Source organism: Sebastes fasciatus, chromosome 10, assembly GCF_043250625.1.
Source record: "Sebastes fasciatus isolate fSebFas1 chromosome 10, fSebFas1.pri, whole genome shotgun sequence".
Lineage (NCBI taxonomy): Eukaryota > Metazoa > Chordata > Actinopteri > Perciformes > Sebastidae > Sebastes > Sebastes fasciatus.
Window position 1 is genome coordinate 9,637,151 of NC_133804.1, and position 112,457 is coordinate 9,749,607.

Below are 112,457 nucleotides of genomic sequence, written 5' to 3' on the forward strand. Positions count from 1 at the left end.
TTACTGTTATGCCTATTTCTCACCTAAAATGTTTTCAGAAACATCTTGTAGTGTTCTATTTAGCTGTAAAATTAGAAAGTTTGCTCCGGTTGGTGGGCGTGCTTGGTATTTCCTCAACTGATCTCAACATGGCTGCCGGGTCACAGACTTTCTCATTTTACAGCTAAACTGATAGGCAAAGCAAGGCAGCTTTATTTGTATAGCACATTTCCATAACAGGGCAATTCAAAGTGCTTTACATAAACATTCAAGAACATTGCACAAAGTGCATTGCAACAAAGTGCAACATTAATACATAATTAAAACAGTTATAAAAACATAAAAACATAAAACATTAAAGATTAGAAAATAAAAACAAGCTAAAAATAAAAGCTAGGATAGAAGCTAAAATAGAATAAAACACAAAAGAGTAAAAGCTCTAGTGCAGTATCAGATCATTATCTGCGTAAGTTGGTCCTGCAGGTTTCTGGGAGCTTGTTCCAAATAGTTGGTGCATAAAACTGAATGCTGCTTCTGCATGTTTAGTTCTGACTCTGGGGACACTAAGCAGACCTGATCCAGATGACCTGAGGTCTGGATGGTTCATAACATAGCAGAAGATCAGAAATATATTTTGGCCCCTAAACCATTTAGTGCTTTGTAAACCAGCAGGAGTATTTTGAAATCAATTCTCTGAGAGACAGGGAGCCAGTGTAGAGACCTCAGAACTGGACTGATATGATCCACTTTCTTGGTCTTAGTGAGTACACTACAAGATGTTTCTGAAAACATTTGAGGATAGAAATAGGCATTACAGTAACAGAATATTGATTAATATTCGATCAGCGCTGCCTAGTTTGATCGTTTGATCGGAGTTCGCAAGTGATTGACAGCTGCTCAGAGACGGCAAGGCTCCAGCTCGGCTCGGATTGGTTGTTTTCCTCCGGTCAGTGAAATCTTGCAAATGCCATTAGGAGCACCGGAGGACACAGAGGCACATGATTTTGTTTTCAGATTACCTGTCTCATGCACTACTGTCAGGATATAGTGTCATTTTATAAAAATAACTTTTTTGAATCATATTTGCTCCATATCTACCCATAGCTGCTTTAACTGGCAGCCTAGGAGCCTTTTTCTCACTGCCATTAATGATATAAAATGCATCCAGTGAATCAGAATGTCATGCACTTTACTAATTATCTGTGCAGCTCTGATGCACTTTACATTGAATAGCTTGTGCACTGAGAAACATAAATGAATGTTATCAAATCACTGATTCATATACTGCTTGACCATTTGTATTGTTGTTCTTGTTTGTCATTTCATTGAGAAAGATATATGAAGCATGCTTCAAAAAGTCTACTGTACAATCTGAAAATGTGCTCAAACGTATCATGCTGTAATTATCTGTCAGTTACTTCCTCCTCATCAAAGGTGAAAACCTGTCTTGATATAGCAATAGTACAACTTTCAGTCAGGCTCTGACAAATTTTAATTCCTTACCACGAATTCCTGTCTGGTATCAGAGCGGTGCAGCTGGTGTGTTGATCTTCTCTCCTGGTCTACTCTGCCTCGTTTGCCAGATGGCGTAGCAGCGGTGGGAGGAGGCTGCAGCAGGTGGCTGCTTCCTCACAGTTATTGGAAGCATCAAGCCCAGTGACATCATCAACCATGCAGCCACATATTTACAGTAAATGACAAAGAACTGAGGGTAAAAGAGGCAGTGCATTAACTCTAAAAGTTGTGCTCTTGTTGATATGTTGACTTGGACATCATTAATCTTATTCCATTTCAGCCTGAATTCACCTTAGCCATACCCTTACTATTGATTTTGCAGACACCTACAAGACCTGTCTCTGTCCTGAACATACAGTCTGCTATTTGTCTGCAAACACATCATTTATGTTTTCATATTTCTGTTTGGTTTGTTTCCTTGTGTTAGCTCATCTGACCTGTTCCCCTAACCGTATGTGCATCCTGGAACCAAAGAAGTATCTCGTACCTTTAGTCTATGGCAGTTGTTCTCAACCTTTTTTGTGTCGAGGACCCCTGTCACATTAGGTCACAGACCCCCATGTGATAAGATTTCTCTTAAAGCAGCAGTGGGTAGAATTGGAACAAACATGATTTTGAAAAGTTGACACAAGTCTAAACTTGTATGTTTTCCGAAGCAACACAGAGCAAACAAGGAGCAGAGTTGGTGCCAACGAGGGAGTTGCCAAGATGCCTTGCATGCATTCAGTTAAAGCAGCAGTAGGTAAAATTGGAGCAAATATGATATATATTTTTATAAAACGGTCACTATATCCTGACAGTAGTGCATGAGACAAGTAATCTGAAAAAAATCATGTGCCTCTGTGTCCTCCGGTGCTCCTAATGGCATCTGCAAGATTTCACAGACCGTCGGAAAACAACCAATCAGAGCTGAGCTGGAGCCTTGCCGTCTCTGAGCAGCTGTCAATCACTCGCAAACTCCGATCAAAAGATCAAACTAGGCAGAGCTGATCAAAGAATAAAGTTTGTGACTCGGCCGCCATATTGAGATCAGTTGAGGAAATACCAAGCACCACCCACCAGCCGGAGCAAACTTTCTCATTTTACAGCTAAACAGTAGAGGTGAGAAATAGGCATTACAGTAATAGAATATTGATTCATATTTGATCAGCGCTGCCTAGTTTGACCGTTTGATCAAAGTTCACGAGTGATTGACAGCCGGCTCCGTTGAATGAACGCTCAATAGGAACGCTCTCTCTCTGAAATTACCTGTTATTGGCCAAAGTCTCCCGTCACAGGCTCGATTTTTTTAAAGCCTGAAAACCAGTGATGGCGAACTGAAGCTTCATGAAGCATTAAAGCTTTCCAGCAAATTGGTTCGGAAAAGGGTTCATTTCTCGAGGCTTCATGTGCACACAAAACCACCTGGTGGTCAACGAGTGTAATACAGGCAGATATGATCGTAACCATGTGATCTGTGATATACTGTATTTTGCTCCAGTAAAGGCTGCTGGGAATGACTATAAACAATGAAAAAAATATATTACCATGTAATCCATTTATATCTATATAATATATAATATAATGTCTATTTTCTAGAAAGTATATTATGAGTATATAACATACATGTATAATAAACTGTAATTGTTTTGTGAGGAATGCATCTTATGTGTGTAAACCAATCCTTTGGTCAATAATTGTATTGTAGTGTAGTGTAATATAATATAATAATGGCAGGAGGGGTAATATTAGTGTTCTGTGTCACTTCTTAAAAGTGGCATTGGTTTAACCAGTGAAGATCGGTGAAGATCTGAACCACTTCCTGAACCAGTCAGCGGTAAGGCCGGGCAGCGAGGCTTCGGACGTCATCAATGACGTCATTGGTCTAAAACGATACGTGTCACTTCTTAAAAGTGGCATTGGTTTAAGAGGTGAAGATCGGTGAAGATCTGAACCACTTCCGGAACCAGTCAGCGGTAAGGCCGAGCAGCGAGGCTTCGGACGTCATCAATGACGTCATTGGTCTAAAACTATACCACTGGCGTGTTCAGGGAGTGGCCTTGGGTGGCACAGGCCACCCCTGAAATCTGATTGGCCACCCCAAGTGCCACCCCAATATCTTAAAATATGATTGGCTATATGCCCAGTCAGAGGCGGGCCACGGCACTGAATGTAAACTGCACTCTTGTTTAGAGTTGCAGTTCCTTCTCAAACCTGAGAGGCAGAGATGCGCTAAAGTAGTATGTAGCCTGCAAAAAAAAAAGGCGCGAAGAAGAAGAAGTTTGAGCAGGTGAACCTACAGGTGAAACAAACTTTTTTTCTACAGTCAGTCTATGGAAGCAACACGTCTCTGGAGCGTCGTCGTGAAAGATGTGAGTAACCTACATTTTACTACACTCACTGTGCCTGTAGTTAAAAGCTGTAACGGTAATAAGCTAAACATTTACCCTGTCTTGTTTTATTTCTTTTTATTGTAATTGGCACAAGGCTGTCATCATCTCATCTCATTAGCAAACACTGTTTTGACTGTCAACGATGCTAAAGCTAACATTTAGCTATTCTGTACTGCGTAACATTGTTATGTTAGACCCGTGTAACATCAATTACATTTCGTTTTCATTCGTGTGTATGCACAATTATCTATTGTACAACATACAAGAATGTCGTGCACTATGGGACTATTACAGTATGAAAAGAAATCAGAATATAAAGGATTTCTTCAAAAGAAAGAAATCCAAAATAGAGCCAGAGCCGGGGCAGAGCAGTCAGTCAGAGGATGAGAGCCAGCTTGTCCTGAAACAGCCTTCAGCTTCAGCTGTACACATAGGTATGTGAAATCCTGATAGTTCAAGTTTGTTCTCATGTTTGAACTTACTCATTTGGTTTGACTGTAACATACCACTTAGTTTACTTAGGAAAGGCTGATTGTATTATCATTCTAATCACAGCTTATGTATTATTATAGAGTCACATGTGGATGGTAAAGATGAAAGACCCTCAACATCACATACACATCAGGGTATGTATGAATTTACCTTCTTTAAAACATTATGTGCATTGATTCGAACTGGGATATTTCACTTATACTACAGTGGCATATACTGTCATTAAGCGTGTAGACAATTTTTTTAACAATACTGGTGTGAAAAGCCTAAATGTGACAATTTGACATATAAATGAACTGATACAATCTCTGTATTGCTTCAGGTGTGTCCAGTGCTGACAATCCAGAGGTTCCTGCAGGCCATGCACAGGGGGATAGTGGTGTGGCAGCCCCATTTGACGGGCACGGACCTATTGGTATGTCTTAACAATTAATTTTTCATATGAAGTATAATATGCTTAATATTTTAGGCACATTTTATTATCATTCTAATGACAACCTATGTGTTATTGCAGAGTCAAATGAAGATTCCTGTGATGAATGATGTCTTATTTATTTTAATTTTGTTGGCACGTTATAAAGTGACTGTTTTAGAATAAGGATTTTCTTTTGTATGTAACCTACTTTGGGAATTTACAAATTATTTTGGCATTATTTAACAGTTCACTTTACAATGTTAAAACAAGATTTGCTGGTATGTGAGGAGGGATGTGACTTTTGTTTATACCTGGGAGTTCAGGTTTCTCTGTTGCTGAGAATACTACGGTAACTTACTACACTGTGGCACATGTGACAAGTTTTGTCAAGTAAATGTTTTGCCCAAACAGGCTTATTTATTGTAATTTTGTTGGCACTTTATACAGTGCACTTTATACAGAAAATGCATTGTCTTTTTTGTATGTACTGTATATCATACCTTGGAAGGTTGTTTTGAGGTTAGAATAAAGTATGGTAGTTTTCAATCACATTTGTATGTTGCCTTTTCCTGAATGTTGTGACTAGTAGGTCTGTTCTTGCTTGCAGTGTTAGTAAGTGAAGTAGATATGGGTTGTGGAGACAAAAATGGTAAATTAATGCTATGCCGACACCTGGGTGTGGGTGTGTATTTTCTTGTGTGTGTGTGTGTGTGTGCGTGCATACGTGAGTGTATATGTCTCTGCGCAGGCGCTCCTGCTCACACTTCATGCCACCCCTGCATAAGTCAGTGCCCCACTGGTGCCACCCCTATCAAAAATGTCTGGACACGCCCCTGAACTATACAAGCCTCGATACGCTCCGAAGCCGCGGCACAGCAAGTAACATCACTACTGAAAACAGAGTCATGAGGACGTGCAGAAGTGCAGTTTTCAATTTTTGTCCAGTGATGCCAAAAACATTCTGCCTTCTGCAGGTTTAAGGAAACTAAAAATTAAAACTAAAAACTAAAAATATTTTGGTTGTTAGATCTGATTAAGACCAGAATTCTATAGTTGTGAACTACAGTTGAGGAGATAACCGTAGAGGAAGTGAAACCTATGATTAGAATAGTCACTCTTATGTCTCTTACTCACATTGGGCTCACTTCCAGTGAATTAAACAGTGAAAAAAAAACACTGGTGTATGGGATCAACAAACGCAACTCCTGCTGACCGATGATGAAAGACTCTTGTTTATTCCGCAGCATTTCCTTTGTATGTTGCTAATGAGTGTAATTTACAGATAGTAAATGGACTGCGGATACTGCGGTGGAAATGGGCAAACTCATTTTTGCAGCTGAAAGGCCTGTGTGGTGGAAGGGCAGGATAATTCATCTGTAACTCATTTAGTGGTTAGGCATGAGCAAAGTCAACCCCACTTGCACTCAGGGAGTCGTCTGTATCAACACCACTGACTCTACGTGGTCAGAGAATTATTACTCTATTAGCCCGATAGTGCATTAAGTGCACCGCATAGAAAAAATAGCAGGGGCAGAAAGCTGCGATAAGTGTTTTGACCCCTCTGAGAGATGTTAAAAGTGCATCTGTAGTTTCTGGTAATTCCATCTTAAGTTCTATGAAGTGGCCCAGAACAACAAAGCTTTTATTTCCCCACACACATAGTACATTTGCTGTGTATAACTTGCATTCATCAAAAACTTAAAGGGGAACACAACCTGAATTACGAATTCCAATATGTTATTTTCATGGCCTAGGAAAGTTCAATCAATATTTGTGAACATGAGCCCAAAATCTGCTACCCACAGAATGTTTGTTTTCTTTTTTATACCCAAATGAGCTTTATTCTATTGTCGTATTCTCAGTTGTGAAACAGAACATGTTCCCATATACTCAGATCATCCCCCTGGGTGCTCTCAGTGTCATCTAGAACATCTCTCCCTATTCATTGTCTATAGAGCAGCTCCACACTTTATACCCTATGACATCACAAATTTGAGTTTTAGCTCTCTAGTTTTTTGATTTGGGAGAGAGTTGTTCATGTTTACTAATATTTTTTGGACCATCTTTGATCATAGGAATAACGTGTGAATTTTGAATATGGGTGTAGTATTCCTTGCAGCTAATTCAAATATAGGAGCACAGATTACAGCTAAGAATGCTGCCTGTCTGCATCATCTGCAGGTGGTAGACAACAAATGGTGGTTGAGTTGAGTGCAGTTTCATAAGCTGTTGTAGTTGCTTCGTGGATCGTGATTGCAGTGATCTGCAAAATCCAATAATGTGGGTGGGAAGTCTAAATGCTTAATAGACTAAGTGCATCAACCCGGGCATCATGCAGTTTGTATTTGTTTGTGGATTTTATCTATGTGCTCCTTTTTTACAGGCAGATTTTACAGTACAGTAACTGACCAAAATGGCCTGTTTGCTCATACTGTTTTTGTTTACTCACTCACATCTGCATTTCCAGGGCATTTGCTACTGATTATTAAAGGGGAGGAGAGTGATTCTTTTTTCCATGGTAAACAGTTATAGCAAATAATGGCTCCATTCCATGTAGGTGTGCCAGGGAGCAAACACAATAAACGCACAATAGAAGAAACGCACTGACATGGAATTTAACACTTGCTGTTGAAGCATGTCAAGTCAAGTCAAATATCTGCTGCGAGAAAGAACTACTGGCAGTGGGAAGCTGGTGAGGGATCATGTCCGTGCATTGAGGATTCCTTCTGGTTTGTTGGTTGGCTGTTCCAAGATGGGTACAGATGTTAGACGATGAATGGGGCTGAGCAAATTGGTCAGAATTGGTCAATATGGATGTAATTCCTAGATAGACTGGGCTGGCCCTGCACTGCACCTGCCAACAGTGGCAACTGGCACTGATAAGGGACCTTTCCATATTATGATAACAGGAAGGGAACATGGTTCCTCCTTAATGCTGCTGCAAACCCTCTTAAAGAGGAGGCCATGATGGATAACAAGTGTGTGACTTCCAGAGACTGTGGTTTGCATGCTATCTCCTACTGACAGCAACATTGGTTTCTTGTAAACACGAACACAATCTCGCCCAAAACTTAATCATGACCACGATCGTTCCATAACCTTAACCAAGCTGTTTTGGTTGCCTCAGCTTAATTTAAATCTGCATTAATTTAGTTTTTTTTGCCACTTGGGGGAAGTAGAAACACAACATTGTCATATTACCACCATTTAAGTTGATATGGTGCCTATTAAAGGAACAGTTTGTAACATTTCGGGGGATCTAACAAGCCAAGTTCACACTACACGACTTTCAAAGTCGTCAGCTAGCTGTACTGTTCGCACAAGGCAACTTGTGGTCTTGTAATGGGGAGTCTTTAATCGTCTTTAGTCGTTATGGTTTTCATACTATATGAGTGATCGGTGGCAGGGGGGTCACACACTACAAGATCCCAGATGACATCTCCAAATAACGTTTTGTCACAAAAACACAAGCGAAAAATACATGGTAAATGATGTGATACCATACGCAAGACTGCTAACACTGCTGACATTGCTAATGTTGTTGTTGGCACGTTTTCATAAAATAGCGTGTTTCCAGTAAGTTCCTATTGTTACAGGTGACCCCTCCTCACCCAGGTTTCCTCTCAACACGTGTCTTGCGCTCTCATTGGTTGTAGCTCGTGTGTCTGTGTGGCATCGGCGAGTCTCTCGGCTCGTGTCTTTGAGCAGTTCACACATGATGCTCGAGTGCCGATGTGCGAGGAACCAATGCCGATTTGCTTCTGGCTTTTGCCAGGGAGTTCCAAACACTCTTGGAGAGCGGAAAATCAGGGCTAAAGTTGTGCAGTGTGAACTAGATATTAGCAGAAATTGAATATATTCATAACTTTGTTTTCATTGGTGGATAATCACCTGAAACTAGGAATAGTTGGGCCATTGGCTTAGAATGAACCCTTCATATCTGCATAGGGAGCGGGTCCACTTCAAGGAGTCCGCCATGTTGCTCCGCCATGTTTCTACTGTGGCCCAGAACAGACAAACCAAACACTGGCTCTAGATAGAGCCTTTCGTGTATTTACATTCCCTGAAGGCCACCCCAGTTCTCTGATACACTTGTGAAACTGCGATAACGTGAGCCGCCAGCCGCCGTCTGACTTCCGTTGCTCCTAAAGTAGTGTTATTATGGAAAGGACGGCCTCTGAGCGAGGCGAACGGTGTTACCACGGTTTTGCACTTGGCGGCTCACGTTACCGCAATCTTGGAAGGGAGGAGTGAGCGGGTGGGTACTCAGTAGGTTACAATTTGCAACCACACCACTAGATTCCAAATTCTGTATTTTTAACTCATCCAGAAAATTTGGGGCAACATTAGCATTCACTTGGTGTTGTTTGCGCCTGAAGAATGTAAGTCCAATATTCACTTTCTTTTTGGCCTCTCTTCACCCCTGAGGGGAATTTCCAGCTCTTTAGTAGTTAAACGCTCCATTATGTGCAGAAGCTAGTAGCTAACTGTGTATGAAACTGCGTTTTCTTTACCTAACGTATGTTAACTAGGGCTGTCAAAGTTAACGCGATAACACAAATTAGTTTTAACGCCACAAATTTTTTTAACGCATTAATGCAACTTGCGATTTCTAGGTTGTAGCGGGCTCAATTTTAAAGCTAGAGTGAAGATACTGGTATCATATGAAACTACAAAACACACACACAAACTTGTCGGGAAGATTATAACGCTCCAAACTTCAGCTAAATTTTGGCAAGGAAAAACTGTCATGGTCTTTTTCAAAAGGGGTCCTTTGACCTCTGACCTCAAGATATGTGAATGAAAACGGGTTCTATGGGTACCCACGAGTCTCCCCTTTACATACATGCTCACTTTATGATAATCACATGCAGTTTCGGGCAAGTCAGAGTCAAGTCAGCACACTGACACACTGACAGCTGTTGTTGACTGTTGGGCTGCAGTTTGCCATGGTGTGATTTAAGCATATGTTTTATGCTAAATGCAGTGCCTGTGAGGATTTCTGGACAATATTTGGCATTGTTTTTTGTTGTTAATTGATTTCCAATAATACATGTATACATACATTTGCATAAAGCAAGCATATTTGCCCACTCCCATGTTGATAAGAGTATTAAATACTTGACGAAACTCCCTTTAAGGTATATTTTGAAGAAATAAAAAATGTGATTTATTTGCTATTAATCACGATTAATTATGGAAAATCATGCGATTAATCTCGATTAAGTATTTTAATTAACTGACAGCCCTAATCTTAACCATACGGGTAATACATTTAGATCAGAAAGCACTCTTACTGTAAGTAATTTTGGATGGAACTGACAAACCGCCTATGCTATTGTTTAGGTAACGTTTTAAGTTCTGTTTACTGGATACAGATACCCTGCATAGTTGAGCTGGACCCAGCAGCTCCTCTGCCTTGGCTGCAGCTCCTTTCATGGAAGTGAGAGCAGCTGTTTCCCTTGAGCCACAAATCTCATAATCACCGTGCAATTAATTTCCCAACTTGGATATTTTTACACTCCTGAGAAGTTGTTAACCTCCCCAACACTGTTCGCCTCTGTTTAGTTAAGTTCATTTGTCCGACAGATATATGGAGCTGAGTTAAAAAAAAAGATTATTAACATCAGGGTGGTCTGCTTACACTGAGATCTATTGTAATTCAAAAGGTCCTTTCTGTAGCTCTGACGGAGCTGGTAATACCCTGCAGACAAGGATGTTTATGTAGGTCACATAATCACAGAAACTTACCGTTTATCTCAGCAGTGTGGTGTTTTGAGTGTGTCACACAGCTCTCAGAGATAGCACCTGCCAGAAGACTCGAGGAAAAAACATACACTACTGTGGTTTCCTATTTGCTGACATCGTACGTGCAAGAGTTCCGATTGTCTGTTAGCTGATGTAAAGATATTGTTTTAAACATTCAGGTCAGTGGAAACAGCATAACTGTTCAGAAACCTTGTACTGCGTATGTGCAAAGTTAATGTTACATATAATAGAATAGCACTTTATTGGTTAATTTTACCAAAACAATAATAAAGATTTAAAGCAACAATTCAGTTATTGTGCAGTATCTCTGCACATGGAAAGGTCAAGGCCGGCTCTGGTCATTTTGATGCCACCCCCCCACAACCACCATAGGTGATAGGCTGCTCTAGGGTTAGGGTTCAACCCCCGAGGACCTTAACCCTGGCCCTGTAAACAGCAACACACGTCAGACATCACAATGGTTTTAAAACAAAAATTACGATTTTTATTGTTTATAAATAACTGTATTTATTTTAATATAAATAAATAATTGGTCCCTGATGTTGTTGGCGTAAAAGCGTTTAGACAGTTTCACTACAATTTACACTTTTATCAACAAATAATAATACTATGAAAAAGTGTGAGGAAGAGAGTTACAGGGGTTAAAAGTGTATTTATTTATTTATTTACATATTTGTTCATGTGTTACCTCAATGCAGAAAATGAAGAAGGACACCCATCAGCATTTAAAAAAAAAAAAAAGGTTTATTTATTTATTTATTTTTAGAGGGCGACCAGCCCCCCAGAAGGTGGCGCCCTAGGCAACCGCCAATATGGCCTACGGCCTATGCCTTATGCCGGCCCCGTGAAAAATAAAGTATACTTAAATGATCCTTTGCCAATTCGTGTGGTTTTGTGAGGTTTGCTGTACAGTTTCTTACTTCCATTCACCAAAGGCTTCCGGCCTTGTTTAGATGAACACCTATCCAGCATGGATGACACAAAGGTGTGTTAAATGGAACAAGGAGAAACACACTTATCTCCCCTGAGAGGGCATCTCTTTAGGAAGTTTCCCATCATGGTTTATCTGATGATGAGCTCTCTATGAAGCACTCACCATTTTATGAGGCCTTTAGTTTATTTTAGTGGAAGCTGTCTGTCACCGATCGGTTTGTGAGTCATAAGGCAATCTTTAAATCTTTCAACAGTTGTATATTAAGTCATCAGTGTCGGCTTTCAGTGCATGTAGTAGTGATGTGAGGCATCATGGGCGTAGTCCACATAAATGAATGGGCGGATTCACTAATCACGTGGGGAAAGTTATCTATCCATCCATCCATCTTCAACCGCTTATCCGGGATCGGGTCGCGGGGGCAACAGCTCCAGCAGGGGACCCCAAACTTCCCTTTCCCGGGCCACATTAACCAGCTCTGACTGGGGGATCCCGAGGCGTTCCCAGGCCAGAGTAGAGATATAATCTCTCCATCTAGTCCTGGGTCTTCCCCGTGGTCTCCTCCCAGCTGGTCGTGCCTGGAACACCTCCCAAGGGAGGCGCCCAGGAGGCATCCGTGCTAGATGCCCGAACCACCTCAACTGGCTCCTTTCGACGCAAAGGAGCAAGGACTCTACTCCGAGTCCCTCACGGATGACTGAGCTTCTTACCCTATCTCTAAGGGAGACGCCAGCCACCCTCCTGAGGAAACCCATTTCGGCCGCTTGCACCCGCGACCTCGTTCTTTCGGTCATGACCCAACCCTCATGACCATAGGTGAGAGTAGGAACGAAGATTGAACGGTAGATCGAGAGCTTTGCCTTCCGGCTCAGCTCTCTTTTCGTCACAACGGTGCGGTAAAGCGAATGCAATACCGCCCCTGCTGCTCCGATTCTCCGACCAATCTCACGTTCCATCGTCCCCTCACTCGCGAACAAGACCCCGAGATACTTAAACTCCTTCACTTGGGGTAAGGACTCATTCCCTACCCGGAGTAGGCAAACCACCGGTTTCCTGCTGAGAACCATGGCCTCAGATTTAGAGGTGCTGATTCTCATCCCGACTGCGTCACACTCGGCTGCGAACCGATCCAGTGAGTGCTGGAGGTCGCAGACCGATGATGCCAACAGGACCACATCATCTGCAAAAAGCAGCGATGAGATCCTCAGCACACCGATCTGCAAACCCTCCTCCACCCGACTACGCCTCGATATCCTGTCCATGAATATCACGAACAGGATTGGTGACAAAGCGCAGCCCTGGCGGAGGCCAACCCCCACCGGAAACGAGTCCGACTTATTGCCGAGGATCCGAACACAGCTCTCGCTTTGGGCGTACAGGGATTGGATGGCCCTGAGAAGTGCCCCCCTCACCCCATACTCCCGCAGCACCCCCCACAGTATCTCCCGGGGGACCCGGTCATATGCCTTCTCCAAGTCCACAAAACACATGTAGACTGGATGGGCATACTCCCAGGCCCCCTCCAGGATCCTTGCGAGAGTGAAAAGCTGGTCCGTTGTTCCACGGCCAGGACGGAATCCGCATTGTTCCTCTTCGATCTGAGGTTCGACTATCGGCCGAACCCTCCTTTCCAGCACCTTGGAGTAGACTTTACCAGGGAGGCTGAGCAGTGTGATACCCCTGTAATTGGTACACACTCTCTGGTCCCCCTTTTTGAAAAGGGGAACCACCACCCCGGTCTGCCACTCCTTAGGCACTGTCACCGACTTCCACGCGGTGTTGAAGAGACGTGTCATCCAAGACAGCCCCTCCCCACCCAGAGCCTTCAGCATTTCTGGGCGGATCTCATCAACCCCCGGGGCTTTGCCACTGTGGAGTTGTTTGACTACCTCAGTGACTTCCACCAGGGTAATTGATGATGGTCCCCCATCAGCTTCCAGCTCTGCCTCTACCATAGAGGGCGTATTGGTCGGATTCAGAAGTTCCTCAAAGTGCTCCTTCCACCGCCCGATTACCTCCTCAGTTGAGGTCAACAGTGTCCCATCCTTACTGTACACAGCTTGGATGGTTCCCCGTTTCCCCCTCCTAAGGTGCCGGATGGTTTTCCAGAAGCACTTTGGTGCCGACCGAAAGTCCTTCTCCATGGCTGCTCCGAACTCCTCCCACACCCGCTGCTTTGCCTCCGTCACGGCAGTGGCTGCTGCTCTTCGGGCCCGTCGGTACCCTGCAACTGCCTCCGGAGACCTCCGAGATAACATATCCCGGAAGGCCTCCTTCTTCAGTCGGACGGCTTCCCTGACCACCGGTGTCCACCACGGTGTTCGAGGGTTGCCGCCCCTTGAGGCACCTAAGACCTTAAAACCACAGCTCACCGCCGCAGCTTCAGCAATGGAAGCTTTGAACATTGTCCACTCGGGTTCAATGCCCCCAACCTCCACAGGGATGCCAGAAAAGCTCCGCCGGAGGTGTGAGTTGAAGATCTCTCGGACAGGGGCCTCCTCCAGACGTTCCCAGTTCACCCTCACTACGCGTTTGGGCTTACCAGGTCTGTCCAGAGTCTTCCCCCACCCTCTGACCCAACTCACCACCAGATGGTGATCAGTTGACAGCTCCGCCCCTCTCTTCACCCGAGTGTCCAAAACATGCGGCCTCAGATCAGATGATACGATTACAAAATCGATCATCGACCTTCGGCCTAGGGTGCTCTGGTACCACGTACACTTATGAGCATCCTTATGTTCGAACATGGTGTTCGTTATGGACAATCCATGACTAGCACAGAAGTCCAACAACAAACGACCACTCGGGTTTAGATCAGGGAGGCCGTTCCTCCCAATCACGCCACTCCAGGTGTCTCCATCGTTGCCCACGTGCGCGTTGAAGTCTCCCAGGAGAACTATGGAGTCCCCTACTGGAGCCCCATACAGGACTCCATTCAGGGTCTCCAAGAAGGCCGAATACTCCGAACTGCTGTTTGGTGCATACGCACAAACAACAGTCAGAGTTTTCCCCCCCATAACCCGAAGGCGTAGGGAGGCGACCCTCTCGTCCACCGGGGTAAACTCCAACGTAGCGGCACTCAGCCGGGGATTTGTGAGTATCCCCACACCCGCCCGGCGCCTCACACCATGGGCAACTCCAGAGAAGAATAGAGTCCAACCCCTATCCAAGAGTACGGTTCCAGAACCGAGGCTGTGCGTAGAGGTAAGCCCTACCAGATCCAACTGGTAGCGCTCCACCTCCCGCACAAGCTCCGGCTCCTTCCCCCACAGAGAGGTGACGTTCCACGTCCCCAGAGCCAGCCTCTGCCGCCCGGGTCCAGTCCGTCGAGGTCCCTGGCCTTCACTGCCACCCGTGTGGCAGCGCACCCGACCCAAGCGGTTCTTCCCGCAGGTGGTGAGCCCACAGGATGGAGAGGAGGGGGGTGCCACGTTCCTTTTTCGGGGTATCCCCGGCCGGGCTCCGTGGCAAGCCCGGCCACCAGACGCTCGTTGACGGGCCCTCCGTCTGGGCCTGGCTCCAGACGTGGGCCCCGGGCTTCCTCCGGGCCGGGTAACTCCTCCTCTGCCTCGTGTCGTCATTGGGTTTTTTGTGAACCATTCTTAGTCCGGCCCCTCACCTAAGACCAATTTGCCATGGGAGACCCTACCAGGAGCACGAGGCTCCAGACAACACAGCCCTCAGGGTCATAGGGACACACAAACCTCTCCACCACGGTAAGGTGATGGTTCCCGGAGAGGCCCGGAAAGTTATCTAATCATTTGTAAATATACTATCCTTATTCATATGATGTGTTTTTGTAAAGTTGTATGCCTACACACCTAACCTTAACCTAAACCCAACCTAAGACCACCTGTTCCCAGTCAACCATCAGAGAAGTTCTGATGAATTAAGCAATGCAAAATGTAACGCCAGAGTGAGACGAGTGATTAGTCAGTTTAGGGGAGAGTCACATCGTCACGGAGATCACACCCTGGTTGCTGTGGATACGGTTGTGTGTTTCACCACGCCAACACATGTGGGTTGTTACACTGTCACAGCACGTAAATCACTCAGGATTAGCTGTGGAAAGATTTATTACATTCCCTCTGTATTAAAAATGAGCTATATAGTTGTTTATATTAGTCGGTATGAAAGCTTCTTCACCAGCATTTCCTTAAACTGGCAGAATATTTTTGGCATTATTGGGTAAAAATTCCATAATAACCTTTTTGCATATTGTAATTTAAGTGTTCTGAGAGAAAACTAGACTACTGCACCAGGTTATTTCAGAGAGAGAGCGTTCCTATTGGCTGTTTATTCAACGGAGCCAGCTGTCAATCACTCGCAAACTCCGATCAAGCGGTCAAACTAGGCAGAACTGATCAAATATGAATCAATATTCTGTTACTATAATGTCTATTTCTCTCCTCGAATGTTTTCAGAAACATCTTGTAGTGTACTGTTTAGCTGTAAAATGAGAAAGTTTGCTCCGGCTCGTGGGCGGTGGGCGGTATTTCCTCATCCGAGGACAGCAAAGCTCCAGCTCGGCTCTGATTGGTTGTTTTCCTCCGGTATGTGAAATCTTGCAGCTGCCATTAGGAGCACTTGAGAACACAGGGGCACATGATTTTTTTCAGATTACCTGTCTCATGCACTACTGTCGGGATATAGTGACCGTTTTATAAAAAATAACTTTTTTTAATCATATTTGCTCCATTTTTACCAACTGCTGCTTTAACTGAATGTATGCAAGGCATCTTGTCAACTCCCTCGTTGGCACCAACTCTCCTATTCAAAGCTCCTTTTTTGGCTCTGTGTTGCTTGGGGAAAACGTACAAGTTGGTGTCAGGCATTAACGAAAGCCCCTCGGGCACAGGTTCTCCATCGACATGAGTCAGTCTGGCTCTCCTCCAGACGAGACATGATGACATTTATGGACTAGTTGAGTTGAAGCAACCGGTGTAGATAAAGAGAAGAGAGACAGACACACTCTCATTGAGCCTGTTTGAAGAGAGGGCCTGGCATGGATGTAAAATAAGCTTTCAGACCACATCCCGGTGAAACAGGACAATGAATTTCGATATCATCTTCCTGCCAGTACACAGGTGAGTCCCACACAAACAAATATCCGTGGAATCCACTGCTGAACTGTGAAGTGTCAGATACGAAAAAACCCCTTTAGATATTAGGAGGAAATAGTATAACAATGGTATCACGTGGTATCACTGTCGTCAGTTAGGCTGGAAAAAAAGGGATAAATGGCTGAGATTGATGGTAAGTGCCTGTCAACGACTTGTTGTGAAGTAAATGCAATGGAACCGGGGAGGGAGAATGGGACATCTAGTGGCTGAATTCAATGAAATGTCAATGTTATACAACATGTTGCCTGATATAAAGTACACTTTCCTGAGTGTTTTTACATGTTGCTATCCATAAACTGAATCATACTTTCTTTCCGGAGTGTCATAGTGTGCCGTATGCTTCTTATGGGGCTCCTTTATTTTCAAATGAAATGAAATGCGTGCCGCATGAATGTTTTTCAATGGAACTTGGCTCAGATGATGCCAGGTGAGGTTTAACCTCAGTCGTAAATGCTGCCTATGAAACCGAAGAATCCATTGATGGCATGCTTGCGTGCCCGGGCCTCTGCCTACTTACACAACACTGTGGCTTAGTCATAACAAAAGGAGAGAGTTGTAAAGGGGATCATGTGGCGGAAATAAAACACCACCAGTGTGTGTGTGTGTTTGCACCTTTGAATGGGTGGAGACATGCTGAAAATGTATACTTTCCGAAACAAGATAGGAGCATCATACTGAACTTACCTCTGTGTGTTGAACTCTCTGCAGATCAAACCAAGTTTTGATGTCAGTCTGGGAGATGAGCTGTTGGTGCTGGCCTGGTTCAGCCACAGAAGAAGGAGTGCTCCCAGCCTCTAGAGGATGCCTGCGTCGGTTCTTGCTGCTGAAGCTGGTGACGGTGCTGCTGTTCCCCCACACGGCAGGCCTCCCCCTGCTGGTGGGCTGCGTGTTCAGCCTGCAGGCCCTGTTGCTGCTACGCTCCCCTCACATCTCCACCAAGCCCTCCACTGTGCTCCTGGGTCGGCTGGCTCTCACGGACGGTCTCGTGCTCCTGCGCTGGATGCTTCAGCTGGGAGCGACGCTGGCGTGGTGGACGGAGGAAGGGGGATCAGTTTGGTGGAGGGAGGCTGTGAGCGTGCTCTGTCAGCAGCTGCTTGATGCTCACCACCTGGCCTCTCTGCTCCTGCTGGGGCTGCTGGGACTGGAGGCCACGCTGGTGTCGCGCTGGCCTCAGCAGACTCGGAGGTTCAGGACGTCTCACTGGGCTCAGCTCGGCTGCAGCCTGGTCTGGATGCTTGTGCTGCTGGAACTGTTGTTCTCGCTCCACTCCAAACTTTTGCAGTCCTCCGGACCTCAGACTTATTTCTCTTCACAAAGTTCCTCTCCTCCTCCCTCCCATCCAGCTTTCTCCTCCTACCTGAGGAGGACATTATGGCTGGTGAATTTATGTCTGCATTATGCCGTCCTCAATAGCAGACCACAGAGGAGAAAGAGCTCCTTTCATTAAAAGACTTGACTGTATAATATTCATTGACATTTTTATTCTATTTAATTTATGTAATAAAACTATATTAATGTGTATAGATATTCTGAGTAAGACATATTTATATGGGCCTTAAATCAAGACTATGTAACTTTATGAACAATGGCCCCTGTGGCTACAAATGACAACTACAGTACATTGCTTTGCTCCCATGCTGGTACTCCTGTGGTTTCTTCAAACTCAACCGTCATCTACTGTAGGTAATACACTGACTATGGATAAGTACCTCATACAACCGCACTTCAAAACACACAAACTATCCCTTTAAAGAAGAGGCCGTTCCAGGAAATGCATCAGCTTACAAACAGGATACATGTATTAAAAACGTGTAGTATGATGCATATGTTACAGTTGGCCCATAGATATATTGTGAAACGTGGCTTTATGTAGAATTCTCAATCAAAGGTTTCCTCAGTTTACATTTGAGATGCTTGTGAAATAAGCTGCTCTCACATCTTAACAGAGAGAGATATGGTCGGCTTCATATTGTAAACATGCCCTCATCCTGCAGTCTCTGGCAGACAGCCCAAGATAAGATGTTGAAATGAAATATGACACTGACAAATGCAGCATTGAATTGCACACAGCGTCATCTTAAGTAGGATTTTATTCAATGTTGCTCTAATGTGTGTTTCAAGATGTGTTCTGTTTGCATATCTATCTCTTGCTGACCAATAGCTCATAAATGTCTGTTTACATTTTTCCGCAGTGTCTCATTTGCACAGTAAAAACGGGTTCCGAGCATTAAACACCAACTGGGATGGTTCACTAGCGAGATTTTGTTTTTCTAATGAATGGAAACAGCTCCAGCTTAACTTGTTTAATGGCTGCCGTCCACCCAGTTACTCAGCTAGCTACTGATCAGATAATACACACACACAAAGGCATTTTCTGTGTTAAACGCTGGTCAAGCTGATAAGACGGAAGCTACAAACATAGCACGGTTATTATAGGCAGTACACGATGGCGGTAGCTTATCGGCCTCTACAATCATTCTTGCATCACACATATTTGTCACTGAGGAAGTGGGAAATCAAAGAGGAATATCCTGTGTGTAAACTGTTTTCTCTAGAATCTGTGAAATGACCACATCACACAACACCACAGTCATTGCTGAGAAAAATCTGCTTTGACACTGATGCAAAAGAAAAGACCGACCTAGGAGGACGAAAACTCCTAATATAGAGTTATTGTTGACACACAATACCAAAAATAAGTTTATAAAAGTGTGCTATTAGTATACTTCTTTTAAACTTAAAATAATAAAGTACACTTTCAGTTTACTTTTTAAGAACTCATCAGAGGTATACTTAACAAAAGTATACTTGTCTCATACTGACAAGTATACAGAAAAGTCTAAGTATACTTTTCTTTTACTGACAAGTATACAGAAAAGTCTAAGTATACTTGGCTTACAGGTCTACTTGCACTTAATCTTTTGATCAAGATATACTTAAGAAAAGTGTAATTAAGTATTCTTGCCTTTTAGGCCTATACAGAAAGGTATATTTGGCTTGTAGTTGTGCTTACTTTTTGACAGAGCAGCCTATTAAAGTGTGTGAGTATCAGCTTCACTTTAGTCTTGAGTGATTCATGTTATTGCTGAAGTTTGAGCTGTGTCCAGCAGAGGGAAGCACAGTCAACTGAGTCTGCTTTAGACATATTCTGTAGTCTGTACGGAGCCCTTTGTGACAAAGTGCAAAAGGCTGGAGAGGATGAAGGGACTCAGCTGCTACATCAAGCTAATTAATATGGCGCTTCAGTGTGTGTGTGTGTGTGTGTGTGTGTGTGTGTGTGTGTAGCTGCAACTTCAAGTGTTCCTGGAACTAATCAATTAAGGCTGGAAACCAAGGCACAACAGGGTGAAGAGGAACACTGGTGGTGGCTTCCTTCCCATGATGCTCTCTGTTTGGCAGTGGTAGCCCTACATGGTGTACTTCGGCACCGGGGCTGTCAGTCCCCAGTAAACAATGCGGGAGGTCACTCAGACTTTATTTAAATATAACAATAGATCCTGTTTGTCGACTTCAACAAAGTCAAGGTCCGTCTGTGCCCTGCAGGCTCTGAAGGAGCAGAGGAGGCGAGCATGTGTTGTGATGATTAGTGCCAAAAATACAGTGAGTGTCTAAAAATATATATGAGAGGACAGCACTAAAGAACATATTAAATTGATCCCATGTTGTTCTACATGAGTGAAACACTGCAGACTATCTTTTGGCCAATCATTAACAGACTGTACAGCGTGTCCTCTTGCTTTGACGTGCAGTTCTAGCTCCCCCCTTTGGACTTTAAATGTGTCACTGTTTGTATGCAGTGGTGAGATGCTCTAGGACTGTCAAAATCATTGTTTCTTTTCTTTCTTTCTTTCTTTCTTTCATTCTTACTTTCTTCCTTGCTTCCTTCTGTCCTTCTACTTCCCTCCTTCCTTCCTCCCTCCTCCTTCCTTCTGTCGTTCCTTCCCCCATCCGTCCGTCCGTCCATCTGTCTGTCCTTCCTTTCTTTTCCTTCCTTCCTTCCTTCCTTCCTTCCTTCCTTCCTTCCTTCCTTCCTTCCTTCCTTCCGTCCATCTGTCCTCCCTCCCTCCTTCCTTCCTTCATTCCTTCCATCTGTCCGTCCATCCTTCCTCCCTCCGTCCCTCCTTCCTTCTTTCCTTCCTTCCTTTTTCCTCACTTTCCTCTGTCCTTCTACCTTCCTCCCTTACGTCTGTCCGTCTGTCCGTCCGTCCTCCCTCCCTCCCTCCCTCCCTCCTCCTTTTTCTTTCTTCCTTGCTTCCTCACTTCCCTCTGTCCTTCTACCTTCCTTCCGTCTGTCCGTCTATCCTCCCTCCCTCCTTCCTTCCTTCCTTTCTTTTTCTTCCTTCCTTCATTCTTTCCTTCCTTCCTTCCGTCCTTCCTCCCTTTTTCTTTCCTTCCTTCATTCCTTCCTCCATCATTCACTCCCTCCCTCCCTCTTTCCCTCCTTTGAGCAATAAACAGTGACGTATTTAATGAACTGCTCTGATAACCAACATCTTAATGTGTTTACTTCTTGTCACTTTAACATGCTGCATTCTTCCTAATATAGACGTTGTTCACAGCTGACATTTGGATTGTCTTAGTAGGGAAAGCACAGGTGCTACTAATAAGATTAATGATGTCTCCACTCTATTTAAGTGTCTCCTGTAAGTCATGACAGTGTGACAGTGTGTCACAATGATTCAGACGTCATTTACTCTGGAAATTCCAAGAAATTCCATGAAATAAATACAATAAAACTATAAATATACTGTATACTTAGCTCAGTCATTTTGTCTACCATCCAGTGCAACAGTTCTTATTGAGTCAACCCCTCCGAACTTCAGTTTTATGAGTGAGGCTAGAGTGCGTAAGAAAGGAGGAGGAGGACTTGCCATTTTGTTTAATAATTCTTTCCAATGCAAGCAGATGTCTTATGGCAATTTTGCTTCTTTTGAATATGTCGTCCCTCAGTTGATTCTTGTGTTTTCTTTAAGATGACTATCTCAGTGCACACAAATGTTCAATCAGAGATAATAATGGATGGGTATATCCACACCTCTCTTCCACAGCCGCCCTGTCTTGGCTCTCAGTCAATGATCTTGTATTTCAGTTCTAAAATGACAAATATTATTGATGACATGGCCCATGAGGTACAGATAGTCTCTGCTAAGAAAAAAGCACCAAAATTGAAAAAGGAATTGTAAAAAGAGAGTATTGAAAAGCTGAATGCAGGTGTCGATAGCTGTGTTTCAACAACTGAACACCTTCCTGGCCCTAAACAATTGTTTTGATGTTCTCCAGTCAGCACATGACCACACCACAGCACTGACATACCTCTCGTTAGGGTCTAGAATGACATCATCCTAGAATGTAGAAAGATTTCAGTATTAGTATTATTAGATCTCAGTGCTGCATTTGTAACAGGGAAGACCTGTATCATCACTTTTATATCAGCTCACCTTCACACTGAGTGGGAGTGGTTTCAGGTGTGTGTGTGTGTGTGTGTGGGTGGTATAGTAGAGGGAATTCACTTCATCAACTGGGAGCTAATTGCTGTGATTCAGGTGCTGACTGAAGGCAGGTGTGCCTCCATTCTGGTGTCTACTTAAGTCCCGTGCAGCAGCTATTGCTCTCTCATTCTCATTGTGCTCTGTGTGCAGGGTCAGCTCTAAGTGCTGTGTTTTAAAATAAGCTTTTAAATAAGTTTTTAAACTTTCCCTGTGCTGTTCTTTTGCACTTTGTTGAGACTGTTGTGCCAAATATAGAATCTGCAGGTCCGATGCAAAGTATTGAGAAAATAAATTGGTAATGCTTAATTTTACGGGGCTGTAATTTAAAAAATGTCAGGAAAGTTACTTGGAAGTTGCTATTTAATCTGGTACTAATTAAAGGGGAAATGGAGACAAAGTCCTGAGACAGTTATATTAATTAGAGTTTGAGTCTAAACAGATGGTTATTTCTTTGAAAGGACTGCTTAATTTAAGTAAAAATTTAAGGAATATAATTGAACTGCCGTAATCAATAAGGTAAAGAGGGGGAAAATGGCTTTTAACTCGATGTCTTGGGGGGGTGTTGGGAGGACTTTGTCTTGTGACCTCTGCTGCATCACAACAACAAAGCAGATTAGAACTGAACTAAATTCAATTATCAAGCCAATTTTCCCCCAAAGCTTTTTCCTGTCTTGAGAGATAACAGAAAAAGAAGGGTGCACTCTGTTCAATCATCAGATGTCTATTAGGAAACAGGATGCACCCATCCTCCAAATGTATCTAATTTAACAATCCATTCTTCATCAGCCACAGCCCGTCTCTAAGCCTGTTACATACAACTTTAAATATGCAGTGAATGCTTTTAACTTGCTAAATTTAGCTTGATTAAATGTCAAGTCTTTGGCAGACAAATCCTTTCTAATTAATGATTTCATTATCAGCTTAATCTTGATTTTATATTTTTAACTAAAACTTGGCTAGACCAAGACAATAGGGGAGCAATTCTTACTGAGTCAACCCCTCCCAACTTTTATGGCTGAGGCCAGAGTGCATAGTCTGCTCTTATTAGGGTGTTGAAAGACATCCACTTAAACACAGACTGTGGAAAGGTTTCAGTCTTAATATAATTAGATCTCAGTACTGCATTTGACTTGGTTGACCACAACATGTTACTAAACAGGTTGGAAAACTGGGTGGTACAGCTGAACTGGTTTAATGGCAGGGACTACTTAATCAGCAATTACACATCTGAGCATACAAAAATTTACATTGTGGGGTTCCCCAAGACTCCACTCTCGGGCCTCTTCTGCTCAACATCTACATGCTCAAGCTAACTCAGATTATAGAAGAGAACCAATTCTTACCATAATTATGCAGGCGACAGACAGATTTTTGTCACAAAATCACCAGTTTTCTTCAAAAACAAAACTGAAAATATATTTTTTTTGGGCCAAAGAAGAACAATTAAAAGTCAGGTCTTTCTCAAAGCCGATAAGACAGCTGCAGCTGCTGCTAGAGTCCTCACTATTGTCCAGGCCACACTGGATGCGTGCAATTTTTTCCCACGTGCCGTGCAATTCACAACAAAAGTACATCTTTTGACAGTATATTGACATCATAGCAGCAACATTACTACATTTTCAATGTCTATATCTGTAGAATACATCACAGACTTGAAAAAATATATATATTAATTTTATATTCCTGTTTCTGTTCAAAAATAAAAGCCCTCTAATGTTTTTTCTGTGGACAGAATTCCTTCATCTGAATTCCTTATTCTCTTTTACTTATTTGCAGGACAAGTGGAAAATGCAGTGACTTGCACGGCTCCATAAATTGATCAAGTATGGCTTTTAATCATGGATTATTATTATTTACAAATAAACAGACACTTCTTAACCTTTTTCTGTCTAAAATAAATATAAATTATATTTATAAAGAAATGAAATGGCCATTATGAAAGGCAAACAACCATGAGAGTGGATCACATCAGTCCAGCTCTCAGATCTTTACACTGGCTTCCTGTTTGTCAAAGAATTTACTTCAAAATGCTACTGTTGGTTTATAAAGCACTGAATGATTTAGGGCCAAAGGACATCTCTGATATACTGCTCTGTTATGAACCGCCCAGACCTCTCAATGGTCTGGGACATGTCTGCTTTCTGTCCCCAGAGTCAAAACCAAACACTCAGAAGCAGCGTTCAGTTTTTATGCACCTCCTAACCTGAAGGGAAACTTAAAACTTTTCTGTTTGCCGCTGCCTTTTATTAAATAAAATGTTGGAGTATTTATTCATATCTTGCATTGCACTGTGATTTGTATTCTTCTATTTTATCTGTTTTGTTCTATTTTAGCTCCTTTTTTTATTTTACCCTTTTAAATCCTACGTGCCTCTTAAGTGTCTTTTTATGTTGTCTTTTTATATTGCTTTGTGTTTCTGTTTGAAATACCTTTATGTCTTATGTAAAGCCCTTTGAAGACAAATAAACTTGCCAAGGAGACCATGTTTGGAAATGAACTGATCAAACCTTTGACAAGCAACTTTCTGCTGTATGTTCCCTGAGGCAAAGTACATCAGCCCATTATATCACAGAGACAAACAGCCGGCTCTGTCTGCACAGGCCGGGGTCAGCCTGGTCAGCCTGTCTGTCTCGTCTCCCAGTCTGGAGAACGAGGGCTGCTCACCCATGGCTGCTCAAGCTGCACCTATCAGTGCTGTGGGGTAAACAGACGCCGCTCGATCTCCGGCTGTAGCTGCAGAGCGTCTGTGGTCTCCCTCTGCGGCCTCCATCTCAGCCAGCGGCATTGATCCGGGCTCCGCTCTGCTGTGGATGAGCTGTTCTCTAATCAGGTCAGAGCTGGCTCACCGGGGCTAAGGTCAGCTATAGACGTACAAACACACTGCAGTCATGTTAATATCAGTCCATAAAGCCCATAAAGCTCAAGACTCCTGTGTTGTACTGCCTTGCTGCCTTTGTCCAGCCCTGTTGTCAGGGCAGAGGTATGGCACGACGGGGCTGCCCCTAAACCCTCCTGGAGCCAATGAATGAGAGGATGGACACAGGCAAGGGGAGGAAATACACTCATCATCGCATTAAAGGAGAGCAGGACAGAGGGGTCGAAGAAGAGATGGATGGAGGGAGGGAGAGACGGTGGAGGGGGGTGCAGTAATGGGGTCTTTGTTCTGGTTGGTGTGACTCACAAAGCCTTGGCCGGGGCAGCACAGCTTAGTTACCGTTACCAAACACAGAGAATAAGGAGGGAGGAGTGTGTGTGTGTGTGTGTGTGTGTGTGTGTCAGAAGTGGGGGATGTTGCTGCAACCCAATCAAACCTGACATGTCTTCTGGTTCATCCAATCATGAGTTTTCAACAAAGTTTTTGCTCCTCTGCCTTCACTTCTATTAGATTTGTTGCTCTGCCCCAGTTGGCTGATTTAACTGTCAGTACATCGCAGGCAACCAGCATTATGCCATCGTTGTACAAGCAGCTTGTCAGACTTGGTTATGTGGCAGTTACATTTTAGGATAGGTGACAGTATTCTTTGCAGTATGGCGGTATCTCACATTTGAGGACACAGTTTTTTTTGGCAGATGTCATCTAAAGTGCCAAAACTCATAAAAAATTGGTACAGTACATTTTTGTACAAAAACATCTGTCACTCAAAGGACATGCATGTTTGTGAATCACACGGTTTGGAGCTAAGGTGTTTGCCCAACCTTAAAGGGGACCTATTGTGCTAATTTTCAGGTGCATACTTCTGTTTTGGGTTTTCTACTAGAACATTTGTACATGCTTTAATGTTCAACAAACGCTTTGTATGTCTCATATTGACTGTGCTGCAGCACCTCTTTTCACTCTCTGTCTGAAATGCTCTGTTTGACCCACCCAAATAGCCCAGTCTGCTCTGATTGGTCAGCTGGCACACTCTGTTGTGATTGGTCAACCGAACCAAAGTCTTCGGACTCCACTCCAGCTCTGCTTTATCTAGCTTTGTTTGAGGGAGTGCCAAACTGGCCGCTAGGCAGATATTATGCAAATGTGTTACTTGGTGACATCACCATGTTACAGAAGAAAAGGCAGGACTCCAAGCGAGGCGTTTCAGGCAGTTCCGGAGCAGTGTTTCTGTGGGGGACAGTTACTCCCTTTGGCATGGACTTCGGGCTTTGTAACTTTGCAGACATTGTACATGCACAAAAAAAACTATATAACACACTAAAGGAAAGGGGAAAAGCACAAAAGCATAATAGGTCCTCTTTACTTTGAAGAACTGACCCAAAATGGTTGTCATTACAATTTTATAGTAATATGAAGAAAATACAAAATTCAAAAATACTACAAAAAGTAAACCCATCACTTTTTATATAAGATGTCCTTTTGTAGGATATCGTACAAATGGAACCTGAGGATACTCAAACCACTTTATAGTGGCAACGTGTTAATGACTCCAGTGCTGGTCAGTGAGTTGATCAGACATTCATGTTCCCTTAAGGATAGATTGTACGAACGTTGGTGTTCCCTTCATTTCTCATCTAGCTCCAGTATCTGGTCAAAATTTCAGTTTTGTCCAATATTAGACATATACTGTATACTATAGACATTCCCATCAGCCTCAGCTGTATGCCTACTTTGTGTTTAGTCCTAATTAGCATGCTAACAGGCTAAACTAAGACAGTGAACATGGTAAACATTATACCTGCAAAGCATTGTGTTAGCAGCATGCTAGCATTCTGACATTAACATTTAGCTTAAAACACTGCTGTGTGTAAGTAGGCTACAGCCTCAATGAGCCAATAGCTGGCTGTAGACTCTTAGTCCAGGAATTTGTTGTTGGCAGGAGACATTTGAAGATCAAAAACCCTCAAGAAATGTGTACAGTATTTTTGCAAAAACATCTGTTACTTCCATAATATGTGAAAAAAAGTGTGAACCATGTTAACACAACAGCATGGTTTACATTAGCAAAGCTGCATCATAATCCTTAAATCAAAGACGCGACCTGAAACTAAACCAGCGTCATAACAAATTTAGCTTTGTGAGGAAAATACTAACTCCATAGTGAATGATGAAACTGGAGCCTTTTCATGGGTAAGAAATGAAAATATTGTCTTATCTTAGGTTATCCTATGACCTGTCAGCAGAATATATTAACATCAAAAGGAAAAATACGTTCATGTTATGAAACATCATTAAGGAAACATGTTTTCTATCACAATTAGTGACTCACACTGCTTTGAACACGTGCACCTCAACACCAACAATCCAGAGGTTAAAGACATCTGGTGGTGTGTAATGGTTTGCGTGTGCGCATGTTAAATGTGTGTGTGTACGTGTGCGTGTGTCTGGCAGCTTATGCAGTAAGCAGGATGTCCTGTCCACCCTGCTGCTATTGTGGAATGGTCAGCCTGCCAGACGCTACCCCCGAAGACCACTTCCCTTCTGTCAAGTGCCTCTCTCTCTGTCACTCACCCACGCACACACACACACACACACACACACATGCCAGCCTGAACACAATGGGAACCTGTCCAACACCGCCCTTTCACCTGGCTAAAAATAACTCTTTTTGGTAGCCTCAGACATGATGATTGTATTGTAACAATGGTGAAGCAGGACTTTGATCAGCCAAAATAGCATTAGACTGTTATTCTGAGACATCACACATCAGTTATTAACAGTATCTTTGGCTGGTGTGAGGCTCTGACGATGTCATCCCCATTTTGAACTTTAGTTATACTGTCTGTCGTCTTTTATTTGACTGCAGGAAAATGATCATACGTGTTGTTTATACATACATATAACATATGGTCTGATACGAGTCACTTGTTGGTCTAGGGACAGTCTCACCGTGGAAATTCAGTTATTCTCTGATGTAAACAAGCACTTAATCTCAGTTTAATCTACTTTAATTTGTCAAATAGAGTTTACAATCCCTCCAAGGCTATAAAAGTACCAGATTATTTACATAAATAAAAGTACTAATACCACAATGTAACGCTCATTATTGTATTATTATTATCAATATTATGTAAGCAGTATTTTAATATAACTGGTTGAGGTGGGACTACTAGGCCTAACTTCATAAACTGTGTTGAAACATATTGTAATTGTTGGTCATTTGTAATGTAGCCTACTTTACCTACTGTATATACAATATGAATCTGCAAAGAAGCTAGTAACTAAAGCTGTATAAAGTAATATAATGGAAATACTCAAGCAAGTATACCTCAAATTGTACTTGAGTACTTGAGTAAAGTTACTTTCGACCACTGGTCACTGACACAGCAGAAATGTCTGTTATCACGATGTAAAAGTGATGTTAATAAAACAGCTATGCAGTGGTGGAATATAACTAATAACATTTACTCAACTACTGTACTTAAGTAAAATTATGAGGTACTTTACTTGAGTATTTACATTTCATATTACTTTATATTTTACTCCACTCCATTTTGCAAGCACATATTGTACTTTTTACTCCACTACATTTATTTGACAGCTTTAGTTACTTTGAATATTCAGATTCTAATAGAAAATAAAAAAAATAATCTTATCGTACTACTATAGTAATACTTAGACTCTTCTTGAGAGTATACGCCAGGTATACTTAGACTTTTCTGTATACTTGTCAGTATAAGCCAAGTATACTTAGATTTTTCCGTATCCTTGACATGTAAGCCAAGTATACTTAAGTATAATTTTATTTTTACGTATAGCTCTGATTTATATTTTTACTCCACTCCATTTTGCAAGCATATATTGTACTTTTTACTCCGCTACATTTATTTGACAGCTTTAGTTACTTTGCATATTCAGATTCTAATAGAAAATAAAAAACTAATCTTATCGTACTACTATAGTAATACTTAGAATCTTCTGTATACTTGTTAGTATAATCCAAGTATACTTAGAATCTTCTGTATACTGGTCAGTATAAGCCAAGTATACTTAGAATCTTCTGTATACTTGTTAGTATAATCCAAGTATACTTAGACTTTTCTGTATACGTGAGAGTATAAGCCAGGTATATTTAGATTTTTCTGCATCCTTGACATGTAAGCCAAGGATACTTAGGTATAATTGTATTGTAGGTATAACTCTGATAAGTACAAAAGTAAACTGAAAGCATCCTCTCTTATTTTTAGTTTAAAAGAAGTGTACTAATAGCACACTACAATAAACTTAATTTTTTTGCAAGGGTACTTTTACTCAAGTAAATGGTCCCTAAAAATACTTCTTCCACCACTTGCAGCTATATGTATAATATAAAAGTGTTTTTTCTGATGACACCAGGCAGCCTGTCCCCCCCCCCCACCTCTCTCTCCCTCTGTCCTTCCCTCCTCCTCCTCCTCCTCCTCCACAATCCCCTATTCACACTCCCCCCTCTTCCTCCTCCTCTCCTCCCTATACTGCCCAGCCGTGGTGCTATTGTCTCGTTTCCTGTGGCCGTGAAGCAGACCCTCCAACATACATACATCCACACACGCACGCGCGTGCACGCCTCGCGCACGAACACCCCGGGTGAGCAGAGGCGCGTCGCTGGATGTGATGCGTTCAGTTTCTACCGGACTGGACGGAGCGAGGAGTCAGGACTAATTGGAGAAGTGTTTGTTCTGTGACTTCTTCTTCTTGGTGTTAGTTTGGAAGAGTTTGAGTCGGGACAGCTGGAAATTACGAGGCCAAGCAGACAGACTGAGCAGTACCGACACATTTGAGAAGAAACAGTAACGTTATCTGTGGAGTTTGTCTCATGACAGCTGCGCCGCTTCCAGACTGACAAACATCAGTGACCCGGGAGGTGAGCTGTCACCATCCATTCAGCTGCCAGTAAGTCTTGTCCGCTTTGTCTTCACACAATCACTTGTTTGTGTGAAGTCGACAAAAACATGTTTTCTTGTTTAGTTGAGGAAATATTAGCTGCTTTCCACATAAGAGAACCAATTAATGCAGCTATAGGCCCATATAGAGTGCTGAGATTTACTGTGTATTGACAAGGCTTTGAACTACACATAACACATTTCAATACAGGCTAATAATACAGCCCCTTCAAGAACTCAACTTGGTTTTGTTTTTTTCAAAGAATGGATCATTATAAGTAATATTGTAGATTTTAGACGTATTAATAAGGGCACAGAACAACACCTTTCAATTTTTAGGTTAATGCAAATTCACTACAACATCACTCCAAATTGCAGCAGTGATGGAAGAAGTACTAAGATCTGTGTAAAAGTTAAAATCTCACAATGTAAAAAATACTCTGTTACAAGTAAAAAATCCTGCATACAAAATGTTAGTTAAGTCAAAGTGCATAAGTATTAGCAATTAATTTAGACCAATTAATAGGGGCACAGAACAACACCTTTCAATATAGGTTAATGCAAATTCACTACATCACTCCAAATTGCAGCAGTGATGGAAGAAGTACTCAGATCTTTGTAAAAGTAGCAATCTCACAATGTAAAAATACGCTGTTAGTAAAAGTACAAATCCTGCATAAAAATGTTACTTAAGTAAAAGTGCATAAGTATCAGCATCAAAATATACTTAAAGTACCAAAAGTAAAAAAGTATTCATTGTGCATAATGGCACATTTCAGAATAATATAGGCCTATAGGCTATTATATCACTGGAATATAATAAGTGATGCATTGATGTGTACGCATCATTAATGTTTTAACTGATGGGTAGCTTAATCCATATTAATATGTTATTTCTTTTTATTTAAATTTAATTACATTTTTTATTTATTTATTTATTAGTTGATTTATATTTTGTATTAATAATCTGAATCTGCAAAGTAACTAATGTCAAATTAATGGAGTTAAAAGTACAGAAATAATACATATTCTTCCAAATTGTAGTGGAGTAGAAGTATAAAGTAGCATAAAATGGAAATACTCAAGTAATGTGCAAGTACCTCAAAATTGTACTTAAGTACAATACTTGAGTAAATGTATTAAATTCCATTGCACCACTGAATTGCAGTTGGCCTCCGGTAATAGGTGTTGATTGAATAGTGTATTCTTTTTATGATTCGGTTTACAGCTCCAATAGAAATTGAACATTATAAACCTCATAAAGAAGTATTTGGAGGACTTCATATTCATTATTCATGATATTGGTGGACCTTTCTGATTAAAAACATCCTCTGTATACTAACTTTATTAGCTCTACTGGCTGTAAGCAGTGAAGATGTCCTCTTGAACACAGCACGCCTGCTTGTCCTCCAGCTTCAGCTCTCCTCCTCCTAGCATGTGAGAGAAAGGAACAGCTGGATGTGAGCTGAGCCTGAACTCGATCCGTTCAGATCAGCGGGTCCCAGAGGCCTGTTTTCTGTCACTGCCACGGCCGACTGCGGGGGGAAACCCTTCAACTCTGCAGCTGTCTGCGACCTGTACATGAAATCCATACATACACACACACACACACACACACACACACACACACACACACACAGGTCTGAAATCGCTCGGTAGGGCTCCTAGAAATCTACAACATGCTTATGTGACTCTGCAGCTCTGTAGTAGAGGTGGTTCTTGTTTCCTTACACATAAACTGTACAGCAGCCAAATTCAATGTTCTATAGACTTGGCTGCTCCCTGCAGAAACAACATCAGCTGAATATGAAGCCGGCACTGTCAGAGGTCCTGGGACTGAGCCACAGTACACAGAACCCTAAAGTGTGTATGTGTGTGTGTGTGAGGACTGGCACATGGAAGTGTTTGCCTGCTTGTGTATGCACTTGTGGAGACTTGCGCATATGTAGGTGTGTATTTGGCGCAGACGGGTACAGTGAGGGTATTGTGAGGGCCTTCTGGGAGGCGTGTGAAAACGCAGTAAAGATGTCACACTGCAGCTGGCACAGGACGGCGCTGATGGACTGCTTACACTCACAGCGTTGCCTTTGTGTGTCTGTGTGTGGTGAAAAGATGGATAGAGTGAATCTTTCCAGATACACTCAGGAGTTTTACACTGGACGCCAAAAGGTCGACCACCTCCCTGCTGCTGCTTTAGCTCTGTTGCACAACACGAGATAAGGCCAGTTTAGCTTGTTGAATAGGCTTGTTAAGTAGAATTGCACTCCTGTAAAGTTGGAGGACTTGGGAAAGAGATTTTAGTAAAGAAAGATAAAAGAATGGTCACGATCAATACAGCAGAGGCCGAGATGTCCTGAGGTTTTAGTCCATAATATGGATTTGCTGTGCTGAGAAAGAGAGAGAGAGAGAGAGAGAGAGAGAGAGAAGATGCACAGCAACAACAATAATAGCACAACAGCTATAATAATAATAGATAAAGCGATGGGTATAATAGAATGATAATAGTAATAGCAGTAATAATAGCAGAAATAATAATAGAAATATGGCAACTAATAATATTAATAGCAGCAGTGGGTATAATAGTGATAATAATAACAGTAGTGATAGTAGCAGTATTAATAATAGAAATATGGCTAATAATAATAATGATAGTAGCCGTGGGTGTCATAAACACATCTATCTAGCTTTAATACTGTATATCTGCTGCCCTATAATAACAAAAATCCACAATCATTTAGTTGGTTTGATATGTATTGTGTTACAAGGAAATGTGTCATCGCTCATTCAAGTTAGTTGAAGTCTTTGACTGAATCCAAACACATGTTTTTTTAAGCAAATAGTCAAAACATCCTGATTATTTGAATCATGAAGAATTGGTCTTTATACAACATACATTGTTCATTTTATGAAGCAATAACTCTTCGGTCATCACTTCCACAATACAAAAAAATCAAGTTTATTGTGGTTGTAGAATATCACAAGCATAACACAGCATGGTGTGATAGAGATAACTCAACACATTCCCAACAATCTACTTCCTGTTCTGACATCACACACACACACACACAAATATTTTGCTTTGAGTAAATATTACAAAACGTCATTGTCTTTCACAATGCCGAATCGTTTTAATTGTTCATGTTTGACAACAAAACGATTGTGTATCATGACAACACTGCTGTGTGAGGTGGGAGCAGCTTCTGTGCCAAGCCATCATGCTGACCTATTTACTTCCTCCAGTTGGAGCTCAGACTTAGACATTTTCTGCACTTTTGAGGTCAGAAGTGGATTTCACACTGGGCTCTTTAACATCGGCTCATGAATGAATGTAGCTGAAGTGTATGGAGGACGGAAGCTGCAAAAATAAAAAATGAATAAATTACTTGATAAATAAATAACTAAGCTGTTAAATGTACCAAAAATAATATTAAAAATAAATGTAGGTATTAATTAATTGATAAAAATGTTACCTAAATGGATATTTCTGTTTTAATTTGCGTCTTTATTTACCAGTCTCCTCCCAGAGGTTGAGCTCATTCAGAGTGGAAATCTCCATCTGCTGATGCCTGGATAGAATTGATACGGAGGTTAATAAATAAAGAAGCAAATTACAACAGAAATATCAATTGATGTCACATTTTATCAATCAATTAATGCTTACATTTATTTGTAATATTATTTTTGGTACATTTATTTTATTTATTTTATTTATTTTATTTATTTTATTTATTTTATTTATTTTATTTATTTTATTTATTTTATTTATTTTAATTTTTATTTTGGCAGGTTTCATCCTCCATAGTAGTTTGTGTGCTCTCAGGGCCATGACAAAAAAGAGAGACACACGCAACAAAGCCAATTAACAGATTAGGTATTAATTAAAAGAAAACATAAGAGGAACACTTAAACAAACAGTGACACGTGGGATCAGTAAATTCAGCAGTGGAAGTGAGTGCATGAGTGGAAAAGTGTGTGGGTGCAATGTTGTATGGTGCAGCAACACAAACCATAACGCCAACCAAAAGCCAAATGGGTGTCTCAGTAAGGAGAGGGGAGCAGTGACTGAGCTCCAACAGAGTTTTTTAAAGCAGCACTGGCACACAGGGCCCATGTGATGCCATGCGGAGTCCAAAATCGACCAGACACTCAATAGATTACCATTGTTTTTTGGCTGGTGAGTGAAGTGAATCTAGCAGCCACTAGCATATTTTATTAGCATTTGGTTGGTGGCTGATGCTAATTTTCCAACCCTGGTTGTCACAATTAGATTTCTCTAACATAACACAAACAATCGTACATCTGTATCTCCTCCCTCCCGTCCCCACAGCAGAGGTAAACAGAATAGGTAATGGGAAAGTTCAGACTGAAGTGTGTTTTACCTTCTTATCTACAGCAGCCGCATGTCACACTGCCATGTGAACTGAAACCCTGTGGATTTGTGGACTTCATTTGTACTGACAGATAACAGACCAGTTGCATAAAAGCACACACACACACACACACACACACACTGACAAACATACAAATAAACCAAATGTCACAGCTATGCAACACTGAAAATGTACTAAATACAAGTTAAAAAGTTGATTTTTCACATTTCTTTCTTTCTCTGCGAAAGATTTGGATTGTATGCCACTTCACTTTACTTCACTGTGAAGCGTGTAAGACACATTGGTTAATATTATAAAAAATAATGTGACAGTCATATATGTTTGTCATGTTGACCTGGTGTCCTATCAGAGAATATCCTACAACTCTGGCACATTCATGGTAACGTCCTCAAAATTGTACATTCAAAATTCACCCTGCTGTAACATGGAATAAATGTCTGTCTATACAGACAACGATGTAACACGAAATATACAGACATTAACATAAACGTATGAAACAGATGTTGTTGTTTGAATATGGTACAGATTTTTGATTGTTGTTGTTAGTGGGAGTATTGTAAGTGTTTGTGTGCATGTATGAAAGTGTGTTGTGTAAGTGTGTAATAGGCATGTGTAGGCACTGTATGTCAATGTATGTAAATAAATGGTATATGTAATAATGTTGATAAATAACTTCAATAACTACGTAAATAATAATAATACAATTAAGGAAAATATAAAAGTAAATAGTAATAATATATATATATTATAATAATAATAATAATAATAATAATAGTAATGAAAAAAATTAAGTAAATGAGTCAATTAATGTTATGGGGTCCGGTGTATCCCGGAGGCGACCGAAGAGGGCTAATGAAATACTTTATTTTTATTTTATTTTTTTATTATTATTATTTTCAGTGATTCTTTTTTTTATTTTATTTTTCTCCTTTCCTTTTTTGTATTTTGTTTTCTTATCTTTTTCTCATGGTGCCTTCTATACACTTAAATAGACTGAACATATATATTTGCTTGGTATAATGGCTAAAGGCGTACGGGTGTACCATATGTGCTTCGTCTTATGGAGAACCGGAGTCGTTTGCTTCTCGGTCTGTAACTTTTATAGAGAGGAAGTGACCGCGTGCTTTTCCTTTTCTCTCCACAGGATGACTGACCAGCTCTGCAGTCGTGCATCCTGACTCTGTCTGCCTCCATTTGTGTCTGAATGTCCACGATGACCTGGAGGAGACTTGACTGGTGGATCCCCTGCTGACACCTCCCGTCCCCAGACATCCGCCCCCCCTTTCCTGACGCCTTTGGTGCACCCTTTTTCTGTGGAGCGAACACCTCCCTGTTTAAGCCATCACCATGGCTAGCCTGGTGCTCAACGAGACCGGAATGGAGGACTGCGGCATCGACGACTCCTTCAAGTACAACTTGTACTCGGTGGTGTACAGCGTGGTCTTTGTCTTGGGCCTGATCACCAACTGCGCTGCCCTCTTTGTGTTCTGCTTCCGGATGAAGATGTGCAACGAGACCACAATGTTCATGACTAATTTAGCGTTGTCCGATTTAGTGTTTGTTTTCACGCTGCCGTTCAAGGTCTTCTACAACGTGAACCGCCACTGGCCGTTCGGAGACAGTCTGTGCAAGGTGTCGGGGACAGCCTTCATCACCAACATCTACGGCAGCATGCTCTTCCTCACCTGCATCAGCGTGGACCGCTTCCTGGCGATTGTCTACCCGTTCCGCTCCCGCTCCATCCGCACGCGCAGGAACGCGGCGCTGGTGTGTGCCGGCGTGTGGCTGACCATCGTGGGAGGAGGAATATCGGTGACCTTCTTCTCCACCATTAACAGCACAAACAGAGCCACCACGTGCTTTGAGGGCTTCTCCAAGAGCACCTGGAGGACCTACCTGTCCAAAATCACCATCTTCATCGAGGTGAGTGACGTTCTGATAGTGACACACATTAACATACACACCATTTATACACTTTTTTTATCAAGCTAACCAGATACATTGCACTTTTTCGTAAAGTTTTGTCATGTTTTTTATTTATTTCCCAGATTGTGGGCTTCCTCCTCCCCCTCCTGGCCAACTTGGTTTGTTCCTCGCTCGTTCTGCGGACGCTGCGGCGCCCTATGACTGTTGGTCACGGCTGTAACAGCAAGAGACGCGTCCTACGGATGATTGTGGTCCATCTGGGCATCTTCATCATCTGCTTTGTCCCTTACAACTCCATCCTCTTCCTGTACGCCCTGGTGCGGACCCAGGCGCTGGCGAACTGCGCCATTGAGCGCTTCGCCCGGACCCTCTACCCCATCACTCTGTGCCTGGCCAGCCTCAACTGCTGCCTGGACCCCGTCGTCTACTACTTCACCTCAGAGAGCTTCCAGAAAAGCTTAACCATGGGCAAAGGGCCGGGCTCCCGGGCCGAGAGCATCCCCCGCAGTGAGACCGAGACCCAGGAAACGGCGAACACTCTCCCCAGAGACACGCACAATCCGGCCAGCAATGGAAAAGAGTCAAAAATGTCTGAGAGTCAGTTCTGACTGAAGAAGGAAGGTTAAAGAAAGACAATGTGGGTTTGACAGGAGCCCTGAATTTTTTAAAAACAAAGCAATCAGCTGTTTGGTCCTGGAAGTGACAAACACATAACTCAGCAGATTAGCTAAATCCTGAGGTAAATCCTGAGGTATGGCCTGGGATTTACGGATTAATCCACCGCTGGAGAGCAGAGGAATGTATCTGTGTGTGTTTATTATGAGAGAACACTACGGGGATCAGAGACCCAGCCACACCGGGACTATTGTCCAGAGACACGCAGAGCCTCTAAAAGAGACTGCAACACATCAGCACTCAGGCACACAAACACTCACAAATGCACTGGATCGTGGACAGAATGGAGCTTTTCCAACCACACTGTTGAAATATGCTGTTTAGTACTTTCGTAACACACTGAGCCCTTAAGTTGTATTGTTATAAAGTTCAAGCTTTCACAGCACATTATATCATTTTAGACGTTAATGTCATGACACTCATTAGTGTGGTGAGTTATTATAACACGGCAGCGCGCTGACCTACTGAGTACAATGTGTCTCATGTTGATGTTGAGGCCATTAAATGTCTGTTTTGAATTGCTTTCGTGGCTGCATTTATTATTTTCTGTGCGCCTCGTGCCTGGTGGTTCCGTCAAACACAATCTGAACTGGCTTTCATCAGCATGACTGTAGGTTTGAACTCATGGAGGAGTTTTTTCTTGCGGTGTTGTTGTCGGAGCAGAGGGCAGCACTGATCCAGTCGAGGACCTTGGCCTGTGTGCTGGGTCACAGGCCAAATGCTCCATAATGACCGGAGCAATGGTCCATTGTTTGCTTCTGAATGAGGTCTCTCTGTCTTAATCTGGCCTTAGACTGCAGATCTGCTCAAAGTCTCTTACACACAGCAACGTGCACTAAGTACGAGTGAACACTGTTGACTAAGTACCCCAAATCATCGTGTTAATACGGCACGTACAGCAAAACAGTCATGTCAGCAGATCCAGGAGTTTGTGCGTCTGAATTTGTGGGGCATTTGGTGAATACTTTATCCAAAAGGCCTGGAGTATCAGGCAGGATACACAGACTGTATATATAGATGAACCAGAGTCTGCACAGTAGTGATCGGGGGGCTGGAGCCACGGTATCGAGGTCCCGCCCACACACCCGTCCGAGCCAATCATGACCAGAGCACGGCCATAGCTTGTTAGCGTGAGCCACCTAGCTGCTACGTTAGCACCACGGTAGCTGTTTGGCTAGAAAGACACAACAACTATCCATAATATCTCTATAACTACATTTATGATCAAATTGACACATGTTCTACTACACAGACTGGTGATGGTTATAAAAAGTTAAAGTTACATCTCCTCTCTTGTACAATTACCGAGCCTCCGACTGCGACTACTTCACTCAGAGCAGCTGTCAATCACAGCTGTCAATCATGACGTCTCACCCCCTTTTTATAGCATCAAATAACTAATTAAAATCAAACTTATCAGAAAAATGAACACTTGAACATACATCAGTGTGATAAGAACTACCTTAAATGACAGAAACCATCTTTGGGAAAAATGTATTTGACGTGTAATTTGACTTTTTAGTTTGGCCCATGTCCCATCCACTACAATGAAGGGGGCTGGATTTTTGACCTATACTGCAGCCCGCCACCAGGGGGCGATTGAGATGTTTCGGCTTCACTTTTGGTTAGCTGTCATTTCGTCCATCTTTATATACAGTCTAGGGCTTTATATAAGTCTAACTAACTGACAGTAAGCTAGCTAGCTTGGAAAGCTTTTAGTCCCTCTTCAACTCTTTATTGAATTAAATGATGTCACCAAATCCTACACGCTGTACCTTTAATAGTGACAGTGCATTGAGCTACTGTAAGGACCAGCAGCAGGGTCGACTGTAAGTTTTTTTATGCATACAACAGGTTCCTACTGGAGAGGGGGACCAACTTCTGTCTGGGAAATGATACAAGATGTTAGTACAAGTTGTTTATCTATTCTTTCATAGAGCCATGCCGGGTTAAAGACCCATGGCCCTACTTGGGAATGTGTTACGCCTCTATACTTGCAGCAGCTGTGTGTACAGAGTGAGAAAGAGAGAGAGAAAGTTATAGTAATTCGAGCAGGCCTCTCTGATAGCATGAGTGATGTGACCATGTGCATCCAGCTGTGGAGACAACAGTAGATGGACTCCTCTGGGCTTTGGGGTCAAGGGTAGCAGAGAGGAGGACTAATATCCTGGAGTGGGAGTGGAGGCAAGAGAGCCTTTAACCCGCGAGTGGATCGTGTCAAGAATGTGTCGAAACGTTGCAGCACTCGACCCTTCAAATGGAGCAATCGTAAAAGAGGAAACTGCATACTGTAGCTCAGTATACTGAGAGCATTGGCCTGTTCTGACCTCTAGTGGCCATAAATCAGAACAAACATTTGAGTGAATACATCCGAATACACTCCATTGACGGTTGACGTCAAAACACTGTCTGTCTTGGCTCTATATATATATTGAACTGGGGGTGTTGTGGTGAAAACGTGCTGTAGCAGCACATGAAGCTCTGAAGGCACACACACAGGCCAAGCAGATGTCTGGTTCAAGCCTGAGTTCTTGCCAGGGTGTAACTTCTCATACAGAGTGATGTGAAACTAACAGGATGGATAAAACCGCTGCTATGCGTTGAACTGTAGGTTGTTTTTTTGCATCTTAGAGCCATGTGAAAATATGTTTCTTCTAGATGGCACACAACTGAAACCATAACTGAATTATCAAAGGGCACACAGCAACTCCTCGCTATTGGTAAAACAAAAAATCAAGCCCTTTTGAAACTCAGACGACACACAGGAAAGGTGTACACAGACGGATACTTTACAAAATGAATGCTATGATAAACAGCTTTCAAAAAGGAAGTGTAGCATCTGATAGGGGAAGCGGTTGATGCATTTTTTCTCTCCAAATATTGGAAATGCAAATTGAGACATCTACTCTACAATACAGTATAGCAGCGTGGATACAAACTGCTCTGACTCTGTTGTGTAAGAGGTAAGAGGAACTAACATCTTCCTCCCCATCTGTCTGTCTTCTTTTAGATTAATGTCTTTACCAGTCGTTTAATTTTCTCACCTTCTCTGTGTGGCCAATCTTAAGTTTGGGCTGAGTTGCTCGGAGCTCAGCGACGTCACAAACGGTAGACAAACACTGGCGCGCTTGAGGGCAGAGCTTCTCCTTCCCCTCATCACCATACCTAAAAAGCAGCTCACGCCACTGCCTCGTGCAAAGACATTCAAACAGAAACCACATCACTGGCGGGTTATTAATGCAGACTCACTCACATGCACACACTTGACAGGAAGGTTTGACCATTTGCCACTGTGCTGTATCGCTGGAGGAGGAGAGTGCGTCAGTCTGTCTGCTGTATCACAGAGGAGTGTGAAGCTGCTGGAGCAGGTGGTCGCTGGTGGTCACTCTGACCTCGCCCCCCCCTCTCCGTCCACGCTGATCACTTAGGGAGACGACAGAGAAGAACAAGGTAATCACATAGTTTTTTAGTTAGTTAGAGAAATAATGTGTGTGTGTGCTTTGTCTGAACATTTGTGGTCACAGTCGTGCTTCACATTTTGCTGATGACAGGGGGTTTGTTATGAAATCCTCTTTCACTTAGCATTCAAAATGTAACAGTATGTGCAGTGTGTTTACAGGCATTATTCATTTCAAATTAGGTGTGAAATGTAAAAAAAACATTTTTGTGTCTGTTGCAGGCTGAAATATATCACTGCAGTACTATTTAATAATTTAAAATGTCATCTGGGATTTGATTTTGAGACTGAAACATGAGACAGAGCCTGAGAAATTGATCAAATGGGTTTTAAATTTGACAAATGTTACTTACACAACAATGCTGAGAAAGTGCAAGTTCTCTCGAACCTACGTACTTCCCTAAATTCAAGTCTAAGTTTCACTGTTGCACAACTCTTAACTATACAGGTAACGTGAGAGGATCAGTTAGCTGACTGCGGCAGACTGATAGCCTCAACAGTCAATAGGGGTCAAAGGTGAAAATTACAGTAAAGCAGCAAAAAATAAACTGTCGCCGTTTCTCGTTCCCCCCCCCCCCCCTCTGGGGAAAGCAGAGGAAGGGTGTGGAGGGCGATGCTACAGTGATAAGCAGAATAAATGCTCTGTCTGTATTCCACACGCTTCCTGCTGCAATCTTTGACCAGACAAATTTCTCTGATTTATTACAGCTTCTGTCAGTATTTTTCATAACCCTGTTTCATTTTAATACATTATTGCACGGACGGATACAAATGTTTTCATCATACCTTGAGAAAGCCAAGCCATGATTTAGCCGGATGAAACTGTACATACAAGAACGGGGTGAAATAATTCCGTGGCAGGTCAGCTTACTGCACATTTCCTGTTACATTTGTGAACTACAGGAATTTGATGTTTGATTTGTTTTCCGTAGTATATTTCATGTAATATGTAAACACTGTAAGTTATAACTAATGGCTTTATTAATATTAACAAATCATTCTGTTATGAGCCAACAATAACAACAACTTTTGGGTTGCCAGGTCGTGAAAAATCTTTTCTTTTTCCCGCTTTTTATTTATACTACACTTAAGTTCATCAGAAAGACCCTTCTAGTGCACTGTTGGACCACTTACCTTCTGGAAAAAGGACTGCATCTGGGCCGAAATACATTTATGAACTACTTTTTAATATTCACAACTGCAGATTTAATGGATTGTTGAAAGAAAAACCTTTATTAAAGGCTGAGTGGTGCCACTTTAATGACGTATAAACATTGATAACTGTAGTCTTTTTACAGTAAATCGCAAGACAGCACAACATTTCTGATTGCTTACTTTGCATAGTTTCTGCAAACTTACAGTACTGATATGACTGTTGTATATGACCGTAACTGTATCCATAACAGTAGATGTGATGGCTTATTAGAAAGTGAAACTCATGACCCTTTTATTGATGGCTTGCTGACATTTGAAACTGCTGACATGATACAAAAACATTGTCTGCATTTGTAAATGTTAATAAGTTGTTAAAAAATGTATTGTAGTCCAGATGCAGCCTTGTTTTTCCAGAAGGTAACTGGTCCAACAGTCCATGGGAAGAGTCTTCCTGCTGAACTAAAGAGCAAGCAAGCAAAAAAATAATAATCATAATAAGAGGTTATAGGAGGAAAAACACCAGTCAAAGATGTGACTAAAAGAGCAGTTGGCAATGTCAACAGCCAAATGCTGAGCTTTTCAATCTCAACTTTTCTTCACAACCTGTCAACCCAAGTGTTGTCCTTATTAATTATTAATTAATGTTAAAAGGCCATTAGTTACAACTTTCTTTATAAAGGATCTCTTATTAAGAAATTATACCAATACATTTTCTGGGAATATTATGCTAGAAAATAATGCTTACAGTATCAGTTTCATTACCTGTCACCTCTACTTTTTCTCTTGCAGGTGTTCGGTGTGTGAGCGTGACATGATGAAGGACTGATCAGGGCTGTTGATTGCCAGCGTGAAAGAGGAAATGACTCTGAATGTATCTGGAGCGTGGGAGGAGGAGTCCCTGGCCAACTCCTCCTCAGGATGTGGACACAACATGACCAGCTGGGATCAGCGCATGGATAAAATGTACAGCTACTTCTACCTGCTGCTCTTCATCCCCGGGCTGCTGCTCAACACCACCGCTCTCTGGGTGCTCTGCAGACACATCAGGTATACGCACAAACACACGCATATAAAGCCTCAAACACTTTCTGGACATATGGGCTAACTCTTCTCTTCTGCGTGTTGCTCCCCGCAGTAAGAAGACCAAGGCGGTGATCTTCATGATAAACCTGGCGTTAGCAGACCTGGCCCACATCCTCTCTCTGCCCCTCAGGATTCACTATTACTTCACACACTCCTGGCCCTTCGGACGGGGCGTCTGCTTGTTCTGCTTCTACCTTAAGTACCTCAACATGTACGCCGCCATCGTGTTCCTGGTGAGCAAAAAAAAATTCTGAATACTATAAAGAAGAAGCGAGGGATCTCAAATAGCCATTTCTAATCTATTTAAGTCATTCGAGTCCAAGCCCTTGACCTCCCCAGTTCTCGAAACAAATTTACTTCCTGTGGCTCTGAATGGTTTTCACATCACTATTTCTTTCTGCTTCCAGATGTGTATCAGCGTGCAGAGGTGCGTCTTTCTGCTCAACCCGTTCTCTGCTCGCCGGTGGAGGCGGCGCTACGACCTGTTGATCAGTATCGTAGTATGGGTGGTGGTCGGCATGGCTTGCTCGCCTTTCATCCTGATGCGGAGCAGCAGCAGCAGCAGCACCAGCACCAGCACCACCACCAGTCTCGGCATCAGCACGCACACGGTCTACAACACGTCCTATTCTCTGCGTGCCCCCTCTACCCAGCATCCCTTGGGTTACACCAAACTTCCTGCCAGCACCAGCACCAGCACAGTCTCCGATCCCGGCTCCACCAAAGTCGGAGGATGTTTTAAGGACTTGCCCACGCGTCGTCTGCCGATCTCTCTGGCGGTCACCATGATGACTCTCGCTGAGCTGTTTGGTTTCCTCATCCCTTTGGCCTGCATCAGTTACAGCTCCATCCGCATCGCCCGCTCCCTCAACCAAAGACAGACCCAGGATCAGCAGCAAAACTCGACCGCAAACGGCCCCCAAGTGCGCAGCCGACTCCAGTCGGTCACCTCCAACTGCCAGACTGATAAATATAACGAGAAGCTGACCAACGCCGAGAAGCGGCGCGCCCTGCGGATGGTGCTGAGCTGCTCGGCCCTCTTCCTGATCTGCTTCGCACCCTACCACCTCAACTTCCTGCTCTATCTGATGGTGTCGCAGGGCATCGTGTCCCACTGCGCCACCAAGCTGGCCGTGCGTCAGTTCCACCCGGTGTCTCTGTGTCTGGCGAGCCTGAGCTGCTGCCTCAACCCTCTACTGTATTACTTTGTAACGGCCGAGTTCAGGCTGCACCTCACCAGGCGCACCTCCTCCTTCACCGGCTCGCTGCTTTCCTCCCCAATCAGCTCGCCGACCCAGCGTACCACTCAGCACAGACTGACGAGCATGGAGAGTAGCTGCTCAGACAGGGACTAGCATTATTCACAACGGCACATCCAGGTACTTCACAAAAAGTCAAGGCCACACCCTCTTTTGGAGGGATAGGACCAAGCCTCCAGGAAGAGCGCCGGTCCAATTTTCGTAGTGGCCAAACGATGGTACTACAACTTCCGTGTCCGTCACGTTAGAAGACTTTTTCCCATAGACTTACATTGGGAGAGAGACGTCTGTAGCTCAGCAGATATTTTTTTTTAGATGAATCAACTTCCCAGTATGAACACTTGAATAGTTCTCATTTAAAGCATTAGGTCCTAAAAGTTGTAAAATGCACTAATAGTCAAATCCAGAGTTATTTTCCTTCTTCCGTTCATATGAATGAGACCCAGACCGCGGCTGTAGTGAGGGCTGGGAGGCGGAGTTAGCAAACCATGACGACAGCGTGACGTTGGGACGCCGTGACCGAGCCATGTGACCGAGCGGACGCTACTGTGTCTGCTCCATGGTTTTTCCAGGCGGAAGTTGAGGCATCATTTTGGCATTTTGGCATCATGCGCAACTGAGCAACTTTCATAGCAATAAACGAGGCCCCGCCTCCAACACTGTATCCAGTTCTCTTAATACATCCATGGAGAGAACACCGAAGATCCCATAGATGTCAATGCAATTTGACGTGTTTGGATTGTAATTTTGACGAGTTCATATGTATTCATCTCTTGTTAAACAAATGTTTGTTTTATACACGTCTAATAATTATTTTGAGATCTTGCCTGAAGCTGGACTTTCACGATTTCTTAATAAATTAGGGTTGATCGCCGTCATTCAGTCTTCCCCCGTCCAACACAGTGGCCAGATATTACTCATCCAGACTTCTATACATACAGTATTTGATTGAATCCCGTTAGGCGAAGTGTTGTCTGTAAATAACCAATGTGTTAATAGCCAACTGTTTGATCTATAAGCTGAGATTTAGTTGGAGACGACAGTCTGATGCTGCTATAACGTTAATGTATGACTGTATTACTGCAGCAGCTTCACACTCAAGCTAACGTTAGCCATGCTAGTCACTGTCACCAGCATCATTTAGCCATTTACCATACTGACGGTGAATATTCACGTATCGTATGTGCCTCAAAACTCAGTGTGAACGCCTCTGTTAACCAGCTACACAACAGCTTTTTGTCATTTTCTCTCCTGTGACAGCGAGTTTCTTTCCTCCAAAAGGGAGCGCAGCCTCGGAGATGACGCGACGCTGGTCTGGTCTATAGCTTGGAGCCATAAAGCCCCTCAATTATGTCTTTTTTAGGACGTGACAGGGGAACAAATCAGAGATCAGCATTTTTGGATTTATTGTTGGTGCAGCTCTTCAACATAGCATTATTACTATTACTGGTTTGTTTAAAGTAGAAGTTTGGAGACATGTTTCAACTTCTTCTCTTCACGCTGTTACTGTCTATGAGGGACACGGGATGGTGATGAGAGCCTAATCAGGATGATGTATTGCTGGTCTGATGTATTATTCACAGGCTAACTTGTTGTTTTTCCTCAAGTAATGGCACGGCTAAACATGACTGATAGTGTATCATGTTGAACTTAAACAGACTGACTCCACATGTTACAGCTGCATACAAAACTGACCCAAAGAGCTTTGACCTCAATGTGAAGAACCTTCCAAAAGGTCATCGCCTTAGAACAAACCCATGTCTGTGTTTCATAATGAGTGTGCTCACACAATATCGATGTGAATATCATCACAGTGGTGTTGTGTAGATAAGCTGCAGCTATCTTCAGTAAAAATGCAACAACTGTAAAATAAGCTATGTGTCAAAGCTGTATGTAAATGCTTGTAAATAAAAGCGCTGTCTGTCTGTCTTACAGTATCTGTTGATGTTTGTGTCGCTTCATAATGAGGTTCCCTCTGTTTCAACTGTGCCAACTCCTCTTTGGCTCTACTTCCTCTCACGATACAAAGTGGTGAAGACAGTTGGCAGCAGTTGCAGCAGCTTTGAATAACCGGTAACTGCCAGGCTCTGAGGTCAGCTTTTAAACTGAAAAGTCAGCCCTCCCCCTCCCCCCCCACACACACACACACCTCCACTTGCATCTGCTAAACACAAGTCTGAGCCAACTCTGAGACAGCTACCCACCACCCCCGGGCAGATGTATCCCACCTTAGGAAGAACTGTCAGTTGTCTGATTCACCCACCAAAATGTTCCCACTTCTGATCTTTTCATTACCACGCTCCAGCATCAAATTTCATCTGCTATTTAACTGCTGAAAATATTGTGAATTATGTGCAACAGTAGCTTAAAAAAGGCAAAAAAAACAACTTTTCTGTTTCTAGTTTTCGTATTGATTCTCAGTCATGATATATTACATTAGGGTTGTCAAAGTTAACGCCATAATAACGCAAATTTGTTTTAACGCCACTAATTTCTTTAACGATTTAACACAACTTGAGTGAAAATACTGGTATCATATGAAAATACAAAACCTAAGGAATCCACTGGTACCAACCATGTCATACTAGCTTGTCACGAAGAAGGCTAGAAACGCTCCAAACTGACGCTAAATTTTGGCGAGGAAAAAACTGTCATGGCCATTTTAAAAGGGGTCCCTTGACCTCTGACCTCAGGATATGTGACTGAAAATGGGTTCTATGGGTACCCACGAGGCTCCCCTTTACAGACATGCCCACTTTTTGATAATCACATGCATTTTTTTGGGCAAGTCATAGTCAAATCAGCACACTGACACACTGACAACTGTTGTTGCCTGTTGGGCTGCAGTTTGTCATGTTATGATTTGAGCATATGTTTTATGCTAAATGCAGTACCTGTGAGGGTTTCTGAACAATATTTGTCATCGTTTTGTGTTAATAATTGATTTCCAATAATACATATAGACATACAATTGCATAAAACAAGCATGTTTGTCCACTCCCGTGTTGATAAGAGTATTAAATACTTGACAAATCTCCCTTTAAGATACATTTTGAACAGATAAAAAATGTGTGATAAATTTACGATTAATCATGATTAACTATGGACAATCATGTGATTAATTGCAATTAAATATTTTAATCGATTGACAGCCCTAATTACAATGATTCCATCTGCCACCAAAAGCACATGCAATGTAGCTCGCAAGCGGAAAAAGTGGCCATAATAGCAGAAGTCATGGTGTCAAAAATTCTTATAAACCACTCCCCTACACTCACAGGAAGCACTGTGTGTGCTGAAACCCCCAGAACAGCAGAGACACAGAGAAAGAGAAAGACACACAGAGAGGACACTGTGAGAAACAATACAGGAAATAACTTCAGATTAGAAAAGAAAAAAGACAGCAGAAATTGGATAGGAGAGGCAGAAAGAGAGATAAGAGTGAAGAAAGAAAGAGTGAGGAAGTGAGAGGGCAGGACAGAGAAAGTGAATAGTGCTGGTCATAGGGGGAGGAGGGAGGGGATGGCATGTATGTTGGCTGATGCTTCACCCTCCTGCTTTTTGATGCGACGCAGCCTCAAACCTGAAGACAAAAGGTGAGATATTAACTGTTGATTCCTTTCAAAAAGACAGTGCTGTTGTGTGAGAGGCTGTAACAGCTGGATGCTTTCAGTGTGGAGTCATGCCTCATGGGGGACCTCGCATGCGTGAGGAATGTCTGTTATGTTGAGGGTGTGTATGTGTGTCTGTAGGCCAGAGTGCTCCTTTATCTGCCTGTGTATCTGGGATGGGGATCGTGACATGTTTTTGTTGGAACAGCACACGTGGAGGGACCCAGGCGCTGCTGAGTGGCCACTAACTTTTTGGGGTGCTGATACACGAGGCGAGATGTCGTGCATGAGCGGAAAACCTACGAGGCGCCAGCAACCCACATAGGGATGATTCACAGAGGATGAAATACTGTGTTTCCATTGGCGAGATCTGATGACTGAAAGTGCTGAAATCTAAGGTAGGGGTGCGGACATTTCATAAAACTCTGATATCAACATGATCCTAAGACATATGATGTCTCTGTTATGATAAGATGATGTGTGGACATCACATAAGGGTTGGCCGTGATAGGTCATCATTGTGCACATAACTGCCATAAACCGCAAGGAGGAAATGAAAGAATAATGATTAGTCATTACTAAAAAGACATTGAAGATCATATAGACACTGAGAGAAGCATACTGTACGTGCAAAAGTGAGAGAAGAATCACACTGAAAACAGTCCCACATAGGTCAAAGGTCATTGAGGCTAAAAGGAGGACTGGGGATGGAAGGTCCACTGAGATCTTTCTCAGTGCTGTGAAGTAGGATAAAAGGCAGTCAGAGAGCAGAGGCTACATTGCTGCGGAAAACTTTATGTCTTTAAAAAATCCCCTCTTTACTTGACCAAAGTTCCTCTGCTCGTTAACACCCTCCCCCTGAAGTACTGGACTAGAAAGTTGTGAGGTAAATGTGCTTTGCTTGAGTATTTCCACTTTATGCTACATTATACTTCTACTCCACTACATCTCAGAAGTAAATATTTAGCTTTTTGCTCCACTACATTTATTTTAAAGGTTCTAAATGTGAGATTGGAAGCTTATCTGTTGCCTCTGCATGGCTCTCAACATGGCGACGGCTTATAGTTAATGATGCTAACAGCGATAACCAGGGCAGGACTGGCCATCTGGCATGCCGGGCACTTTCCTGGTGGGCTGACACAACGGTCTTTTTTTTTTTTGTCTAACCGGCCCATAAAACAGGTAGATCAACCCATTGTTTTTTTTGTTTTTTTTGCTACATTGACACTGGGCTGAAGATGATTGAGATTTGTCTGAATCAGCCCCACCACCACATGCCCCCGGAACACACTAGCTAGATACTTTTCCCCACTGTCTGGCTACTCCATATCCATGTGAAAAGCCCTGTTCATCTCAGTTGAGTACACAATTTACAACCACTTGTTGATGGGAATTATCACGTTTCCTCTCTTTTAAACCTTTCTGAATTGCTTTCTACTCATTACACCGCTTTAGTGTTATTAAGGAGTGGAACTGTTGGTATACATAGTGGAGGGCAGAGATGGGTGGTGTGTGTGTGTGGGCCGGTCTGGGCCAAAATGCCAGCGCCAACTTTTCTGTCCCAGTCCAGCTCTGGCGCAACAGTGGAAACAACAGCAACAGTGCTGACAGGGCTAAGGTTAACCTGAGGGGGGACCAGAGGGTGGGCGCTACATTCCCACGATAGCACCGTCTGTCGGGACGGTGTTATCGGCTGTAAGCACCGTATGAGAGCAGTGCAGAACATCAGCCATGAGCTAGCCAGTGGAACACGCTCACATGCACGAACATGCACTAAAAACACGCATGGCTGGCCCGGCTATGTCAACAAAGCACGGAGAAGCTCGGATTACAACACACACAGAGGGAGAGTGACTTCATTCTCTGCTCAGGTAGACATTACTCCTCTATATTTTTACATAGCAAATAGTTGTTTGCTGCTATATTAATGCTCTGGATATCAAATAGAGAACCTTTATTCCTTTAAGGCTATTGTAACAATCCCACATTGGCTCCTACGTTGGGAACCAGCAGACTTACGTACTTAGATCACCAGCTACAACAGTAATGCTACTTACATATTGATGCATCAGTATTTTTTTTAATTTTTTTTTTAATTTAAGGTTAAAGGAATACATACACATACATGTAAAGGGACATAGAGACAGCAGCAACAACATATATAAATAAAAAAAGAAACATAAGAAAAAGAAAAGAAAAGAAAAAAAAAGTGTAATAGTGCAGTGTCAAGAGAAGTTCATATTCATATTCATATACATACAACCAACCTCATATATAGATATATATACATACAGTATATACATATGTCTATATCTACATGCGCATTCATATATATATCCACTTAGACACATTCGCTTACACAATTATCTATTCTATTATACAGACAAAAAAGGACATATTTACATCCCTTTAGTTGACCTTTATCAACATTATTTATTTATTAATTTTGTTTAACTCCAATCCTCACCCTGACTCAAAGTATCCCACCCTGACTCAAAAATGATATTCTGTTCTTTATTTCTATTAAGATCCTTCTCAAGAACCCACTGATGTTTCAAAAACATTTTGAAACGTTCAGTGTTTAATTGCTGTCTTTTTATAGCTTTAAATATAAATGTGTGATGCATCAGTATTAACAATCTAATGATGTAATATATAAAATGCTACATCATTCTGTAGAATGACTCCTTATTTTTATTGTTTTTCCATCACAGAAAGACAACATACACATAGAACAATAAAACAAAACAAAAAAACATGAAAGGATATAGATTGCCCTGTCTCTACAAAGTTTTCTTATTGCTATGACATATTCAATGGTTCATTCCCTCATCTTGTCGTTGACATGTAAACATTGTCCATTTCTCCCACTTCTCTCCACATTGCTCCTCTTGTGTTCTTATCCTGTGGGTTAACAGTTCCATATCATATATTTCATTCACAATTTTCAGCCATCCATCTTGTGTAGGCGGTTCTGCCTTACACCATCTCTTCGTAATGGCCTTCTTACAGGCCGCCAACAACACTTTCAGAAGGTATCTGTCTTCTCTTAACACAGTATTTCCAGTCATATTACCGAAACACAGTACTATACATGACTTGGGTATATCATAGCCCAGAATTTTGCTGATAACCTTATGAACATTTCCCCAAAACTGTACAACTTCAGGGCAAAGCCAAAATATATGTCAATGGTTGACATTTATGGCCCCACATCTTCTCCAGCATGGTTGTGCTACAAACAAGTATTTGTTTGTAATTTGGGGTGTTATAAAAAATCTTCCAACAGTGGTCTCTCCATGTACGTGAAGATGTTGTAGACTGTTGTGTTCTCCAGATATGCAACCATTAAAAATCATCAAAATATAAATTTGTTATCAATCCAGAATACCAATTCATTACTTATAATATAACTTAATCACAATACCAATTCATTACTTATAATATAACTTAATCACAATACCAATTCATTACTTACATATTTAACTTAATCATATTGACTATTTGTTATCTTTTCTTATATGCGCAAATTATTATTTATAATATACAATTTTATAATATACAATATGCACATGCAATACAACATGCAGTGCATACATACACACATACATACACATATATATATATATATATATATATAGATAGATAGATAGATAGATAGATAGATAGATAGATAGATAGATAGTAACTTTATTGATCTCGAGGGAAATTCAAGTTTCCAGCATCACAGTTGTGTGAAACATGTTAGTAAAAAGGCAGTAAAAAAGTTAGTAGTGCAAAGTACAAAAAAATATACCAGATATAAAAATACAAGGAGATGAAGAAAACTGTTAAAACTGAATATAGTGCAGGGTAACAGCTGTGATACACAACTATTAAAAAAGTGAATATAGTGCAGAAGAGACTGTTAAAAATGAGTATAGTGCAGGGCAACTCCAGTAGCTTAGTCTGTGTGCATTATTATCTGTCCTGCAGATACATATAAATATATATATATATATATATGTGTACACACACACATACACACATACATACAAGTTTAATTTGTAATAATACAAAAAATAGTCGTAATAACTTAAATTATACCTTTATCTCAATAGGCGCCTCTTCCAAAACGAGATGTATTCCCAGACTCTGTCATAGAGGAGTCTTGGTTCAGTTCTGACATGTTTATAACTGTTTGGACCTCACTCCTCTCTTTAGCCCCCCTCTCTCGCACGCTGCGCTGCGCCGCCTGTTGCCTTGGTACCGTTTCCATGGCAACAGCAATGTGCACTCGTATCTTGGTGTAGGGCGTTCTGGTACCGGATCCCCTTCTCCTTCAGTCCTGCTTTAATTGGCCCATATGCCTTAATTGCGTCTTTCCTTGATGTCCATTAGTCATTATAGTCGTTGTCAAAGTAAAGTCGTTTGCCGTCAAGTTCAACTCTGCTGCCAGGCTTTCTGAAGGAGCAGCTCTTTAATATGAAACTGTAGAGAGTTGACTATTATTGATCTCGGAGTGTTGGTCAGGACCAGAGCCCTGCTGTGAGCCCTGCTGTGAGCCCTGCTGGATCTGGAGTCCCTCCCTCAGGTAGTGCAGGTGACTTTACAAACAACTCACTCACAAACTCACTAACTAATCTCCCCTCTTTATCTTAATAACTTAAGCTGTCACTTGTACACTGAGGTGGACCTCCAGGTAAAGAGATCTGGCTTGACTTGACTTTTCACTGTTAGTCAATTTCTGGTCATTTCAATCTATGCCAATATAGTCTCTAATAACTTAATTCATCAGTCAATAATTAAAGACAATCCAGTATGTTAGTGGAAAAAGTAAGAATCAGGCCAGTAGCTAATGGATGAGAGGGCAAATCAGTGTGAAATCATTGTTGTACATTAAAAAGTAAACATCCTTTTACATTTGGGGGGAAAAAAGCAAGTATATTAAACTTTTTTGACATGTCTTGCCTGTTATAGTATTTTTGAGGTGGGAAAATTCACATGCCAACAACTTGAAATCAACCCAATATCTACTACCAATATTGAGACATCCCTAATTCCTGGAATGAATACTACTCAATCATTTTAATGATCAAGAAAATAAAGATGCTATATGATTCCAAAATAAACTTATACTTTGCTAAAGTAGCCCAGTTGGATTCATCTTTCCCTATCTAACAGCGAGTCTTTCATCTGGAGGCAGGCTGATTCCAGGTCTGCTATTTGGGTTTGTGCCTCTGCGATGTTAGCGTTTTGACTCTGAAGCTCTGTCTTTAAACTCTGTAAGATCTTCTTTCATAGTTTTCTTGACGTCCTTTTTTAATTCACTAAGATCCCGTCTCATTTCTTGTTTAAAGTCGTTCAGCTCTTTAGAGAGTACTGATGTCAGGCCCTCTAGTAGTGCATGTTGGCTAGCTGTTGTGTTAGCTTCTTCTGCCGTTGCTTCCTCGTCGTCGTCATTCTGTTCAACGAACTCGGCCACACAGTTTTCTTGTGTTTTATTCATTTTCTTGTCAGTCTTATGACTCCTCTGCGATTTCCCTCCTTTCATACTTAAGTTAAACTGGTTTTAATGCTATTTTATATTGATACAAGGTACTTTCATAAACCGACTTTGAGGAGCTCACCACTACACGTCCATCTTGTTTGTAGTGCCATCGGAAGTCTCAGAATGACTACTTTTATTTTGATATATAAGTACATCTTGCTGATAATACCCAACCCACATGGGTTATGCCGGGGGGTACCTGGGTACCAAGTGGGTATGGGCCCAAAATGGGCATCTTATCTGGGGCCCACTTGGATCAACTAAGTTGGTCCCATGTGGGTTCTAGGTGGGTCACTAATGGGAAATTAGTGCATGGGCTCAGAATGGGCAACACAAATGGGGCCCACTTGGATCAACTAAGTTGGTCCCATATGGGCTCCCCATGAGGGCTACCCGTGTGGGTCCTAGTTGGGTCACTACTGGGAAATTAGTGCATGGGGCCAACATGGAAACTGTGGACCAACCCACTTACAACCCATATTTCAGGCCATGTAGTTCCCACATAGAACTTAAACCTGGGGCCGAGATGGGTTTTGGTTTATGTTGCCCAGATTGGGCCCATATAACACCCAGTGTACTCCTGCATGAAACCCACAAGGGCAATTGGCACAGGGCCATTATGGAACCCACGGACAATGCCATACATTTTTCAGCCCATTTACTACCAACATGGGGCCCCACATACAAATGTTGGCTGGGTACTTAGGATGATTTTTAATGCAGGACTTTAGTAATTTTACACTGTTGCACTGGTACTTTTACTCAAAGGGGACATATCATGCTCATTTCCAGGTTCATATTTGTATTTTGGGTTACTACTAGAACATGTTTACATGCTTTTATGTTGAAAAAAACACATTATTTTTCTCATACTGTCTGTCTGAATAAACCTGTATTCACCCTCTGTCTGAAACACTTCGTTTTAGCGCCTGTCTCTTTAAGCCCCCCTCCCGAAAAAGCCCAGTCTGCTCTGATTGGCCTGCGAGAAAAAAATATGGTTCACCTTTGCAAAGGTAGCTTTCAAGCTGTGGGCGATATATTCTAATGAGCCTGCATGTGACAGAGGAAGGAGAGCCAAATGTGAATCACATGTTTTCTGATCTAGGCAGACCACAAAAAACTGACTCAGTGGCCTCATTTCACAGTTTTTGCGTCGGTAGGCACTCCAGATATTCCAATGTTTTTGCCGGTTTTCATCAAGCAGTCCAGTTCAGTTCAGTTCATTACACAAGAACAGTTACTTTCGCGTCTCTATTAAGTTGTGTATGGTATCAATAGAACCAATCCATTATTGGTACCTCCTCGGTCGAGGTTCCAAGCGAGCTGAGCCGATCCTAGAGTCAGAGAGAATCATCACTAGTGCAACACGAGACGTCCTGCACAAACCCGCCGTTTTCAAATAGCCAAGCTACCATCAATAGTGACTGCCATTTTTAATTAACTTGACCCCGCCGTACAAATGATGAAGTGCAGATCCTCTGTTTGGTTGCCGTTGAAATGATCCATCAGTGAATGTCCCGTTGAAGATGATGTCACGACAGTTTCATGCACCGTCGCTATGGTGATCAGTTAAGAATCCTGCAAAACACTGAGAGGGTACTATCTGCAGTGGAAACACATCAAAGAGAAAAGTAGCAGATACCAAAACTTAGTCAAGTCAAGTCGAGTCGAATCGAGCAGAGCCGTACCATGCAGCGGAAACACGGCATATGTGCACAAGCATTGAAAAAGGGAGTTTTTCATGATATGTCTCCTTTAAGGGAAGGATCTGTGTACTAAACTTGTTACAGTTAATAAAGTCATAAATAATAATCAGTATTACTTACAAAACACCTGATTTTGTGTGTAGTCTGTTTCATTTCCCTTGCAAAAAACAGTAACATACTATGTTTAGAACGGAAGTTCTCTTTTTTCTGTTCCATAATTAGCTAGGAACAGTCTAGTCAAATCAGATAATAGAAAGAGACAAACTGTATAAAACAAGGATGACTCTTCACAGCTCACACTGTGTGTTCTTAAGCAGCTTATCTGGGTCAAAGCAAAAAGTAAGGAAACCCATTCTGAACCAGCGTACGCCTACTGATGTTTACAGCAGTGGGTGGATGACACCTACAAGCTGGAAGCTCAGTTCCAGATATTACTGTGCCTTTCCATTTGAAGTTAAAAATCAATATCCGGGTTACCTTAGAGGTTTTAAAATTAAAATGTAAAAGATTTGTGGTGTTGGAAATGTCAAAAAGCATGTGACACTGTTTGACACTGTGAATTCACCACAGAAAGTGTTGTTCTTCATAACCGAGCAGCACGTTTTCCTTGGCCTGGCCTGCTAACCACACACTTGGTCTGCCTTGCTAACCACGCCAGTTTCACACAGGCTTATTGTTTGCTGCCCTGCAGGTGGAGATGCTAAACGGGGACGTGGGCGACTGTAGCAGTTACTGCTCTGTGGGTTTGCATATTTACTGTAAATGCTACTGCAAACGCTGCAATCACACGCAAACGACTCTTTTATGGTTTGCATTAACACATGGGTTAACTAACAAGCAGAAGCTGTGGTTGACAGGCGTGAGCGTCTTTGCATGTGTGTGTGTGTGTGAATGCTGTACAATGTGATGCGTGTCTGAAGGCTCTTTCTCAAAACCTGATATCTATCTGTGCCACATGCAAAACACGCTGCTATTAGAAGTAATATTGTCCTGTTGACCCTTTCCTTTCTCCTCTACCAGGATGTTATGTTGCTGGGATTGAATGAAACATCAACAGTTTATCAGCGCTGGACACACATTTCACTCCTCCTCGCCATAATGGACAGCATGGACGCTCCATCTCACCCGTCACAAGGCGACAAGCAGCTTTCCTGATTCAAGCTTCCTGTTGGTTTCACAAGGCAGCTTGTCTTGACAGTTAACAGTAAACAGCTCTTGGCTTAAGATGAACGATGCCAACCACAACTGCAGTGAAAATCTCCAGATATACCAGCACAATGTGTACGCAGTGGTGTACAGTGTGATCTTAGCGCCGGGCCTGCTGGGTAACGTGCTGGCACTCTGGATGTTCAAGGTTTATATCAGTGAAACCAAGAAAGCTGTGGTGTTCATGATGAACCTGGCTGTGGCCGACCTGCTGCAGGTAAACATCCTTTTTTTTTTAGGTTTTTAGTCATCTAATTTAATTTAATTTTTGGCTTATCCATGAATTATTGTTTCAATTAACTGTTTAACTGATAGCACTTTACTTTAGTCCCCGTAATAAGTATTTAAAAGTAGTATACAACACTTCCTGGGATTGTTTATATCACTCTATAATGTAGTTGTAAGCAGATATAAGGACATTTTAAAGTGTTTAAAGGGGCCCCTTTATGTTTATTTACAGGTGCATACTTATATTTTGGGTTTCTACTAGAATATGTTTACATGCTTTAATGTTCAAAAAACGCTTTATTTTTCTCATACCAGCTGTGCTGCCAACCTCTTTTTCACCGTGTCTGAAATGCTGTTTGAGCTCCTGCCCAGTGTTGCCAAACCTTGCGAGAGAAACAAGCAACCAGGTCTATAGAAACAAAACCAAAATAAGCAACTCTCCTCCCCCAAAAAAGACCAAAACAAGAGACCAATATGAGAGAGAAGTTTGCAAAGTTGTTGGCAACATCATTAAGTTGCTTATTTTGTACCAACAGTTCAAGCTGCAAGGGTTATTTAACCATCTAATCTATTCTAAGATACATTCCAAAGTTCAGTCGAAGCTAAAATGAGGTTTCAGTGGCTGTTACTCTAATCAAGTGGGCATCTACCGCATTGCTTGTTTGTAGTTCTTCCTCTACAGCCATCCTGACTCCTCTCTGCTCTCCTCAGGTGCTCTCTCTGCCTCTACGGATCTACTACTACCTGAACTACACCTGGCCCTTTGGCCACCCTCTCTGCATTATCTGCTTCTACGTGAAGTACGTCAACATGTACGCCTCCATCTACTTCCTGGTGTGCGTGAGCGTGCGTCGCTGTGTGCTCATCAAGCATCCGCTGAGGTACAACTCATCCAGGCGGAGAGGGGATTGGTTTATAAGTGCCCTCGGCTGGCTGCTGGTCTGCTTGTGCTGCCTGCCCTTCCCTCTGCTGAGGAAGTTCAGCGGTGAACAAGACTCGAGTCTCGTCACCTCGGAGGCCGGCGTAACTGACCTGGTGTGCTTCTCAGACCTGCCCATGAGACATGTGAGTATCCCAGTAGCCTGGGCCCTCCTGATCCTGGCAGAGCTGCTGGGCTTCATCATCCCCCTCGTCCTGGTGTTAGCCTGCACCTGTCTGACTGCAGGGAGCCTCCGGGAGCCTCTGACGGGGGCGATTGCTGACCGGGGGGAGAAGCGTAGGGCGTTGAGGATGGTGCTAAGCTGTGCTGCGGTCTTCCTAGTGTGCTTCGCTCCTTACCACATCACCATGCCCCTAGACTTCCTGGTCAAAGCCAACGTCCTGCGCAACTGCGCCGTCAGGGACCTGATTCTGCGATGTCACCCCGTCACTCTCTGCCTGGCCAGCCTGAACTGCAGCCTGGACCCGCTCATGTACTATTTCACAACGAATGAATTCAAGAGGCGACTGAGCAAGCCGGAGATACAAGAGAACCTGACTTTGACCAGGCGTCGTCTGTCATGTAAAACTGGAAGAGTGGACACAGTGGAGGACTAGAGTAAAGCCAGTCTCTCTAAGCTCTCTTGTTGAAGAACCAACAACCACTAAGCCCCGAGATAAAGACTCCCTCAAACTAACGAAATATAGTTTACATGCAAACTAGTACATGAAAACATGGGAGTAAGTTTCAAAATGTCATTTTTTTTCTATTTATATTTCAATAAAAGGTGTGTCTGTTCTTTCTAAGTTTGTTTGACCCTGGTGAAGAGTGAGCTGTTCCTTATGAAGGATGGACCTGCCATCAGTGCCGACATCTCTAAAAAGCATCAGGAAATACAGAATACATCTAAATTTTCCCTCTAGATTCAATTTCATGATGAGATAAGAACATGAAGAGGCCGTGTTGGAGCTTCTGTAATAACAAGCAAACAGCCACAATATTCAGTAGGTAAAGAAACTTTATTCAACAATAAAGTGAATTCAGTTCATTAGCTGCACACAACATTGGTTTTTAACTAATCTTCTAGTATTGTTAAAAAGCTGAGACAGAAACACAGTTTTTACACGCACACTTCCTGTCTGATTGTCTTTCTGTGCAGGCATCGAGTGGGAAACCACTGAAAAGTTATTTGGCAAAAGGCCATTTTTTTCATACTTTCAAGCTCTTCCTTAAAGCTGCAGTAGGTAACTTTTGAGCAAATATGATTAAAAAGTTATTTTTGTAAAATGGTCACTATATCCTGACAGTAGTGCATGAGACAGATAATGTGTGACAAAAAAATCATGTTTCCCTGCCTCTTCCTTGTACTCATAATGCAAATTTCAACGTGCCTGAAAGAAAACAACCAATCAGAGCCGAGCAGTCTCTACAGCAGCTGTCAATCACTGCTTGTGAAACTCGCAAACTCCGATCAAACGGTCAAACTAGGCAGCACTGATCAAATATTAATCAATATTCTGTAACTGTAATGCCTATTTCTTGCCTCAAATGTTTTTAGAAACATATCTTCGTGTACTGTTTAGCTGTAAAATGAGAAAGTTGCCAGTGGGCGGTGATTGGTTTTGGCACGACTGTTTTCAACATGGCGGCTGGGTCAAAAACTGTTTTCCTTCTTGCAGATGCCATTAGGAGCACTAAAAGAGGAAGAGGAACATGTTTTTTTTCACAGATTACCTGTCTGATGCAGTACTGTCAGTATAAAGTGACAGTTTCATAAAAAATAACTTTTTGATCATATTTGCTCAAAGTTACCTACTGCAGCTTTAAGGGCGTTCAAGGACAATTGCTTTGTGCAGATTCATCGAAGGATTTTTACAAACATCTTGTTCCTGTGACAATTTTAAATAAATAGAGTTCTGCAAAAAATTGTAGTCACCTATAATAGTGAGCTATTTATTAAAGCTACCTCGGATTCATAAATAAGAATTTAAAAACAGAAAGAAAGTGTTTTTCAAATTTGGTGAAATTTCCCTTTAGCTCATCGACCGTCCTTTCAAGTTTATCGTCACAAATGAGGTTTCTACACAAACACGAGTCATATGGGGTGCTGGACTGCTCGCCGTCAGGTAGGACACCATTAATTACATAAAATCATCACACAGCAGGACAGCAGAGGCCTCTGGGAGCAGCGGGGCACTCTGGGAAATATCTACAAAAAGGGGTGAGTGAGAGCTCGGGGGGGCTCGAGCATCTCCGGTACCGTCCAGAGCAGAAACGGACGGCCATGTTACATGTAACTGTACTGTACCATATGTTTCCTGGATGACTTGTGCTATGTCACACTATAACAAGGCTGCTCTAGAAAACCCATTGAGAGTGGGAACAGTAGGCCGACACACAGACAGATCTGATATGAATGACTTCTCAGCATCACTAGGATATTCAGTAGAAGAAGGACTCTCGTCTGGACGTGAGTGTAATACAGTAACAACGATAAGACAATTCAGCAGGAAGCTACGGCAACAGAACAGAAACCAACGCAACAAATGAAACTTAGTATACTTATAGTAAGCAGGCTGACGCTGGTTATTAGTACAAGACTAACTAGTTAATACTTGAGCAAGAGAGCTATGACCTATACAGGTTCAGGGGGTTAGGCTATATAACGCTGGAACTTAAATTCACTTATCACATGGGGTTAAAGCGAGGGAGGCAAAAAAGTTAATAGTTTTATACAAAAGTAACTTTCTGCTGAAAGCTGTTCACTCCTTCGCCTACTCCCTCCTACTCTCTCTCTGTCACTATCACTCTCTCTCACTCGCTTCCTGATCTACGCTCGAGCCCTCCCATCAAGCCTTGCAGATCCGGGTCTCCGTCACAAACTTGTTCTCGAAGTGGTGGATGGTGAAACATTCGTCCGCGGAGCGCTTCTGGATGCCTCCACCTGATGGACACAAAGACACATAAACGTTAGTCCTAAATGTTGAAGTGACTACATGTTTGATACGTTTTCCTTTTCAAGTCTAACTCATATTAAAATTTATTTTTGCTAAGAAATCGGTATGTATGTGGAGGTGGGCATGGTTGGTATTCAGCTGCAGGAGAGAGGGAGGTGTGGGGAAGGCTCATGAGAGCAGTGAGACCAGATGAGTTGATTGACACAGCTGGTGCTTATTGTCTAATCACACTCTCCCTTTAAGTGCAGCAGTGTGCTGGACCTCGGATGGCAGAGACACACACAGAGAGGAGCAGGCCACGTAGGCTGGTGGTGTTGTGGCCTTAAGAACGGAAAAAGAGTTGTGTTTGCACTAGAGCTGTCAAAATTAGCTCGATAATAACGTGCCGACGCAAATTAGTTTTAACGCCACTAATTTCTTGAACACATTAACACAACTTATGATTTTTAGGGCTCAGTTTTAAAGCTAGAATGAAGATACTGGCATCATGTGAAACTACATAAAAACCTAAGGAATCAATTGGTTCCAACCATGTCCTACTACCGCGTCAGGAAGGAGGTCAAATAACGCTCCAAACTTACGCTAAATTTTGGTGAGGAAAAACTGTCATGGCCATTTTCAAAGGGGTCCCTTGACCTCTGACCTCAAGATATGTGAATGTAAATGGGTTCTATGGGTACCCACGAGTCTCCCCTTTACAGACATGCCCACTTTATGATAATCACATGCAGTTTGGGGCAAGTCATAGTCAAGTCAGCACACTGACACACTGACAGCTGTTGTTGCCTGTTGGGCTGCAGTTTGTCATGTTTGCCATATATTTTTATGCTAAATGCAGTACCTGTGAGGGCTTCTGGACAATATTTCTCACTGTTTTGTGTTGTTAATTGATTTCCAATAATAGATAAACATACATTTGCATAAAGCAAGCATATTTTCCCACTCCCATGATGATAAGAGTATTGACTACTTGACAAATCTTCCTTTGAGGTACATTTTAAACAGATAAAAAATGTGCGATTAATTTGTGATTAACTATGGACAATCGTGAGATTAATATTTGAATCGATTGAAAGCCCTAACTGCTGAACCTCATGCGCCTGGGGACCAGGCAGCCTGAGGCGCATCGTACAAGTTGTAAATCTGTGTTAAAGAAGTGTGTGATCAGTCCTAAATTATTGGAGAACCTACGGTGGCAGCAGTCTCGCTACAATATGTTCTTAGCATTGACTTTGACTTGTGTACTTATCAGTCAAAACTGTAATGACAAAAAAATATGAATGTTAAAGAGGACCTATTATGCTCATTATCAGGTGCATACTTGTATTTTGGGTTTGTACTAGAACATGTTTACATGCTTTAATCTTAAAAAAACACTTTATTTTTCTCATACTGACTGTGCTGCAGCACCTCTTTTCACCCTCTGTCTGAAACGCTCTGTTGTCGAAAAGTTGTGATTAGTCAACCAAACCCTTCAGACTCAGCTCCAGCACTGCTCTAACTAGCTTTGTTTGAGGGCGTGCCAAACTAGTCTCTGGGCAGATATTATGCAAATATGTTACTTGGTGACATCACCACGTTACAGAAGAAAAGGCGGGACTTCAAGCAAGGTGTTGCAGGCAGTTCAGGAGTGTTTCTGTGGGGGAGAGTAACTCTCTTTGGCAATGAGTTTGGAACTTTGCAGACCTTTTACATGCACAAAAAACTATATAAAACTGAAGGAAAGGGAAAAAGCACAAAAGCATAATATGTACCCTTTAACTTTTATTTACAGCCCCCATTTTTTTTCCTAACTGACAATGTTGGTAGTGGTAATTTGAGTAGTGCAATATCTGTATGGGCACTAAAAATAGTTTGTTTTATAAATTCAAAATCTAAATTAGCTACTTTTGTGGTGTTATGTAGAGAAAGCTGTACCTTAAAAAGTCAAACTAGATTCAAACACCCTGCTCCCTTTTAACTGGCTGAATCAATTTTAGTTGTGTTAATAATGGGTTTTATTTAGCTGTAACCTTGAAATGTCGCCTCTCAGATGCGAGCTGACCGCTGCCATGGCAAAACAAAAGCCTGCCCAGAGGCTTGAAGCTTAGACACCATGTCCACAAAAATGGTTTTATCCTCTTTTGAACAATAGCAGCAGTATCATTACCACAGCTTATAATTCGTCACACAAAAGGTGAGGAAGCATAAAATGAAGACAAATGCAGGTACTTTTAAATTCTGAATGAAGCTTAACAAACATGACAAAATGTCAGTTTTAGCTGTACAGTACATCCAGACCTGGCAGGCTGGAGCGGCGTTGCATCCTGTACGTTTCCTTTCCATCACAAAGCCGGCGGATGTAGAAGCCCAGAGGCTTGATGTCATCGATACGCTCCGTCACCACCAGGTCCTCGTGCACCAAGTAGCTGCGGTAGGAGCCGGACTGGGACAAAAAGAAGGGATCGTGAAGAAATCATAAGACATCTTTAAACCACGTTTAGTCTTCGTGCAAATAGAAGCAGCCAAGTGTGAAACTAAGAGTGGGAAGGACTTTGTCTAATTAATGAATCATTGCCAAACTTCTGCATTTCATGAAACAGTTCCACATTGGATAATGAAATTCACTGATTGCACCACCACCCACCAAACACCAACTGCGGTACAACATGTCATGGTGGAGAACTCAGTGAAAATGATTTGTTCTCAGTGCCCACATACAGTCTGACTCTTCTCTAACTTGGTCTAGCTGACACTGTTCTTCCTTCGCAAATCTCAACTTTTTTATTTAAAAAAAAAAAATGTTTTGTACTATTGTTATAAAATACACCAGTAGTATTTTTTTTTATTAATTTGTTTTCTGAAGAAATAACTGTCTATGATCAAAATGTGATAATTTCTAGCCATGCTAGCATCATGGCTATACGGATGGCAATGACTGACCCATTAACTTTTCATCCAGTGCCATCATCAGGTCAAAATTTAATTAGTAAGCAAATACTTTGGTTAATAACTAAAAACTTAAAAACTAATATTTGAGTTTTTTTGTGTTTAATGCTAGTTAGCAAATGATAACATGCTAAAACAATAAACCAAAGAACATATATTGCCAAGAACTGAAAGTCAAGCACCCAGCAGCAAAGCTACGCTTCTACCATTTTGCACTGAAAGTGACTACCGGAGTGCCAGTAAAACGTCCGCCTATAAAGTTCCGTACGAAAGTAAAAATTATTTCTATTCCATTGTCATATTCTACCAAAATGGCCATTGTTGAACATTAAATATTACAAATATATTAAGCGTTTCCAGTCCAAAATGGGGGCAATGGCAAAAAAACAGCGGAGTTTTGTCTCTTTGCTTCTGTACTCTTTGACTAAATGAACTAAGATGGTGAACATTGAAAACATTATACCTGCTAAACATCAGCATGTTAGCGTTGTTATTGTGAGCATGTTAGCATGCTGATGTTAGCATTTAGCTCAAAGCGCTGCTGTGCCTTAAATAGCATTTAAAAGGAACAGTGTGTAGCATTTAGGGGGATCTAATGGCAGAAATAGAATATTATATTAATAAGTATGTTTTCTTTAGTGTATGATGACCTGAAAATAAAAGTTGTTTTGTTTTCGTTACCTTAGAATGAGAATGTTAATCTACATAGGGAGCTGGTCCTCCTCATGGAGCTGACCGCAATGTTTCTACAGTAGCCCAGAACGGACAAACCAAACACTGGCTCTAGGGCCATTCATGTTTTCACATTTTTCGTCGGCCACCGTAGTTCTCTTACGCGCTTGGCACGCGGTAGGAGTTTCAGTTGGTTTCAATCAGCAACCTCACCACTAGATGACACCAATCCTACACACTGCACCTTTAATACCTTCCACTACAGATTTAATTTAGTGGTCTACTGAAACCTTTTTTTCACATCACATATGTAACAACAATGAAAGAGGAAAAAAATATGTGAGTACTAAATTCTGGTGAAGATTACTCACACAATGTTACTAATACAGAATGTCTGGGAAAGGGGAAGATGATATGTGCTGGAAATTTTTACTCTACAAATTACAGACATGACAGATTTGCACAGGATTAAAGCACCGACAATCTCTGGAATTATTATAAAGCCCTGGATTTCCCCAGGTAATATTTAGCCCTTAATATTAGAGCTTATGCGTGAGCTTGAGAGAGAGTGCTGTGCCAGTATAGTTTGTCTCTCTCTACCGGCAGCTGCATCCTGAGATCCGAGAACACGAGCTGATCACTACTCACCATCAGCTGTGAGAAGAGGTCGATGAGGTCCTGAGGGGGGAGCACCACCGAGGTGTTCAGAGGAATCACAAAGCAGGTCCTCAGAGTCAGGTCCAGATATGCCGTCAGCTTCTACTCACACACAAAAAGTAATCAGGAAATAAACCACATTAACAGGAGAGCGCCAGCATCTACAGTACTGTAACTGCTGTATTCACTGTGTGAGTGTTACCCTGTTGAAGTCATGGAGGATGTAAGCAGGGTCCCCAGGTCTGAAACGGGGAGGTGGGATGCTGATGACGGCCATGCTGTCAGAGATCTCCACCTCCTCCTCCACCCGTGGCAGGTAGTACGGCTGGTTCTCTCCTCCAGCTCCGCCTGACACGTCACTGAACTGCATCGCACCGTGATACAGCCTCTGGAGGACACACGCAAGCAACAAAATAAAACACGTTGATGCACACAAAGACAAAAATCCAGGCACATTTTTTTTCATGACTTCGTGGTTAACAAATGTATCGTTAGTTTTGGGATTAAATGTTTTCATTTACTTCTTTTAATGCCCCCACATTCTGCATTATCTACTTGTGTTTCAACCATCGGAAAAAAATCAGCATGAACCAGCTGCACAGGAAGTACTTTGAGGTTGCCCATTGCAACATTTAGTCATTTCTGCATAGGAAAAAAACAACACATGCCTCCAAGGTACGTTATCAACACGTGGTGATGTGGTTCTTTGCTTATGCAACCACAAGTGGTCTTACACTGTAGATCTACCCTGCCAGTGGTTTCTCAACAGTGCCTTCCTGTCTGCTCTGCAAACAAACTGTACCAGTCTTGCCTAAGCAATAACATACTGCAGCAGTACAGCTTGCTTATGAGTGGCAACAGATCAGAGTATCTACATCACAGAGGCAGGATTTGGTCTGAAAAGAAGCGCTGACGAAGCTTAAAGCTGCATTAAATGACTTTCGGCCACTAGGGGGCAGAAAATACCTTAAATATTCCACTGAATTTTGTACTTTCTTAAAAGATATCTGTAGTTTCTTTCGTTACTGTTTATGTTTTTGCAGGTGTGTTATATGCATATATTGTTTTATGACAAAAATCGATAAGCTTGCTAGATGTTCAAGTCAACCAACCCAATCTGTTGACTGTTATCTGGAGACCAAACCAAATAATGAGCTGACAGTGACTAGATAGATAGATAGATAGTAACTTTATTAATCCCGAGGGAAATTCAAGTAGAAGTGGCATAACCTTGTGGACCGTTGTGTCTATTCTCAATACAATTTGTAGAATCATTCAGGTAAGAGGAAGGTTAAGTCTTAAATATCACAGTTTGTAGGTGGGATGTATCTCCTAAACAAAGTTGAATTTCGTTTGAACTAAGAAGTGTGTGTGCATTCAGTTTAATGAGCCAGTTTAAGCTTTGCTTCATTTGCATGAGATAGGAAGCCCCTGCGGGCACAGATGTACTATATTGGATGTGAGACCCTCTCACTGACAACACAGCAACATTTTAAAAAAGGTGAAGTCTGCACTTTCTCTGAAGACGAAAGTGAGCAAGCGTCAGCATTCCAGTTTCCCACCAAGGCGAGACTTTAATAACTCTTCTCAAACTCAAATGACACTTCCTTTGCACATCAGCTTACTAACGCAAGTAATTTTTATTCAGGACAACATTTTTTACTTTGCACACTTTGCTAACTTATATAGTATGTTATGGCACACTTTTCTAATGTATACAGTATTATAGTATGTTATTGTTATTCTGTGTTTATATTTTATATTGTAGTTGTAGTAGTCTCTTCTGCACTATATTCACTTTTTAACAGTCTCTTCTGCACTATATTCACTTTTTTAATAGTCGTGTATCACAGCTGTTACCCTGCACTATATTCAGTTTTAACAGTTTTCTTCATCTCCTTGTATTTTCATATCTGGTATATTTTTTTGTAGTTTGCACTACTAACTTTTTTACTGCCTTTTTACTAAAATGTTTTTGCACTATGGAAGTGTGATGCTGGAAACTTGAATTTCCCTTGGGATCAATAAAGTTACTATCTATCTATCTAGTAGTCTGGCATATTTATAGTGTATTCTAATATATTATTTTTATTGTGTGTATACTATAGATATTTATCTCTAGTGTTGATATATATAGTTACTGTGTATTTACTGTTCCTGTACATTGCCTGGATAATCTATCTATCCATCTATCTATCTATCTATCTACAAACAAAAGCAAACACACATATGTACCTTTGGGGTGAAATATCGATAGAGGCATGCTCCCCCAACGATGAGCCCACTGAGGATGAAGGCGATGCCCAGCAGTGTGAGCAGACAGCGACCTGTGGAGCCCTCGTTGCCCACTGGAGCAGAGGCCAGCTCAGGGTCCTACACGCACACGCACGCGCACGCGCACACACACACACACACACACACACGTGTATACTGTCAGCAAAAATCATAATATTGTATATCATAATAATATCAACATTCAACACATACATTAAATGGTTCATATTTTGTTACACTTTGTTTAGCTCTTTTTTTTTTACTGTGTTAGCTGATGCATCTTGTTTGTTTTTTTGCACTATCCCCTTTGCTGCTGTACACTGCAAATTTCCCTACTGCGGGACTAATAAAGGAATCTCTTATCTTATCTTATGCAGCTTTGCCTGTGCAGTCTATAATGCCATTGAGTGTTTGGCCTCTGCAGAACAGCTGTGTTGATGTTCAGCAGATGGGCGGTCCCTCTCTGTGTGCGGCTGCTGCATCATGTGCAATAAATATGGCTCTGTGTGCAATTTACAGAAAACACTGCAAACCTCTTAATATCAAGTGTGCAAAATGCAAGATAGCACATAATGAGCATATAAAACACACACAGAGATGGAGTGCATGGTCCCAGCGGCCAGTGCAGGCCCTCCATGCTACCAGGCTATAAGCAGACACCGGGCTGTCTCTCTGCAGCCCGTTAGCTCACCTTATCAGCGTCCGCCACCTCTTTGCCCAGCGCCTTCTGCGCCAGAGCCGAGTTAAAAGCTATCTTCACCATGCTGGAGCAGGACAGTCAGCTTGGGTTTCTTGTGCAAACAGAAGAGGAGGATGAGAGTAATAAGTGTGTCGGTGCTGGACTGCAGCAGCTCGGTTACTCGGTTCCTCTCAGCAGCAGCAGCAGCTCCTCCGCGTTGTGACGCACTTTGCAACCTCGGCTTTATCTAGAGCTTCCGGTGGCTGGAGGGGATTAAAGACGACATCCGCACCGGAAACTAGAGAAAAACTACTTAAACTTCAAGCTGCATAACATATATAAACATGAGACGTTTAGGATAATTTAGAAGACTGTTATTACTGGTTTGACAGCGACCACTGAAACCATTTATTACCTCATTTATTGCCTCCTCTTGGGAGTTCATGTGTGCGGCTTTGACGCCATCTAGCGGCCGCAGTTGGAAAGCACCCATATTTTTATTTTATTTATTTTATTTTATTTTATTTTATTTTATTTTATTTTATTTTATTTTATTTTATTTTATTTTATTTTATTTTATTTTATTTTATTTTATTTTATTTTATTTTATTTTATTTTATTTTATTTTATTTTATTTTATTTTTTATTGGCACTTTATTAATCCCCAAGGGGAAATTAAATTTTTACACTGTTATTTTACATAGAACATACACACAGGCCCGAAATACACACGTGCACAAACAGGACCTATGTACATGCATTAATGGAGAGATGTATATAGGTGCATTAATTAACACATGCATTAATGGAGAGATGTCAGAGCGAGGGGGCTGATGCCTGACAGGCGCCCCGAGCAGTTGGGGGTTTGGTGCCTTGCTCACGGGCACCTCGGCAGTGCCCAAGAGGCAAACTGGCACACTCAGTACTTGGTCCAACACTTTTTATCGTGCTTTTAACAATTGAAACGTGCAAAACACAACTCTCCACATGAGAGGTCATGCAAAGTATAATAATAATAATTATACATTGGAGAAGAGTGTGCTTTACCGCCAGTCTTGCCACAGTAATAACAGTAATAATTGAATAAAATAAATGATATTAAAAATATTAACTAAAAAAATAAATACATAGAAAATAAAAATAAATAAATAATTCCTATTACCCTTGTCAGCAAACCAATTGGTGTATCTGCAGTGGGTCTGTCCAAATTCTGTTACTGCAATCAAGTGTGACTAAAGAGTAGGTGGGAAACTCGTAATGAAGATGGTGGTATACATATTTGTTAATGTTTCAGTTTCTGGGCTGGTTAAAGTAATTTATAAAAGTTAACCATATTTTGTAGAACTTACCCTCCTATCTTTTTAATGAGAACTTTATTTTCTCTAAATCTAAATGCGTCATGAAATCACTCATATTTTAATGTAATGGAAATGCTCCCATCAGTCTTGTCTAGAAGGGAACCTGTCTCTCACGGGACTCGCTGCCCGACGACCTATTCTAACCTTAACTATTTTAGGTCAATGCCTAACCTTAACTATTAGAGGTCAATGCCTAACCTTAACTATTAGAGGTCAATGCCTAACCTTAACTATTTGAGGTCAATGCCTAACCTTAACTAGTCAAGGTCAATGCCTAACCTTAACTATTTGAGGTCAATGCCTAACCTTAACTATTAGAGGTCAATGCCTATCCTTAAGTAGTCAAGGTCAATGCCTAACCTTAACTATTTGAGGTCAATGCCTAACCTTAACTATTTGAAGTCAATGCCTATCCTTAAGTAGTCAAGGTCAATGCCTAACCTTAACTATTAGAGGTCAATGCCTAACCTTAACTATTTGAGGTCAATGCCTAACCTTAACTATTTGAAGTCAATGCCTATCCTTAAGTAGTCAAGGTCAATGCCTAACCTTAACTATTAGAGGTCAATGCTTAACCTTAACTAGTCAAGGGCAATGCCTAACCTTAACTATTAGAGGTCAAAGCATAACCTTAACCACAGTTTGCTGGTTCCCTTCTAGACACTACCTTCCCGGTCAGGAAAAATCAGCTTCCATTCATTAGACTGAACCTAATACCACAAGACTTGAACTATTTACACTTTCAATTAAGCTTGTCTCCATTTACCTGCTATGTTCTGTGCAGCACATGACACAAAAATGACTCAATTTTGCACTGTAATGAAATGAAAATAATATTTGGAGTGCATAAAGTAGCCCATTCATCTCTGTGAATATTCCACTCTGTAAACTGACTCTGTAAATATATCCCCCTCCTAAAGGCTGGGCACTACCTGCCAGGGTGTCTGCCCACTCACACACACAGTACGCCGCCTTCACTGCACTGCGTGGAAACACAGGCCGGTGCCAAGGCTATACTGTATGTCTGACACATATCCTCAGTCCTCTGGTCTGTGGTGGTCCTGTGCTTCCTCTGCTTTCACTCTCCTTGGTTGTATGTACGAGTAAATAAACACTTACTGCTGTACCGGCGCTCTAATTCCACGCAACTCTGTGGCATCTCTCCAGCCCTCTGCACTGCAACTGTACCATATGCATCTCCCAGTCTCACAAACACACACACACACTCTGCAGCGAGGCTATGATATTTCCTCTGTTAAACAGACAGATTGGACCGGTAATCACCACTGAAAGGTACATAAACAGAGCAGCTGATTTCTGTACCTTACTCCCCCTCCATCCACCCCCCTAAACTTGACTCTCCCTGAAAAGCCTAAGTGGTCCTGAAGGCTTGTTTATGGGCTCGTCTTACGCTGTGTTTGATCTGAGAGCTTGCCCACACATGCATGCGTGGACACACACGCACACACACGCAGCGAGCGAGAGGGAGAGCCAGCATTAGCAGTAATAGCTGAGATGATAAACAAAAGACTTAGATTTAATCCTGAGGGCTTCTCGGCATCACACACAACAGAGGAAGAGGGGGGAAAAAGCAGAGGAGGGGAGCCAGGAGGAGATCTCGTTCCAGAGGGAAACGAGGGATGATTGGGGGGGGGCGGCAGGTGGGGGTGACATGGAGTGATTCTGGGGGAGAGTAAAGTGATGACTGGGAAAAACAGGGAGAGGCAGAGCAATCTGCAGTGTCTGATGCTTGAGTGAGTTTTCCGAGGAGCTGATTAACGGCAGATTAAACTCGCCGTCCATCCAGTTTACATCTCAAACTTTCTAATAAGCCTGCTAGGTAGAATTTCTGTGCCTCTCAGACTGAAAACATACACAAATGGACACCCATGTTTTTGCACACATGCAGGCACACACAGAGGCAACAGGGCGTCATAATGGTGGATGGCAGGCGTGCATTATGGGAGTTTGGATGCCAGTGTTTCCCTGTGGTCTGGAGAAAGCGTCCAATAAAAGCAATGCACATGTAGACACAAACACACACACTCATTCGCCGCCTGCAATGTCAGCAAACTGAGAAAGTCTGCAGGGGCATTCATAGAGTGTGAGAAAAAGAAGCTCTCATGCATGACATCACCCGCACGAAAGCCAAAAAATATGAACACACACTTCATAGATTTGTCATCAATTTCAATACCAGACATGTGAAGCCGCAAGTGACAAATGACTTTGTCCCTTTCACTGCTCCCAACAGTATCGGCACACACACTCATATATAGCCCCCACAACTGCTATGGTAACAGCTGGCCACAGAGTTGCGTTGAACCAAAAAGTTAGACACTGCTCAGTGCTTCATAACGTCACTGACATGTCTTCATGTGGACCCACCATAATCACCATGTGCCTCGAGTGGGAGAACATTTAGTGGTCAAAGAGAGAGAGAGCGATGGAGAAGAGTATGAGAGAAACAGAAGAGCAGATCTCATGGGTATACAGGCCTACATGTGGCGGAGAGCAGTGATGCTGCTTCAAAGCCCCTTTCAGATTTCCCCTCCCAAAAAATCAGCGTGCATCACACTCTCATGATCCCTGCGCTGCCACACACACACTTTTGGCAATCGCATATGGCTTGGAGACATGGGTGACAAATGAGTCTTTCCTGTGAGTATCAGCTTCTAAAGCTACCTTCGCTCTCCCATAGCACCGCCTGTCTGCCTGTCTTCATCCCCTCAGCTTGGCTCACCTCAGGGAAATGTAATAATTTCATGCTGAAGGAGCTCTGGTGGGGGTGTTGGGTACATTTCTTGCTAGTTTTTAGCTAGCTGGTGTGCGTTACCAAAGAAACGTTTTATTAGTTTTGAGGGGAATGTGTGTGTTTTCTGTAAAGGTGAAACCAAGGAGTATCTCTTTGTTTCATGCTCTCATAACCAGTTTGTTCTGGAAACAATTCATGGAAGAGTTAAGAGGCAAATCCAAAGCAATGCCTATTGATCATAATAGTATTATCTCTGGTGTTTTATTTGAAGACTAAACAAATTGACCTAATGATTAAGGTTGTACTAATTTTAGTCCAATTCTTTATTCATAAGGCAAAATTCTCAAACAGCCCACCATCTTCATATGCCATTATAATGAAACTCATCTCTATATTAAGAGTTATCAAAATATGCCAAAGACCTCTTTATATTATTTGAATATTATCTCACCCTAATGATTGCTTAATTCCCCCTTTCTGTTTTACCTGGTTTTATTTAAGTCATGCTTTTTTTAATTAATTAATTATTTTTTTATTTTATTGTCTGTGTAAATGTTTTATTGTCTATTGTGATATCTGTTCAGTTTTGAGGCTGATAACTTTGTTATTGTAATGATTTTGCAAATTCATTCATCTTGTGAATAAAAAGAAAAAAGAAAGAAAGAAATGTGAGGGGATGTCCTGCCCTTTCCGGTGGACCACCATGGAATCTTATTTATGATATAAAAAATATGAACGGTAGTCAACGGAGAGAGACTAATGTTTTTTTGATCCCTTTTGAATTGCGCCCAAAAAAAAGACAATTTTGCAAGTCAAGAAAGTCGCAGTTTGTTGTAAAACTGTTGAAGTATCAGACTGTGAAAATACGTAATTAGAAAGACTACACACCCAAAAGTCGCGTGACGTCACTCTCATTGAAGCTACGATGCCTATGTGTGTTTCGTACTGGGATTTACTCACACGAGCAACGAGTTTCGCTTGTTCTTTGTCCTCCTAGTTGATAAAAACACCATGAGTCGCTGGATAAAACACATCAGGTAAGATAACGTTTCATCTGTGCGTGGAACATAGCTAAATTAGCGCTAGCTACTGTTGGTAACGTATATTGTACGAGACGAGAGATGTAGTTCACTGAGCGGTTTCACGCTAAACTAAATGATACTACGACAAACCTACGACGAGCTGTGACTTTCTTGACTTGCAGGATTATGTTTTAAATTGACAAACATCATATGTGTGATTCATGGCGTAATTCAAACGGATTAAAAAAATATTTATCTCCCTCCGCTGACTACCTTTAATATCTTTCCCAAGGGGAGTGACCTTTGCCTCTCTTGGAGGCTGTCCAAGGAAAAGCAATCACCTATGTAAACAGAAAGTCACTATAATATCACAAGCTGTAGCACACCTTCCAAAGATGACAGTTTAGAGTTATTTAAAGCTTAACAGGCAGTAGAAATATGAGTTTCTGTTTATGCCAACCTAGCTGGCGTTATTTGCAAAATGTTATTGGCATAACTTTTTTTAATTTCATGTTTCTTGTGTTATTTTGGTGAAAGGTAATTTAAAACATAACCAGTTTACATTATCATTAGGCAACCCTACATTTTATCAAGCACTGGTTTCTGTTTATCAACCACATTTCATGTTAGCTTATCTCTTTTACTCCTCACTCTGAAAGGGCCGATAGCAGCCTGCTAGCAGGTTTAGCTGTTAGCATGTAAACCGTTAACCTACATATAGCTGCTACTGCGTGTAAATAATTAGTAACAACCAGGGAATGAAATTAGCACCTGCCACCTGCCAGATACAGGGTAAATGTTGGTTCTGGCAGGTGAAACTTTCAGGTCACCTGCCACCATGGCAGAGAGAGGTTTTCCTTATATTAAGAAATATTATTTTTACAAAGCAATTCTAAAGCCTAAATTAAATATATGGTAACACTTCATTTTACAGGTCCACAAATTTCATGGTAATTAGGTGATAATTAGCAAGTTACCTATTTGAAATTTCTTTAGAATTACTGCCAAATTACCCAATTATTAACCTCAAAATGTATTAAAAATGAATTTACTAAAAACATTATTTAATAATTATATTCCGCTATTTCCAAATAGCTGATCATTTATTTAATACATCTCCAGGAAAAGAATACAATGTTAATTGATAGGCTTTATTTCCATGTCTGCTGGTAAATAGATGATAATAGTGTAGATGATAGTAGATGATAGTTTTGGTTTTGGAGGTAAATATTTGGTAAATATTGGGGTAATTTGGAAGTAATAGGTAACTTGCTAATTATCACCTAATTACCATGAAATTTGCGGACCTATAAAATGATGTGTTACCAAATATAGTCATGCATTAAGGTTACATGATATATTCCATAATTCTACCGTCTGGTACCACTGACTCAGTGTTTACCATTTTAAAGCGTTCTATCTAGATTTCAGAAGTGGCAGACAAAAAAAATGAGTGGCCGGTATAAATGTTCAGTGACCTGCCACAGTGGCAGGTGAGGAAAAATGTTAATTTCAGACCCTGGAAACAACTAATCTCTACGTATGAAATGTGTGTAGTGGAACCTGTTTTAAATTAGTGAAATATAAATCTCCATTTTGTAAACTCTTATGGTAGCCTATAACTAGGATAAGCTTTAACTTATCAAGTGCTGGTTCAACTACAATGAAACTGAAAAGTTACTCTCCTTCACTTCTTTTTACAAACACAGTGGATTTGAACACACTTTTAATAAGAGCTGTTTGAGTCATTTATTGAGGCTACGATAATATATGATGTAACATGTAATATAACTTTTATATGCCTATATATTCAAGAGGAATGGCTGTTTTCTCTAAACTTGTGTCTATCTGTTGGAACTATCAAAGAGATGGTGAAAAGCCAAAAAGAAGAAGAAGACGATGGTATAAAAAGGATTTTTGGAGCACAGGAGTGAAGGAGAGGACAAAAGGTAGCCTATGACTGGAAGAAAGGAAAAAGGTAGGTCACACATGTAGCCTATGTGATGAAGGACAACTCAAGGTAAGCAACTGGCACAGGTAGAAAGGGAAAAGTTGGAGAATCAAATGGGATGAAAAAGGATGAAAGGATACAGAGAAGAATGGAGGGATGGAAACGGACGTATGTCTGTTATGTTCCTGAGAGTTAAGCTCTGGGGAAATTACCTCATCATCATGAGACTGCTCCAGAGCGCTACATGTACGCTTCGGCCATGTTGACTTTGCGTCGGTAGAGCACACACACACACACACACACACACACACACACCCTCTATTGAATCGTGGCCAATAGCATCATAGCCAGGTCAAATCACTTCCAGATTCAGTGACGTCACCTCTGTCAGGTTCACAGGAGGAGCACACACACACACACACACACACACACACACACACACACACACACACACACACACACCACCTTTTCACCGGAGGATGATACACTGATCTGTATTTTTTCTTCAATTATGACACAGAGGTCGTTTTGAGGCTTTTTAGTCCAGCTTCTTTATTGAACTCAGAGAGAAACTCTCCTCACATCATACAGTGGGCACCGCAGAGGACTGACAGACTAAACTCTTATGGCTGAGAGCCATGAGGCTACAGTCCCACCTGGACTATAACAGGCCCGTATTAAGGTTTTAGTAGCCTGCAGAGGTTAGGGAGGAAGAGGCCGTTGTAAGGCCGTTGGTTCACATGGCAGGCTGGGGCAATATGGGTAAACTGACACTCCCCTTTACTTCAGCAATTACTGCTGAAGTGCCATTGAGCAATACACTTTAATAACAATTGCTCCAAGGGACCGAGAGTTAAGAATATGAGAGTCAACATTATGTGGATTCAATTAAAACTACAGAAGGAAAGACAGAGAGTAAACATCAGTCAATGCAAAACAAATCTTTATCAATTTGATTCTAAATGAAACATTTCTTACTGGTCAAAGACCATTCTTTCTACTAAAATTTGACAAGAAATCATCAAGGAACTATTGGTTTGATTCATAGTTAATAAGTCATCAATTAAAGCTTTACAGATCAGTTATAACCAGTGGGCAATCTCTGGGTCTGAAAAGTGAAGCCAATGTGGAAGTACCTTAAACATGCATTCTTTCTAATGGCCAGCAGGGGGCGAAGAAGTCTGATTAATTCTCACTTGATTTATTACCTCAGTAAACATTGTAAACATGAGTTTATGGTCTCAATAGCTAGTTCCAGGTCTTCTTCAATACAGCATGATGTTCATTTAGTAAATTATGGTCCCATTTAGAGTCATACAGACCATAAAGCAGGGGATGCTTTAGGGCGTGGCTACCATGTGATGACAGGTCGCTACCACGGCGTTGTCCGGTCTGGGAGTTGTCCATAGACCGTAGAATGCGCTAATTGACCATTCAGAATCGAGTATTCAACAAAGCTGCATAATAAAGTTAATTATAATCTTTTTGGTCGCCTAAAAATTTCGTAATCACCGTTTGGTTGAGGGCTCTACCCTCTCTTGTCACTTCTAGTTGCAAAAATCCAAAGTCGATACTTCAAAACAGCAGTCCACTAACTAATGTGTGACGTCACGGTGACTATGTTCACTTCTTATATACAGTCTGCAGTAATATCAGATTATTGATCAGCCATTGAAAAAAGGCAAGTTTTAGTTGTGGAGGATACGCACCAGTCAGAGGGAATTTTTCAAAAAAAGCCTGATAAATGATATATTATTTATTATATTATTTTTTATTTATTATCATATATTAATGCAGATAATTGGTTATAGATAAGGATGTCTTATTAGGAAATAGTGTGTATGTATCTTGCAAAGATTTTCTTTTTCTAAAGTGTTGAAATATATTCTGTATGTATTTGTATGATCATTGTTAGTAGTCATATGTTTCCTTGTTTTTATCCTTCCACTTGATCTTCATTTTTAATGTGTATGTTGTGTATTTTCAATTATAATTTGATAATTGCTTTATTTTTTTTTCCTTTTTGTAAAGCACTTTGTAATACTTGGCGTTCATGAACATACATACACATTATTAAGCTATTTTTATTATTATTATTACTACTACTAAACAAACTTGAGGTGGGTCAAACAAAAAATTGGGGATTGTAAAATTGATGCCACTTTGCGTATGGTCACTAATATCTATGTGTGGTCCTTTACGGGGTTGGATGATTTAATATGTTCTATGATACCTAAAAGCATCATTGTTTGTTACCTCCGCAAAGGAGGTTATAGTAATGCTGTGCGTGTGTGAGTGTGTGTGCATGCCTGACGGAGGGGGAGGGTTGGAGGATATCAGAGTAAGCTGCTAAAATTGATGACATCCCCAACACCACCCTGTTTCTCACCATGTCAAAGTTCACCATGCTAGAAGGAAGACAAATGTGATGTGATATACTGTGGATGAAAGTGATAGCCTGCGTGAGTGTGTGTGTGTGTGTGTGTCTGATTGTCTGGAAGGACTTTCCTGCGCTTCAGAAGTCTAAGCCCTGCTCAGGATGTAGTTATGGAGCGCTAATTTGAGAGATGTCTGATTGCGGGCTTTCTGTGGGCCCCTACAACACACACTCACACACACACACTCTTTATCAGTCATTAATCCATCAGGTGTCATTAACAGGGGAGAACGGGCTGATTGGAACCAGAGGGAGACAGAATGATGTCACACAAACACACTTCACTGCCAGAGTGCTCATGTGTCTCCACGTCTCCCTTTCATCCTCATCACCACACACACACACACACACACACACACACACTTGTACATGTGACTGACATATAGACAGATAAAAGTGCAAACCTTCGCTCTTCTCCAACATCTGAGCCACGCCAAAATGAGGAATGGTTAGTGCCAACACCAGCTTCTATAAAAACGGATCAGTGGAGCCTGAAGAAGAAAGACTGATGTTTGAATACAACAATAATGAGAAAGTTGGGAGTGTATCTTTAATGAATGAGCCTGAATGACAGACGGATTGTTTCTCCTTCTCCATCCTGTCCCTATTTTAACTCCCCTCACAATACACTTTTACACACTGCTAAATACACACGCTACAAGGCCGTCTTTGGAGGACGAGCTATTGTTTAGCAGTGACAGTAATCCCTTAAAGAGGCACTGTGTTTCCAGGCTGAGAATGGATCTCTTTATTAACACTGACGGAGGCTCATTATCTATAAATACAGGCGGGAGCCACTAATAAATCATTTCTCATGGCCCTGATAGAGCACTAACCACAAGGCATTAAGGCATCGTGAATGCAAACCACACGTTGGCAGGCAAGCTCAATGTGTGTGTAAGTGTGTGTGTGTGTGTGTGTGAGTTACACCACACTTTGGCAGCCAGGATGATGGGGCTAGAACTAGGCTTTTGATTGAAATAGCATGTTGTCTTTTGAGTTCCCATTTCGGCAGCGTTTAAATTATAGTGTCTCTACGGGGCTGCAGAAAGTCTCTCGGGGTGGGAATAAAGTCAGAAAAGTGAAAAATGTTTTTCTATATATGTGAGGACAACCTGGGTTTGACCAAAGAGATGTTGAATTACTCTGATTTGTCTTCTGAAGATTGACTTCAGTGGTGCAGTAGCATGGATTAATTAGTTTCGACAGCGTCAAAACCTTTAACCTGTATGTGGATTTTCATGTCCACAGGTGTTGTGTCAAAGTGCATCACTGGTGATGGCATTTGGAAGAATCGCAAGGTGCCTGGGTCCCACCAGTTATACTTATAATCCATTACTAAGTTTGTGTGTAAAGTCCTTCCTAAGTTCTCAGTAACTAGCTAGTTTCAAACTAGGAATTTACAAAATTTTGTTGCACCATAAAAACTTAAGGAACGTCTTAGCTAGTGAAGATTTGTAACGTGTAAATTGGTTTAAACATCTGTAGCACTATCTAACTTCCAAAAATGACAGTTTTAGGGGTCAAACGATGCATCAAACTTAACTGCCAATCCAACTTTTTCTCTCCATCTCTGAAACACTTGCCAGATATTTTCAGATTCTCTTTTTTTGAAGTCTTCCCTTTTTTGGGTTGCTTTGCAGCATAGGCAGTTGTTGCCAATGCTGGAATAGCAACTTTTCCTGCAGGATATTCCAATAATGAAAGAGTTGAATCAGGCTTGTGTGCGTGCATCTGTAGAACAGCCAATAGGAACGCCCTCTCTCTGAAATAACCTGTGATTGGCCAAAGTCTCCTGTCATGAGCTAGATTTTCTAAAGCCTGAAGACGGAGCCAAGAGGAGGTGCAGAAGTCTAGATTTCTTGCAGACTACTTGAATTACAATATGCTGAAATGTTTAATGGATTTTTTGCCCAATTTCAATCAAATGTCAGATCATATGTCGACGATCACCTCTTTTTCTAAACAAGTCACTGTATTAGCAAGCTAACGTTAGCGTTAAGGATGTAAATATTTAGTTACAACTAATCTGTACAAAAGAACAAGTTTGTGGGATGCAACTTTAATTTTAATGATGTGTATATCTCCACTTAGTTATAATAGGCTGAATTAAAGGACCTGTGTTTAGGATTTCAGGGGGATCTATTAGCAGAAATGAAATATCATATTCACAACTATGTTTTCATTAGAGTATAATTACCTGAAACTAAGAATCATTGTGTTTTCGTTAGCTTAGAATGAGCCCTTCATATCTACATAGGGAGCGGGTCCTCTTCACGGAATCCGCCATGTTGCTCCGCTATGTTTCTCCAGTAGCCCAGAACGGACAAACCAAACACTGGCTCTAGCGAGAGCCTTTCACGTTTTTACGTTACCTGAACTTGTGAAACTGCTGTAATGTGAGCCGCAGAGTGCAAAACCGTGGTACCGCCAGCCGCCATCTGACTTCCGTTGCTCCTAAAGTAGTGTTATTATGGTAAAGATGGCCTCTGAGCGAGGCAAACAGCGTTACCACAGTTCTGCCCTCAGCAGCTCATGTTACCGCAGTCTTGGAAAGGTATGACTAAGCAGAGTTGTACTGGTTGCAATCTGCAACCACACACTAGATCCTACACACTGTACCTTTAACAAAGTGCTGGTGCAACCAGGTTGCAGGGTTTCCATGGAGACAAAACACTGGAATTAAGGGACATCTAATGCAATCTTTGTCCTATAACTATAGTCTGACCAACTGCTCTTCAGCCTAAACAGACATTTTCATCGTTGTGACTGTTGGCTTAAAAACATGGAATTCTTGCTAGATTAGTTTCCTCCTTCCTTATTCTTTGCTCAGTTCATCCCGTCTACCCCAGCTACAGTCTAACTCGAGCCAGGCCAGACGGGCCAAACTCTGACAGTTTAACCTTCCTCAGAGGTCACTCCTATTCTTACAGCAGCCAGTCCAGCCCTGTATAACCAATCATACCCCAATCCAGGCCCATTCTGCGGAGATGAGGGAATGAAAGGTCCGATTAGGGCCTGCTGGAAGTATTCAGCGCGGAGCCCCCGCCCCGCCCGGTCCATCACCCCAGTCGGCGGCCCCTTCTAACCAGCCCCTCTCTCCTCGGCCCTGCACAGCTCCGGGCTGTGATTGACATGTGAATTACAGTGTGTGGTGATGATAATAAGAGTGCTACCCGGGGCCAGGCCCGCGCCTTCCAGCCAGCGGCCAATCCCAGCTGGCACGGCCTGAAAGACAACCGCTGCCACCATCTGAAGAGGCAAATAAAAATGACAAGCTAACTGTTAAAGAACTGCAGATTTTTCACATGTTGTTTTAAAAGCTTTTGTGGTTCTGCCAGACTTTTTTTTCTCTCTTTTCTCCTAAATTTTCACTCTTCTTCCCACCGACCACATCCAGATATATGAAACCCCTCATTTATCAGGGCAATCTAAAAATAATCCCCCTCCACTGTGGCGAGGCTTTGATAAAAAATATTTGTGTTCAGAGTGATTGCACTCAGTGGGACGAAAACAGATAGAGACGTGTGCGACTGTGGGGTTCCTCAACAACCTCCCACCACATACTGTACAGACACAAAACGACGGCTTCCCTCTTAAATAATTACTACTTCCTCTCACCATGCATGTTAACAACACCAAGAGGAGCCCTCAACACATTCCTCGCTTAAATCAGAACTTGAAAGTGTGTTTATGCATGAGTGCTGGCGTTGTTCACTTTTATGCATTATTGTATCCAAATAGTCCAACATAATGTGCTAGTTACACATTATGGTATTAGGAAATTACACTCTAACACCCTGCGGATTAGTTTTCCACCCTTTGACATGTTTTTGGGAAGAGTCCTGCTTGGCTGCCCGTCTGGGAGGAGAGAGAAGGAGGCGCTCGACTGAGATCCTCATGAGTCTGATTCTCATTATCAATTACGGCTGTTTTTGTTTCTTTTTACCGCAACCATTAACCACAGTTACTGGCAGTCAGGGACAGAGAGAGAGAGGAAGAGAGAGAAAGAGAGAAAGGCAATTTTCATCAAAAAGAATTAGCTATCCAAACAAGTGAGATGAATGTGCCATAGAGCCGGATTCTCATGAAAGCGTTGTGGACAGATGAAGATCTATATGTGTTTAATAGGAAGAGGGTGAGTAGCAAGGGATAACTAAAGGCTTAGGAGGAGAAAGAGAGAAAGAAGGAGGGAGGGAGGGGGGAGAGAAGATAATTCACAACACACTTGTGGTGAGAGGAGGAGGCTGTGTCTTGGCAGAGATGTGACTCTCCTCTCCTGTTTTCCTCCTGCCCTCATCCCTCGTTACCCACCGGGGCCCGGCCGAGGCAGAGGGAGCCAGTAAAGGCTGGATGCCGTGGCACATGAGCCATTAAATCTTCCTACACTGTGGGCAGGGGGGAGGGCGCTAGTACCAGGCCTCGTGCCCGGGCTCCTCTAACGCTGCCAGCCCAGAGACCCAGAGAGCAGAGGTGCTGCACAGAGGGAAGGGAGAGGTGCCGGGTAGCAACACAGACAAACTAACACCTCTTTGTGATGCTCATCAAGTTATTAATGTATTGCAATTAATTCAGAAGATTGTTGCCCAAGTATAAAACCAAAGAGAGAGCGGACGTTACAACCTGTTTACATTGGAACGGCCTGGCCGAGGAGCGTTGATATCTTAAAAAGGATAAGGCTGGCAATATTTGTTATTTTTCATACAGCCAACAATCCCATGAATCACTGCTGGGCACTGTAGTTTTTAAGCAAACATTACTCAAAAAGGAGATAATAGTGTATTTGTTTGGGAAAGATTTTCAGGTTTGGTGCTCTAGTATTTATGGCAGCAGTCTGTGTCATGTGGGATTGCATGAAAATGAACTACAATGCCCATGTTAACCACTGCAACAGTGTGACTCATTGATGTGATTTTAACAACAATGGAGCTGTAGCACAGAGGGAGCTGATATATCCCGTTCAGTTGCACCAAAAGGCGTATGAATGACAAGATAATTTGCATGTATAGTCTGTACTGACAGCAATGTAAACACATCCGCATAAATATGCTATACGCTCAGAGCTTGTGACGTAGAATAAAAAAGCGAGAAGAAGACCGCCTATGGCGAGCGGGTGGGGAGGTGGGTGGGTCCAACAAACACAGAACTTCCACATGAGACCGGTGTTTTATTTGTAAGTTACATTAGTGACGTGATTTTTAGTCATGTTTCTGTTGTGTTTTTTTCCATAGTTGTGTTGTTTTTGTGCGTATTGTACTTAGTTTACGTACTTATATCTTAAGCCATGATATTTTTCCTAAACCTAACTAAGTGGTTTTGTTGTTTAAGCCTTACTACGGACGTTACTGTAGTTTTGTTGCATGGCGTACAAATGACATGCAAAAAGCCTAAAATGCGTTATCATGACACATAGAATGTACTTGTAATGTCGTGCTATTTATACGCCTTCCCATGAGATCGGGTTGATATATCACAGACACAGAAAATACTGATGAGTAGGATCATATTAATGTTGGTTTGGGGTATTTTCACAGGATTTGTTTACCTTTATCTTTTGATGTTTAATTTTTTAAAATGATTTTATTTTCTCTGTCTGTGCACATTATAGTCTTTATTGTTTTACTGTTCTTATTTTTACTGTCTCACGTGTTAGTCATCTGTAAAGCACTTTGAACGGCACTAACCTGAATGAAAGATGCTGTGCAAGTAGTTTAAAGGAGGGTGGTGATAAAGCAGAAACAGGCGGTGGGAAATATTGTGGTGAAACTGATTATATCATAATCACAGTGCAGTAACCATCTTAAACTCTTGTCTCTGGCATGGTTTACAATGTGAAATTTTCCTTTTTGCTTTGTCATCAGCAGCCAGATCAGATTCTCTCAGTAACAGCTGATTGGAGGAGAGCATTTGGACGCTTTTCAACGGCAAATCAAGGTACAAGATGGCAAATGTGTGTGCAGTTTATTAACTCCTATCGGCAGCATCTAACTGACTCTCCCGTTAGAGCTGCTGCAGAAGCAGAAGCCGTGAGGAGACTTTAGTTTTCGGCACAGAGAGGATCCCTGCAGGGACTCGACAGTCTGAGAGACACTCTGGACCTCAGACGGCTGTACCCCCCGAGAGAGGGACAAGAAGGAGGTTATGAGTAGCAGATGTGACACCACACACACACATACACACACCATGGAGCTGATGACATGTCAGGGTCATAAGAATTTGTCACTCTGTAATCGGCCATGTTGTGAAAAGCTCTTGACTGGTTGCCTGATCTCATCTTCTTCTCTGTCTTTCTCAAGAAGTTTTTGACGCTGTCTATTTAAAGCAGAAGAAGTCTCAACACGAGTAAATAACAAACAGCCCGTATGCTACTTGAAATCCAACATCGCATGCGTGTAACCAGGGTTGGAAACAATTAGCACATCATTGTCTCACTATGTAGAGTGTGTGTTTCCAGGTGAGCCTCCATTCATGACCAATACAGAGAGCTCACATCCCATTAGTGCCACAATACACTAAGTGTATACAGCATTTTATACGCAAACACTCTACATATGTCACGGCGGACGGCTGGTGGAAGTTTGACGTTTGGCAGCGAGTGGGCATCCGCTCCTGCAGCTCATGCCCAGAATAACCCTCACACACACACACACACACACACGCAAACTGCTCAGCATCAGGATCCAACTTAAAACAAACCATCAGGGGGCCCCGTCACATCCACTCAGCACTGAGCAACAGACAGACAGGCCTGTTTATAAACACACACACACACACACACACTCATTTGTGAGCATGTGCACATACAGTACAGACAGACGCCTACCGTGAGTGTGCGGCTGTTCGTGATTACTCTTCGGGCACCAACCTTCACAGACACACTTCAGCCTTAGTGTCAGTCATCAAGTCATAAACAAAGCATTTTGTATTGAAATAGTGAATTTAATTCATAAAAGGCATATTTTATAAATAGCAAAATGTCCCTTTGACCAATCAAAGTTGAAGTTAACTTCAAGATGAATGTGTTGCACTCGAGACTACAGTCTGTGGGTGCATTTAAAGCTGCAGTAGGCAGAATATTTTTGGCATCATTGGGCAAAAAATCAATAACAACCTTTCAGCATATTGTAATTCAAGTGTTCTGAGAGAAAACTAGACTTCTGCACCTCCTCATGGCTCTGTTTTCAGGCTTTAGAAAATCTAGCACGTGACGGGAGACTTTGGCCAATCACAAGTCATTTCAGAGAGAGAGCGTTCCTATTGGCTGTTTATTCAACGGAGACAGCTGTCAATTACTCGCAAACTCCGATCAAACGTTCACACTAGGCAGCGCTGATCAAATATGAATCAATATTCTGTTACTGTAATGCCTATTTGTCGCCTCAAAGTTTTCACAAACATCTTGTAGTGTACTGTTTAGCTGTAAAATGAGAAAGTTTGCTCCGGCTGGTGGGCGGTGCTTGGTATTTCCTCAACTGATCTCAACATGGCTGCCGGGTCACAAACGTTCTCATTTTACAGCTAAACAGTACACTACAAGATGTTTCTGAAAACATTTGAGGCGAGTTTGAGCATTTGATCGGAGTTCGCGAGTGATTGACAGCTGCTCAGAGACGGCAAGGCTCCAGCTCTGATTGGTTGTTTTCCTCCGGTCTGTGAAATCCTGCAGATGCCATTAGGAGCACCGGAGGACACAGAGGCACATGATTGTTTTCAGATTAATTGTCTCATGCACTACTGTCAGGATATAGTGACCGTTTTATAAAAATATCTTTATTAAATCATATTTGCTCCAATTCTACCTACTGCTGCCTTAGATAAGATAAGATATTCCTTTATTAGTCCCGCAGTGGGGAAATTTGCTGTTTGTGATTACTCTTTTGGCACCAACCTTCACAGACACACTTCAGCCTTAGTGTCAGTCATCAAGTCATAAACAAAGCATTTTGTATTGAAATAGTGAATTTAATTCATAAAAGGCATATTTTATAAATAGCAAAATGTCCCTTTAACCAACCAAAGTTGAAGGTAACTTCAAAATGAATGTGTTGTACTCACGTCTGTGGGTGCATTTAAAGGCCCACCACTAAGTTTCAATTGCGAACCAATTATCCCCCAATGATTATTAATTAGACCGTGGATAACGCAAATCAACAGCACGCGAGAGCCTGAGCCTGAAGGCGCAAACTTGATAGGAAAGCCTATAATTGCATGTTGGTCATCAAACTTCCGCATTAATGGAAACCTGAGGCGCGTGCTAAATTGGATTTGAGTCTCTCACTTGTTTCCGCCAAAGCGCGCCCGTATTGTGCCTAATAAGAGGAAACACGTGTGCCAAACATCCCTGGATCCAGATTTGCGCTGGATTAAGAACCATAAAACAAACTGGAAGCAGCTTCCTGTTGTGTCCAGCAGAGCCAGGAATCACTTTGCCTGCACGCCCGCCATCACTCGGCTGACATCCCATAATCCCATGACGAAGATTTATGAGCTGAGTGTTGGAGACAACATGGGAAAATAATCTCTCGAATTTTGAGTGGAAGGAAACGACACCCGTTTATTTCTGTTGGACCGCTCCAACTCTGAGTTCTTTTAAATCAAAGTTTAAAACTTTCCTGTTTGCTGCTGCCTTTTATTAAACCAGATAATGATCTTATATACTGCACTAGAGCTTTTACTCTTGTGTTATACTCTATTTTAGCTTCTATCCTGTAGCTTTTATTTTTAGCTTGTTTTTATTTCCTAATCTTTAATGTTTTTATAACTGTTTTAATTATGTCTTAAAGGGACTGTTTGTAACTTTTTAAGCGTATAAATCTACCGGGTCGGGATACCATGCATATGCGTGCTCACGTGTGGCCGGAGTCTGCTGCGCTGCCTGCTTGTCTTCACTCACACAACGCGCGCGTTCTCGCTGTCTCGCTCCACCTCTAGACGTGAATGCGCGCTCACTCCACACTGCAGAAGAGTTAGTTTAGCGCTGACGTTTGTCGTGGACGTTTGTGCAGAAATAACTGCTGCAGCTCCTCCAGACCAACAGAGGTTTACCGTGTCTTGTGAAGTGACGGGGCTCCGCAGAAAGAAATGTTGTCGTCTCCGACTGGGTGCCGGTGTCTCCCTGCAGGCGCAGTCGGGAGGCAATAACGTTTCTCTTCCTGCTTCCGCCCCGGCACCGACCCGCTTTTCCTGCTTCAGCCCCAAAGGGTGAGGTAGGAAAAGCCAACACTAGGATCGGCAGTGATTCATGGAGAGACCTTTGTCTGGTCAGCTAACATTACTGCCAAGCAGGTGAAATATAAAGTGATATTGTGGTTTTAGCTGACGTGTGTCACCTCACTGTTTTGAGCGATGCTCGTTCATGTCTATTTAAAACGAGCACAAGCGCGAGCCCGACGCTGACTTTCGTTGACTTAATGGCCACAGGTATCGCTGTTAACAAGCATTTTTGATTCTTACAAACAGTCCCTTTAATGCTCTTTTGCACTTTGTCGCAATGTTCTTGAATGTTTATGTAAAGCACTTTGAATTGCCCTGTTGCTGAAATGTGCTGTACAAATAAAGCTGCCTTGCCTTGCCTTGGGTTCGTGCGTCTTTTATTTTGGTGAGCAGGCCTCTTTGCGCACACGGACAGTTATTTCTGTGGCAATCTTTTCCTCCTTGCCAGCAGTGTTTGGGATGCACTTTTTCTTACAGTATTGGGAGAAAAACGACAAGTTTGCAAAGAATAAACATAAATCCTGAAGCAGGTTTATGATGACAGAGAGCATGCGATTCCGGTTGGTCATAGTTCTCCATTTCCCGGCTGTTGTCAGAGATTTCCATCAGCAACCAAACCAACCGTGCACGTAAACACAGCCCTCATTTGTTTTCTCCTCGCAGCAATTATATCATGTGATTAAAAAACATTTTAAATAGAGCCTTCGCTGACTTTTATTTGTGTAAAGCGGATCTATTTCATGTCGAGCAGTAATGTAATAATCCCGAGCTGTCATTACGGACCAGTTTCCTCCCATGTGTGTGTGTGTGCAGAACTCCATCTGATCTGCACACTTATGAGAACCAGACTGATGCACACACACACACACTCTCACCGAGCACCGCAAAAAAAAAGAATCCCACTTCTATACCGGAGCAACGGGAGACAAGAGACCGCTTTAAAGGAAAGCCTTCAAATTAATATAGGAAATGTTAGCTTCAACAGAAACGCAGCGAGTTTCAGGGAGATATTTCACCTTCCAGATGGTCTGAGTTAAAAGCCTCAAATATTTGTGCCTCCAGCTCTAAAGTGTTCATTCTATTTATCTATCGGATGTCTAAATGGAGGGAAGCAACACGGACAACACTCAGGTCAATCAAAGAGCTGCTTGTGCTGAGAAAAAAAAAATGGAGAAAATGTGCCTCACAGATTGTAAACCTTTAAATCCTATAGCATTGTGTTTTCTGACTTTATTAATACTATTATTTAATTGGTATTATGATTACATTATCATTTTAATATTTATGCCACAAACCTGCCATGTGGTCTCTCCATTGTTACAATTTGGTTTCTTAATCCCTTAAAGAGAAACATCACGCAAATCACAAAACACTGTCTTTTTGACTTGTTTGTGTTTTTATGAGTAATTCACAGTAGTTTGATAATATCAATCTTATTGGAACTAATTTATCCTGCTGAATAAGAGTGGAAGTGCAAGGTCTGTTGATTATACTGAATTAGTTTTACTGCTTGATTAATTTCATTAATTTGACTGCTCATACATTTTAGGGATCGAGGTTCTAGTGCAGAAAATACACTAAAACTACTGCTAAAACATGTTAGGGCTGTGTATTGTCGAGAATCTGGCGATATATACGTATATCATGATACAGGGTTTATGATTCGATATATTGCGATATACTGCGATACGAAAAGCAAGGCAATATTTTGCGATTTTTTAATCTAATTTTAGGAAAACTGTCATAGTATGAAGAACACACCACCATATGCTTAAAATCTGAGTAAAAACAAGTTTACTTTTTTTATGCAATCAGAACAGTGGGATCTGTATTTGCATGAATCACAGTAGCTGTAACATCCTTTTACCGTCCAGCCTATCATCATCGTCCCACTGTGGCACCGCGCGTAAAGATGCTGCTGCTGCTTGTTCTGGATGCGCAAAAGGCCACAGAGACTGAGCGCACACTGCAAAAAATATTTGCAGATTCTTATTAGTTTCTTCAACTAGTGGGGAAAATGCAATTTGATTGGACAATTTTACTTGTTTCCTTGCAAATAAACGAAATTAAAGAACAGTATTGAATCGCACATGTTGATACTGATAAAAGTATTCCGCCTCATTTTTGAATCGTTTCAAAATCTTATAGGAAACAAATTGTGATTGCTTTTAGGGAGAACATTTATTATTTAACTTTTACAGTAATATTAAAATCTAATTTGTCTCGGGAAACTATATTTAAAGGTCCCATATTGTAAAAATATGGGACCTTTAAAAAAAAATTGTGAGATTTTCATGTTTTTTTATTATAAAGCAGGCTTAAGTCCTATATAAATACTGTGAAAGTATCGAAACACTCAATCCACAGGGACAAACACACAGCCCGTATTCAGAAACTCTGCATTTAAAACAAGCTGTCAGGATTTCTGCGCATTTGTGATGTCACGAATATACAATATTTAGACCCTTTACACAATTTTAAACTTAAAACTTCTAAATGTGTCCCAGTTTATTTCCTGTTGCAGTGTATGTGAATGTCATCAGCTGACAGGAAGTACGCATGGACCCAAACTGTTGCTTAGCAACGCAATTCTGTTGCAATTCCGTCAAAATGCGCTAAAATGGAGTGTTTCAGCCAGACGGTAAATACAGGCATATTCAGACAGACAGTAAGAGGAAAATAAAGTAGGTTTTTTTTAACATTACAGCGTGTAAACACGTTCTAGTAGAAACACAAAATACAAGTATGAACTTGAAAATGAGCATGATATGTCGTGCTCTCTAGTTAGTAAAAATGAATTATAAATTATACAACAAATAAAATGTTATAGTTTTAGTCAATTTACAATTTTTTAGTTTTGAGTCATTAATCATGGTCAAATATGTTTTAAAGGTCCCATATTATAAATAGTGAGATTTTCATGTTTTTTTTTATTATAAAGCAGGCTTAAGTCCTATATAAATACTGTGAAGGTATCAGAACGGAGCTAAAACGGAGCGTTTCAGACAGAGGATAAATACAGGCATATTCAGGCTGACACCATGAGGAAAATAAAAAAATTTTTTTAACATTACAGCATGTAAACATGTTCTAGTAGAAACACAAAATACAAGTATGAACCTGAAAATGAGCATGACATGGGACCTTTAAGGCCTGGATAAGTGTTAGGATGTATATTTCTTGCAGCGCTGCAGGCCCATGTGGAGGAATCCTCCCTCTCTGTGACGCGCAGAGAGGAACCAGAGGAACGAGGAAAGGGGAGACACAGAAACGGATGAAGGGGGGAGAGGGGGAAGTATTGTAGAGAGGAAGAGAGAAGAGAGGCGTGCCAATAATCAAGGATTTTGGATGAGGGCGCGCGTCTCGGAGAGGAGAACACATGGGAAGGCACCGGATCAATTACGCACCACGCGTCACTGAGGTGTCTCCACTGCTGCTGCCTGTTTCTACCACGTCCTGTCCTGTCCTGAATGCGCTGGGACACTGAACCTTGTGCGGGACAAAGCCTGAGTTCAGACGGATATAGGACTCGCAGATCTGTCTCCAGGATGCAGGGTCTGAGTTCCCGGGCTCACGCCTTCTCGGTGGAGGCTCTGGTCGGGAAACCCTGCAAGAGGATGAAAGTGTCGGATGGACACGAGTCAAGTTCAGCTGGAGACACCAGCAGAGACACGAGCATCTTCACCGGTGAGGCACAACATAACGACTGATGGATTTTATCGCGAACACCACATTGCTTTAATACACAGGCATTTTACGCACAAGATGGAACAATAGTTCAAGTTTCAAGTTTATTTGTCATATGCATTTAAAAGTACAGTGTACAGTGAAATGCAATGAAATGCATTTTACCCAGGCTCTCTCTCAGCCCTTAAAATCTATAAATATTACAATAAAACCCTTTGTTTGCAAGTTATTTTGCTTCATCAGACCAATATTTCATTGATTTTATTACATTTTCACAATTCAACTTGTCTTTAAATTTCATCAGCTAAAAAAACCAAAATGATCAAATAAAATTATTTTAGAGGGGGGAAAAAGTTTTGCAAATATTCTCGATGTCAGTATAGTCAAACTGGAGCAACTTTCATCTCCTTTTTATGAGACTTTACAGTAGTTATATCTACAGCTTGACACGAGTCAAGTTCAGCTGGAGAGACGAGCATCTTCACCGGTGAGGCTGAACCGACTGCTGGACACCACATTGCTTTAATACACATGCATTTTACGCACAAGATGGAACAATAAAAACCCATTGTTTGCAAGTTATTTTGCTTCATCAGACCATTATTTCATTTATTTTATTACATTTTCACAATTCAACTTGTCTTTAAATTTTATCAGCTAAAAAACAAAAATGATCAAATAAAATTATTTTAGAGGGGGAAAAGTTTTGCAAATATTCTCCATGTCAGCAGTCAAACTGGAGCAACTTTCAGTTCCTTTTTATGAGACTATAAAGTAGTTATATCTACAGCTTCTTTAAATCAAACAGGTTAAAGTTGCAGCTAACAACACGAATATAACCTTGATGCAATATACACCTCAAGTGCAACTACCTTTGTTTACATTTTATTTATTACATCTACTTTACCTGTTTCACAAGTGCAATTACCTCTGTTTACATTACATCTACTTCATATTTTATACTTCTAGTGTAACACTTCTGTTTATATTTATTTATTACATCTACTTTACCTATTTTATTTACTTTATAACTATGTGTGTTTTTCCTGTTATATGTTTTATCTGCCTCGTTTAGTCTTGTCAAGTATTTGTTTTAAAGCACTGACCAGAAGTGGCAACTGTGAATCTCGTTGTATTTAATACAATTACAATAAAGCTTTCTATTCTATTCTATTCTATTCCAACTTGTAAATGGTTTTGGAAAAACAAAATGTTATATGCTTCTTTTCTCGACACCTCAACTCATCCCAGTCTTTGCCCCTTTTATAGGCCCGAACGAGTATCCAGTCAGCCAGATGAAGAAAGCAGGTTCAACACGGAGGGAGGCAGAGCTGGATGCTGTTTCCTGTGAGCCAGAGACTCAGACCAGGGTCAGATCAGAGACTGAGGATGCTGGAGAGGCTGAGCCCGGCAGCGGAGAGGAGAGGAAGCCGAAGGAGAGCGCCTGCAGACCGGACAGAGAGGTCCAGGTCCGGGTGGAGCTGCAGGGCTCCGAGCTGTGGAAGAGATTCTACGAGATCGGAACCGAGATGATCATCACCAAAGCTGGCAGGTACAACATCTGGAAACATCTGGATAAGAGAGACAGGTTTTTACAGAGATCTGTTGTAAATATGGAGAGAGCTAATGCTGCTGTAAGCCTTTAGGCCTTTAGGCTTTACGCATTGTTTCTATCCTGCAAAACCTTCAAACTCAAACGTACACATAGAATAGAATAGAATAGAAAGCTTTATTGTCATCGTATTAAATACAACGAGATTCATAGTTGCCACTTCTGGTCAGTGCTTTAAAACAAATACTTGACGAGACTAAACGAGGCAGATAAGACAACAGGAAAAACACACACAGTTATAAAGCAAAAAAAACAGGTAAAGTAGATGTAATAAATAAATATAAACAGAAGTGTTACACTAGAAGTATAAAATATTAAAATAGATGTAATGTAAACAGGTAGGGTAGATGTAATAAATAAATCAAATGTAAACAAAGGTAGTTGCACTTGAGGTGTATATTGCAAGGACTAATAATTGTCAGGTTACTGCTGGATCTTTTCTTCATAATATCTATTATTCGGTCTGTATGCACTTTATTGTTTTTTAGGATTGGATGAGAATTTGAATTGGGTCCTTTGCTTTTTAAAGAAAAAAATCTCGATACTAAAACTTTACAAAAGTCCCGTTAATCACATGGAATAGGAGCCTTAAAAAGGCACGACCTATAAACCTTCTGCTTTAAAAAAAAAAAAAAAAAAAAAAAAAAAAAGTCTTTCATTTTCATTTTCAGTATAGTTATAATTACAAGTTAGTTTCCGTGTTCAGGTGTCAGTTATGCATGAAATACAAGCTGGATAGCTTACTATCAGTGATATGGTTCATGATATACTATTTACATGAACTGTTCTGCGGTCACAGGTGCGCGTTTATCAGGTGAAGTCGATCACAAGTGAGCAATTTAATTAAATATAGACTATAAACCAGAAGCTGTACTTTGTCCTGCTATTGTAGAAATATACGTATGGTGTCATGGTATATATACGTTTTGTTTAAACTTTATACTTTATTATCCCTAGGGGGAAATTAGCTGATATTTTGGAATATAAAATAAATAGCGCTGTGAGTTAGATTTATAGGTTTTGTTGAATTATTACATTTTGTGGAACTGAATTAAAGTCTATTTTCTGGTCGTTCTGTACAACATTTAAAATAAGACATATTTAATATGCTTCAGGGGTATCGATTACATAATAAAATCTTGTGACACATGGACGTTCTTGGGTAGGAGGTCGAACCTAAAAAATAACTTTCAAATAAATGAATTTGTGTTTTTTTGATAAGTGGCCATGCATGTGCGTCTTTTTTCTTCAGAGATGAGTTATTGGGATATAACTACCTGCTGAAATCTCAGTTCCGTTTATTCTATTAGGGAGAACAGGCGCTATAAATCTCTTCAGTGAAGATGCTCCTCGTGGCCCCTCGAGGACCATGAAACTCTCCTCTGAACTTGAAGGAGAGCTCCTGATCTGTTTCTGTGGTTTCAGGATGTACAAATCCAGGATGGATAAACACACTTTTACCCGTTTTAAGAAACGAGATTTAATAATGAGTCAGATTTGTGATGTGAATGTGCTGCTCTTCTTCTCTCCTCTCGTCAGGAGGATGTTTCCATCTGTGCGCGTCAAAGTGCGCAACCTGGACCCGAGCCAGCAGTACTACATCGCCATGGACGTCATGCCCGTGGATTCAAAGCGCTACAGGTGTGTGTGTGTGTGTGTGTGTGTGTGTGTGTGTGTGTGTGTGTGTGTGTGTGTGTGTGTGTGTGTGTGCCAGTGGCGGCTTATCTGACAACTTTTATCTAACAACTTTAGTTACTTTACAGATTCAGATTATTAATACAAAATATAATCACATTACAATCAAATTACACATAACAATCAAATTACCAATATTACTGGGTGAATTCCATATTTAAAACACACAAATATTGACAATTTATATAATTTTTTTATTATTATTATTATTATTATTATTATTATTAGTAGTAGTAGTAGTAGTAGTAATGTTTTTTTGTGTGTGACTCAGGGAGGCCCTCTATTGGCCGGCCGCCACTGATGTGTGTTAAATTAATAAAAGTCACATTTTATGTATTGGTTTATTGACTTCCTCCTGGCTGGCCTGCAGGTATGTGTACCACAGCTCTCAGTGGATGGTGGCTGGCAACACGGACCACTCGTGTATCTCTCCACGGCTCTACGTGCACCCGGACTCTCCGTGCGCAGGAGAGACGTGGATGCGTCAGGTGATCAGCTTTGACCGGGTCAAACTCACCAACAACGAGATGGACGACAAGGGACATGTAGGTAACCCATCTGAGCATGCTGCTGCTTCCTCTGACTCTCTGTAGAAGTATAGACCCACAGGTCAGGCATTTCTATTTGTGGATGTAAAAATCATATTATAAGACAAGACATTAAAATTGCTCCTTAACCACGAGAACTCTCTCAAATTAACTACAGTCATACTAAGAAATATATAGAAATGTTTTTGTTTTTTTTAAATCATATTATAAGACAAGGCATTAAAATTTAAAAGTATAACAAACAAGAGTAAGAAATAGAAAATGCATTTCCTGCTGAAAATGCGTGGGAATGCTGACAGCGGAAATTTATTGAAAAGCATTGCTGAAAATGCAGAAATGTGAAATGACTTGCCTAAAAATGTTAAAGCTCAAATGCATTGTACTGCTGAAAACCCTAGAAGATGAAATGTACAACTGGCAGAGTTGGAAGCTGATTCAGCATTCCCAGTATTGTTCTTCTAAGGTTTATTCAACTTCTTCAACTATTTCTTCTGTACGTTTTTTGCAGTTTAACTACTCCTGCATACTTTCAGCTACAGAAACCGTTCAACTATCAAAATATTCAGCTCTTTAAGGACATTAGTGCTATGACGTTTCTTGTTTCAACTATTTATACTTTTTAAAATTTTAAGCTTTTTCCACTTTTTTTTTACAATGTAACTCAATATAGAAAATCTTCAAATCGTCTTAAACCTACTCCACTTTGAAATGCTACTGCTTTGTATATCAGCTCTTAGCTTCTTTAGCTAATGCAGTTCAGATTCCAACTCTGCCAGTTGTCAGTTCATCTTCTAGGGTTGTCTGCATTGCAGTGCAATGCATTTGAGCTTTAACATTTTTAGGCAAGTCATTTCACATTTCTGCATTTTCAGCAATGCTTTGCAATAACTTTCAGCTGTCAGCATTCCCACGCATTTTCAGCAGGAAATGCATTTTCTATTTCTTACTCTTGTTTGTTATTCTTTTCAATTTTAATGTCTTGTCTTATAATATGATTTTTTTTAAAAACAAAACATGTCTATATATTTCTTAGTATGACTGTAGTTCATTTGAGAGAGTTCTCGTAGTTAAGGAGCAGCAGAGTCTTTAACTGCTTTGGCAGCTTCAGTGCTGCTTGGATTCATATTCGACCATGTTTGGTGTAATAGTGGATTTGACTGTTCCTCAGGAAGGAAAGCCTGGAGGCCTGTGTGTCTTTTAGGGATAAAGGAAGTGGAAATCCGGTAACTTCCTGTAAAGGTTCAGTGATGTACAGATGTGACAGATGTGGTGACTGGGGAGGCTGTAGGTGGATTTTGACTTGATCCTGGTGTTTATAAAACCACATTGGAATCGGTGTGTTTGGGGAATTCATTATGTGAATGGTATATAGGCCCTATACCATGGAGGAATGTAGAAGCTGTGTTGAAACGGCCTCATAATCCCTGATGATGTTTTGGTCAGTTTGCCACCTTCACTGGAAATCTTTCGCTCATTTTAGGCACGAATAAAGAAGTGTTAATTGTTTTACCTTTTTTTAAGATGTTTGGCATTAAATTTGCAATCTTGTGTATTTTAGAAAAAAATATTTTACTCTTGTAAAACCTTATATATATACTGTATATATATTATATTAATGTTTTATTCGGCTCCTCTATTAACACGTAAAAAGGAAAACTTTAGATTTGTAGACTTCAGCACCAAATGCGGTCAAACTGTAAATTTCATGATATAGATTTTACTGTTACTTTTTATTTAAAAATACTTAACGAAATTTGAAATTTATTTTAAATGAGAATAATAATAATAATAATAATAATAATACACCACAAAAGCTACACAATAAACTGCTAAATTACATTTTCAGAAATAAATCTTAATTAGATGACATTGTTTACATTTTTTTAGAGATGTCAAATTGAAATCATGCCAATTTCCATGAAATGGATAGCTAGATTAATATTTGTATGATGCACTAATTTAATGATATCTGATGTTTTGTTAGTTTATTTGTAGAATAGCACATTTTAGCCATCACTATATTAATTTTAATATACCTAACAGTCTTTGAAATATTACTTTGCGTTGGGTTGTGAGATTGTGTTGCCTGTTGGGACATTGTCGTAAATTATATTTTTTTCTATTATTGTATTTCCCTTATACTGTTTATAGCCTACTGTAGTGAAATGATTTGCTCATTTCCTACATTTTTAAAATGTTTATAATGAGTAAATTAAATCAGTCAACGACGGAAAAATTAACGGCAATTATTTGAATATTTTCCTTTTTATAGAGGTGGTTTAATGGTTTAATTTTTAAAGCCAAACTGCCAAACGTTCTCCAATTCTCAACTCTGAGGATCAGTTGCTTCGCTTTTGTCTCATGTGATAGTAAATTAAATATTTTGGGGTTCTGGACAAAAAAAGCAATTTGTTGGCATCTGTTTGAGCTTTAGAGATTGTGATGGAAATGATTCACTAATATGTGATATGTCATACACCAAAAGATTAAACAGTTGATTGAAAAAATAATCTTGAGATGAATTGATAATGAGGTTTAACTTTAGTTGCAGCCCTATATTTTTGTGGCAAAATATAAAGTGTCCTCTTCATCTCTTCTTCCAGGTCATCCTCCAGTCGATGCACAAATACAAGCCACGTGTGCACGTCATCCGGCACGACCCTCGCATGGACCTGTCCCAGATCCAGTCTCTGCCTGCTGAAGGAGTCCACAGCTTCTCCTTCCCAGAGACGGAGTTCACCACAGTCACAGCCTACCAGAACCAACAGGTATCTCTCACTGGAACTGGCTCATCACATACAGTAGGGGAGAGTGGGGTCGGTTGGGACACATCTGCATCGAAACTAAATAACCTTCCATTACTCACAGACTACTTGAACAGTAATGAAAATAATTTGATCCCTGAACAGATACAGGTGTCTGCTGACTATTTATCAAGTCTTATAGAGCCCAACCCAAACGGGAAATTTGTTAAATATACAAGGAGTGCATTTTCCCCAAATTCTGCCTCCGGGCCGGTTGGGACACCTTGTACTGGGCTAAAAAAATATTATTTATATTGAAAAAAAATTTGAACACCTTATATTTATAATGTCACTTGTTCACACATTTCTTTGAGAAAAAAGAAAACATTTGTTAAATTATTCTATTTTCATAAATGATTGAGATATGGAATTTGGCAAAAAGGGTTTCTGACTGGCTGCCACTTGGGTAAACATTCACCCAGAGACTTCACACTGGGTCTTATTCAATTAGGAAAAGCATTTCTCTTGTTTTTGTTGAATTGGAACAAAGTAGGAACTATAATCAATACTGTCCCGACCGCCCCAGGGAGAGTAGACACACTTTAGATTCCTGTGCTAGCTAGCTGACTAACATCAACTGATAGGCCAGAAAATAAGCTTTCCACCAATATGTTTTTGTATGTGGCAGATTAATCGCACATTTTGTATCTGTTCAAAATGTACCTTAAGGGAGATTTGTCAAGTATTTAATACTCTTATCAACATGGGAGTGGGCAAATATGCTTGCTTTATGCAAATGTATGTATAGATTAAGTATTGGAAATCAATTAAAAACACAAAACAAGGAAACCAGAAACCCTCACAGGTACTGCATTTAGCATAAAAAATATGCTCAAATCTGCCCAACAGGCAACAACAGCTATCAGTGTGTCAGTCTTCTGACTTGACTATGACTTGCCCCAAACTGCATGTGATTATCATAAAGTGGGCATGTCTGTAAAGGGGAGACTCGTGGGTACCCATAGAACCCATTTTCATTCACATATCTTGAGGTCAGAGGTCAAGGGACCCGGTGAAAATGTCCATGCCAGTTAATCCTCACCAAAATGTAGCGTAAGTTTGGAGCGTTATTTAGCCTCCTTGTTGACGTCCTAGTATGACATGGTTGGTACCAATGGATTCCTTAGGTTTTTTAGTTTCACATGATGCCAGTATCTTCACTCTAGTTTTAAAATTGAGCCCGCTACAACCTAAAAATCGCAAGTTGCGTTAACGCGTTAAAGAAATTAGTGGCATTAAAACCAATTTGCGTTAACACGTTATTATCGGGTTAACTTTGACAGCCCTTGGCATAACAAAAAACAGTATGGTAGAAGAAAAATAAGAGGAGACAAACATTTACTTACTTGCTGTGTATTTCAAAACTGATGTGAGGAATAGTCAAAAGGTCTCCACTTTGAGGTTGAAAGTGAAGAAGGTGTGGCTGCGTAGGCATTGTTTCTTTTTATCTTGCTAAAAAGGCACTGTCACAACCAACCCTGTTCTCCCCTTCTTTATAACATAATCAGAAATAATGGATTTGATCGACTGTTGAAACACAGAAGAACACGATATATTAAAAAATTTTGCTGTTTAAACAACAGAATTTTTGTTTCTGCTACATATCTGATGTTGTATATTTACGTTCTACATCCTTGCGGCAGAAATATTAAGAAAGCAAATATCAAGTCTTTTCATGCACGCAGTGGCTATAATCCTCCTCCGTGATCCAATCAAACATCATGGAGGTGATGAGGCCCACTTCTCTGTGCTCTCAGCAAAATCATAAATTACAGTGTCCTGATTTCCAGTTGCTCAGAGCTGTTGTGTGTGTGTGTGTGTGTGTGTGTGCATGAGTGTGTGTGTGCGTGCGTGCATGTGTGTGTGTGTGTGTTGCTGACCCCTCCGTTGGCTCCAGCTCCTCCAGTAACAGAGGCGTTGCCAGCTCTTTTCATCAGGGCTCATTTTTACGATCAGCGAACGTATTATTACAGAAACTCAATAACGAGGTTTGACTGGGCCAACTGCTGGAGTCCGCAGCCCCATTAAAGCACCAAATAAAACTGTACGACCTCCAGGAGCCCTGTTTGACATGGCTGCTCGCCCTGGGTGCTGCTGGGAGATGCAGTTCCCCCGAGGCGAGAGCTCTGCCACTCTCCGCGCCGCTGTAAAGCTGAGCTCATTGTTAGCTTAACACGTCAGCGTCCACTCTAACGCGTGTCTGTTCTCTCCTCTCCCGGGCAAGATCACGAAACTGAAGATCGACAGGAACCCGTTCGCCAAGGGCTTCAGAGATCCAGGACGGAACAGGTACGGCAAAATCTCACCAAACATCAACACTTGTTTTAGCTTTAGAGAGTGCTCCGCTAAAGCAGTGATTCTCAAAGCGGGGTCCGGGGACCCCCAGGGGCCCGTGGCACTCTGCCAAGGGGTCCATGAAAAGTTTTCAGATTCATTCATTTAAATTATCATGATATCATTTTCTCAACGACTCATATTTCGATTTTTAAATCTATAGTATAATCAGCCCAGTCGCCAGGAAAAAATGTTGGCATTGTATGTTTCTACAAACCCTGGTTACGTTGAATGTGGACGTTTTTGCATTTGGTCAGAGCGAGTGACGTAGTATATCGAGCAACCGTTATTGACAGTTACGTGGTATGTTTTACACACGCTGTTTTACATGTCGCTGTTTTACGTGTCGCTGTTTTACGTGTCGCTGTTTTACGTGCCGCTGTTTTACGAAACGCTATTACGCTTTTTGCGTAAGATTGTTACACTTATTATTTAATCTCAAGGCGTTTGTTGTTTATTTAATTCCGTTACGTTACGTTGGTACATTATTATTTTAACACAAACCATGATGTTTTTTCTAACCTTAAACAAGTAGTGTTGTTGCCTAAACCAATCGTTTCAACCACGTGGCATTGTGCGTTTCTGCAAGTGTGATACAAGGCTGATGTATTTATGAAACTTCTTTTTAATTCAGAAAGTCGACATTCAACATTTCCCGTGGTTTGCAGAAGTGCCAACTTTCTGAGTGGGTTGGAATAATAGATCATAGATTACATTTTAATCTAACAAATCTATAACTCTTAGAATCTGCAAATATGTTTAATATATCTTTAATCTCTTTGTAATACATTTCTCTTGTGTTGTTCTTTCACATAACTAAGACTATAGAAGTGTAAAAATTGGCTACCTCAATTATTCCAAGGGACATACATGAGGGGGTCCCCAATATATTCTCTATCTCGTAAGGGGTCCTTGCCTGTAAAAAGATTGAGAACCTCTGCACTAAAGGACCCGAGAGGGATTTAAAGGTTCAACCACTGACATTTGACACCACATAAAACCTTCAAATGAAGTTGAAATGTGCAGTGCAGAATTTCACACCTCTTCGAACCAATATTTAAATACCTGGAATAACATTTTTCAGTGCTTTTACAGTATATGTGTGTGTGTTTGTGTGTGTAGGGGAGTGTTGGATGGCTTGTTGGAGTCGTATCCCTGGAGAGGCCCTCTCAGCTTAGACTTCAAGCCGTTCGCCATACAGCTCCAAGGTATATACAGCTCCTATTACTCCTCTGCTCCAGTTTTTGTCTTTGTGAATCAAGATTCTGACGGGTTTCTTTCTCGACAGGGAGCTCGGGGTCGCCGACCGGCAACGTGAAGACTCTTCTCCCCCTCTCCTCTTCTTCATCCCTTCACCCGCTCTCCGCGCTCTCCTGCCAGGACGCCGCCCTCCACACCCTCGCTCTCCCTTTCTACGGCAAGGCCTCCTCCTCCCCCGCCTCCCTGCTGCCCAGCAGGGCCTTCTCCTCCCTGGGAGCGGACAGACTGAGAGGCCTGCCCCCGCTGTCTCCGCTGACAGACTTCCCGCTCCTCTCGGCGCTGCAGGCGAAGAAGCCCCCCCACTGCAGGGACCCGTGTCTTCACGGGTCTCCGGGGAGCTCCCCGTGCCTCTTCCCCCTCCACGGCCCCCTCGGCCCTCAGGGGCCCTCTCTGCTCCCTCATCTCTCTGACACTGCGGGCCCCTACTGTCTTTACCGCTACAGCTTCCCCCTGAGCCCCCAACTCACAGCCTTTTCCCGGCACGCCAAACTAGCCGAAAGCGCCACAGACTGTCTGCTGCGCCAGTCTCCGTGGCACCCGACCACCAACCACTGCCTCTGACAGCTGGACCGCACTTTTAGGGCTCCGGCCCATTGAGTGTAACGAGCCAAAGCTTATTGCGACGAAACAGAGAAGGCTGATTCTCTATCCGACCCAAAGGAGCAATAAACTGCAGCAGTTGGGACGTTTTCGTACAGTGTTGGATCTACCAGCACAAAAACTGATCCTGAACCAGATCACGAGCTGCTGCTCTTCACTGTGCACACTCAACTAAAGCCCAACATCCGAGGGAACTGAAATGTAGACAGGATGTAGATCTTTATTTGGGAAAGAAAGCACAGTTTCTTTACCGCAGTACCGCTGTAATGGTGTTACCAAAGAGCATCAGCAATAGGACCTGAGGTATGTAATATCAATATTAATGAATGACTGTTAAACTGACCATAAGTGCCTATTAAAGTATTTTTTCATATTTTTTGCTCAGATCACACGCCAGCATTCAAAATGTTCTTTTTCTGTACATACACAAAGTAAAAGAGGAAACTTTTTGATGTTTTCCAACATGAATATACAGCGTATTTCAAAGTAAAACAGAAACACATGCCGTTGTGCAACAGGAATAAGAAAGATTTTGAATAAGAAATGATGCAAAAATCTCCTTCAGTGAAAACAAAGCATGTTTTGTGTTTTTCGAGCTCTAAACTGCAGCTGAATCTCCGTGTCAGGCTCGGCCACCCCTGACTAATAACATGAGCTCATCAGGTCTCTCTGTGATTTTAGGGGAAGAACAACTGCTGCCAGGTTTCAGCCGGCATTTTCCAATCCTGTACTTTATTACCAATAACAGGACTAATCAGAGACGCATGGAGGTGAAAGGGTCACTCTATATGGAGGCCTTTATTAGGCACAGCACGGGCTACAACAAGGCTGGAAGGAGGCTCCTTGCAGCCGTGTCATCATAATTGTAATCATGGTGGTAACATTGTTCCAGGATCAACAGTAAATCAATACTGCTGCTGTGTGAAGACATGTGGAAGGCTTTCAGAAAAGTGACTTCTAGTGAGGAGCAGAGAATGAAACCCTACTGCGGGCCAACATAATGCTGTGTTTTTTTGTCCATACCAAAGGGGGGCACGCCCGTTCAGCCGCTGATGTGATAATTCCTGCCTTCAGCTCAGACTCAAAACCCTGCACCATCCCTCACTCACTCCCTCCCTCCCTCCCCCTCTCCGCAGAGCAGCGGTTTAGGCAAAGCGGGGGGAAATGGCCTGTTTCCCGACAAACGGTCATAACCAAACAGCAATTTACTTGTCATGGCCGAGCATGGCAGTGTGAGCTAATGCGCGCTGGACGTGGAAATAGCAGGAAGGAGTTAATTGAGGAACTCAAGTCAGGGGATGGCCCCGTGTTTCAGCGAGCGGTCAGGTGCGCTGGTATCAAACAGCCTGCCCTTTGTCTGCAGACGGACATAATCTGTGCTGGTTACTTGATACTGTCTGTCATTTCCATGTTTGCCTACGTGGGACAATCATTTTAAACTCCCAACTAATTCCTGATCTTTTAATTAGACTAATTGCTTTCATACCAGGAGAGCTGAACTCTGCACCTGCTGTTCTCCAATAGAGCAACACAGAAACCCAAATTACATAGAATAAGACGTGAGCACCTGTCATTACTAGTGTATAAATACTACTATGCTATGTCGCAAGAATAACGTAAAGTTTGGAAAATTAGCTTTTGATAGATAGATAGATAGATAGAAAGCTTTATTGTCATCGTATTAAATACAACGAGATTCACAGTTTCCACTTCTGGTCAGTGCTTTAAAACAAATACTTGACAAGACTAAACGAGGCAGATAAAACATATAACATGTAAAACACACACAGTTATAAAGCAAATAAAACAGTTAAAGTAGATGTAATAAATAAGTATAAACAGAAGTGTTACACTAGAGGTATAAAATATAAAAATAGATGTAATGTAAACAGAGGTAATTGCACTTGTAAATAGGTAGGGTAGATGTAATAAATAAAATGTAAACAAAGGTAGTTGCACTTGAGGTGTATATTGCATCAAGGATATATTGCACAGACAAATGTATAGTGCACACACATTGATTAGTGCACATGCAAACATTTTGCATAGCCTACAAATGGTGCTTGGTGCACTCAACTTACAACAGCTTTTTAAGTAAAAGAAATAGTTTGACATTATGGGAAAAAGCTTTTTCACATTGAGAGTTTAGATGAGAAGATCGACACTCCCAGGCCTGTAATATGAAGCTACAGCCGGTTAGCTTAGCTTAGCACAAAGACAGGGAAACCAGCCTGGCTCTGCTGGGCCGTTTTTTGCTTTTGTTGAACAGAGCAAAGCTAGTTGTTTCCCCTGGTTGGGTTACATGTTTTTTATGCTAAGATAAGCTAACCGACGCATGGCTGTATCTTAATATTTAACAATCAGGAAAGAGAGTATCAATCTTCTCCATCAACTCTTGGCAAGAAACGAGTATGAAAGTTTATTTCCCAAACTATTCCTTTAAATGAGTTGTATCTTGTGCTTAAGTTTGTATATGTTAGATATATTTATTGCATTATAAGCTTATATATATTTAATACTGGTCTTTCTTGTCTTATCAAACATTAAACGAACTTGTTAAACCCCAACATTGGTTGACAACCAACTGTTGAGTTAACCTGTTATCAGCCTGTCGATCATTAACCACGCCGTTCGTCCCCCCCACGTTGTCAATTTGCTTGATAATGTGTCAACATAATCCTCTTGAAGGTGGTGGCAGAAATAACATGGAAACTGCGCTGATTCAGCTTTGCAATAATAACACAAAGACGGACGTCTCTCCGGGCCGCTCCGCGGTGATTGACAGGCCGTAAAGGCAGAGAAATCTGACCCTGGAGTCATTTGTTTCCAATCATGTGAAATGACATCCTGAAACAGGAGAGAAGCTCGGCGGAGAGTCGGGACGTGTAAATATACTCTGCCTTCATTAGATTAAAATACACGGCACACACACACACATCAGTTATCTCCTAATAATAGCTGCCATACACTCGCTCAGATACACACACACACACACACACACTTTTGTTTGCCCGTTCAGCTTCATGCCCTGCAGCCTCGCTCGTATTTGGCTCTGCGAGGTCTCTTTCGAAGGTTTACACTGGACGCTATTTTCTCTGCAAACTCAATAAAAGCTGGTTATTTATCAGGTCAGATTATGAGACGGGAACTGAGCTCAGCTGTAAAGTTGAAAGTGAAACCAGCTGTGGCTGAAATTGAATTACACAGAGTGAGTAATGTGAAAAGCAAGGGCAGTTTAACAGTGATTAAGCGCTCTTCTACTGCGCTATCAAGCAGGCGTACGCTGCCCAGTCAAACTCTGCCTCCTGGACAGTGAAACTCTCCTCTCCCCTCCTCTCCTCTCCTCTCATCACTGTTTGCCTTTTATCTCAAACACATCCTCTACTGGTGTATTTTAGATGCACTTGATGAAGACAGGAGAACAGGTCTGGCTGGTAGCAGCAGGGCAAACAGAGGAATGGAAACATCAACAAGTTCATTTTAAATCTGGGCCAGGACTGTGAGATCCTCTGTTGTGATCAGAAGTCTGGCAGCATTAGATCCCAGGAGTGCGGACAGAACCAGGAACCTCCGTAGATTTGCATGTTGCTTTATATAAGATAAGATAAGATAAGATATTGCTTTATTAGTCCCGTAGTGGAGAAATTTGCAGTACGTGTGTGTATGTTATGTATACTGCTTGCATTATGGCCTCGAGTGTGTGCAGACACGGGGTCAGCAGGGCTCTGCATAGGCATGTGCTCCCTGACAGGCCCCTGTCTTACAGGAGCAGAGGTTAGATGAGTGGAGGACAAACTGCTTTAACATGTGGCCTGGCACCTGGCCTGCATGTTGTGTGTGTGTTCTGGGGTTTCCTCTGAGCGCTCCATCTGGGCCTCACACTCGTGCCATTCATCAGAGAACGTGTTAATGACCTGAACAGCTCCTGCACTTTCACTCACGCCTCACCTCTCTGTTTTCACCTCTCCTCCCACGTTTCTGTGAAGTAAACATACTGCTACTTTGGAGGTTTTTCAATGCTATGATACTTTATATTTCTACTTCACTACATTTAAGAGGGAATATTGCACTTTTTTACTACATTTATCTCACAGCTATTGTTATTTTCATGATTGGTTTAAATATGATGCACTGGTTTAAAATTAAACCTACCAAACGTATTGTTAGAAAGTGTTTCATGTTTGCCATAACCCTGATGAGCTCTGAGAGGAGCCACAGGCTCACCTGTGCTGTTTAGAGGCAACTAAGGACAGGTGAGCTCAATCTGCACACAATCAGTGCCCCTATAACTAGGAAGGGAGATTACAGGGGAAGTCCATCTTAAATATAGTGTTCCTTTTTTTGGTTGAAATGTCTGGCTCTCTATCTCTAATTCTCGTTACCTCATGTTCGGTACTTGAGTGTCCCCAGACTCCAGCCCCTCGCCTATCAGGTCACCTGAACATGTAAAACAGTGAAAATGAGATCCACATCAACCAACTACAATGGCATCTGTAAGATTTCACAGACCGGAGGAAAACAACCAATCAGAGCCGAGCTGGAGCCTGACGTCTCTGAGCAGCTGTCAATCACTTGCAAACTCCGATCAAATAGTCAAACTGGGCAGCGCTGATCAAATATGAATCAATATTCTGTTACTGTCATGCCTATTTCTCACCTGAAATGTTGTCAGAAACATCTTATAGTGTACTGTTTAGCTGTAAAATAAGAAAGTTTGTGACCCGACCGCCATGTTGAGATCATTTGAGGAAATACCAATCACCACCCACCAGTCGGAGCGCAGCCAATAGGAACGCTCTCTCTGAAATGACCTGTGATTGGCCAAAGTCTCCCGTCACGGGCTAGATATTCCAAAGCCTGAAAACAGAGCCATGAGGAGGTACAGAAGTCTAGTTTTCTCTCAGAAAACTTGATTTACAATATGCTGAAAGGTTATTATGGAGTTTTTGCCCAATGATGCTAAAAATATTCTACCTACTGAACTTTAATGCATTAATAATGAAGATCCAATATTATATTAATATAACAAAGACAAGGGGCCCTCTGCATACTGAGTAGATTTTTTAGATCATCCAAAGGGGTTTTTAAATGGTGTATTTAGCTTAAGATGTTGGAGAATATTTACAATTCATAAAGGGACATTTTCAGTTTTTCTGAAAAATTCTAAAATGCCAAATTTCTAAAAATATTTTGATCATTATGGTACATTTTGATTTGAATACAGCGGAACTTTTACTTACATTACCCTACATCATCAGTGCAGGACCTTTTACTTGTGGTGGAGTATTTCTATATTGTGGTATTGCTACTTTAACTTAAAGGAACTATATGTAGTAGTGACAACTAGTGTTTAAAATGGGTAGCAGCAGACCAAATCAGCTCCTGATAACAGTTTGTGCAAATTTTCGCAATTTGAGGGTTACCTTTTAGACACGACCGCGTTAGCCTCTGGCCAGCAGTAGTTAGAATCATGTCACCGGCTGTGTGTCTCAAGTACTCGCTGCCTTGATAACCCAGCTGCACATGGACCAGAGAGAGATGTGCCGAGGCTTTTCAGCTCGGCTAGAATATAATGTTATTTTAATGTTATTAAACGTTATCTCTGTTGATCTAGTTCGTTAGCTTGCTTCCATGGCTGCAGAAGGCTGTTGTTGCATGACACTTTATTTCATAATGTACGTGGCAACGGGTTGTCGAAATGGGCAGTGGACGGGATCACACCGGCCAAAACAAAAACAGACGTTCAGGACCGAAATGGAAATTTCAAAGGAGAACATTCTGGCTTTAGCATTGTTGTCGAAGCCAGTATTTCAATTCAGTTTCCTTAATCTTGGATGACATATCATGGTCATTTTATGATTTATTACAGTAAATATATTAAATATGGGTCCTTTAAGTAAATGATTGCAATACTATAACAAAATACAGCTATAGTTACTTGTTATTTTGCAGATTGAGTTTTTTAAGCAAATAATGAACATTTAAAATCTGATGCGTTGTTACACAATAAATAAAATTACCAAACATTATATAAAAGATTTAAAATTAGCTACTTCAACTAGCTACAACTTTAAAATACAATTTACATGTTGATCCCATACATCTGTAATAATAATATATACTAATATAACAATGACAGATGTAATTTTGCCTGCATAGTTTTAGTTTTGATGGGTCAATTTTTCCTGATAATACTGACACACTCTTGCTTATATTGGAGTATTACATATATACGGGTATATACTGTATATTAAGGCTGTCAAAGTTAACGCAAATTTGTTTTAACGCCACTAATTTCTTTAACGCATTAACGCAACTTGGGATTTTTAGGTTGTAACAGGATCAGTTTTAAAGCTAGAGTGAACAGAGTTCTAAATACCGCTCCAATGTTAGGCTGAATTTTGACGAGGAAAAACTGGCATGGCCATTTTCAAAGGGGTCCCTTGACCTCTGACCTCAAGATATGTGAATGAAAATGGGCTCTATGGGTACCCACGAGTCTCGCCTTTACAGACATGCACACTTTATGATAATCACACGCAGTTTGGGGTAAGTCATAGTCAAGTCAGCACACTGACACACTGACAGCTGTTGGGCTGCAGTTTGCCATGTTATGATTTGAGCATATTTTTTATGCTAAATGCAGTACCTGTGAGGGTTTCTGGACAATATTTGTCATTGTTTTGTGTTATTAATTGATTTCCGATAATAAATATATACATTTGCATAAAGCAGCATATTTGCCCACTCCCATGTTGATAAGAGTATTAAATACTTGACAAATCTCACTTTAAGGAACATTTTGAACAAATAAAAAAGTGTGATTCATTTGCGATTAATCACAATTAAATATATTAATCGATTGACAGCCTTAATATATATACATATGCTAAACCCACCATAAATTTAACTTTATATCAGCCACAGTCACATGAATGATCATGTCTTACCACGGCCTTTTAATAATAGGCTAATTCAGTTTCTTCAACACCTCTTATTCAGACATTTCTTTGTCATCAATGGAACTGTGTGTGTGTGTGTGTGTGTGTGTGTGTGTGTGTGTGTGTGTGTGTGTGTGTGTGTGTGTGTTTGTGTGTGCAGGGTGGCTGGAAAAGGGCTGTCAGCACTCAGCTTATGACCAACAAACACAACGCACACTTTGACCCTAGCTGTCCATCACACGGGGCCGTCCCTCCCCCTATAAGAGTGTGTGCTAATTCCTTCCAGTCTGATGGACCTGAGGGGAATTCTACAGGTGCATGTGTGTGTGTGTGTGTGTGTGTGTGTGTGTGTGTGTGTGTGTGTGTGTGAGAGAGAGAGAGAGAGAGAGAGAGAGAGAGAGAGAGAGAGAGAGAGAGAGAGAGAGAGAGACAGAGAGAGAGAGACAGAGTGAGAAGCACTCTCTGGCATTGATTTTATTTAATATGGAGCTATAAATCAACCCTTTTGGAACAAGAGATGTGAGATATTCTTTTTCTCTTTGCCCATATCTCTGACAGAGGGATAGATCGTTCGTACCTCTTTTTGCTTCCTGTGTATGACAGGTTATCACTCCTGGGACAGATACAGAGAGAGGGAGAGGGGAAAACAAGGAGAGAGATGGAGAGTGATTGAGTGAGAATGATGCTCCGTGGCTGATGTATCGGATGGCAGATGAGGGGCTGGGGTGAGGGTACGGGGCGGAGAGGAGAGAGTGATTTAACGTCGACCTGCACTCTCTTCTCCTCTTATCCCTGCCCCGCTTCTTTCATGTCTCAGCCCAGGGTCGACCCGCCTGCTGCCCCAGATGGTGCTGTCTGTCTGGGCTGCCCTCTACAGGATGTGCCCCCCTCACCCTCACGACTACAGACCTATACTCGCTTAATTGATTTCAGGGGGGAAGGCCCTCTTTCTCTTCTGTTTCACACACACACACTCACACACACACACTGCTTGCCAACAGCTAGTACCCTCAGTGCACACACACATACACGCGGCTGGCGCTGTGCGCTGTCAACGCTAATTCAATTTGAGACGCGGGAGTGTGACTAACAGCAGACCTGCAGAGTGTTTTACCATATGCACCACACACACTCCTAACAGATCACGCACACACACACACACACACACACACACACACACACACATATCACTCTGTCATATCCACTGGTATAATAATAATAAGAAGAATGTAATTCCAGATCCTATTAATAGATCTCCTCTCTTCCTGTTTCTCTCATTATTAGGAGACAGCCATCTTCTCAACAACTTACAGAGTAACACCTTATTAACCACTTACCAACTTCACTGCCGAACCCAGAATCAATTTACACAACCAGCCAAGTGAGACGCGCTGTAGTTACAGCATGTTGATAACTAGGTGAAAGTTTGTAGGTTACAACAAGAGAGTAAATACAACCCCGAATGACTTAAACTGGGATAATTTCTAATTTGAATAGCATTTTAACAAGCTGCATACTTTTTTCAAGGAAAAGTAAAACAAGATTTCACGTGTTAAAGATGTTAAAGATATATGAAATACTTAATGGTTTTGAAGAAGTACCCAATACTCATAAAGAATACCCAGAAACGTGCAATATAGCCTATAAACAACTGGTGCTTTGAGCTACATGCTCACTTCAATGTTAGCACTCTGATGTTTAGCAGGTATGTTTATCATGTTCACACATAACACTGTATGCTAACACATTTGCTAATTAGCACCTACACAAAGTACAGCTGAGGCTGATGGGAATGTCTTTAGTTTTGCAGGTGTTAGAAAAGGTGTTAAAAGTTTGGCCTGATAATGGCACTAGATGAAACATGAAGGGATCACCAAAGCTATTACAGTTCAGGACACATGGATGTTTGAACCACATCATATCAGAGGCCATTCCACCGTATTGGTGTCATTTGGATTTTTTAACTTTTCAAAGTTAAACTTCTTTTTTTTATCCTCTTTTTTTTCAGCACTGTATGTAATAACACATGTTTAACTATTCAAAAATGTTCAATGGTCAGTCTCAGGCTATTTTATTTATTTTTTATTTTTTACAAGGTTTTTCTGAACGTAACATCATAATGTAACAGGACTGAGTTTTTAGCACAAATACATGGAATGTAGCCACGTTACATCAATGCTAATAGCATGAGAACACTTAACACCAAGTATATATATATATATATATATATATATAACCAAAACTCATACATACTCAGACATAAAAAAATAATAATTGAGAAATAATTCAGGTAACAGGACTGAACGTTGAGATTGACATTCTTAGACATACTTACAGAAAATGGAGTGAGATAAGTTGCTCTTGTTCTGAAATTATGTTACTTCCTGTTGACCATGTGACTTAATATCCCACATTTTAAGAGGGGGGATAGGGTAACAGGACTGGGTGAAAACCTGGGGACACGACCAAATAGTGTGTTTTAACTATCATATTATGAATTTCCGCTGAGAAGATGTAATTGTCTAAATTGGAAATAGAGTCACACAATAATAAAAAAAAAAAAATTCTGAAGTATTCTTTATATATTCATTATATTTCATGGTGAAGTGTTGGAGAGTGGGGACGGGTTTAAATCCTATTTTTTCAGTGCTCTAGTTTTTATTAAAGTTTTACATGATCTATCTTCACATTGCAATTAGGACAAAGTGCAAGACATTTTGCTTGATAATAAAAGGTATTATAAAGATTATTTTTATTTATACTTATGCATATAATGTCATGGAGACAGAAAAGGCACTGATTCAGAGGAATGGCCCACGACAGTCCATCCAGTAGTTTTGTTTTAGCTGTGCTCCTAGCTTGGCTATAGCGATCCAAACCAGAAAAAAAGAAAAGTCATGACATGTTTTTACAGTTTTGGAGCACATGGGTTAAATGAGAACTCTTATTTGTACGATTTGCCTGAGGCAACAGTTGCCTATGCGAGGTGATGAACTATAATGTAATAATGAAGCGTGGCACACATTCCTCACTGCACTCGTGTGTAGACACAGAGACTGGCAGACAGCCTGAATAAAGAGCGAAAGACAGGGCTGCATGTCCATGTTCACGGCTTGTTTGACTGTAAGAGATATCACGGGGGGGTGGGGATGACGGGGTGAGGTGAGGGTCAAGAAGAGGGGCGGCAGGATCAGGTGTGTGTTTGTGTGTGACAGAGGTTGCGATGGTGTGAGCAGGAGATTGGTTAAATCTTAATGAAGCGTGCTCTGGAGAGCAGGGATGGATAGGGCCAGCTGTGTATAGCGCGTGTGTGTGCACGAGACAGTAAAACTGATTAAAAGCAGCGTTAACACATCTGACAGGAAGCGATGGTCAAGAGGTGAGTGGAAACTGGGGAAAGCCTCGAGCTGGAACGATTAGACACACACACTCCGCAGCAGCAGCAGATGGAAGCTGGGGAAAGCCCTGGGCAGCAGCGATTGGTCACACATGCCCATCGATATCCGAGTAGAACCAATCAGCTCGGCTTCCTGTGTTTGACCTGACCCTTCATGGATGGAAATTGAATATTTCAAACGGGAGGCTGAGGAGGAGAAAGAAGACGAAGGAGAAGAAAAGAGCCTGTATGTGCTACCTCTTTGTATGAAACGTTTCCGTCTCAAAACGCCACCTTAAATAGGTGATGAGTCTTTTTACTGTCTACACTCACCACTGATGATACACTATAACAGGAAGGGGTGGGATTGTGATCATAAAAGAACTTTAAAACAAGCAATATGCACATATTCCTGTGAAATATACTATAAAGTTCTTATTCCGAGTGTTAAATTGATTTTCTCTTTTTTAGAGCTATATCAGTTTAAACCTATAATATACTGTATAGGCCTACTATATATATGCAGCATCAAGATTTCTGTGAATTTTAAGTCCACATAAGGACATCTGGTGTATTTTTGGAGGTCAGTAATTAAAGAAATCTTAATAATTGAGAAACTGAGGAAGTTTCCTGGAGAGAACGTGTCATTTGGAAAATGTCATTTGGTACTAATTACAGGGACACTTTTGATTTTTCTCCATTTAAATGCAAGCAGGGCTGCAGCTTATGATTATTTTCATTATCGATAAATCCGCAGACTATTTCTTAGATTACAGCGAAGACATTCATTTTACAGTTATACATGACAAATAAAAATCGTCTCGTGAGAAGATGGAAACAAAAAATAACTTTTCTTGAATTTTTCAATTTTTACTTAAAAAAAAAATTCTGATCAATTATCAAAACTGTTGCCAGTGACTCGACTAATTTATTTAAGTGAATAGTTATTTCGTTACACAGTTATTATTGGAAACTTTATACTTAATATAAAACATGTTTAATTGTGTGCTTGCTTGCAGAAAAATTTCACATTTTTGCACGTCTTGCTGACGGTACGCTGACTAAAGTTATGCATCATGGTGAACAGTCTCTATTTTCCAGTAAATATCACATCACAGTTGTTTCTAGAAAACCTCTTGGAAATTTATCAGACCTGTAAAATAGATTTTTAGTCTCCAGATAAAAGTCTGGCCTTTAGCAATATGTATCTCTTCCTGCTGAATCCCAGCTCCTGACTAACTGTCTGGACATACCGTTTCATTTCCTGTGTGTGAATCATGCAGTAGTCTGACTGATCCCCCATGTTGCAATTAGAGCCTTTTCAGCGAGCCAGCGTGTGTGTGGCTCTGAACAGCCTCCCCCCCCCCACCCCCCCATAGTGCTGAACCAGACAGGTCGGCCACGGGGACGGGACCACCGCCGGCCCACCGGATCACTGCCTGTCAGCAAGTACCACTCCTCTAGGAACCGAGACAAGGAGGTGTTGACGGCACTGGAGGAATGCCACTTGGTATCAACACCTCATGCACACACACACACACACACACACACACACACACACACACACACATATATACAAACACAGGCTTCCCCTACAGCAGCCGCCTCCAGCAACATCTGGAGGAAGCATCTCTGCACACAGCGGAGAGGAAAAATAGGTCGTGACAGCCTC

The 112,457-nt window shown here is 41.5% G+C and overlaps 7 protein-coding genes and 1 long non-coding RNA gene across 12 annotated transcripts in view; 5 read left to right on the plus strand and 3 right to left on the minus strand.

The window, feature by feature from the left end:
• cysltr1 (cysteinyl leukotriene receptor 1) overlaps positions 1-1,611 on the minus strand; it is a 3,258-nt gene extending 1,647 nt beyond the window's left edge. The window contains exon 1 of the mRNA XM_074647976.1: positions 1,483-1,611. The gene's annotated coding sequence lies outside the window, so the exon portion shown is untranslated. The remainder of the gene's footprint in view (positions 1-1,482) is intronic.
• A 7,441-nt stretch (positions 1,612-9,052) lies between these two features.
• On the plus strand, positions 9,053-19,829 carry LOC141775057 (uncharacterized). Its single transcript, XM_074647977.1, has 3 exons — positions 9,053-11,831; positions 15,213-16,560; positions 17,305-19,829. The coding sequence occupies exons 2-3, from the start codon at positions 16,526-16,528 to the stop codon at positions 18,041-18,043; spliced, it is 774 nt and encodes a 257-aa protein (XP_074504078.1). The 5' UTR covers positions 9,053-11,831; positions 15,213-16,525; the 3' UTR covers positions 18,044-19,829.
• A 9,623-nt stretch (positions 19,830-29,452) lies between these two features.
• On the plus strand, positions 29,453-37,393 carry lpar4 (lysophosphatidic acid receptor 4). Of its 2 annotated transcripts, none has more exons than XM_074647980.1 (3): positions 29,453-29,889; positions 35,415-36,193; positions 36,319-37,393. In XM_074647980.1, exons 2-3 carry the CDS (start codon positions 35,618-35,620, stop codon positions 36,802-36,804), a joined length of 1,062 nt encoding a protein of 353 aa, XP_074504081.1. In that variant the 5' UTR covers positions 29,453-29,889; positions 35,415-35,617; the 3' UTR covers positions 36,805-37,393. The 2 variants fall into 2 exon arrangements, with proteins under 2 accessions (XP_074504081.1, XP_074504082.1); XM_074647981.1 differs by having other exon boundaries at positions 29,453-29,860.
• Positions 32,812-40,257, minus strand: LOC141775061 (uncharacterized). 2 transcript variants are annotated; one of them, XR_012595545.1, is made up of 4 exons: positions 40,125-40,257; positions 39,916-40,036; positions 33,390-33,445; positions 32,812-33,234 (listed from the first exon to the last, which is right to left on the minus strand). It is a non-coding gene; the product is annotated as an uncharacterized LOC141775061 (long non-coding RNA). The 2 variants fall into 2 exon arrangements; XR_012595544.1 differs by having other exon boundaries at positions 33,350-33,445.
• p2ry10 (P2Y receptor family member 10) lies at positions 40,032-45,758 on the plus strand. 2 transcript variants are annotated; one of them, XM_074647978.1, is made up of 4 exons: positions 40,032-40,321; positions 42,273-42,530; positions 42,619-42,799; positions 42,974-45,758. In XM_074647978.1, exons 2-4 carry the CDS (start codon positions 42,343-42,345, stop codon positions 43,919-43,921), a joined length of 1,317 nt encoding a protein of 438 aa, XP_074504079.1. In that variant the 5' UTR covers positions 40,032-40,321; positions 42,273-42,342; the 3' UTR covers positions 43,922-45,758. The 2 variants fall into 2 exon arrangements, with proteins under 2 accessions (XP_074504079.1, XP_074504080.1); XM_074647979.1 differs by lacking the exon at positions 40,032-40,321 and adding an exon at positions 40,356-41,189.
• Positions 45,759-47,131: 1,373 nt separating this feature from the next.
• gpr174 (G protein-coupled receptor 174) lies at positions 47,132-57,823 on the plus strand. Of its 2 annotated transcripts, XM_074647983.1 has the most exons (5): positions 47,132-47,421; positions 47,645-47,834; positions 53,893-53,979; positions 55,693-56,095; positions 56,818-57,823. In XM_074647983.1, exons 4-5 carry the CDS (start codon positions 55,898-55,900, stop codon positions 57,640-57,642), a joined length of 1,023 nt encoding a protein of 340 aa, XP_074504084.1. In that variant the 5' UTR covers positions 47,132-47,421; positions 47,645-47,834; positions 53,893-53,979; positions 55,693-55,897; the 3' UTR covers positions 57,643-57,823. The 2 variants fall into 2 exon arrangements, with proteins under 2 accessions (XP_074504084.1, XP_074504083.1); XM_074647982.1 differs by lacking the exon at positions 53,893-53,979 and having other exon boundaries at positions 47,161-47,421.
• Positions 57,824-58,025: 202 nt separating this feature from the next.
• Positions 58,026-67,634, minus strand: LOC141775063 (integral membrane protein 2A-like). The gene is made up of 6 exons (XM_074647985.1): positions 67,205-67,634; positions 66,475-66,612; positions 64,442-64,627; positions 64,231-64,341; positions 62,263-62,407; positions 58,026-59,969 (listed from the first exon to the last, which is right to left on the minus strand). The coding sequence occupies exons 1-6, from the start codon at positions 67,274-67,276 to the stop codon at positions 59,875-59,877; spliced, it is 747 nt and encodes a 248-aa protein (XP_074504086.1). The 5' UTR covers positions 67,277-67,634; the 3' UTR covers positions 58,026-59,874.
• Positions 67,635-89,179: 21,545 nt separating this feature from the next.
• Positions 89,180-100,833, plus strand: tbx22 (T-box transcription factor 22). The gene is made up of 8 exons (XM_074647620.1): positions 89,180-89,615; positions 90,885-91,167; positions 92,767-92,868; positions 93,293-93,467; positions 96,074-96,238; positions 98,499-98,563; positions 99,731-99,816; positions 99,897-100,833. Exons 1-8 carry the CDS (start codon positions 89,399-89,401, stop codon positions 100,427-100,429), a joined length of 1,626 nt encoding a protein of 541 aa, XP_074503721.1. The 5' UTR covers positions 89,180-89,398; the 3' UTR covers positions 100,430-100,833.
• Positions 100,834-112,457: the final 11,624 nt, after the last annotated feature.

Coding starts and splice junctions, on each gene's coding strand:
- tbx22 (XM_074647620.1), top strand. CDS start 89,399: ATGCGCTGGGACACTGAACCTTGTGCGGGACAAAGCCTGAGTTCAGAC. Junction 91,168..92,766: donor ATCATCACCAAAGCTGGCAG/GTACAACATCTG, acceptor TCCTCTCGTCAG/GAGGATGTTTCCATCTGTGC. Junction 96,239..98,498: donor CAGCCTACCAGAACCAACAG/GTATCTCTCACT, acceptor CTCCCGGGCAAG/ATCACGAAACTGAAGATCGA.
- lpar4 (XM_074647980.1), top strand. CDS start 35,618: ATGGCTAGCCTGGTGCTCAACGAGACCGGAATGGAGGACTGCGGCATC. Junction 36,194..36,318: donor AAATCACCATCTTCATCGAG/GTGAGTGACGTT, acceptor TTTATTTCCCAG/ATTGTGGGCTTCCTCCTCCC.
- gpr174 (XM_074647983.1), top strand. CDS start 55,898: ATGAACGATGCCAACCACAACTGCAGTGAAAATCTCCAGATATACCAG. Junction 56,096..56,817: donor CTGTGGCCGACCTGCTGCAG/GTAAACATCCTT, acceptor TGCTCTCCTCAG/GTGCTCTCTCTGCCTCTACG.
- p2ry10 (XM_074647978.1), top strand. CDS start 42,343: ATGACTCTGAATGTATCTGGAGCGTGGGAGGAGGAGTCCCTGGCCAAC. Junction 42,531..42,618: donor GTGCTCTGCAGACACATCAG/GTATACGCACAA, acceptor TGCTCCCCGCAG/TAAGAAGACCAAGGCGGTGA. Junction 42,800..42,973: donor ACGCCGCCATCGTGTTCCTG/GTGAGCAAAAAA, acceptor TTCTGCTTCCAG/ATGTGTATCAGCGTGCAGAG.
- LOC141775063 (XM_074647985.1), bottom strand. CDS start 67,276: ATGGTGAAGATAGCTTTTAACTCGGCTCTGGCGCAGAAGGCGCTGGGC. Junction 66,613..67,204: donor AGGTGGCGGACGCTGATAAG/GTGAGCTAACGG, acceptor GTGTGCGTGTAG/GACCCTGAGCTGGCCTCTGC. Junction 64,342..64,441: donor TCCTCCATGACTTCAACAGG/GTAACACTCACA, acceptor GTGTGTGAGTAG/AAGCTGACGGCATATCTGGA.
- LOC141775057 (XM_074647977.1), top strand. CDS start 16,526: ATGAATTTCGATATCATCTTCCTGCCAGTACACAG. Junction 16,561..17,304: donor ATCTTCCTGCCAGTACACAG/GTGAGTCCCACA, acceptor AACTCTCTGCAG/ATCAAACCAAGTTTTGATGT.